General features: G+C 46.7%; 16 protein-coding genes across 17 annotated transcripts in view; 10 read left to right on the forward strand and 6 right to left on the reverse strand.

Moving 5' to 3' along the window:
• The window catches only part of LOC131281934 (flotillin-1), a 6,661-nt gene extending 376 nt beyond the window's left edge, over positions 1–6,285 (forward strand). Inside the window, exons 2-7 of one of the 2 annotated variants that reach the window (XM_058311308.1) lie at positions 1,196–1,271; positions 1,345–1,711; positions 3,910–4,380; positions 4,450–4,593; positions 4,662–4,826; positions 5,953–6,285. In XM_058311308.1, the coding sequence (XP_058167291.1) occupies positions 1,196–1,271; positions 1,345–1,711; positions 3,910–4,380; positions 4,450–4,593; positions 4,662–4,826; positions 5,953–5,970 (1,241 nt within the window). In that variant the 3' untranslated portion in view covers positions 5,971–6,285. The remainder of the gene's footprint in view (positions 1–1,195; positions 1,272–1,344; positions 1,712–3,909; positions 4,381–4,449; positions 4,594–4,661; positions 4,827–5,952) is intronic. The other variant, XM_058311316.1, reaches the window with a different exon arrangement.
• Positions 6,286–7,933: 1,648 nt separating this feature from the next.
• Positions 7,934–9,266, reverse strand: LOC131294764 (superoxide dismutase [Cu-Zn]). Its single transcript, XM_058322809.1, has 3 exons — positions 9,057–9,266; positions 8,256–8,474; positions 7,934–8,179 (listed from the first exon to the last, which is right to left on the reverse strand). The coding sequence occupies exons 1-3, from the start codon at positions 9,264–9,266 to the stop codon at positions 7,934–7,936; spliced, it is 675 nt and encodes a 224-aa protein (XP_058178792.1).
• A 1,497-nt stretch (positions 9,267–10,763) lies between these two features.
• Positions 10,764–12,660, forward strand: LOC131294765 (ionotropic receptor 75a-like). The gene is made up of 3 exons (XM_058322810.1): positions 10,764–11,266; positions 11,391–12,081; positions 12,148–12,660. Exons 1-3 carry the CDS (start codon positions 10,764–10,766, stop codon positions 12,658–12,660), a joined length of 1,707 nt encoding a protein of 568 aa, XP_058178793.1.
• Positions 12,661–12,778: 118 nt separating this feature from the next.
• LOC131294766 (H(+)/Cl(-) exchange transporter 7) lies at positions 12,779–15,987 on the reverse strand. Its single transcript, XM_058322811.1, has 6 exons — positions 15,883–15,987; positions 15,713–15,811; positions 13,840–15,165; positions 13,394–13,777; positions 13,162–13,320; positions 12,779–13,092 (listed from the first exon to the last, which is right to left on the reverse strand). Exons 1-6 carry the CDS (start codon positions 15,985–15,987, stop codon positions 12,877–12,879), a joined length of 2,289 nt encoding a protein of 762 aa, XP_058178794.1. The 3' UTR covers positions 12,779–12,876.
• A 1,321-nt stretch (positions 15,988–17,308) lies between these two features.
• On the forward strand, positions 17,309–43,176 carry LOC131281961 (lachesin). Its single transcript, XM_058311337.1, has 2 exons — positions 17,309–18,263; positions 41,158–43,176. Exons 1-2 carry the CDS (start codon positions 17,720–17,722, stop codon positions 41,721–41,723), a joined length of 1,110 nt encoding a protein of 369 aa, XP_058167320.1. The 5' UTR covers positions 17,309–17,719; the 3' UTR covers positions 41,724–43,176.
• Positions 43,177–44,941: 1,765 nt separating this feature from the next.
• Positions 44,942–52,480, forward strand: LOC131281445 (novel acetylcholine receptor chaperone). The gene is made up of 4 exons (XM_058310777.1): positions 44,942–45,058; positions 51,315–51,453; positions 52,179–52,330; positions 52,412–52,480. The coding sequence occupies exons 1-4, from the start codon at positions 44,948–44,950 to the stop codon at positions 52,478–52,480; spliced, it is 471 nt and encodes a 156-aa protein (XP_058166760.1). The 5' UTR covers positions 44,942–44,947.
• Positions 52,481–54,324: 1,844 nt separating this feature from the next.
• Positions 54,325–58,596, reverse strand: LOC131282757 (kinesin-like protein Klp61F). Its single transcript, XM_058312297.1, has 6 exons — positions 58,301–58,596; positions 56,737–58,213; positions 56,513–56,672; positions 55,191–56,446; positions 54,971–55,126; positions 54,325–54,906 (listed from the first exon to the last, which is right to left on the reverse strand). Exons 1-6 carry the CDS (start codon positions 58,396–58,398, stop codon positions 54,784–54,786), a joined length of 3,270 nt encoding a protein of 1,089 aa, XP_058168280.1. The 5' UTR covers positions 58,399–58,596; the 3' UTR covers positions 54,325–54,783.
• Positions 58,597–59,250: 654 nt separating this feature from the next.
• LOC131294768 (serine-rich adhesin for platelets-like) lies at positions 59,251–68,826 on the forward strand. Its single transcript, XM_058322812.1, has 8 exons — positions 59,251–59,582; positions 59,722–60,149; positions 60,215–61,897; positions 62,031–62,694; positions 63,004–67,447; positions 67,508–67,690; positions 67,751–67,876; positions 67,965–68,826. The coding sequence occupies exons 1-8, from the start codon at positions 59,577–59,579 to the stop codon at positions 68,150–68,152; spliced, it is 7,722 nt and encodes a 2,573-aa protein (XP_058178795.1). The 5' UTR covers positions 59,251–59,576; the 3' UTR covers positions 68,153–68,826.
• Positions 68,827–69,128: 302 nt separating this feature from the next.
• LOC131294769 (retinal-specific phospholipid-transporting ATPase ABCA4-like) lies at positions 69,129–74,790 on the reverse strand. The gene is made up of 8 exons (XM_058322813.1): positions 74,579–74,790; positions 74,309–74,510; positions 73,960–74,241; positions 73,498–73,885; positions 71,994–73,434; positions 71,442–71,925; positions 70,531–71,380; positions 69,129–70,450 (listed from the first exon to the last, which is right to left on the reverse strand). The coding sequence occupies exons 1-8, from the start codon at positions 74,788–74,790 to the stop codon at positions 69,129–69,131; spliced, it is 5,181 nt and encodes a 1,726-aa protein (XP_058178796.1).
• Positions 74,791–76,083: 1,293 nt separating this feature from the next.
• LOC131289851 (venom serine carboxypeptidase) lies at positions 76,084–77,647 on the forward strand. Its single transcript, XM_058319225.1, has one exon. It carries the CDS (start codon positions 76,205–76,207, stop codon positions 77,642–77,644), a length of 1,440 nt encoding a protein of 479 aa, XP_058175208.1. The 5' UTR covers positions 76,084–76,204; the 3' UTR covers positions 77,645–77,647.
• Positions 77,648–77,930: 283 nt separating this feature from the next.
• Positions 77,931–79,566, reverse strand: LOC131282960 (RCC1-like G exchanging factor-like protein). Its single transcript, XM_058312516.1, has 3 exons — positions 78,624–79,566; positions 78,396–78,560; positions 77,931–78,309 (listed from the first exon to the last, which is right to left on the reverse strand). Exons 1-3 carry the CDS (start codon positions 79,510–79,512, stop codon positions 77,972–77,974), a joined length of 1,392 nt encoding a protein of 463 aa, XP_058168499.1. The 5' UTR covers positions 79,513–79,566; the 3' UTR covers positions 77,931–77,971.
• Positions 79,567–79,623: 57 nt separating this feature from the next.
• LOC131282961 (uncharacterized) lies at positions 79,624–81,081 on the forward strand. Its single transcript, XM_058312517.1, has 3 exons — positions 79,624–79,738; positions 79,800–79,889; positions 80,648–81,081. Exons 1-3 carry the CDS (start codon positions 79,724–79,726, stop codon positions 81,074–81,076), a joined length of 534 nt encoding a protein of 177 aa, XP_058168500.1. The 5' UTR covers positions 79,624–79,723; the 3' UTR covers positions 81,077–81,081.
• A 281-nt stretch (positions 81,082–81,362) lies between these two features.
• LOC131288439 (HEAT repeat-containing protein 6) lies at positions 81,363–85,190 on the forward strand. The gene is made up of 6 exons (XM_058317576.1): positions 81,363–81,785; positions 81,856–82,510; positions 82,576–83,302; positions 83,367–83,773; positions 83,841–84,004; positions 84,077–85,190. Exons 1-6 carry the CDS (start codon positions 81,387–81,389, stop codon positions 85,181–85,183), a joined length of 3,459 nt encoding a protein of 1,152 aa, XP_058173559.1. The 5' UTR covers positions 81,363–81,386; the 3' UTR covers positions 85,184–85,190.
• Positions 85,191–85,270: 80 nt separating this feature from the next.
• On the reverse strand, positions 85,271–86,837 carry LOC131294770 (uncharacterized). Its single transcript, XM_058322814.1, has one exon. The coding sequence runs from the start codon at positions 86,835–86,837 to the stop codon at positions 85,305–85,307; it is 1,533 nt and encodes a 510-aa protein (XP_058178797.1). The 3' UTR covers positions 85,271–85,304.
• Positions 86,838–87,048: 211 nt separating this feature from the next.
• Positions 87,049–88,505, forward strand: LOC131285581 (zinc finger protein 771-like). The gene has a single exon (XM_058314444.1). The coding sequence runs from the start codon at positions 87,107–87,109 to the stop codon at positions 88,490–88,492; it is 1,386 nt and encodes a 461-aa protein (XP_058170427.1). The 5' UTR covers positions 87,049–87,106; the 3' UTR covers positions 88,493–88,505.
• Positions 88,506–88,719: 214 nt separating this feature from the next.
• LOC131286185 (ATP-dependent RNA helicase DDX54) lies at positions 88,720–91,433 on the forward strand. Its single transcript, XM_058315144.1, has 2 exons — positions 88,720–89,724; positions 89,782–91,433. The coding sequence occupies exons 1-2, from the start codon at positions 88,825–88,827 to the stop codon at positions 91,324–91,326; spliced, it is 2,445 nt and encodes an 814-aa protein (XP_058171127.1). The 5' UTR covers positions 88,720–88,824; the 3' UTR covers positions 91,327–91,433.
• The last annotated feature ends 23,107 nt before the right edge of the window (positions 91,434–114,540 follow it).

A 114,540-nucleotide genomic window follows, 5' to 3' on the forward strand; every position in this document is an offset into this window, starting at 1 on the left:
ATTTTCGTAAACCGGACTCCCCGTTCCTGAGGGGGTGATACACCCGCTCGCTGGTTGAAAACATTACGGAGTTTCCCACTCCCGTATTTGGCGCTTTAAATAGTTTTTATTAATTTTTCGCATCATTCCTTCGCCGCGCTTTTCTTTGCAAACAATATTGTTTTTTTTTAAATATATAAATAGAAGCCGGTATAACGCATTGTACGATCAAATTAATGTTTCAACAGCATTAGTGAACGAGAAATTTTATTTTTATGTCGTTCGCCAGCGCTAGCGTTCCTATCAGCTTAAGCAATGAGATAATCGATACGGAAAGGACATGGGGAGGCCTTCAGTTGTGTCTCACATTTCCCCGGAAGCGAAGGAAAATGTATAAAATAAACTCGAGCGATCCATATACACGGGAAAATACACACATAAAACAACGCAATCGCAAACTGTCCTACTTCCGTCCTCTGTGCTGTGGGAAAAGCTCATCGCGTTGCCGATGAAAATATGTCCATTTTGTGGGTGTGTGTGTGTGTGTGTGTGTGTGTGTGTGTGTGTGTGTGAGTGTCATCCACGGGTGTCCTAAAACTGTCAGGAAGCAATATCGATTTTCACCTCGCAACATCCTCGCTTCGGCCTATGTTGATCCCTTTTTCCGGCCGGCTCATTTACTGCAGCGAGGAGCAGAAACAACAACTATGACCTCTTGTTCGTGGTGTAAGGATGAGCTAGGCCCAGGACCTATGTAAGGTTTCACTCAATACATACGGTTTCATGTAACCAGCGATGCACCTTATTATTTTAAAACTAGGACAAACACAGTAGGCTCATCCACCATTGAAAATTAAAAACTCCTCGCAACTATAGTCCGAGGGAACAAAGTTTTCCATTTCAAGTGGCTCAGGGAACACCGTTTTCCCGCGAGTTTGTATTTGGCACAACTTACCCGACAGTATGTTGTGCGTATGTTTATTTTTAGAACTGCGTAACTCCAGCTGGTTGCCACTTCAATAATTAAAAATGTTTTCAGTAACATGCCTTCCGCTTAATTCTACTCTTCCCCGTGGTCGATACAAACTTCACAAAATCTTCCTTCTTCCAAAAATCAATTTACTTGGCGCTCCCACCATGCGTTGCGAGTCGCAGAACGTCGCTAGGATGGGAGGTTAATTTGGGTTAATTGACGATTTCCTTCGGCCTTTTGCAGGATGCTGCCATATGAAGCCGTTGCTGGTGCCTGGTGGAAGAGCATTCGTATGGCCATCGATTCAACAAGTGCAGAGGTATGTATTAGTGTTCCTTCACGATCCACCAGGATAAATTATATTCTAATGCGCTTCTGTTTCTGCTCAACAGAATCTCGCTCAACACCATGACACTGCAGGTGGAAAGCCCAACTGTCTACACGAGCCAGGGTGTGCCTATCTCCGTAACTGGCATCGCGCAAGTTAAGATTCAGGGCCAGAACGAGGACATGCTGCTGACGGCATGCGAGCAGTTCCTCGGCAAATCGGAGGCGGAAATTCAGCATATTGCGTTGGTCACGCTCGAGGGTCACCAGCGAGCCATCATGGGCTCGATGACGGTCGAGGAGATCTACAAGGATCGTAAGAAGTTCTCGAAGCAGGTGTTCGAGGTTGCCTCATCCGATCTGGTCAACATGGGTATTACCGTTGTGTCGTACACGCTCAAGGATATCCGCGACGAAGAGGTAAGCATTCGAGCCAAAACCGGCATTAACAGATACGTATTCTGTGTTGAATGATTAAATCCAGGAAAAACACACGAGCGATCAATAATCCCCAAGTATGAAACGGCTAGTAAGATCTTTGCCTATAGGCTAAAATTCAGGCACTTCATTGAAGAGAGAGATCTTCTTTTGTGTCTTATAATATCATTTCACTTTTCTCTTTCTGCCACCGAACACACATTGCCGCATAATTTCCGATTCTCGTTCTCATAATCATAATTTATGCTGTTCATCCTTTCGTTATTTCGTTCAAACACTTTTCTTCGATATCTTCTTTCTATTTTATTACACAGTACAAACCCGGTCCCTCGGGCACGAAGGCTGGCAATGGGGTAACGGAGCAAGGAAAACTCAGGAAATTTTCCAAATTTTTTTATCATTTTACTCAAGCATTGGCAGTTAAACTTTGATAAATAGCTTTATAAATTTCCAAAATATCTCTTTTTGCTTAGATTGATTTACTTAACTCCAATTGGCCTTACAAACTCATACAAACTAATAAATCTATCTGTTGTTACGTCTGTTCGTAGTATCCGTGGTTTTAGAATTTACGTGGTTCATATTTTGATTGACAACAGCCACAATAGTCGGGTTTGTACTGTTTGTAATGGGTCGCTTCTGTATTTTGGATCTAACCACACTTCTCTCTGGTAGTTTGTAGAAGCTACGCAATGTCAGAATCATGCATAATTAAACGGCAAGATCCACTATTTACAAACGATACATTTTCGCTCCACTCAAACAGAACATATATTCTAGAGAAGTTTATGTAACTTTTCGTTTGGTTGGTTTGTTTTTCTATCTTCATGTTTCCTTGATACAAAACTCTAACACATAAGCTACATATTTTACTACAAAACTAACATCAGCATTTACGCAAGCAAATTTGCCAGCCTCTTTGCCTGATTACGAATGCATCACATGATAGTAGGCGGTGAAAAGAAAAGAAAAACGGAGCATCGATAGGATGCGATGTCAGAATCATAAGAGATGATCCAGTCAGTCCAAGTCTGCCTGTCCTGCCGACGTGTGTGCTCTTGTGTCCCTCCTTTTCATTGGTTCTCTTTTTTCTTTTCTTTTTTGTCTTTTCGTGTACCTTTTCCCGCTAACGATAAAAATAACAATGTTTTGATAATGTAAAGGGTGCTAAGGTATGTTAACATAACTCTCCACCTCCTTTTAGGGCAAGATACAATTTCTTCCCACCCGTATTACATCCACCTGTTTTTGCCACATGTAAAAACCGTACTATTCAATAGACAATAATATATACACATACACATATATACTTACATATACACACAGCAAAGACCATACGTGTTGTCCTTTAGCACTAGATTTGCTACAATACACACAGAGCTGTTTATACTCATTAATATTTTTATATTGTTTTAAATTTTAGTTTTGTCTCAATCTATGTACAGTTGGAACCTGCTGCATACACTTGACTGTAATAAGCTCCGCGCAGCAGTTATATCAGTCCCCATGTTTTCCCAGCCGTAGATACAACTTACAAAAAAATCTAGTCCTGTTCGGTTTTGAACATTTTTTTTACATTTTCCTTATTTTTTGTATATATATAATATTCTTTTGCCAACAATTATTTTGTTTTACTTACCTCTTGTCGTACGCTGCAAAACATTTGCATAGATATTGTTACGAAAACTGAAATTAGCTTGAAAATTTACTTAATTACTTCAAATACAAAGCTTTACAATGCGGAAGCGTGGCTACCATTTTAACATTAACCTACCACTTTAATGACACTAAGGGTGACTTTTTACATATATTTTCACGGAGAAAAATCCTCTCATCCCGTTGTGCTCTCGATTGTGCTTTTGGTTAGTTGAACGTATTTTAAGTTTAGATATATTTTCGTTATCGATTCATTTTACGAATGAGTTTCGTATTACGTTCTTCGGACTTTCATTTTTTTTTTTTTTGCGTGACAGTGTGATTGTGTGTATGTCCTTTTTTATCACTGTTTTAACTCGTGTTAGAGCGCAATTTTTATTATTTAGCCTTGTTTTATCTCACTGGATGGATTTGTGTACGAGAGAGGAAGGGCAAACGTGTTAAAGCTAATCGATGGGGGTTTCATACCCCTTACCTCTTTTTCCATTGTGTTTTCTTTTTCCTGCTTCTCCTGCTTCTTCACGCACGCCACACAGGGATATCTGAAAAGTCTGGGTATGGCTCGTACGGCTGAGGTGAAGAGGGATGCCCGTATTGGCGAGGCGGAGGCACGCTGCGATGCGACCATCAAGGAGGCAATCGCTGAGGAGCAGCGAATGGCGGCGCGCTTCCTGAACGACACCGAGATCGCGAAGGCGCAGCGCGACTTTGAGCTGAAGAAGGCCGTCTACGACGTGGAGGTGCAGACTAAGAAGGCCGAAGCGGAGATGGCCTATGAGCTGCAGGCAGCCAAGACCAAGCAGCGCATCAAGGAGGAACAGATGCAGATCAAGGTGGTCGAGCGCACCCAGGAGATTGCCGTGCAGGAGCAGGAAATGCAGCGTCGCGAACGCGAGCTGGAAGCGACCATTCGCCGACCGGCCGAGGCCGAGAAGTTCCGGCTGGAAAAGCTGGCCGAAGCGAACAAACTGCGCGTTATTCTTGAGGCGGAGGCCGAAGCTGAGGCGGTAAGTAAACAGTTGTGCGTGTAACCAAGAGGGTAGTAAAACAAACGGAATATTGTTTGCTTCTTACAGATAAAGGTACGTGGTGAGGCCGAAGCATTCGCCATTGCCGCCAAATCGAAGGCCGAAGCGGAGCAGATGGCAAAGAAGGCGGAAGCCTGGCGCGAATACCGCGAGGCAGCAATGGTGGACATGTTGCTGGACACATTGCCAAAGGTGAGCTTGGTGGAATCTTGGCTGTGGCTCATGCGTGTCCTGACACTTTTCTTCCCTGTTGTTTGTAGGTTGCCGCGGAAGTCGCCGCACCACTGTCGCAGGCGAAGAAGATTACGATGGTTTCGAGCGGCAACGGTGAGGTCGGAGCAGTGAAGCTGACCGGCGAGGTGTTGCAGATCGTGAACAAAATCCCGGAGCTGGTCAAATCGATCACCGGTGTTGATATTTCGCGGGTAAATCAAAACCACAAGTACATCTAAACATCACAAAACATACATCCACATACACATTCAACACTCACAAAATCATCTGAAATAGCTCATCTACACTGTTCTCCGGGAACAAAAGGTCGTCACAAAAGGTGTCTCTTGTAGTATCGATATTATTGTAGCAATGCCAAATCGGTACGCAAAACATGATCAGTGATCGATCGGATCGATTAGCGATCATTAGAGCCAGGATAATTTCTTGTCGATGGAGACTTTTCATTTTCTACGTGGTGGACAATTAGCGTAAAATATGACAAAAACGACAAAAGAAAACCCCGTGTGTACAACTTAGATATACTTCCATGACAAGTAATGTATCTTATATCTAGTCGATATCTCACCTATCTAGGATAGATTAATTAGATAGAGGATAGAGAAAAGTGTTTTATTTATGTTATTTTTAACTTTCATAAACATAGAATTTGTTTCATTTAACATTCAGTTGCCTTTGAGTTGATTAGTGAATTTTTTTCGTTGGTATAGTCCTTCCGCCTGTTCCTTTTTACCTTTCAGCTCTCTTTTTTCACAGGCTGTGTTCGACATCGCATCGCTCGATGCGGTCATGGGATTGCATCCCGAAGTCATAGTCTAAGCGACCAATAGAGCAAAATGATAGATCGTTAAAGTAGTGTTTCGGAATAGTTTAACTCCGTTAGATGATTTCTTTCCTTCCGCCACCCCGCCCCCGGACGGTAACGAGTGAGTTCTCAATTGATTGACTGAACATATCGTTGCGCGTTTTTTTAGTACCTTGTTTTCTGTTCTGAACTAGTTCCTGGCTGATAGTTCTCTTGTGCCGTAGTTGTGAAACGTTCATATATTCACAATCATTAATTCAAATGTGGCAAATCGGTTTTGTTTTTCTAGAAAACATTTGTTACTAAATTTGATTCAAATCTACTTCGACACAGACTCATCATACATACATAAACACACACTACACCCAGTCATTGTCCGATACATTCATACGAATATAGAATACTATAATTTTAGAATGCTTCTCTACTGTGACTAAGCTCGTTACACATTCCATTTCATTTTATTAGTTTTTACTAATAACCCTCAAACCCAACAACCTCATCTTTTTTAGTCCGTTCATGCCGGTTAAACTCGAAGAAACGATATGTCACGCGTCAAGCTGTTAACTTTCACACTTCCCCCCCGCAAGAACGAAGGAGGCCAAGATGTAGTTAAAACATTTAAAAGAAGTGTCCCGTGTACAGCATCAACGATCGATCGACCGAACATCCAGCAGCCCAAATAAGAGCGTCGGAAAAGGCGTAAGAAAGCGTTAATCTGTCGTTCCGGTTCGAATCCGTGTAACTTGTTTTTGAACGAACAAGCCCTCACACTACCAAGCAGGAAAGAATACTCAATTCTTAGTCCCATGTTCCACTGAAAACCATTTAATCGTAGATATGCAAGCAAGAGCAAGGGGGAAAGCAACTTCGAAGCCCTGTTCCAAATTGGCAGAACGGTGCATTTCGTACGATATTTTCCATCTACTTGTGGCCAAGAGCAAAACATGTGTAGAACAGCCGTTACGTACGTGTTTGGTTTGATTATAAATCATAATTTTATATTTGTTTCATTGTATGCTGTTGATTTCCGTTGTTGTTTTGTCCTCAAATAGGATAAATTTAGTTATATTGTTTACTTACATGAAACACGTTCAAACAAAATTATTAAAAATACATCAGATATGCTAACCAACTCCTCCGGTTGATGCCAATTATTCAAGTTGTGTGTTATCAAGTACAAGAGAACTCTTCACTACATTCAGCCTCATTTTCTAGTCACTGCCGCAGATTTCAAAAAGGTTCGATTTTCGATGTGCACAATACCCATGTTATCATTGCAATAGTTGTTATTGAACTACGCCAACAGCGAAACCGATCTGTTGGTAGAATAAATTTTCCAGTCTCTCCTACGTGTCATATGGTAATGAGTAATCTATCGACGTAACGAAGCGCCAGTTATTAAGAAAACACACAAACATGTCTCGAGTATTCAACTGCATCCTAAACATCGGTATTTTTACCAAAAATACTAAACTTTACAAAGAACCAAATGTAGAACATCTATAATAACAAAAATATATATCCATCCATTTATGTAAGCCAATAAAAACGTTCTTTCATCGCAAATGCTACGTTGGAATGAACGCAACAGTCGAACGTTGCTTCATTCTTTGGATAACTTTTTGAAATTCGGAATGCCACCATCTAAATATATTGCGGATCCTTTCTCCTATTACTTTAATGATTGTTGCGTAATAAAAGTAAATACAATTTCTATTTATCTCGATGCTTTTACTCCAAACACACAGCAGTTTTCGTGCAAGGATGAACGAACGATTTTGTATGGGAAACGTGCTTTAAAACAAACATCAATTATATAAAAAAATACCCTTGAATGAACAAGCGAACTATATTTTTCACGGTGAAGGAATACATTTAATGAAACGATAAGAAAATGGGTGGCTTAAAATTATGCAAGTTTATAATCTTAGATGAAATCAGAAGTGTTTACACATGGGTATGCAAAACGATACATATATTTTGTAACAGAATATCCTTTTGATAAACTTGTGTTGATTATCAAGAAATAAGGTGGAAACAACAAACAATATTTTAATTGTTACTACACGATACTGCTAACATAAAACAAAACAGATCCTGTTAATAGTGATTTCAATGTACGGTAGAATCACAAGAGGCGAAGACAGAAACAAAAACATTGCAATACCAACGATGGTCTTCATTCAGTTCAACATAATCCATAGAGGCGAAAGAGCACACTATACCGGACCCTGTGTTTGCATTTAAATTGTATCTTATAATCAGCAGTGTAATGTATCTTTTTTTAAATGAATAAATGTGTTCCGTCATTACTATGCGGTTGCGGTTGATTTTTGATTGCATATATGTGTACATTCAACCATCGATTGTGTGCTTCAATATCAGAACATTCCATTAATTACCCTTCCAAACTTGTCAAGCCCAAATGCAATAAGTAGCCTATGCAAATTTTACTCTAAATCACAAACCATCTTTATTGCTCTCACACGCCTACTGGGCAACGTTGTCCAGGATAGTTATAATGCCACAGGCGATGCGCCCCCCAACCGTATCCTCTTCGCCCTGGAACGAGATCGGATTGTTGATCGATAGGTCCGGAAACCGGTAGACTTCCGACGGCTTCTCGTGTATCACGATCGAACGCCCGACGATGCCCGCGAATCCGAACAAGTTAATGTACGGACTGTGGAAATCAATCATCGCATTGCCGTCCTCCTTCACATCGATGTTACCAATCTGGGCGAGTAGAAGGGAAATCAATCAATCACACCGCGCGTAACAATCATCGAAGAACCAGACGGCTTCAACTTACAATACTGCTGCGGAAGTGCGGCCCGGTTGACTTGCAACCCTCGCGCATATCTCCGAATGCGTGGACGTGTACCGCGTGCTTGCCGACCGGTAGGCCGGTGACGTTGATGGCCGTTTCCACGTGGCCCGGTGCCCACTGACGAAACGTTATCGTACCCATGATTTGCTGCTCCGGATTATCCGCCACCAGGGTGGCGCCTGCCTTCCAGGATGGTTCCGGCTACGGTGGCCGTGATATGGTGGGATCATCGTTGGGAACAATGGGTGAGAAAAGAAGCAAAACAAAAATAGCGGAGATAGAAAACTTCCATGAATGCATTTTAATCGCTTATCGTAAGATCAGTAGCTCGTTCTAAAGCGTTGATCTAAAGACGCTTAGTTTTTTCACCGCGGCTGCACAATAAACATTCACGCACAAATATTAAAGCAAACGCAATAGAAACAATGTAAGATCGATTAAAAAGTGCCTTGAAGGCCGCGTTGCCTCCAAGGCCCATGCCACACACACACACGCTTTATCATCCAGCATTTTCTGCTGAGTTGGGATTTTCCTCTAAATTGATCATTTGCAGTAAGGTCATCTCAGATGGTTTAGATTGATAATTTATCATAAAGGCTGACTGTAAGTGAGAAATATTTCACACAAAACAATATTAACCCATTTATACATGACAAAATATGTCAAAAATTTCACAGTTCGTTATTATCACGTTGTTTGATGCCAAAGTTCCACACTCAAATTTGGATATGCACTTTTTAAAACTTGTTGTATGGATCACGCTAAACTCTCTAAGCAGCTTACCCTCGGCAGAATTTCAAATCCTCGAAAGCCTCTCGGTCCGAGTGGAATACCACTTCCGGTGCCACCGCCCGGGCCAAATCCCACCGTCGGGTCAATGATTTCCACGTCGTCAGTTAGCCGTCCACCGAACGCCGCCTGTGCGCCGACCGACATCCAGAAAACTGCTCCTAAAAGGGACATTTGAACGATCGCTTTCCACAACGGTGCCATTTTTAAGCGCTTCTGGTTTCACAAATTCACCGACACGAAAATTAATAACGGCGGTCCACTAGCATCCGCGACTTGTATCCAACTAAACGAGTCGATGCAATTGGAGGTAAGATTTATTGATGCTGCACTATTGCAACCCTGTCGAAGCGACCGCCGGTAGGAGATGGAGGGAGGGTTCGCCAAAGGGCAATGAGTGTAGAATGTGGCTAGGGGAAATTAATTACCGAACGGTTAGTATGGAAGGGTTGGGAACCTTCGACTAAAACGCATTCGGAACTGCGTACGATGCGTATGCTTTTGCGCACGTGCCTAGCGACCAAATATCTTCCATTTTACCAAGATAAGTAACTTTTTTCTGTTTCACAAGTTTGAATGTAGGAATGTGTATAATAATAATAATAATAATAATTTTTGAATTTAAGAAAATGTTATCACAAATGGCTTTTTTTTTCTTTGAAAAAGTGCATTCAGCCACTTCTCCAACAGCAACTGGAAGAAGGGCGGATTTACGTTTCGGCCTATGATTAGCACGAAGCAGCTTGATTGCATGTTTGAGTAAAAATATGCAGCAATGATGGGTGGGAAACCGAACCGTCAATGAAGGTTTCGCATCCGACAGGGGGGAGCTCGCTATCAGCAGATGATGCAGTTGGGTGAGATGCATGACGGTTGGTTTGCGCAATCTCTACTGCCGGACTGGACTGTCTCTTTAGGTCATCGGTCTCGGATGGTTGCGGATCGCAGATGGGTGGATGCACAAATTATTACCGCGCTTGACCTGAGATGTTGTTTCTTTTTTTTCGAATGCAACTTGTGTGTCGTATGACCCTCAAGACCAAACTGCACTTGCGGTTTCGTTCTAGGTTGCTTGTACAAACATGTTCTTCGAGACGATCGGCGCTCTACAATATACTTACGTAAACTGATAACTATAGTTTCAGTTGAAATTATTTTCATTCAAACCGATCTTTTCTAATGCTTACCTTCCATAATTTCAAATCAATAAATACCACGTGGAACCGGTAAGCGTGTACTTTCGACCATGTGCTTTGATTCTCACACCAATCATATTCATATGTAGACTACTGCTCAATGCTTACTCCGAACCAGATACTTAATTATATCAATTACATCTTCAACCTTAGGGAAAGACAAAACAAAGGTTTCCGAAACATCCGCATCCCTTATAAAAACAACCGGAGTTCTCCGTTCGAATTCATTTCCGGTGTTTCCAGACATTGCATCTGTTTCGTGATGACCATTAGCACGTGGTTTGCATTGTGTTTCTTCTGTGTTGCAATCGTAGTTGGCCATGAATCAAGTACGCCCAGTGGAATCGATGCATCGCACACTGCGATCGATCAACGCGTGGCCGCAGTTCGGGATTTAATGGCGCATCTGGCTGGACCCCATCGATTGCTCGTACTAACGTGTTGGCCAGTGAACCTCCGTTACCAGCTATGGCAGACGATACAACGTGGAGCTGGGTCCGGCCACATGCCTACCGCGATACAGTTTGGTGATATCAACACGAGCAATTTGCCCTGGAAGGATCAAAACCAACACCTAGTGATAATATTGGTGGACTTGGCCTGTCCAGGTACCAAGGATCTGCTTCAGAACGCCGATCAGCTGCTTTACAATCGTGTCCGCTGGCTCGTACTTCATAGCACAAAGGAAAAAGCATGGAAGGATTGTAACGAGTATAAAGTCCTCGACCGATTGCCACTTTTCATCAGCAACGAACTGTTCTACTTCTGTACCGATCCGATTACGAACCGCCATCTTGTCCGCCAACAGTATCGCCTCTCGGTCACGAAGCCAACAGAGTTGATCACCGAAGTCTTTGGCGTCTGGGAACCGACGCAGGGCGTAGTGCTTGCTGCCGGTCATGGATCCCTGATAACGTCCATGCGGAGACAAAACTTTAACCAATTTCAACTACGTGCTTCTATTGTCATCCTACACAATGAAACGCTGAACCATCTGGACGATCTACAGTAGGTATCAGTCGATTGAACATTTAATTTGCAGTTCAATCTGGAAAGCATAGAACTGATTGGTTTTTGAAGGATACTCCTCAATACCTCCTCATTGAAAATACCTTCATTTTTGTTTCCATAGTGATAAACATATCGATACGATATCCCGCGTCAACTATCAGCTCACGAAAGTCATTGCCCAAGCCCTCAACGCCACCGTGAGCTTCACATTCGTCGACTCCTGGGGCTACCGGGATCCGAATACGGGTCGCTACAACGGCATGATCGGTGAACTGCAGAGCGATCTGGCGGATCTGGGCGGAACGGCGATGTTCTTCACACAGGATCGCATCCACATCATCGACTACCTGTCCATGACCACCCCGACGCGAGTTAAATTCGTGTTCCGTGCACCGAAACTCTCCTTCACCGACAACGTGTTCGTGCTCCCGTTCGACCAACCCGTCTGGTACTGTACGATCAGCTTCATTCTCCTGTCCGGTGTCCTCTTGGCGGTCGTTTTACGCACCGAACAGCGGTACGCCATCGGAAGCGATGGCACTGGCCCACCAGCAAGGCTTTCCGATGCACTGCTGAATGTGTTCGGTACCACGTGCCAGCAGGGTTCATTCATCGAACCGAAGACTCCCCCTTCGCGCTGTCTTATTTTGCTCTGCCTCGTGGTACTGATGTTCCTCTATGCCAGCTACTCGGCCAACATCGTCGCTCTGATCCAATCGCCGTCGACGAAAATTCAAACATTGGACGATTTGCTCGCCTCCCGGCTGAAGACCGGTGCTGAGGATACGGTCTACAATCGCTACTACTTTCAGGTAAGTGCAAGGGGAACAATCCGGAAACACGGTTCTCGTTTGGAAATGTCATCCTCTATCTTCCAGCACCAAACGGAACCCATCCGCAAGGCACTGTACGAGCGTAAGATGCGCAATAGGGATGGCACGGAAAACTTCCTGCCACTGGCCGAGGGCGTTGAGGCCATCCGGCAGGGACACTACGCGTTCAACGTCGAGCTCGGTGTGTGCTACAAGCTGATCAGCGAAACGTTTCAGGAGGAGGAAAAGTGTGGCCTACAGGAGCTCGAATACCTCAAGGTGATCGATCCGTACTATGCGGTGCAGAAAAATTCCTCCTTCCGCGAGCCGATACGCATCACGCTGTTCAAGCTGCGCGAGTTCGGCATCCAAGGGCGCGAAAATACGCTCCTCTACACCAAGAAGCCCCGATGTACCGGTGGTAGCAGCTTCATACCGGTTTCGATCGTGGACGTTTGGCCCGCACTGATGACGCTCGGGTGGGGCTATCTGTTGACCGTTTGTCTGCTCATTGCCGAACAGCTGTGGTTTCGGACGCGCGGAAGATTACTACCAACCGATGTTTACTTTCAACATTAATGTATTTCTTAAATCTTATTTAATTCACATTTCTTATTTATTTCGTATGGATGCTATGTTCTCTTACGGAACCTATGTATCTCGCAGCCGCATATTTTGCAGTTAAATGGTAAAAAAAAATAAAGGCACAACCATTTACGAATGGCGTTAAAACGAGAAAAACAGATCGAATTCACATATTTTTGGTTTCACCACTCCGCTAGGCGGGTGACGGAATTAGTGATGTTTAAGAAAATCCTTGCGCGTAATAATACCCCGGACGCGATTCTCGGACGAAACCACCATCAGATGGCGGAGTCCGAGCGCACGGAACAGCTGGAAGATCCGTGGCACCGACGTCCCCTCCTCTACGCTGTACGGTGATGGATTCATAAACATGTTCATGTTGACGGAAAAATCACCACTACATTTGTCCTCGTTAACGTGCAGCTCCTAGGGGTTAAATGTGAAGATGGGAACGTATATGTCGTCGCTTTAGAAAGGGGGTCGGGTTTAACTTACGTCAACGGCGGGATATCGCGGGTACTCTTCGCGGAACGCTTCAATACTGACGGTGGATTCCCAGAAGCGACTGGATTCTTGATAGAAGCTGCGTTTCAAAATCACCACCAGCTGTGAGCGCAAGATCAAACCGATCAGCCGCCCGTTGACGCGTGATCCCTGCAAAGGTTAACAGTACAATATTGAGCCATCTTTCCGATCTTCTTCTTTCTGAGCCATAGGCAAAACTTACATCATCCCCATCCTCGATCACGGGGAATCCATTGTGCGTGGTGTTCTTGAGAATATCGAGCAAGTATTGGACCTTTTCCTCGACACGCACACAAACGACCGGTCGGGCCATGATATGGCGTGCCGAAAGTTGCTGATACTCCGGTTCGACGTGCCACGGGAGCATCGGAACGCGGGAAGATTTGATCTGCGTGTCGTAGATACCCTCGTTAAAGTAATCGCCGCACCACTTGGCGCACATCAGTGTCAGCATTATCGGCAGGATGAAGCCAATGTTTCCGGTCGTTTCCAGTATGATAACACTCAGACTGAGCGTCATCCGTACAACACCACCAAGCTGGGCGGCGGCTCCGATGAGGGCGTACTTTCCCGGTGCGACAAAAGCCTGCAACAAAAAAGCATCTGTCGTTAGATACCTTCCAATAAACCGAGCAAATGCACACTCACACTTGAAGCAGGGAAGGCAAGGACCATAAAGGAAGCAGTCAGTCTACCCCAAGCGGCACCAATAAGGAGTGTGGGAATGAAGATTCCTAGCGAAACACTTAACCCATAAGTGATACAGGACAGCGGATAGTAGATGATCACAAATACCGCTAGAGTTAGAATCTTGTGTGATCCGGGTGGATCGTGGAACAGAGCCTTCACCGTCGCCTCGGGTGTCTGGAACCAGAGTGCCGCTGCCGCATTGTATTCGTTGTCCTCACAGAAAAGCTGAACAGGATGTTCGGTCGGATCGTTTCCGAGCGGCTTGCAATCGTTGATTGTGTATGCCATGATGCAGGCAAAAGTAGCTCCCAGCATCGCAACGAACGCCGCTTCGAGCACCTTTGCCCAGCGTGGCTTGATGGCGTGCGAGCGGAATTTGTTCAGACGACTGTTGAGAGCGTTCCATACGGCGCCGGTACATCCACCGAACACGCCCATCAGCATAAAGATCGGCAGCTCAAAGTACTCGAACGGTAGCGGCGCAAACTCGCCCAAATTAAACAAACCCCTGTACCGGAAGCTGCTTAGTCCGTGGTACGCCGAAAGGATAATGTTGAGCGTGAACGAGCTGATGATCGAGGCATAAAACGTACGCCAGATAAGGCTCTGGTTCCAGAAGCTGGCGGCTTCCTCCAGCGAGAACAGAGTCCCTCCGATCGGTGCCCCGAACGCTGCTGCAACGCCGGCGGCCGCTCCGCTTACAACGAAATCGCGCTTCTCGTGATCATCGCGGAAGTGTTTGAGAATTTTCAAATCGCGCCGAAACGTGGTACTTTTGCCCTGCGATATTCCAGCCGCGATGACCGCACCACTGTGTATCATCGGACCTTCCTTGCCTCCCGCCAGTCCACCGATCACGGACGTAGCCACACCGACCGCCTTCACGGCCAGCGTTTTGATGCGAACGATGCGCGGTACCTTCACACCGTTCAGGTAGCATTTTACCTGCGGTATACCGCTTCCGGCGGCCACCGGTTCGACGTACGCCACCAGTGTGGCCCCGATAACGACCGGCACCAGGTTGAGCAGCGACCACCACAGATAGGGAATGCTGAGGTCGCCCCGGATCACGTTCACATCGACCTGGCGCTTGAGGAAACCATACTTCACTCGCGACACCTCTTCTATCACGATGTTTATGCAACATGCAACCAGTGCCGTGAACACGCCTATCTGCAGCGATATGACCCAGCGCGAGAAATCCTTCTTGACGGTGAACTTTGGCTCGATTTTTGTCTGGTCGCGACGCCAAAGCACATTCTCGCACACATCGTAATCCAAGCTCTGGAAGGAAGGAAAGAAACAAAGAGATTATGAATTGTGCAACTTGTGTCAAATAATAAGCTCAACCTCGTCAGTGTCTCTTTGGCAGCGACCCTGCATTTCACTGCATCCGATCGCTAACTGCGTTCTACGTGCTGATCGTTCGTTGAATTGTGTTCTAATGCCCCATTGCAACGCCCTTATGCTTTCCCGTGCTATTGCTCATACTTTCAGTAGTGCTTGAAGTCTCGTTATCTGGTCAATGTTATGTTAAGCATACACATTGGTTGGTCATATTGACTTATGCATGGTTTTACGGTTTATAACACAAGCCTTTACTTGGGGATAAGAGGAAATGAATCACTATATCCACTACACGAGGACCTTCTGTATAGTCGCCATGCGATAAAGGGAAACCCCTAGTAAACGATCTTTGGCATGCCGTTAGGTCAAAGAAGAGTGACAAGGCACAGCAAAGCTTTCATAAAAACAAACTACTAAGTACAAACTACTTCAAACATGTGCTTCCAGTTAAGCCAAATTAAATGAAGATATAGCAAAGTCTTACCTCATATTGAGACGCTTCTTTTGATCGATGATTTACGTTAAATGCCGGCTCCATATCCTCGTCATTACCTGTGACAGGGATATTATAATCCGTTGGATGCTATGGAAAGAAAATGGCAATAGAAACAGTTGTCAACCGTCTGCGTTGAAGTGGTTATAGCGTAAACTTACATTTTCCGAAGAATGGCGCCGATTACGGACACCCGCGGGACGCGTTTGGACTGTTGCGCCATCCCCATCAGAATCATCCTCGATCAATCGGTTTCCCATCGTCATGGTTGAATAAAACTAGGCAGTTTCCAGGAGCTACGCAGAAACTACCGTATGATTCACGCGACGTTAAAAGTACAATAACGTGGAGATTGTTACTGATAATAACATAAAAGAACGCGTCGTTTCAGTGATGAGTAATCGGTCTTAGCAACAATTAAAAAAAAAGGCAACAAGACGTTGAACCAGCATAAGAAGGTGATGAAATGTTTAGAAAACGAAAAAGAGGTTTCTTCTATGTAGATAACAAAATTGGTCTTCACATGGTGGATTACAAGAGTTTATCACATAGCTATTCCATTTCTTCACAGTATTTTGGCACGCACGTCGAGTCTTATCATGTATTCCGATCAACTTTAGCTGCCGTAGGCACAATCAAATTCCCTTTGATTCGTTTATTTACGTTTGGAATTGTCAAAAGCATTTCAAGTGCAAGGTTCGTCAACAGATGAGGTGGGTTCAATAATTAATATAGGAAATGTTTTATTATAAAAATGGATTTCTTTAGAAAAATATAGGAATGTCTAAACAATTGCGTTCGACACAAACAAAACTAAGAGCGATTGTTGAAAAATTCCTTTATTTTTCTTATGAAATTAAGGCGTTTTGTTGAGGATGAACCTACCTCGTCTGTTAATCCACTTTGATTTATGTATTCAATTTGTCGGTTTTGGCTATTTTTCCAAGTTGTTGTTATTCTCAATAGTGAGGAACATGCTGTTTATATCATATTCAACTACTTTTTTGCACTTAGTCAATGTTATTTTACATCAATTTTGACAGTTTGACAGTTATTTTTTCAAATGCAGTGAAATAGGGGTTAAGGCCCAGTTTTGGCCCACTTCAAAAATGATTATTTTATGGATTTTGTGACTAAAATCATCTTTAGAAACTGTTATTTAGCTTTACCATTGCTAAATAAGCGAGATTAAATGCTTAATTTGGTAATATGACGGGAGATATATTTTATAATGCTGAACTATCTGCATTATGGGTTGAAAAAGTGACAGCTGCTTAGATTACGATTAGCGATTTTCTCAAAAAATACTTAAACAATCACTCCTAAATTTGGCATTCAACTAGAATAAATCGATATTATCACTATAAAAAGGTAGGCACGCATTTTAATTTGAAATCAGGGTAATAATTGAACGCCTTTCCAGTGGGCTAAAACTTCCACACTTACCCTATTTCGATAGTCCGCATCGGAACACGCTATGGATGTGTTGGTGCCACAACATGGATATGCTGGGGAACACAGCGGGCTTCTAGTCAAGCCGCAAAATGCTTGAAAGCCATCATACCTGTGTGTGCCGCTGCTAAAGTAACACGTCGTGCTTCGATTTCGTCATCGCGGTCGGTTGCTTTCCGTCGTTTTGGGGTGTGGTGTGAAGCTTTCGTCTGCGGAACAGCACTGATCGTTCTCCTGATCGTGCTCTAATATCGCGTTTGTTAACTTTGAAAAAATCATTTAACGGAAAAGAAACGCCTGGTGGTGGATAAAATCTTTTTTTTTGATATTTGAAAGAGTGATCTGCGAGCTAACGCGATCATCGTTCCGCGACGACCATCTTCCTCTCAGTGATCTTCCATCTTGTCCAGAAAGTGAAGCACTGCTTTTGCCTGCCTCCTTTCCCTCCCCCCAATTCCAGTGTGTGGTGTTTCTAGTGCTTAAAAGCGTACCGCGCAAAGCAAGATTCCGTTGTTCGCAGTAGTGAGAAGAAAGCCAAGAAACGCGATGTGGAACAACAACCTGTCGTTGCTGCTGGGAGTGGCGCTAGTGATCGCGTTCGTGGGCTCCGTTCGCGGGCAGCGCACCCCTACCATCTCCTACATTACGCAGGAGCAGATCAAGGACATCGGTGGCACGGTCGAGCTGGAATGCTCCGTCCTGTACGCCAGCGAATACTCCGTCCACTGGATCAAGACGAGCAACGATCGGTCGGATGTCGTCTTCCTGTCGACGGGCAGCTCGCTGGTGCTGAAAGACTCGCGCTTCTCGCTGCGCTACGACCTGTCCTCCTCCTCCTACACGCTGCAGATCAAGGACATTCAGGAGACGGATGCCGGCATCTATCAGTGTCAGGTGGTGCTGTCGGTAACGAACAAAATTACGGCCGAAGTGCCGCTTAACGTGCGTCGCCCTCCGATCATCTCCGACAACTCCACCCAATCGCTGGTCGTCTCCGAGGGTCAGCCCGCCCAGATGGAGTGCTACGCGTCCGGCTATCCGGTGCCACAGATTACCTGGCGTCGCGAAAATAACGCCATCCTTCCAACAGGTAAGTACGTTTATTACCTATGAGGGCTTTGGTCGTTTCCTTTTTTCCAGCGGCAGCCATTTCTATGATCTTCACGTGTTCGTTAAAATCTCGCTCACGTAATGCCCACACCGTGACTCATATCGCGATCGCGATCGTATAAATAAGCATAAGCAGTAAATACTTGGAACCTGAAGTACGGTTCAATGACGCAGTTCGCGATGGAAAATAGGTCATAACGATCATTATTTAAAAGTTTATATTTGATGATCTGTAACAATGATTCTACTTCGCGTATGTAGGGTAATATGTAAGCCAAAATATGTCTGCGATGTTCAGACCTCTATCAACATTATAAGGCTAATAATTTTAACGATTGTCCTTTCTTTGTTTGCAGTATTTATGTTACAATGCTTTGTTTGAAAGTTGGAGATTTTTCCCACAAAATTGTATACCGCCAACTCCTTACATGTATTTTGTTTTCGGTGCTACCGGAAGTGCAATTTGCAGAGACGTGCATGCGTTCAGTTCTGTGAACATGAAAACGATGAGAAAAATATAAAATTCAAAAACCCTGCTTCTACAAAAACGCAGGTGTAATTAGATGGTGATTTTGTGCTACAACAAAAACCAAAAGACCGAACGAGAAAAGGTTCTCGGTGTCCAGGCAACACCACACCGCCGGAGCATAATATTAGATCGATTCTGGCTAGTTCTAACCGAAATCAGCTCACCCTTGCGAAAGGTTACCGATCCGTGACGCATGTTTTTCTTCACGTTGTTCTACGTTCTGTTTCCAACATGCTCGTTTCTTGTGGCGTTCCTTCCGTTGCGCCTTCTTGACTTTACAGCCCTCCCAAAGATGATGGTGGCGATTCTCTGGACACAATCGACCGATTGTTAATCTTTTCTTTTCCCGGAACGAATCGCATGGTCCGCCATGGACGAAGGTGGCTCTCAAGGACCTACTCTTTGTACTTTGACCCGCGCGCAGGGAAAGTTATGACACAGATATCGCTACGGTTTATCTTACCTGTGATTTCATGGAACAAAAACGTCAGCTGGGCAGGTCAGGTCCATCGTATCGGACAAGCAGAGTGAGTGAATGTTTCAAGTCGTCCTCTTCCGGACAGCCAAGAACAACGGAAATGGTCCACAAGGGAAATATTGCCCCGTGCTGCAGATCCTCTGCATGTACCTGTTTGTTGAACTTTGTTGAACAATAACAACACGAGTAGGTGTTTATATGACCAGTCAAGGTTTTTTGCCTAAGGCGAGGTTTCATTTGTCCAGCAAAGGAAGGCCCAAAACGTCTCGGACCTCAAGCTTGTTTGATGGTGTCGGCAACATTGTTCTTGCTTTCTCTAGGCGCCATAGTAACATTTCCTTTTTTTTGTGTCACGTCCTGTACAAAAGGCTACACAAGCGCCAGAAGGTGAAAGAAAGTGTGCAGTTTAAGGTACCTTTCCGTCCGGATGTCGTAAGGCCACATAGATAAGCATTTTTTTCTTTTATGTGTAATGCGCAACCCACATCAATTTTATGCATCTTTGAATCGGCGGTTTCTGCAGTCGAGGCGACAACTGGAATTGAATTACACTGACTTCCCCCCACTTGTAGCGAAAGCGACAGGAACGACGATCATGATGCTGATGATGATGATGATGTAAAGGCGCAATCCAAATGGATCATACAGAGGACGGGGTTTGGGGAGTCGTGCTGAACTAGAATTTATTGTACTCTCCACGACAAGAAGAAGATGTTGATCGCGGGATCGAAAGTGAGAGATCACGTGGTAGGAAAGTATTCGCCAGCATTCCACGCTATTATGACGCCTTCGTCCGAAGGGGGAGAATGATAATTGAATTCGATGCAGTTGATAACGGACTTTTCATGCTTGCTTGCTGTCAGCACGCCAGGCACTTGTCCGTCGGTGGCTCGTTTTTTTATTTTAAATAAGATGGATTGAAAAATGTTACGGCCATGCGTTTACGACTCGTTGGGTTTCGTTTTCGCAAAAGCATGCAAAAACCGACTGACAAAACGAACCAAATTTAACTAAACACGTGTGTTTGATTGCAAATTTCGAAAGGCCCTTCGTTGCGGTTCCAGGAAGCGTGAAACACTTCTAAGACCAGCCTCGCCCTCCCATTTTGTGCATAATTTAGTTCCGCCAATCGGCAACCTTCTTTGCAATTATGCAAACACCGAAGTCGTTTTCCTGCCACCGTACCGAAAATAATGTATTAACTGCTCTCGTTTCTCTCTCCCTTATTCCTCCTCCGGGGGTCGCTTTCTTTTGCATTTTCATGTTTAAAACAAACTCGCCCTCGCATATGATTTGGCCGGCAGGAAAAGTGAAGGAGCTGTTGCGAAAAAATAGGGGAAAACAAATAGATATTACCTTTCCCAAATGGAGAACCCCCCAATACGGTGAGATTTCGCACAAACAACAAACATCATGTCTCGGTTGAATCGAAAACCCGGTGCGCCGGTTCTCATGAGGAAGTGTGCTGCACTTCCACGGTTGTTCCGCTTTGCATACAAGCATGCAAGCAGGCAAATATTATGCTTAAATTATGCAAACCCAGGCGGGGGTCCCTCGACGGAGCGTGCGCGGGGAGATCAATCTATCCCATATTGCATCGGCCGTTTACGTTTAAGTGAAGCTAAATTCAATTTGGCTCCCGTTGCAACCACGCCCGGTGGTCTAGGGTTTACATAACCAAGCAAGTTTGTAAGTGATGACTCTTAAGTCCGAACGATTTCGTAAGAGTAAGTCAAACGAGGTTTACCTTTGGACACATCTTCTTAGGAAAAATTTGGAGCATCTCGGATTCCACTTGTTTCGTTCACGATTTGAACTCATGACCCAAAGAGAATAAATATTAAATGTTCCAAAAATACATCCCACGAACGTCCCGGAAAATGTTCCGATCGTTTTGTGGATCCCTCGCTCGCTTGGCATAATCAATTTACACCCTCCGATGTAAGGTTAGATCTTTGAATGCCACTTTCTCGTCTGAAGCGGCTCTTGAATTATGTTTTGAGAAAAAAACACGAAACTACACCACGCCTTGTTGTTGTTGAGACGGACAAAATTAACACCTCCCTTGAGGCTTTTTTGCTTGGGACATACACTTTGATGCATCGGAGATCACTCCTACAGGCGAAACATACTTCCAAGATTAACGTCAGAATGTTCAATCCGTGAAGTCGTAGTAAAATCCCGAATTCATTTTCGTGTTTGAAAACATTTGATGATCTATGGTAGGAGTAGGGTTTGGAAGAAAATCCCGCTACACACACACGGGTAGTCAAAAGTCGTAAAACGTAGAGGATCACCCATTTTTCCCACTGTGCGACACCGATAGGACACAGTAGGAGGATCTGTGGTGGAGATATTATTTATTACAGCACAACCGACACTCTGGAAAAACTGGAAATGCCACATAAGAAGTCGACGTTGAGCCGAATTCAAATACGCACCCGCATCGGTCCTCGGTTATGGTAATGTGTTTACCTACAAAACAGAGCAACGGGAGGCACTTCCCGCTGGCTGTAGGAGCTCAGCTTTACATTCAATAGACCCTAGGAAGGCGGTATTGGGGCGTGCGGTTTATTGATGGTAAATATTCTAACTTTCACCATTAATGCGTTCCAATTGCTTCACCTCTTTTGAGCATTCTTTGTGTTGCAATGGGCGTATACTAAACACGACCGACTTTTGTTATAAGAGGACAAATCTTGTACGGATCTGACATCGAAGGTGTTCAATGGCAACTCCTCTCGATTCGACGTTTAGAGCTGTCGTAAATATGTACACACACCGTACACCGTAGTAACGGAAGGCTAAGTCCAAGTTCACCTCCCAATACCACCACCCCCCGGAATAAAGGGAGCCGCCTTGGAGATTTCTTCCCGTTATTACAAAGAAATCCCTCACCTGGTGTGTGTGTGTTGGTGCTCGTGCCCTTTCGTGCCTTTTTGGAGCATGTTGTTGGTTGTTGGCTGTGTGGGTTCATTGCGATCGCGTCTCGCTCCTTCTCTTTCGCTCATCTGGGGTCTTTCCCCCCGCCAGTATGGCTGACCCCCAAACGCACAGCCCTCCTGGTAGAACAAATGCAGAACCGGTTTTGGTCCATTCAGGTTTTACAACTACCCGAGCCCTTGTATGATGTTGCATGTCCGCTCGATCGACACAATAGCGCATGTTGAAGGGAAAGTTGAACGAAGGGAAAGAAAGAACCTCTGGGGGGGGGGTGGGCAAGGGGAGGGGAAGCAGAAGGTTGGTGGATTTAGTTTGCATTGTACATAAAGAGGTTGTGTTTTGCACCGTTTCGCGCCAAACTTTCGCGAGATCCACTCGCTCTCCAGCCGATGTTTTGATTTTGGAGGTTGTTCAAGTTCCAATGGTTAGTGTCTTTTTCTACATTTTTATTTGAATAAATGTTACTCGTTAACCGGTTACTTTTACCATTAGTACATTAACCTAATCGACGTGTTTAATCTCTTTAATTAGTTCCTCCTCGGTGCTTGTAACATTCGACCGAAAGAACTCGAACCTCTTTATGCATCAAAGAAGCACCTTTCAAGACGCGTGGGAGTACTGTATGTTACTCTACGTCAGAATGTAAAGGAGGTGATTAATGATCTCTTCCGTCCCTTTGAAGAACCTTCCCAACAGGAAGGAGTATGTCTGGACCCCACGTTTGAACGTAACACCTTTGTGCTGTTCCAAAATTCGTCAATTCCCGTGGATCCAGAGCTCAAGAAGGTTCATTCATGGTGCAAGGGCGTTAGATAAATGGACGTTAATTTGAAACCCCCCCCCCCCCCTGCGAAGTATGCTCCAAGGTTTGGACCCTCGCGTCTTGTCGTACAACCAAATCAAGGTGGATTGTGGAAGGTTCATTAAATTATGATTACGGAGGAAATGGTTACGGTCTTCTACACGATTTTTGAAATGTTCTACAGTTTTTTTTTTCTAACATGTTTATACTCCGTTCATAGCTATGAGTCTTTTTCGGGGGAAAAAAGGGCCCAGAATCCATGGGATGAAAAGGGGCCAACAACCTCAGGCAGAATTACCTAGTAAAGTGTCGAATATATTTTGACTTATTTTAGCCTTTAGACGAATTCGGTGTGCGAAGACTTCTGCCCAATATCGAACACTATGGAAATTGACGGTTGCATCATCGGTTTCCCGTTCACCTTTTTTTTGCGCCACACGCTCGGAGAACGAAACAATCAAGAAATTAACTACAAATGACTCACCGTCAGGAGGGGGTGTTCCTAACGGTTGAATGAATGTCTTCCGTTGGCAACGCTTCCAACTTCTCGCTCCGATCAATAGCGCTTGAACATCACGAACGAAATCCAGCGGCAGCAGCGGGGCAATTACCCGGAGCGTAAAGATGCAAATTAGATCTACGGATCCTCTGGCACCCGGGGTTTCCTTGGACTTGAGATAACTCGCCCTTCTCGTGTGGAAGACAGTACAGGAGCAGAGGTGTACCCCAGGAAGGGAGCGAAGATCGCGATCGTTGCTGAGGAAATTGGTCCTCACCTATCGCTTATTGGCCCTATGACGAGTCTAAAAACGAGCGATGGTCGGTGTATGAGGTGAAGAACTACGAAAGAGGAAGAGACAGTGTGTGTGGATTATAATTCGATCGATTAGACGTTGGTTTTGCGGTTACGACGCCGGCCACAACCAGTCAACGGGACTCTATCAGAGGGCACGGGCATAGAGATAAAGAAGGTGGACCTTCCAGTTGATCGAATCTGTTCGGAGCTGTTGATGTTTCGACGGATTTTTATGCGCCGTTGAATAGATGGAGTTGCAGTGGAGGAGCCAACGAACGGCACATCGCGTTCTCGTTGGATTCTCAATCCATCCGCGATCACCCAACCCCCTAGTTCCCCGTCGTTGTATTTGTCTATGTGCAGGCTGCACATAGGAGCATACGAACGGGGCCACGATCTCCAGCGCATCGCCTCGCTGGCGTAGCATATCAGGTCGTTGACTTCTAACCGATGGCTTCGCTTCGGTACGAAGCTCCGTTCGATTTCTAGGTCCCCCTCCCTCCGTTCACCCGCTATCCCTGCTTCTCCCCGTGGCGATCGTTATATTCGCGCGATGCTGTGGAGAACGGGTACGGGATGTAGGCACCTCCGTTTCTCATTGTTACGGGTTCGCACATCCGTGGAGAACTGGCAGTACGAACGGATTTATGCTTGCATGCTCGGAAAATTATGTCGAGCGGTTGGGTCTCCGGGAGCGGAGAGGGGGAAAAGCAACGGGAAGGAAAGGAGGAAGTATTGTGCCCGGCGTACTTTCTATTCTAATCGTTTCGCCCAATGCCACCAGCATTTTCGCGCGCCATTGTCGATCGCTCGCCGGTGGCTTGTCGAGCATTACGCCATCTTTCTTTGCGATAATTGAACGGAATGGGAATCATGGAATGGGGAGTGGAACTGGAAACTGACGAGGGGACGAAATACCCGGTAACTAATCTCCTCACGATCGATGGTGATGGGCCCTTTGACACGAACCTTCCAATTTGTTTTTATTTACCTCCGAACGGGGCGATCCCCGTTGGTAACGGGTCACATTCTGCTTTCGTCAGCTCAGCGGTATCAAATTGGGTGTATAAGAAAGTACTTAGCCATAATAGATGCTGGTTATGATTTTAAACATTTCCAAATGTAGGCATATTAAATTAAATTTGAGTAACTTCTCATTTACCCTTTTACCAAATTTCCTTCGACAATACAACCAATCCTGATATCTGGAGCATAAAAATAAATGTTCTAATCCTGAAGAAAACATCATGCCTTGTTGCCATCATCACCAACTTGTTAGTATACCTAAATTAAGATACTCCATCGCGTTGTACTGTTTCTCCAACGCCTCACGCACCACAATCGCATCGTATCTTGTCCTGTGCGGTGGTGTTTGTTAGAATGTCAACTAGGGAGGTGTCTCATGAAGTGTCATGAACCGATAAAACTGGTGTTTGCCTTCTCGTCTGCCCTTTTGGTGTAGCATATACGCTCAGCTATGCTGTCGATAGGCGTCACACGATCGTGTCGATTCGATCTGGAATTTTATCGTGAGAAGCAACCGATGTCTCATGTCATATGCGTTTATCGACATCATGGGCTGTAAGGGAGTTCTGGACTTTAAAGTAACGGGTCGGCCGGGGGACTCGTCGCTCACTTCGCCTAATTGTTTGACATACAAGACACCCTCCAAGCGTGATCTAGAACGAATGCGACCCCGGTGGTACTCGTTTCTAGTTCTTCGGCTCCGGAATGGAAGACGCACGATGCGTGTCGACGATAACCTTCTCCTCCGCCAGAAGTTCGCCCAACGTAAAGGGCGCAAGAGGCAAGAACAAGAAATCCAACGTACAGACACCGATCGTGACGTTTGGCGCTGGTGCTTGATTGTTGGTTCACCATAATTGCACCAATTAAGTGCCCTTTTTCTTTTTCTACTTAGCCGTGCAAACGCACACCGACGCGCGTCAACCTCCTCCGGGAGAGCGGGTGATCGTGGACGAACCCATCATCCAGCCATTTGGCCATCTGGTGGAGCAGAGCCACACTACACCAGCGTCCGATCGCGCGTTAAGCTAGGTTATGTTTCTTGGATGTTCATGTCCCGGACCATCCAGATGATATCTCGGGCGCACACACGGGGATGACACAAAACCAACTTCCAACTCCGGCTTCGAAGAAGCTGACCTCCCCAGGCCTCCTAATCGTGACCACAAGACGCAGTGGATTGCTTTCGCTCGCCTCCGTTTCCTGCGTTTGAGCGAGAGAAGGAGAAAAAAAGGGGACAAACTGATCCCGCAGGTCGCGCTGAGGCCAATCATTATATTTAGTCAACCATTATGGTCGCAGATGATGGAACGACATGTCATGGGCACACCATGCGTCTTTAACAGACACACACACACACACACTGGTCTTTGGGGTGGAACCGTGGGGGGGAGGCGGTGTGGGAGCATTAATAGAGATCGAGATGAGTAAAGCTTTCCGATGCGATGAACATCGGGGCACATATCAGGCACCAACCCCTCCAACGAGCACGATGATGAGGTTGATGGCGATGATGACAGTGTAATGGCGGAAGATCAACAATCAATTTGCAATGGTCTTCCCCCGCGTCGGACGTTTTCCCTTTCCCTCCCCCCATTTGGGAGAATTGAACGTCCAGCATTTTCTTTAAATGTGTCACTTTTCGATCATTTGATGAGCGGAGTTTTCGGACCTTTGGATGCGTACGATCATCTTCAATTGGGTCAAAAGAAATAAAGTTAGCCGTCTCGTCCCCCTTGAACTTTCCGTTCTCTTCGATCTTCCAACGTATTTGTGTGCGTAAACTTTTCTTTTTTGCGTTTGCCTTCCGCCGCTTTCTCTCCGTCTTTTCCGAAGAAGTAATTAGCTCAACTGTCTTCCGCCGCCGGCGATGCCCTGTGAGACGAAAGACAATTGGGAGCGGTTTCTGGGCTCGCTTCTACGAGCTCGGAAATTAAATTGTGATGCTTCCGAACCAAAACCAACCCCTCCCCCCGCCTCCCTTCTTTGCTTCTAATCGGGAAAGATTAATTTTCGGTCCGGGAATGGCGAGCAAAACGTGATTAATGTAGAGTGGATCTAGTGCGGAAGATACTCGGAGGGGAAAACAACAAGTAGGCTACGACCTTATTTAGGTGTTGCGGTGTTGCCTGAACTTTGAACCCTCCGTTATGGAAATGTGTTCAAAACTTTCTAGATTTATGGTGGCATAATTCCACGACGACCAGTAGCTTATCTTTGCTGCAGTTATTGTCGTGTCGTATAATTCATGCATTTGGGAAATGGAAATTGGCACTCGGCATGCGTGGGAAAAGTGTGTATGGAAACGGAGGAGAGCACTTTCCAAGACTTTGTTCAACGAAAGTGGTCGTTCGTTGCTAGGTTGGTGCTCAATATGACCACACTTGGTTATTCATTTTTCTTGTATGATGTCAGTAGATTCAAACGAAAACAATCTAGTCATTTTAGCTTTCCGAGCAATAGACATCTATTTCTCGGAAAGATTAGAGACGGAACAAATAAATCTCAAGCTGAAAAACCCGCTTAACCAGTAACCGGTTCAATCAACAGCCGACCATATTTAATCCACCGTTATGACAACTCTTCCCGTGTGTGTGAGCGTAACCGGAAATGGCCGGAAAATCGCTGCCAATCGTCGTCGCCCCGGCTCCCGGCGCCATTTTGCTAACGTATGCGTCCTTCTGGTTCTGCCCTCTCGAGTGGGAATCGCCCTGCGCTCCGTAACGGATGATTGACATTGAATGGGAGGGTAATTGGGTCCAAGCGGTCGTAGCAGACGGGTAGGGCTCTCGGGGCCCGTTCCTAACCTCAAATCGGCGAACGTTATCGCGCCAGAGAGACCCTACCGACACGTTCTTTGATCCCTGGGTAGTACTGTGAGGAATCCCTCCTCGATTAGTTGTCCACGGGTGTCCGTAAAGGTTGGTTCCTGTTCAGTTCTGCAATCGCTGGCAATTATCATGTAACTAATATACTTCCCATTGGCTACAAACCCTCGACGGCAAAGATCCTCCTCCCTGCCGTGCACGCCCGAGAAGGACAATCCCGATTGCCGTTGGGATAAAGCCAAAGGGGGAAGTGTTAACAACTGCTATTGTTATTGCCGGGAGGATATCTTGAGTACTTTGGAGGACTGGGAACAATGCAAGAATTTGTCGGGATTCCGATGGCGAAAAGCAACTCCGCACCGGGAGAAGGAAGTATCATCAATTTAGAGGTTAGTTTTTTCATTCGTCAATCCTCGAAGAATATTTCGGAAGGGTTTTGGGCCCTTTCCGTTCGTTCGGTGCAGCCACTTTCGAATGCTTCCAATAACTTGTGAAACCCCTTCACAATTTCTTAGTTGGAATGAGAGTTTTTTTCCCCGAAGCTTAAATCCCGCCGGTCCGCTTGGAATGGGACTATAATATAGTTTTTATTAGGTTATCAGAGCGCAGTTTTATTACAATACACGTGCTCTGGGGCGCGCTGCTGGAAAGGGGTTTCCTCGCACACACGGTGATATCGAACTAGATTGGCTAGATGTAAATGGGAGATGGATGAAACTAAAGTTTACAACTTTTTCCTCTTTCTCTCTCTTTCTCATGGGGGAAAACGCTGGCATGCAGTGGACGTGATGCTGTGCCCATCCACAGTGTCGCATCGCATCTAAATCCGTTACCCGCCGACTTCCGGTCGTCGTTCGGAAAATTGGCTATTCATAACAATTAATAACAAGTTAGAGAGAGCGGAGTTTTTATGCTGTGCATCCCTTTTCCCTCGCTGTGGAAAAAGGCATTTCAATTCAGCAGGGGGGAGGCTAGAAAGCAAAAAAAAAGCCGAGAAATGATTTGTTTAAACATTGGTGCGAAACTCAAGGGTGTTCCCTAGGTTCCATTTCTTCCATAGAAGTAGAACCGTTTCGATCGACCGAGTTTTACTCGCTTCCCTTTCGTGATTTTCTCCTATTTTGTATAAACTCTCTGATGCAAATCTGCGCAATTAGGTGCAAACGTTGTTCTGTCCTCTACCCTTCCGATGGTTCCTGACGTCCTGATCTCGTACGTTGATCTGCTGGCAGAAGGATAGGAACACGCACCCCTTTTTTTTTGGTTTAGCTTCGCAGAAACGTCCTTTCCTAACCCATAATATTTTGCCATGTGTGGCAAGTCATAAATTTTCTTCCAATTTCCGCCACGGCCCTGTATATAGTACGTCTATGCAATATGTTTTATGTTGTACAAATCGGGTCCTACACGGGGTTAAAAATGGGAAAGAAGAGTTGGACCTACCTGTGAAACGATACCGCCATTTGTCAGAGTGAACTACGTTAGTTGCCTTTTTTGCTGGGTTCGTCTCTTCGCCAAAAAGTAAAGGATCAAGGTTCGATCGGTTGAACATTCCACCGTATTTTGCGTCAATATTTTGTTAGGATCGGTTCCAGTCCCGACGGGTACGATAGAGCAGACGAAGATCGATCGAGGTTGTGTTTCTTCGACCCTTGTCTATCATCCAAGTTCTGGAACCCCCAAAATCGATGGCAAACCGTTTTACTGTGCCGCGTTCTTTGCTTATCTATCGTCTAGTCGCCTTTGGAATATGGTTTTGTTTGTTTTGCATCCTTTCCGGCTGTTTTTTTCCAACTGGCGGCGGCGGTGTGTTTATTTTTCCCCGTACAACCGGGTGTTTGCCGAGGAACGGAGTTCGATTTACTGAAGTTCTAAAGGTCCCTGAAGGCTGGGGTGACTCATACACACAGCGCAAGCACATTGACGCAACAATGTGTAAAGGCTCACTTTTGGTCTCGATTGAAGCACAAAATAACGAGTGAAAGAGGGAGGATGTTTATCGGGAAAAACGTTTAAGCCGAAAAAAACAGGCTGCCATCAACACAATAGATAGTTAATTGGGAGTTGCACTTTGGTGAAGGTCCTTTCCGTTCGCAGTGAGACGAAGGATAAATTATCCATTTTTCATGGCACACTCAAACCCTCCGGTCCTGCGCTCATTTTCCAATCCCAAATTTCACTCAAATACACACACACGGATACCCAGTCAAGGCCAGGTGAATTAACGGATGCAAAACCACATCGTAGACAACAGCATATACGACAAGGGCAGTGACTGTCTCCTGTCAATTGCAACCAATAAACATCGTTATGCCTGCTGAACAAACCCCGCCGCCGCCGCCGCTCCCCTTCGAAGGTTCGGCGACGAATTTATGCACCTTTTTACAGTGGTTGACAGGACTCCCCGGGTTTGACCCGGGCCGCGTCCTCCAACCGTAAGCCATCAAATCGAATAGAACCATTTAAACGGGCTCGGTGCTCCGTGTGGTGTGCAATCGTTTTATGGTCACGGGAAAAACGAATAAGAAAAAAGACAAACCCCAACCCACCCCTAGCAATAACAATCATGACCGTGACCGATGACGAGTGGTGGAAGTTTTATGGATTTTGGCGGAGGCTTTTCCTGGCTTTTCCTGTCCTTTCCCGGTCCTGGTCGTTCTGGGTTGCATTATGATTGCCATATACGACGCTGTTCCGAACCTTCAAAACGTTTATTACCATTTTTTTACTGTTACTTTCTACAAAACATATCGACTGCTTTTGCGGTCGTGAAATCCTTCGGGACGGAAACAAATCTTCCTGGCAGTTTTTTTCCTGGAGTTTCTACACGCCCTGCAATCAAACCTCCCAGCTAAAAGGGAACTAAATAAACATATCCTGTGTATCCTGGATGGCGGTTGGTTTCCGCTATTTTTTAACAAACGTGCAGGTAACACTAGAACTACCGCATGTTGGCACTTGGACCTGTTTTGGGAAAATACAGGGATTTTCGGATGATATCATACCAGTACCAGCATTTATTCCAACTGCAGCACATGATATTCTAACTGCGTCAGTTGAACTTATAACGCAATCATGTTTATTATAACTGTGTCAGTTGACATCTTGTTTAAAAATTCCTTTCGTTTTCTAATGAAATTAAAGCGATTCATGCGAGATGAATTCACCTGCTTTGTAAATCAACTTTGGCGTGTCAGTCATGCGATATACGTTTATACTTGTTAGTTACGTGCATCGCTCGACCTGCCATACCAACTTTATAATATCAACTGCTACGATTCTGATTTCAACTGACACAGTTATAATAAACATGATTGCGTTATGAAATCAACTGGTACTGTTGGAATATCATGTGCTGCAATTGGAATAAATACTGCTACTGTTATGATATCAACTGAAAATCCCTGTAATTTAGTTTTGAAAAAAAAAATTAACCAAGTCATAGCGAATAATTTTATATTTTGCTATCCACCTCTAGACCTATTCGTTAAAAAGAATATTGAAATTTATCTCAGTTTTTTTTATATAAAAATTCAAACATAAAAGATTCAAATGGATCGCCAATCGTACTCCTAATATTCGCAGGATATATCCGGAAGGATCAGGAAATTCTCCGGTGAAATCCGAGGTTTGGAAATAACGGGTACCTTGGAAAGAGCTGCCGATAAACCAACAAAATTCACGATTGAAGGAGGAACGATGGTCAGTTGAGCCGGCGGCGGGACGTTCCTTTGCGGTGATCGGTCCTTATATTCCTTTTTGCCTTAAACTTTCCCTCCTTGAAAGGAGTATTTCGTTCGCGTGTTACCTGAGTGACGAGGACGGCGTGCCGGGAAGCGGAAAATAATGATGGCAAATAACCCCGACGGGGGTGTGTGTGTGTGTTGGGGATGGTACGTCATCGTCTGACGGGTTGTCGACCACCTCATGAACCTCGTGGCGACATCCGGACTAGACACGCTTCTACCTTACGATTACACGCAGACGCATACCAAAGTGCGGTGGTTTTAGCGACCCTCCCAGACCCAGATGCACCCGCTCCAAACCCCGGGGTTTGGCTCTAGACCTTTTTTTTTTTTGAGCAATGTTTTTGCGCCCACTTCCAACCTTCCCGCCCGCCATGATCGATAGTCGAACGACGCGGATCAGACGCGTGGTTAGGGAATATTTCATGCACAAGTGAACCCTAGACACGCGAACCTGACTCCCCTTTCTTTTAGTTAAAAGCAACCTTTTTTCGATATATTTGGTGTCTACCGCAAAGACCTCAGAATACCCAAGCGAGAGATAGAAGGGAGTACCTTTAGCCGCAAGGATAATGGACGAACGGGAAAAGGACAAACACACACTTCCCCACTTCATTGGGGCCTGTGCCTTTAATGTGCCTTGGGTGTCAAAACCCATTTCCTACCCGAAAACAATTTAAGATAGTTTCTAATTAGCGACAACCGATGCGTGTAAAGCTGTTGAACCGTTGTTTTTCGTCGCTTTTTCCATGAGAAGTAGCTCCTGTCAAAGGTGGGTGAGTTTTCCGATGATAACGAGCCTAGCGACCGGGGGCCCTTGTGTTGCGTGGATAATTTGATGGAAAATAGACGAAATTCAGGATCAAGGACGCGCCTTTTGTGAGACAAGCTGGAACGAGAGGTTTTCAGTTTGATTAAAAACCTTTGACTAATTAGACAAACGGTTCACAGAAGAGGGAACACAATCCCGGTCCCCGAGCCCTTTGCCACCTGACTTCGAGGAAAGTCACGCCATGATAAATCAATTATCTTCACTTTGGTTGGGCTTGTATTTGTGCTTGGAAAGCTAGTCCCTCTTTCCTCGACACGAAGTCACAAAACTCAACTCAACGAAAGAGAAGTTAAATTCCCTTGCGAACCTAAAATGCCTAACGTTCGCTTCACAAAAGCGAATGTCGTCCGGTTGGGGCTAAGTTGGAAGCTAAATTTCCTATTTTACGACCAACCCACTGCCCTGAGGGGTAGCGTTTTATGCGTTCGAACGATTGCAGCCGTCGGGTTTCGATTGGCTAATCGCTCGATTGCCTGCCTTTGCCTTTTGCCGGGGTGGATAAGTGGATTATCCATACTCCCTCTTTGATTGAAAACCAAAGTGTCGCAAAGGATGTTACTTCGGCGTCGCCAGGGGAGAACTAGAATCCCTTTATACCCTGCGTACGAACGACGGTGCGGTAACTTATAATCATCGAAAGAAGGCCAGAAAGATGACACATAATGAAGACAAATAACGATTATTTTTATGTCCCATAATCGAGCGAAATAGTGCAGCGGAAAAGAACAAACAAACATAACCGCAAATAATCCATTAAAGTTTGCCCTGTTACTTAACGACGCGAAATTGTGACCTCGTTGGGTTCTCCGTGCGAGATTCCGATCGATATTTTTTCCTCACAAAAATTGGCACAGGGGTTGTTCGGGGGAAAAAATGAATCATGTTCGTTGCACGCACCGCAAATGAATAAATTATTCGCACATTAACGGACAGGTCTGTTATTATTTGTCTGCAACGTAGAGAAAGAAAGCATATTTTGTTGTTTTTGGACAACCACTATATGGAACCTTCTGCTTCGTGGAATCGATATTTATGCTCCATCATGGCAATTAACATACTCTTTCTGAGGCTCCTCGAACCCGTGGCTATATCGGGTGTCTACAATCTAAGGATTGCGTGTTTCGATCGGTGAAAATGTGGCCCCTTTGAATTCTCGATAATCATTTACCATTAGATGGTGAATTTCACTCTGGAAGTTGCAATTATAGACGATAAAAAGCTTTTTCCTAAATAAACAAAACATAAGTTTGGTTGTATTTTACAAGTTAGTAAATTAAAAGAAACAACATCTGATCACAGAGAAGCGATTAAGCCCCAACCACGTTTTCCTCCAAAGTGGAATCTTCCCCCGACGTGTGAGATTGAAACGTAGAATCGTCCCCATAATTTTCCACCCCACTCCGAGCCCACTGCCGGACGAATGCGCGTGGCATGGTTTTATAATTGTAATTAATTAAATTTTCATTGCATTGTTCCAGAAGAGAGAACTGCGATGGCGGCGACAAAGCGGTCCAAGGGCTGGAAGGATCAATTTAAATTGCACCCACACATTCTTTCGGCCCCTTTTGGTGAAGAATTTATGACGGAACCGATGCGTATCAGCTACGTTGGGTAGGGAGGAAGGAAGGGTACTGTTAAAAAAGGGGTTGTCCACCTCCAACATGTTACAGCCGGCGCCGGAGGCATCAAACAAAACGCGGTGGGACGAAAAACTGCACCTGCTGCACCTGCGGGCTGCAAATAAAATGGAGGTTTTCCACGAAACTACGAAAATCGACATTTCTCAAACCCACCCGGAAAATGTCCTTCGCGTACGGGAAAAATACGATCTCCCCCCACGCGCCCCGATATGGTTGTCGGGTTTTATTTTCGTGGTGTTTTAATGTTGTTTCCGAGTCGAACAACATCAAATAGAAAACCACCCGGAGATGGAAGCCAAATCGACTCTCGGTGGATTTTTCGATAAATAGAACAACGCGCTTTTGTTGCTCGGATCGTTTACTTTGGCGCAAACTTGGCCGGCAAATGTTTATCTATTGAATTATTTAAAATATTCATTTCTATGAAAGAGACTTTGAATTTCGTTTGTTTGCATCCGAAGCCCCCGGAAGGGAAGTACGATCCTTGGTACGTTTGCATCGGAGTTGGTGGCCTCTCGTCCCTTCCATAGGGACACCTGGACACCCGCATCAGTGCGAGGAATTTTTTAGCAACACCCTTTGCGTGAAGTTGTTACGTTATGGAACTGAAACACACGGTTTTAACTCTACGCCCTTCCGATGCTTCCTCTCTTGGCCGGAAATAACCTTCCTTTGCGACATATGCTGGCTCGCTGGCGAACGGAAAACGCGGGTCGCGCGTTCCGAGTCGTTCAACCGACGCAAACAAAGTTGGGGAAAACACATGCGCCACACGCGACAGTCGAAATGATTTCGAAAAAGGAAGGACACTCGTCGAAACGGGGTTGGTTTTCGGTTTCCTCTTTTTGAGCATCCCGCAAAAGAGACACTCCTGCGAGCAAAGGGAAGAGAGCGGGGAAGGAAGGGTTCGTTGCCTGTCAGGCAAAAGCTAATTTATGAGTGCACACACGACGAACCCCCCTCCTCAACCCCCCGCAGGGAAAAGCGTTGTTCACAAATACGATTTCGATGATGCCAGGCAAAAGGTTTATACTTCTTTTTTCCTTTTTTCCTTTGCAGGTATGCAATGCCGGAAACCGATCCTGTGGGCCCCCCGAGCGTCGTTAAAGTGCTGCGTCGGTTTGTCATTGTCCTTGTCCTTGCAACCTCGGTGTGTTGTTTGAGGTTATGTAGTTGGCCAGCGAAACAACAGCGCGGGACTGCCCAGGAGGGAACGATTTAAAATCCACACTTTCACTGCACCCGGAAGCGAAGGAAAGGAAGCGGCTTTCGATCGCTCGAATATGCCAAAATGGAATATGGCAGAATTGGAAACACACACACACACCCTTCATAAGGGGTTGCAAAAGGACGCAATACCAATTACGCCTGCAAACGATCCAGCGTACCTTTCACCCGATTCAGATCGCCCCCGGGATATATGGTGACTTTTTGGCTGAAAAGAAACCGAAAGGACCCTTTTTTCGACACCCCGGCCCCTTTCCCTTTCCGGGTGGTGGCATTGAGAGCGAAAGAAAGGAGCTGGAAGAAGTGTGAGGGTGTAGCTTCCGGGTTGCATTTTGCCACCGGCTCATCAACCCCGAACCGTTGAGGGTCGTGTTCTCATATCTTGCCGAAAATATGGTGTCCTTCCATGGTCGCCGTAAAAACGAGGACATTCTTTCCACCATCAAAGCGAAATATGATATGATAACGATAACTTGATATCGATAGTACTTTATTTTTCACCTTCCTGAAAAGTCTGATGAGCTCATCTCACTTTCACACTGCCCATTATGTACACCGATTGTATGCAAATATTTGCATCACAAATGCAATCATTTTCAATGCAACTCCATCTTGTGAAACCATCGAAGTGATGGACAATCGTCTACACTGATCTAGTCGCTTTGTAAGCGGACGAAAACTAGTTCAAAAGCGATAACCGAACCGCGGATGCTGCCTGAAAGTAGGTTCTCTTTTCCGGCCTCATTGGGGTACAAGTTGGAAACAAAGCGCATCCAAGCGTGCGTGTTGCATTTCCGATTTCCATTGTACGCGAGAAACGCGAGTGTGGATTAGAAAATAGGAACATTTGGTGACAAAATTGTCTGTGAGGTCTCATCCAATAATGAGGCCGTACGTGAGTGACGCTAATGAGCACAAACTGCATCCGACCTCGGAGGGAGGGGGGGTTGTAGGCAGCGACACATTAGGCTCATTTCCGTCGAAAAGGTGAAGAAGACAAGGGAAGACAATGTGAAGCTACAAATTGAGCCGCACATGTCGAACCAATCCCCTTCTAACTCGCTAACGAGATCAGTGAGGATTCGGTTGTGAGCAGGGCTTTGCGGATATAGTTTTATTGCTGTCTTTAATTTACTACCTTTTCGAAGATAAAAGAGAAACCATGTTTGTGCGTGATTTATGTTCATACAACAGTATATGGGCACCATAAACTATTTAAATGGAACAATTTCGGAAGCGTTTGTTCCATAAATTTACCCTACAACGATTTAAACTTTTTTGCAAAAAGCAAATGTAATTCAAAACGATAGCTAACCTATGCTTAAAGGACGATACAATTATGTATTTAATCATAGACACACCTTGAATTACATTCTGCAGCTGTTTCCAATTCGCGTATTCCCTGCACTGAATCCAAATTCGTTAGTTCTGGAATAGAAACCTATCATTACTCCACCCTGAAGGTCTATCCTTAGCAGCGAATCGTAATAAGCCAGCGTCGTCAAACAAAATGCCGCAAAAAAAAATGTTCCACTCCACGGTCTAGTTTTCCAGTTTTGTTTCCTAGCAAGGCATGCGTGTATAATCATACGAAATTTGCTCAAATTTAATCCCCGTCAGATGCGTCGACTGAAAGCGTCCGGTATCAGTGCTGCAACGGAAACAGCAAGAAAAGGATATCGAGAGCAATGGATCCCTCTCCGAGTGCATTGTGCCAGCTGGTGGGAAGGTTGTGTTTTAAGTGGATTAAATCTTCCACATCAAGGACACGGGCGTTGAGGGTAGAGAGGGCTTCGCTGTGCAGCCAATAATTCCTTTCGTAGACGGTTTCGCATGGGATTTTCCGTGTCGGTCGAGCCCAAAATGGGTTGCAATCGTATTAAATGATGATTCGGGCGAAGAGCGGGTAGAAGACTTCCGGTACAACGTTGGTCCCGGATGGCATCGTGCAATTGTCACTCGATTTCCGCTCCGTAAGTCACGCACAATCCGCCTGGTTGGTTGATTGTGCTAGACTCGGCAGTGAAATTATGACGGGTTCTCGCTTCTTCCATCGCTCTGGTTTTGGAAATTTGAATGGCTTCGTGGAATGAGGGTTGACAAGAAACTGGAACGTGTTGTAGATTCTCTTAGAAATGATGTTGGATTATGTCATGAAAAATACGTTCATTTGGAATAAATTACGCAAAAAGGCAGACGTTCGCTTTTTCTAGAAGTTGATATTTATTAATCTTACGAAACAATCTTCTCAGTTGAAGTGTTCGCAATGTTTAAAGATGTCGTCGACGTACTACGCAGTTGCAACGACGATTAAACTGCGCCCGGCGTTTTGCCCGGCCAGTTTTTGCTCGCTTCTTGCGCTCCTGTTTTTCGACCTTGGGTGTTTGGCCGCGAACTTTCCCGGCGCGGGCAAGCGAACCGTGTACCTTGCCACCAGGGAGTGGGACCAACAGCTCCAGCTCGTTCGACCGAAGCGATGAGACCAGCAATTCCTCGGAAACCGGACGTCCACCGTTGTACAGCGTAAGCACTTGTCCGGGAACCAGATTTTCCATCTGCTCCATCTTCCTAATGACATCCTTTATGGTGTCCTTCAGTTCTGCACGCACAATCCGTACGACGCCTTTCCGAATGTTGCTTTGTACTTCCATTTTCAGCTTCCACGAAAAACTTCAGTTGAATCTTCAATCGACCTCTCCGAGTAAGAATCGCAAATTACTCTTACTTTCGCAGGAAGTTGCGATTTGGAATCGCAAATTACTTATTCTGTTGAAAAACGTAAAACTGAAAGGATTTTGTTGTTCGTGTCGGTTTTTGGCACGAATCACGCTGTTTCCTTCGGAAGTGTCATAAGCATCTCGAACAGTAGGTAAACAAAATGCACGGTGCTTGTGTAAAGCTCTGCTTAGTCCTTGAAGTAAGTGGATTATGTCCCCATTATGCGCAATCCGATTCCGTAAACCGAATAAAGTATCTCTTTTGCTGTTCCCATCGAGCTTCCGGAGAAGGTCAATGTTATTTGGGCATTCAAAGTAGCATAAGCAATCGAAAGCGGAGGGCTATAAGCGGATCATAGCCGAACCAGCTGGATTGTTTCTAGCAAAAGAGAATTGTATTGCCAAACGGTCGAGTTCCGTGTCGGTTTGCGCATTGAAGTTTATCGTTTTCATTCCCAGCTCGTTTATCATCTCCCCTCGAGCTGGTCGCCGAAACAACACGTCCCACAACGATAATTTAGCCGGGTGTGTAGAGCTGATTTTGATGATGTCGATGCACGCGGAATTTAATGCCAACACCAGCCCCGAATGTGCATCCGTGTGCATTATGTGTGTGCCCGAAATGTGAATCACGACCCGCCCGTGGTTCGACGGGAACGGGCCAATTGCAGAACAATGAAACGAGCCTGGCGCGTCCCTTTGTTTTCCACGGTCCCTCTCGGAAACCTTTCTCCAGAACCCAGAAGGGAAAAATGGTGACAGTTTTCGAACCCGACTCCCATCACCCTCTCTCGTTCAAGTGTGTTCCTCCACTTGAAAACACACGCCAGAAGGGAAATGCGTGCGAGAAGATGAAAGGTGACGAAGCGGAGACACTTCAGAATGGAAGGGACACGGATTAATTTCTCCTCGGGCAAACGTGCTGCCCGGCGTCGGTTTTCCGTTGCGTTTTCTACTATGCCGGACCGAAGAGTGTGACCGTTTTTTTCATTCCTCTTTTTTAATTCTTTTTTTAAGCCATCATTGAGCACAAGTTTTGTTGGGCAACGGCGACCGGCAAGGCTCATTGAAATTCAAACAACCGCGTCTCGCTGAAGTGGTTCTGAAACGGGACACATCACTATCGCCAGATCTCAAACTTCGATACTTGATCGTGCGATACTTGATCAAGTTAAGATTGGTCGAGAAATGCGTAAGCAAACGCCTCGAATGTCGTTAAACAATCATGAGACATACCAGAATACGAAACACTCATTCGAGACCAAAAACAAAACGCTTGCGTATCATGTCCGCTGAAACAGCCTATCGTTTCAAATTTAAATACTTAGAGTCAAATGTTTACACTTTAAAAATAAAGCCAACGTTTGTTTGCGGTTGAAGCAGTATTTCAGACTTTTAGTTTCATGGGGTATGATGCTAAATAAAGATACTTTCTAAGGCCAGGAAATGAAACGCGAAACCTCTTCCGGTTTGATAAATATGTTCCTATTCAAAAATCTACCCTCACAAAACTGTCCGCCAACAGTGCCAACGGTGTGGCCACAACAGAATCTTATCTCCGCTTGCGACCAACGAAGGTCGGAACGACCAAAAACCGTCGTTATGCAACGTTCACGTGTTGTTGCTCGATAGCAAAAATATTAAATTTCAATTTGAACATCCACAACCCACTGAGCATCGAACGTTGCGCCTCAGACCCATCGAGTTAAATAGAAACATTATCAACATTAGTCGCGATAATACTCTAATTTCGTATCGGTTACCGTGGCGTTTGAATTTATGCTTCGCGTCGGCGAGTTTCTGGTTCATTTCACCCCATGTGATGATCATAAAGACGGTCTTCCAGTGTTCAAGTACCATGGGTTTGGTCGCACTTGACTTTTAATGGTCCTAATGCTGGCCGAGATTTCATTGCTTTTTACGACGGAAAGTAATGGCACATAAAACACAGAAAGACAGACGAAGAAATTTCAAAGACACAAACATTGTGTCGTACTAACTGTGCCCAGACCGTTGATCGTAAAACTATATTGTGTAAAATTTGAAAATCATATTCTTGGCGGCCAAGTCATACAACCCCCACGGTTGCCATGATGCTCACCATTTGACGCAAGCTTTATTTCAATCTAAAAACTGCATCTGATCACACCGATTCATCGTATAATGACTTCATTATTAGTCTCAACCAGTTGTAGAGCCGAAGGTAGAATACTGACCTCTCACCCCACACCGTTCGTGGGTGTGTTGGGGAAAACGAAACGGATGGATTTGTTCCGGGCTGTTAAACCCTGTGACATCTCCAGTCGCGCGCGAAGGCCCCGGAATGGGAATGAGAATTATCCTGCGTCAGGACATAAAAAGGAGTGCCGCCACAGTGACAAATAACGATAATTTTTCTCCCATTTCACCGAGCGTGGCATCGGAGGGAACCGCTTCCTAACGCGCGACAGCCTAGAACCGTTAATTCATTATCATGTCCATTTAGTTTCGAGACAAAAAAAAGGCCCAATCGGATGTGGTTGCTCCGTATGCACGTGTCGTTGTGCGTAGCTAACCACGTGAGACGTTGTCGAACACAAGAGGTCGTAGAAAAGAAGAAAAAATTAAAAACAGCCCGAATGTCTATCGTTGCGTCGGTTGATATTATTTCCCTGCGTGCCTGAGTAATTACTATTCATGATCGCCGTACCGACCCTTTTTTTGTGTGGGGTTTCCCAAGCTGGCCAGCGCGAGAGAAGGGACACAACAAATTATCGGTGCACCAGCAGCAGCAGCAAGCATTGTGCTCACTGACTCGCGACACATCAAAAACCCAAAACCCACCACCCTGCACCTTGGCCTGAACGTCCAACCATGATGATCAGCAAAGCGCAAACGATAAAAAAAAACGCGAGCAGCAACAGACAACAGATTGTGTCCTGCCGGTTTTCGGCGTTGGCGGACCCGCGAGCCTAAGCATCATCTTGCTTTTTTTTTCTCCGCACACCGGAAGCCATTTTTCTATGTTTGAAAGTTTTCGTTGTACGAAGGCTCGATGTGCGGCTTATGCTGTCCTTGTTTGGGGAAAAAGGGAGGGGACTGAAACTGAGGGGGAAATGAAACAACAACCACAAACACCACTACCGTTTGTTGCTTGTTTGTTTGTGGTCTTTAAATTTTCCCCAAAACGGGAACGTATTCTTTCTCCCTCCAGTTCGCTTTGCCGGAGGTACGTTTTATGGCGTAAACTGTTGCAATAAATTAAATTAATTTTGATGTTCCTTACTAATAAATTGTTTCGCGTGTGTTCTCTCACTCCCTTTCGTTGCAGGTGGCGCTACCTATTCCGGCAACGTGCTGAACATTCACGCCGTGAGCAAGGAGGACCGTGGCACGTACTACTGCGTGGCGGACAACGGTGTCAGCCGGGGCGATCGGCGTAACGTCAACCTGGAGGTGGAGTTTGCACCGGTCGTCACCATCCCGCGGCCACGCGTCGAACAGGCGCTCCAGTACGACATGGATCTGGACTGCCACATCGAGGCGTATCCGCCACCGGCCATCCGCTGGCTGAAGGACAGCGTGCAGCTCTCGAGCAACCAGCACTACCAGCTGTCGCAGTTCGCTACGGCGGACGAGTTCACCGATACGACGCTGCGTGTCATCACGGCCGAGAAGCGCCAGTACGGCGAGTACATCTGCCAGGCGACGAACAAGCTGGGCGAGGCGGAGGGCCGCGTCGAGTTCACCGAGTCGGTCATTCCCGTGTGTCCGCCGGCTTGCGGGCAGGCGCGTTACGGCGGCGATGCGAGTACGGTGACGGTGTCGAGCTTCCTGTTGCTGGTGGCCACTATCCTGGCGGTGGTTGCGGCGGCACAGCACGTAAAGCACGCGTAAACCCGTGTGCGAGAATGGACCAACTTTTTCGTGCATTCCATCTCTTCTTTAGCCGGCAACCGACAGAGCAACCAAAACGATCGACAATCCATTCCATTGACCATTGATCATCACTAATCCGACACCTGATCACCTCAGGACTCCGAATCTCAGGACGTCCGCAGGTTTTTAGATAAACATCACAAAGACCTTCCGCAGGTCAATCATGGAAAATACTATCATATTTGAACCGAAACCGACTTAGGAACAGCAATTTTATATACAATTTTTGTACCGAGAACTTCGCTGTTCTAATGCGTGTACCTTAAGGTCTACCTCCAAGACACATTCCAGCTTACCCAAACTATTAATTCAGAAACCGATCAGAGATAGGGCAACACGTTCCGAATGATCTACTAACAAGCATCAAATACATATCTCGAATAGCTAGAAGTAAGGATGGTACTCTTCATCCAATATTGTTGCCGAAAAAGAAGATGCAATCCGGAAGAGTAGAGAATACACTTTGACTTACGAAATGTGTGGCTCATCGGAAACGGAAGACAAAACGGTGTGTGGTAGACAAGGAAGGAAAAAGAAAAGAAGTTAGGAAATCATTCAAGTGGGTAAGTCGACCCTCAGATATGCTAACTTTCGGCAATCCATTAATTAAGTAAAGCATATACAACCATTCCCTCCAAGGTATCTGTGAACATGATAGCTCTTGTACGTAGGAAGGGAACTGACTTCATCTCCTCTTCGTCGGCTTCTCGTTAGACTAGCCAGCAGTGGGTGCGCAGTGCAACGGGAATGCTACTCTAGTGAGAGCAGCGCAAGTGTTTTGTAAACTTGGTAGTCCCAGTTTCGACACTTCTTGTATAATTTTATGGCTACAGTATGTCGTCCGGGCATAGATTTAGAAGGGAAGGGCGAACGAACGCGCGGTATATGGTATAGGAACTCAGCTCGTCGCGAGAGCGACTTTCGAATGCAAAGAGGCAAAGCTTTTTATCCGTACGTCGGTCCCGCGCACAGGAATCCAGGCAGCGTGGCAGAAATCAAAAACCAAGCGTTTTATCAGTTCGAGGCAGCTTTGCTGGCAGTAAATTACTTCTTCGTAATTGTAAGGTTTTTGTGTTTAGCTAAACAATAAGTGCTATATAGGAACTTGTTTTTTCTCTCGATCACGTTTTGAAAAGTAAGCAGAACGAATAATTTTAGTTTGCCGAAAACACGGTGTTTTGCCGCGCTCGTCGATGGGGGCGGTGAAAAAACAAATAATTTCAAGGCTTAAAGCAATAGAGTTTTTGCTTGACGCAATGTCGCTTTCGATGGTTTTCACTCGTAAGAATATTTTCGCGGCCAGCAGTGTATAATGTGAGAAAATTTCTAAAAGCAATAGGCAACAAGACGACAGGATACTGATGAATGTAAGCAGCGACCGAATGAATAAAGCGTTTTAAGTTAGATTTTAATAAAACTCAAGCGTGTTTTCATTTTGTAAAACTGTTGGTTGATCAATTTTAAAGGATTTTGTAATTTTTCCGGGAAATTTCCGGTCTCTGGTAGTGAAAGGGATATTTAACGAAGACAGAAACCCTTACAATGTTAATAGTTCATAAAACTACCGTTATTTGGTGGTGGCGCTAAAACCACATTTATCGAAGATCGGAACCAGAGGTACAAAGCGTTACATGGTAACGTATCTATTTGAAAATTATATTTTTCTATTTTACAGAAACTACATTTGAAACTTTTTTAAGATTCTCTTGTTTGACTTGCTAATTTAGACGAAAAATGTTCAATGAACGAGTGTTTTTATACAACAGAAACAGCTTTTTCCGTTAAAACCTTCTCACAGTTGGTTGGGTATTTTAGTTTTCTTCTTCGCAGGATAAATGGTGATGGGAGTTATCTTTTAAAATAGAGAAGATGAGAGTGAATTGCTAGGGGAGAGAAAATTCGCAACCGAACCTCAGCTTCTCGGAAAAGCGGGAAAACAGCACGATCTTGCAAACCGGCCCCGGCGATCAGTGTGATACCAGAAGTCCGCGAGACCGCTTCGCAGGAAACCGACGGCGACGGCGAGCCGAAAATAGCGAGTGCGTGTGTGTGTGTGTGTTTGCGTTCAATCAAGTGGCGATGGTGTAACAATGGAGCAATAGAATAAGCGCTCATCTGCTTATAGAAGAGCCAATCGAAAATTTATTTAAAATATATTTTCTAACTGAAGAAAAGGCGGAAGGCCAAGATTTCCCAATCAGTTCTTGTGCTAGATTTTCCTTGTCCCCTCTCCCTAGAAGAGTAAGCCAATTCTCGTTAGGCCATTTGAATTTGACAAAACCTTGTAACTGTCAGTTGGCGAAGGCCGTGTCAAGAGCATCCGTTGACCGGCGTTTGGCGCTGCACATGCCCGGTTCCGGTCGTTGACAGTTGACTCCTTCCAGCAAGAGTCTGCCTCCCCCCCCTTCACACCTCCATCCCTCCTCACCTAGCAAAGGTTCACGAACTCACATTCGAACGCGTGCGCATCCTCACGCACGCTCCTTTCGTTTTTCGCTCGATTGCTTGCGGCCCTCGCTATCTCGCTTCCCCTTTCAAGCGACCGTGCATCATCATCAACATCATCATCCTCCATCAGGAGCGGCCGCTACATAGCAGCTTTTCCCCGTCGTCGGTTATTGATTAGTGTGGCGTGCCCTGTGTCGGCGAGAAAAGTGTTTTCCCTGTCCCAATTTGGGTGCTGCAATCGCGCGAAAGTGTTTCCCAACCCGGTTGCGACTGGTCAAAACCGCTTTCCCGATACCGATTCAATCGCGTGAGCGTGCATTTCTAGTGTTGAGATGCGGTGGTATATAATCTCTGTGTGTTTATATTCTCTTGCTTAAATTGTTCTGACCAGTGTTGTGTGGCAAAACGTTCCCCGATAAGTTTCACGTCTGCAGGCAAAAGAAGCTTTGAAGAGTGGAAGCAAATATAGAGTGATTGGTGAATCGTCGAAAAGTGATTAAACGCAACACACGAAGAAAAGGCAACTTCCAACGCGAAACACTGCCACCACAACAGCAAATTGCAGCATCAACAGACGACGACCGAAAAGCAGATAACGACCAACACCCCGTTCGAGAGCGCCACCGTTTTCCACCCCCAGCAGCGGCTTTTGCTGAAGAACCCACCCTCGCCCTTTCTCTTTTCCGCCCGCGTCGTACGAAAAAGCCGTCAAAATTACGCAAAACACGCAAAAAATGTCCTCGCTGGTGCTGAGGAGCCTCTCGATACTGCTCGGGTTGTTCTTCATCTTCATCGGCATCATGAAGATCTCGCCACACCTCAGCAAGGACCTGCATCGAGATTTGGTAAGCGCCCGTCATTTGTTTTGGCTGGGGTTTTGGCAACAAAAACCCTCCCCCGTCAACATCTCTCGGAATTTAAAGTGTTTCGCATCGAAAATGGATAATTACATTAGCAGGAAAACATTCCCAAAACGAAACTAAACGAGTCGAATAAATCAACGTGGCTCGGACGAAAGTGTACGTTAAGGATTGGTTTTAGAATCTTATGAATTTGTCTACGAAATTTTATGATTTAACGACTCATCGCACTTCCGATACCGACATGCAAAACATCGTCCGTGCGCTTTCAAAATATGTGTGTGCCCGAGAACCAATTTCTATACCGCAAGCGTGCCGGTTTCGAAAATTAAAAACGCGGTGTCCACTTTCTCCTCTCCACACACTACCCTAGTTACAAATCTATTCGGGCATGCATAACCTGTTTTTGATACACCATTTTTTTTTATTTATTCGCACGCTTGAACAAATCCATTCGATAGCATGCCAGAATGATGCTCATATGAACACGGTTTCATCGTTTTTAATCAACCTTGTAGCGAATGTTTCGTGACTTAATAGTGAACAGCGGATAGTAGAGGAGATGGTTGTGCAAATATTTGCGCACCCAAATCCCCTTCCAACCAAGAGGAGGGGGCGTGGGTAGGGATAGAACAGAACCGAACCGAAAACAAAAATAAAAGAAAACAGCACCTCGTGATGCGCTTCAAATTTGCATTGTTTCTAGCTCGGGAAATTAATGATATGCATTTGCACGGCAGCGTATCACTTAATCGTGGTTGCAAAAAAAAGGTAAAACCCAAACGAAAAATGATAGAAGTGAAACAGGTCGGTGTGTTATGAAATATGAAAAGGAGAACATTGAAAGATTTGAAAACGGACCGTAAAAAAGATGTATTTATTTTATCACTTCTATAAATTGTTCTTGACACTATTGTTGATAAATATGTGTTACTTTTTGGCTTTCGATAGTCAAAAATAACAACAATATTACAAGCCGGTTCACAATTGCCGCCCGCCGGACACCGAACTTTGAGCAGGTTTCCGAACTGGTGATCTTATTAAAATAGCCATCCGAACAGATTTTGCAACATTCTGTACGACGCGACCACCTCTTGGGGCCTGCCAACGGCAAAGCCGACCCCCGTTCACATCCACGCACAAACACACACACACAACACCGAACCACGATGCGGGATGCGGTTTTTTGCTAATGAGAAGCTTAAAGTTGGGAAGAAAATCTAGAAAAGCAACGGAAAAACGATGAGTGGATAGGTTACGGGAAGCACGAAGACCGCACGAGAAAAACAAACAAAACTGAAACAGAAAACAACCTCTGGGAATATTCCCACCCCGGCAATGGGTGGACCAGCGGGAAACATCTCGAGCGACAGTGACCACTTTGACGGATAAATGGTGGCCGAAAGAACACGTCCTTCGTCCTAGCGTGGCACAGTTTTGCTCCTTCCTTGCCTCTCCCTGTCTACTTGAGAGTTTAAATTTAAATGGAGAATGATTTTGATTATTTTATGTATTTTTTGTTGGCTTTACTTATAGCTCATTGAATTCTTTATGATTGGATATAGTTTTTAATATTTTGTTTTGTGTTATACATTTCCAAATCGCAAGGATTGTTTCAGTTGCTCCCATCAATGTTACAAAGGAGGTAACATGACATGTTAATAGAGTAATTTACTCGTAAATGTTTTCGGCCTGCTTCGTCGATCGATTTCCCATTTGTTCCATTACCGCTGGTCACACAATTAAAAGTTCATTTTCGTATAGATTACCTCCTTCCCTAGCAAGCCATGAGTTGGCTCGTTAGCCGAAACGTGGACATTAACGACACATGCACGTTTCCGTTCGCATGTTTACGTGTCCCTCGCGGTTTATCCGATCGATTTGCTCGTTCACTTGCATCATTCAATAATTCATTACAGCGTTCGGTTGTTCGCTTCACCGTTCACATTTTCCTCACTTTCTTCCCTATTTCGTTAACTGTTTTACTTTTTCCTCCCGCCGTCAGCTCGCTTTCTTTTCGAAACTGCTGCCAAAACTGGCCTCAATCGAGGCGTAGTTTGTCGTCATAAATAATCCTTTCCTCGATCGGGTGGAATTATCGATCGCCGAAGGAAAATAGGAAACTATTCGGGCAGTAAAATCGCCACGTGTGAAATTTTTTGTTGACCTATTGATGCACATGCCACACCTCGTTACCTATACAAACTGAAGGCTGGCTATATGGCTATGGTCATAATATTTTGAGCTAGTAAATAATATTCAAACTTGTTTAAAACATAGCAATCACTTCAAAATATGTACAATTATGTTCAAACTATTTAGTAACTTGTGCTTCGATTAATTTGTCAAAAAAAAAGAAAAAGGATTGATTGTGTTAAGCAAATACTCAAGTTTAGTTGTATTATCAACGACTTTTGGATTGATCTTGAACTTCATCGAATAGTCAGAAATCTTCACTACCCCCTTTTGCACAAGCAATTTATAGAAACCCAAAGGCGCCATAAAATCGGTTTGGGTTCAGTTGAATTATGCAAATCAAGGAATGCAAAACAAAGGCGTAAGGCAAAGCAGACCAATACCTGCAATGATCGTCGTGTAGGTGTTATCTAAAGGGGGGGCTAGAACAACGAAGAAAACGAACAAAAACACAATGGAGGCCATCATTGCGCGAAGCGAGCGAAGCGCGCCATAGATCTTTGCACGGAAAGTGACCGATATTTATAAACAAAAATTTATCACCCGCCAAGTAGGATGGGAGTGCGCGGACCAGGATGAAACGGTACGCTGACAGCAGGACGGCATCCGAATCGATGAGGTTCGATCGACCGATCGGTCGATCGGTTGGCGGAAGCACGTGGCCGCCGGTGGTTGGAGACGCGCGGTCCATCCATCGGTCAATCAAAGTAAACACCGACGATGATGGCATCCGACCGTCAGGGGGGGATGGGGAGGGGGGATGGGGCGCAGTTTCTCACAAATCCTGCCACGTTCGACCATGAGAAGGAATGAGAAGCGAGAGAATCGGTTGAACTTGAAGAACCAACCGTCGGTCGGATTACTCCGACTTGATCCTGGGTCGGGTATAAATAGGAACCTCTACCACTGCGTGTTTCGTATTGCTTTTGCTTGTTGTTTTACCCTCCGCAGCCGCCCCCCTTTCTGTCGAACCCTTTCTGTCGCATCCTTTCAGCCTCGTGTCATTAAGAACTTGTTTTGGGTCGATTGCCCACGGGCAGTCAAGTAATAACTCTCTAATAAACTCGTCGATCGTCCCCGGTTCGTAGATAATTTAATCGAGATCGAGGTGATGAAAATTGAAACACTAAATATATTTTTATATGAAGTGATATACAATAATGGATCAATGGTGACCCCTCAGACGCACAAAAAGGGTGGGAAATTGGTAACATTCCCCAGGAAGCACGGAAGGAAGAGTTCGGACGAGGGAAAAACTGCCGCTCAAAGTGCAATCAGTGCTCGTCTTTCCGCGCCGCCCAGAGTCACGCGTGCAAATGAATGGTTGACAGTTCATTTAAGAAGCAAAACCCGGCAGAACTACGAGCTCGGAAAAGCCGAATGTCGACCACAGACACGCACACACTAACGGACACGACGATCGTCGTGTCGACCGATGACCGCCAAAAAACTCGCCGAGACGAAAGCCGTGGCCATCGCCGCGCAGGCTGTCACCGGAAAGGCCGCCGGTGATGGGCGGGGTCAGAAAGAGACCCTCTTCTCTGTTAAAAATAAACGCGACAGTTTCCCTGGATTTTCCCTGATCGTGCACGAATGCAAACGTGTGTGCGCGCGGGGGCAAACGAGGGAAGCCAGCCATTACGAGGTACGAGAGGGGACCTTTCACCTCGGGCAGGCACTTATGAAAGTATGTATCGGGACGTGGAGTAACAATTACATCATTTAAATCCACTTCTGACCAAGTTTTATGGCTCATAAAATGGAGTTACAACGTTCGTAAACGGTGCGAAACTTTCATCATTGACCGTACAATTTCAAGAAACCAAAACATTATGAGTTCATAGGAATGGTTGAAATAAGTTCACGCGCACTTTCGAGCTCTCTGCTTCCTTGTCATCACTTTCATCTTCCCCGACGTCATGCTCAAAGTGCTCAAGCTCTAGAGCCACGCCACTTGCGTCAATTGTTCTACGTAACCGACGACCATATGATCGTGTGGAATGTCGAAACCGGCTGAAGATGATACCACTGAAATGCTCCGCCCGATGATGGACGTACGCAGTCGTTCATCTCGTGCGCTCTCCGTCGGCATGGGGCAAGAAAACAGATGCAGGAAGCACCACCGTTTTCGAACTCCGTCGATGAACCACCGGGCGCCTCCATCAACGATGTGCGATCGGCGAGGATAGCACGTGGCCGACCGATATTTATTCCCACCCTGTCAAAGCGTGGCAGGTTTAAAGCAGCTTTAAATCATATCAGAATTATTTACACCCAAAGCAATCCAAATTCTTGACTCCCGGTTCCCCTTTTTCGGGTTTATTTTTCGTTCCCGCCAAGTTCGCGTTCGTGCGCCCTTGGCATTGGATTATTCAACGTTGCATTTGTGTGAAGGTCTTGACGGCCGGAAACGGCCGGCGGGTATGATCGCTAACGGAAAATGTAATTATATCTTTCGGGTGATGAAGCAATGGTACAGCGTTACAAAACTAAATAAATAAATGGCAAACCCAAACCAAAACGCCGATACTCTCCATTTCATTCCGTGAGAAGCGTACTGTTTTGGCACCGAACACTGGCGTCCCGTTATATCTTTGCCAGACTTGATTTTCCTTAAACAGTTCTGCCAACTGACGCTTCCCACGAGAGATTTCGTTGTGGAAGCTAAGTTAATTTTTGTTTCTGTAAAGAAGTTAATCAAAGTATCCATAGAAGTTTCTTGCAACGATGGGAAGGTGTTAATGGGTGAAATTTATGTGTTGCATTCTCAAGAACTACTTCTTCGTTTTCCTTGCGCTACCAACTCCACGTTGCGCCCGCTTTCGTGTAATTATGAGTCCTATTAATACGCGATACGCTCGATGCAAGAGAAGATGATCGTCATACGTTCTCGCTTCCAAGCAAAACACCAATAATAATGACACGAATTTACTACGAGCTAGAGAAGTACAAACCCCCCACACACACACAAACATACACACGTCTCGTTTGATCTTGTGCGTCTTTTTATAGCTTCTCCTACAGCCTTCGCGTCATAACTGTACACTTCCTTCCTTCTTCCCCTTTCTCTGTCACGTTCGATGCACCGCGAAAAGATGCATCCCACCTTCACGTTGCACTGAACCATCACAAACTAACCTCAGACACCTCGTTCAGCGTGACCAGATCGACAACGCACGCAGGAAGTTGAAGGCCGTCGGTTATGGTTTCAAGCCCCGCATCTCTTCTTCCAACACACCAAACTGTATCCCCCGAAATCGGTTTAAGCACGAACGCCATCGTGGTTAGATGTAAACATAAAACTGTCCACGCATTATTTACCCCCTATTCTAGGCCACAATCGGCATGATGCGGGTGGTGACAGATGCGGGAGGGATCTGTTTTTCTTAGGGAAACCTTTATAAGAAACCCTAGACCACGTGTTCATCGCTGGCCGGTAGTAATCCTTTGAGACAATCCCGAATGATTTACAATACGGTTGAAAGGGAACGAAAGGGAAAGTAAAATGAACGATTAATCATTCAAATACTTATACGTTATAATTGATTTGATTGTGTACAAACAATTAATCAGCCCCGTTAGATGCAATCATAATTGAGTCGATCAAACATCAAAATTATGTTTCTATCTACGGGAAAATTAGGAGATTTCCAGTGGTATAAACTTGTCTTGTCTTTATGAACACAACAAATACTTGATGGTTGGCTGAGAAAAAAATCTTTCCATTGGTTTATTTGTACGAAACTTCGAACAACGATCTTCACCTCATAAAAATGTCCGGTTCTCAGATATTCTAGCCAATGTTCGATCGAGAAACTATTGTTTTTGCTCCCTTACACCTTTCCCTTGCTGCAACTATTCTCGTGTACAACCAAGTTTACTTCCCACTCGAGAGTGGGAATAAATCTTCCCCAACGATAACATAAATTCACCTCGTTCCCTCTGGATGTTCTTACCCAATCCAAAATAAACCCCCCCATTCCCCTTGGGCGCACCCCGTATCTTATTCTTCTTTTTTTTCCTTTTTTTATGATTTTCGTTACAGCGAAAGAATTACGTCAAATATGCGAAAGTATTTCCACTCTCGACACTGCTGGAGTTCAAAATACCATCCAAATGGTACCGGCGATCGGTCGGTGGCCTGGAGGTGCTTTGCGGACTGGCCATGGTTCTCATTCCTAGCCGTAAGTATGCCTGCGGGAACATTACGGAACTTTCGATTGGATTGGATAAAATAGAACTGGGAAAAAAAAGAAGCACGAAATAAAAACCACACCGGGTATGGAATCCATCAAACGGCGGCTCGGGGGGCAGATTCATGGACTACCGTGGAAAAGACAAGTGGTTGCCTGATGTTCGGAACAACGCTCAGGAAAAACGGGAACCATATGGAGTAACAAGTGTCTTGAGCAAATCGGACTACATGAGTCATTCTATTAGTTTAAATTGATCGAAGATTTTATTTTATTTTTTAATACCCATAGAAACAGATTTACTTGTTAGATTTTGTAATATTTTTATCTTAAAAATGTTTGACCTCAGTACCTATTATCTTATCGTGTCCAAAAACATTGCCTATTCGAACTTTTTAACTAAACGGTAAGACAAAATATTTGCCCTCAAAAGCAATACAGTATTCAACATAACAAAAGCCGAGAAAAAATATCAAAAAGGAAATATTTGTTTCATAAGTTACGGTATTCACATTTTTATTAGCAAAATGTCTTCAATTTTGAGAAAGTACAACTAAACCCTAGACTAACTATGGATAGAACACAAGACCATACTTTCTATTGCTGGTTATCGTGTTTGAAAGGCATGTTTTAATTAGGTGGAAAACAATGATGAAGCATACAATTGTTCGTTAAAATCATTTACTCACAGCGACTGCATTTCTGATCGGTTTCAGATAAAATTAAAAACGCGGCCAACATCACACTGCTGCTGCTCATGTTCCTGGCCGTCTACTCGCACTACATGGTGAGCGATCCGTTCGAACGATCCGGCCCGGCGCTGGTGTTTACCTTCATGCTCATAGGTCGGCTAGTGATATGGTATCAGGTAAGACCACCACGAGCGCAGCCAGGGCAGGGTGTGTGTGTGCTGACCGTGTTTCTCTCTCTTCCCCCCTCCTTTCCACAGGCTAGCCGACGGGAGGCAGCGCTGGCAGCTGCTGCTCAGCCCACCGCCAACGGACTGAAGCAGGAATAAGGGACTCTCTGACCGTCCTGCCGGCTACTGATCTCAGTTCCCTACCGTACCCACTAGGAGCAAACTCCACTCTCTCGAAGGACACACTTGCTGTAGGCAAATGCCATGCAACGAGCAATGCAAAGCTACAACCTCACACACAATCACAAACTCACCTACTAGGCGCACAACAAAGAGGAAACACAAACCAAGGAATAGAAAAAAGAAGACACACAAATCGAACGATCGAAGGACTGCACAGGATCATATGGAACGAAAAATAGTGTGCGTTATCGTGTCGTCGGATGACGAATGCAACGGGCTACTAGATTAGACTTTTATTTGAGATACACCAAAGGTTTTCTAGGTCGAACTTTTATTGATCGAAAATTCTCACACGAATGCCAAATTGTGAAAGTTTGCCCGGTCTTTATGATTTACAGCGCAACTCACGCCCGCTGTCCAAATGTAGTAGAAGCGGCGAATGTACGGTTTCATTCTACGTCGATGCAGAAGGTTTGCGAAGTGGACGACGTACCAGCCCGTGGATGGAGCGAACGTACAAGCAGTAGAAGGAGAAGTACAAGGAACCTTGCACATCACAGAAGTGGTCCCGTTTTCGAAAGGGCCAAAGTAACCGAAAGCTTGCACCAGATGCAAGATTAGTGTCCACGACGTTTGCTCATTCCGAGCATCCCCTTTGTGTGTTCTACAAGCTACGATCGGAGTTCGGTATGATATTTGTTGCGATTTCTATACCATCTTTCTATTTTTCTTTGAAGACGACGAAGTGCGAGCACAATTCCTTTGTCCTTCTTCCGGAAGGGAAGAGTATAGGAATGTCTTAAGCTGAAACAAGACGAGCGAAATTTTTCAATGTGATCATAAATAAAACTAATGCAATTCTCTAGTCAGTTGTATAATTTTGTTCACAACTTATCTGGGCACGTGCGTGGAGAGGAATCGAACATGGTTTTACTGAACCCCGTTGATTGATCGCGAGTTTGGAAAGCAAATACGAAGCTTTTTCTCGTTCTGTGGTAGCATTATTTTTCAACCCGGAACAAGGAAGCAGTTCAGCAGTACTCTACACAATTTAATCGATGTTCAAATGCCGTTATATTTTTTTTTCTTCAAGTTGTATGTTATAGATGTGTATGTAATAGTGTTTAAACACGATATGATACATTTTCCCACGCGAAAAATTACCAACCCATGGGAGGAAACAAATTATGAAAAACATTGCAATGCGATTTTTACTCACCTTCACGTACATCGTAACCATTTGATTGCTTATACACACACACATAACATGGCACAAACTCGCGGGAACGCGGAAATGGATAAATGCATAATAGATGGATACAATTGACAAAAGGTAATGTTACGCCGTGCGGAAACGGCTCCATTGACTTGTGCGCATCGCATCGTAAGGCAAACTCGAATGTAAGGGTTCAAAAAATAAAGGCACTGATAACGGTAGGCAAAAAGATTTTTTTAAATTAACAATTGCATAAGACAGCGAAGAAATATCAATCAGCAATAGACGAATAGCGTTTCCTCCACGATACACGTATCTCCCCCTAAGGAATGCCACAGATTTATATCAGTAAAACTATACAGTACATACATATAACAAACACTTTCCAGGGGACCGACAGCTAAAAAAAAAGGTGAAAAGAAAGCAAATAAAGGAGACCATTATCACGAAATTATTGCCTTTTGCTGAAGATTGTAAATGGAGGAAAATAATAACAAAACCCTCTGCGCATCGATTCGAAGGAAAGAAACTATCGATAACTGCATTTTTCAAGAATTCTGTACCGAAACAATATGTGATTCATTTTTTTTTGTTATTTGTATAATATAGTTTTTATTAAAAACACCACATATATCAGATTATTAACGGTTTTTTTGTGTGCATTAATGCCACTTAATGGCTTTTGTCTTTCTTCTAGTATCGATTGCATGTACTGATTACTACCCTTATCTTACATGCATCATGTTACATCCTAATACTTACGAGTGTACTAGGGGAATAATAGTTATTTTTTTTTTCTTGTTTTTTAATCTGCTACCGAAAGCTTTTACATGCAACGTTTTTTTTAAATGATTGTTGAGCATGTTGGCATACATTATATTTTATATAGTTTAATTATTTGCACCCAATCAAGATGATTCGGCACATCTTTCCATATGCACAACGAAAGAAAACATAAATATGCCAAAGAAACAACCGAACACATTCGAGTACCTACATTCATAGTAAAACTCTGTGCGTGTTGAATGTTTTACGTTACATCGGGAGGCAACGGTAGACGGCTTCAAGGGGTAATGAACGTCGGTGCATTGCCCTGCATAACGTTGGCACCCGGGCGATGGTCTTTTGCATCCTGATTTTCCTTATCTTGCTCATCACTTGTATCCAGCGGGAGTATCGAATGCAACTGAAAAAAGTCGAATGATGCGGTTAGCGTTGAGAGAATTAAATTTCAAAAAAAAGATTGGTACCTTTTCATCGATTTTTGATATTTGTAGATCCTTTAAATTTGCCCGCTCATCATCCATAATAATATTGGAACGTTGCATGAGTGGTGTCGAGTTTCGGAGTACCGGGGCAAGCGGCAGTGGGCAACTTCGTTCCAGCGGCGCCACTTCTTCTACGTCCTGTCCGACAAGATGGAGAAATTTTAGTAAAAAATCTACTTGCGTTATTCAACTCCGTACATACCTCACAGATTGTCATAGAAAGGTCCTCATCGTGTCCCTTTTCGCGCCAGAATCTTCGCACGATCCGCTCATCGGAAGCCGAAATGGCAATATCACGCGGATAATCAATCTTCTTCCTAATGGGGGTCTTTCCGGTGGACTGATAGAACGTAAGATCCTTTTCATAGAATCGCTCAAAATCGTGCTCGAATTCGGTAAGCTGCTTGCGGTTAGTTTGCTGCTCAAATTCCTTGACCGCCTGTCCGAATCGCTGCGAGTGACTACAGCATGCCACTCCGTACTGCTGCCAGGTGTTTTGTTGCGCCAGTAAACTTTCCCCGACGCGTCGGATTCCATCCGCTTCGCTCTGGACAGCTTGTTCAGTTTGTTTCTCAAATGCTTGCGCAAACTCTTTTAACCGCGTGTGAGCGTCTTGCTGCGCAGCGCTTATGCACGTACGCTGGCTATCGATCGCATTCTTTTGTTCCGTCGCGGCACCAGCTACGGCAGAAAGATCCACACTTTCCAACTCCTGCGTGAACTGCGTCCGGTGCAGAGCGGAAACCTTCTGAAACTCTGCCACTTGTTGATCTCTTTCACTGGCAAGCGTTTTAATGGATGCCTGATTTTCATCGATCGTGCGTCGAATGCTATCCAGCTGTCCTGTGGCCAGTTTTTCGCGCCCGGCTAGCTCCTGAGAGACACCGCTGACAACACCAATCAACTGCTCGTGACGACCATGCGAAGTGCTCATACGCTGCACAAAGTCCCTCAGCAATGTGGTCATATTTTGCTCCAAATCCTTCACCGCTTGCATTTCCTTCTGCTTTTCAACGTTCGATTGCGCGACGTAGTCTTCCAGCTGGCTGTGGCTGTTCTTAAGTGTCACCGCTACCTCATCCAGATCGGTCAATTGATTCGAAAGCGAGCTGCAAAACTCACCGCTCTTGGCGTCATACCTCAGGGCGTGTGCCACTATTCGCTCGAACATCTGGCGTGTCTCTTCCTGTTGGTGTTTCAGGGTGCTTCGCAAGCCGCCTTGGAGCTTTTGTAACGCATCGTTAAACCTTTCCTCCATCGCTGCGCGTGATCGTTCCGCTCGGTTTGCTTGCAGGAGCACTTCTTCGAATCGTTCGTCCAGCTCGGTGCCCATCGTCTTTTTAAAGTCACTCACAAGAGTTGTATACTGTTGAGACATGCTTTGAAACACTGTTTGCAGTACTAAAAGGTGATCCTTGGTTTCGTTATGCAATTTTTCTCCCTCCTGATTGTAACTCTCTGCAATAACAAAAAAGAGGAGGAACTTATTTGATGAATGTTATAAAAGAGGTAGAGAATGCATACCCCATCCGATATTCATTTCCGTAGTGATTTGATTACACTCCTTCGCTAGGTTGACCATATCACCCCGGATCGTGTGGATTCGTTCGCGCACTCGATCGACAAACTGTTCCGTTGCGTTTTTGTTTTTGCTATCGATTTCTTTACGACGATCGACCGTGTCCTGTGCGTAAGGGAAAGAGATATTTTATATCTATTTCTATAGCGCCATTTACAGCGCTACTTACGTGCAATCCATCCGTATCTTTCGTGACCATTTCAACGACGTTGATCAGTTGCTTCGCCTGCCCGGTTAGTGCCTGTTCCGTTTGGACATGATGTTCATGGATCACTTTCTTCTCGATGTAGCGGCGTTTTGTCTTCGCCAAACTATGCTTTGTGTTGGACAGTTCGGAACGCGTCTGACCCAGATCATTCGCTGTGCGGCGCAACTCTTCATCCTTTTGAGTCAGACTGGATTTAACCTCGTCGAAAATCGCTTGTCGCTTCACTAGTTCGTCCTTCAATAACTTTATTAGGGCCGACTTATCATTCAGCTCCTTTGTGGCAGCTTCCGTTTTATAGACCATCTCGTTGTACGTTTCCTCGGCCAGGTAGATGCCGTTCTTGTCTCTTGCCGCCATCAGGTCACGCTTCAACCGATCAATCTCCTCGGTGTACTCTTTGATAACGGTTTTCTTGGACAGTTTTTGATTCGCTTCCGGTTTGTTCTGGATATTCTTCGCACGGTGTGCGTACTCGATCGTGCTTAGCGTCTCCTCAAAGTCCTTGTTTCCCGGTGACACGGTGGCTATGATCGACGTTTTAGTGCGCCCACCAAGCGACTCCTGTAGGAGACGAGTAAGCTTCGATTCGCGGTACGGAATGTGTGGAGTTTTTTCCACCAGCGCCGTTATCACCCGCCCGAGCGTCAGAAGCGACTGATTAATGTTGACCGTTTCGCGCGTTCGTATACCCTTTTCGTTGCCTGCCTTGGAAATGTTCTCACTGCCAGCCAAATCGACCAGGTTCAGTTTACCGATTTTCAACATTTCCTCTCCATCGATTCCGTTCTCCTTGATGTGCACGATGATCGAGAATATCGTGTGGGATCGCGATGACTGGGCGTTCATCAGCGTCGAGGCCGTCTTGCGACGTTCCTGTCCCTTCGCCAGCAGTTTGTATACATCGTCCTTGCTGTGGACTGGAATCTCTTCCAACCCCTGCACTATTACCGAGCCCTTCTTCTGCACATCATCAAAGATGCGGATCTTCACCGAGTCGTCGGTGGAGAGAAGATCGCACAATTCTTCGTTGTACAGCTCCAGGTAGGATATGCGCATTGAAAACTCCAGCTCCGTCATGCGCAGCTCGTCGAACAGATGATTTACCGCGCGCGGTATGATGCCGGTGCTGGTATCATCCTCCCATCCTGCGCTCAGCACCGGTTCCTCCTCTCCCACCATCGTGAAAGTTTTGCCCGTGCCGGTCTGCCCGTACGCAAACACTGTACAGTTGAATCCGGACAAAACTTCTTCGATGTACGGTGCCACCACCGCTTGGTACACTTCATTTTGCTTCGAGTTCGGTGCGAACGTTCGATCAAATGTGAACTTTTTCGACGCACGTGAGTCGAAGGTGTTCGTTTTCAGCTGTAGCTCCCTGTTGGACACAACTTCCACAACCTCCTGCGAACGGATCAACTTTTCACGGTTGTTTGTCGGACTACGGTAAAGGATAGGACGAAAAAAACAATTCCATAATGAATACCATGCAAAATGATCATTACTCCCCTGTCTGCTTTTCACTTACCGAACGCGCACGTAAACTTGCACATTCTGATTGCATTTCTGCGGTTTGTTTGTGCCATTTGATTGATTCCGTTCCGTATGTCCACTGCTGGCGTCCATACTGTTGGTTATGTTGTTAAAAGCGAAAAAACTCGACTGCTTTGATAACTTGGGTCACTTTATCTTTTCTACAGTGTCAACTACTTTCCGGCAATGACTGTGCCGTCCTGCGTTAAATAAATCCTCACTTTAAACGAAAAATACGCAATTTTCACAAAGTTCAACACATTCAACACGGACTTGCGACGTTTTGGAACCGCTTGCTTTTTGAAGTGCAGCAGTTGACAACAGTTCCTTTTAAACTAATCGAATTCTTTCCGCATAGTTGGCAGCTTTGCTCGACTGCTCGATTGGTTGAATGAGCAACTGCATGTTTTGCGAAATGCGAAAAAGAGTAGTTTTATTTTTCACTTCTCTTGATGCCAACGTTAAATAAATAACTTTTATGGTTTAGATTATTGAAATATATTAATAAGAAAACAAAAAAACACGTTTTAGTACTTTTATTCGCCGAATTACCCAATAGAAATGTCAAAAAACAGCATGCACCCTATAGATCACAATTACCTTGGTCTGCGCGTTGATGCCTAGTGCCAAGGTTACTGGAATGAAGCTTAAACAGGTAAGATTTTCATAACGTTTCCGTCTAAAATAATATTTTCGGTAGGAGTAGATCGCTTTAGTATGTTATGTATCGTGGTTTAGTTATTATCATGTTGGAGGATCGAATTAAACACTCGCCTACCAATGATAGTTTTAATTCATGATTTTTGAGATGGCGTTTTGCTCACGTGTCACATGGCTCGAATTGAACCAACCTTACAAAGTATTACTACGTTCGTGTAACCTTGGATAGCGCGGTGTTGGCGGAACGGCGAAAGCGGGGCAGCAGAAAGAGAAAGCAAAAATAGCTAACAAGAGTCCAACAAGCAACGCAAAAAGTGTTTTGAGAAGTGTTAACTACTGATTACGGGCTGGAAAATCAAAATAAAGTGTGTCGCAGTAATGTACGTGGTCATACGCGTGCAGTGAATCATCCGGGCGGTGCTGCGCCAGTAAGCTAAACAACAAAAACCGCGCGTAACCAAGTAAAGGGCACGCAGGCACGAACGGGCTACTATTGTGGCCAGCAGACGTAGGAGAATAAGGAGTTATGCACCTGGCAGCTTATCAGCGAACCTGTAAAAGTGGCGATTGTCAGCGATAATTTGAGTTTTGAGCGCTATTTCCTCCAAAAGATGCAGGTAAGCGTCGGTGGTTGTAGGTGGTCGAAGAAAGGTGAGACGGTGTCATGTTGCCCAGGCCTGGAGGAGGTGTTTGCGCATCAGCGTACCGTAATGGTAATAAAACCCGTTTCCCGCTTGTTTTTTTTTTCTCACACAGCAAGTAGACGATCCCCCTTATTTGACTGTAGGGACGGAAGTAAGCGCCAAATACAAGGGGGCATTTTGCGAGGCCAAAGTACGCAAGGTGGTCCGCAACATCAAATGCAAGGTCGCGTACAAACAGCAAGGCCTCGGCTCCGGTGTTGTTTCCGACGACCAGATCAAGGGCGCGTTGCGTGTAGGCGCCATGGTCGAGGTGAAGCATCCGGAGCGAAAAGAGTACGTCGAGGCGACGCTGACGAAGATCCAGGACTGCTCGCAGTACACGGTCGTGTTCGACGATGGAGACATTACGACGCTCCGTCGTAGTGCGCTCTGTCTGAAGAGCGGGCGACACTTTAACGAAAGTGAAACGCTGGACCAACTACCGTTAACGCATCCGGAGCACTTTGGAAATCCCGTCATCGGTGGCAGAAGGGGAAGAAGGTAAGAGCACATTTTGGCAAAACCATGCTGTTTTAAATAAACTGATTCGTCTCATTTGCAATCAGATCACGTCATTTGCTTGCCGACGACAGCTCCGATGAAGACGATGAACCAGCCACCCATTCCCGGACGAACACGGGAGGCGATAAGGAGGAAAATATCGGCAAGGTAGTATGCGTTGAGACGACCGATAATAAGAAGAAAAACCCGAAGGAGAACTGGTTCCCGGGGCTGGTGGTAGCTCCGACGGCCCAGGACACGGTGCGCATTCGCGTAAAGGATGAGTACCTGGTGCGGTCGTTCAAGGACGGCCGGTACTATACCGTGCCGAAGAAGGAGGCGGCCGAGTTTACGCGCGACAGTGTCAACAAGTCGGAGGCGGCCGCCGTGTCCGCTGCCATCGAATACATGGACAGTGACGTGCTGCCACCACACTGGGACCGGGAAGCACTGTTCGGGATGGCCGGCAGCTGTAGCGACTCCGACCAGGAGCTAGAAACGGACAGCTCGGACGACGAACCGACGGAGGAAAAGGATCACTTTGTGGCCCAGCTATACAAATTTATGGACGATCGTGGGACGCCCCTGAACAAAGTGCCATCTATCATCAACCGCGATGTGAACCTTTACCGGTTATTCCGAGCGGTGCAGAAGTTGCACGGCTACAATCGGGTGACCAGTCAAAATCAGTGGAAGCAGATTGCGCTCCGGCTTGGTTTTTCGCCCGCCACAGCCAGCATCACGAACCTGGTGAAGCAAGCGTACAAAAAGTTTCTGTTCTCGTTCGAGGAGTTTAACCGGAAGCTCGGCTGCACCATGGTGCCACATCCGAAAACGAGCCGCTCGAAGGGCCGCAGCTTGGTCCGGGCCAGCTCGGTGCAGTCGCCAAAGTTGCCGGAGAAAGAGAAGCTGCTCACGGCCAGGGAACGGGCCGCGGCGGCTGCGGCAAGCAACGCGGCGCTGAGTTCGGCGGCTGACGCAACCAACTCGGCGGTAGATGAGTCGGGCAATACGAGCGAATCGAGTGCGGCCGAAAGTAGTACCGCGCTGCGACCTGCAGCAAGCAAGCGCAAGATAGTAGGCGGTGGAAAGGTTAAAGCTCTGGTGGACAAGTTCGAAGAGAAGGAAAAAGAACGGGAAAAGGAAAAGACTCCTAGCTCCAAGGCGCCAACCACAACCAGTGCCGGTGACAGTAGCGGTTCTGGTGGAAATAGTGGTAGCAGCGGTAGAAAGGACGACGGGGCTCCAAGCTCCACCACTGTCACCACGCCCGTTTCGGCTAAGAAGGATAAACTCATCGGCAGGGGCAAGACGTCAGCGGACACGGTCGAAAGGCGTGGTCGGAAGCGCAAAGATGCCGATTCGCTGGATTCTAAGAAGGACGAGCGTGAGGGCAGTACGGGCGGTGGTGGTGGTAGTGGAAGTGGCAGCACCGGAACTGGTGGCAGTGTGAAGCAGGAAAAACATACCTCGCAGGGTGGCGGTCCGCACGGAGGGAGTGGCAGTGGCAACAGCAGTGGTGGTGACCGAGGATCGGGCAACGGATCGGGACCCGGGGCTGGCGGTGGTAGAAGGCAGAGTGTTAGTCCTGCCAGTGGGACGGTGCCCGATTTCCCCATCGAAGTAGGCGACAAGCTGAAGGTTTACTATGACGAGCAGAAGGTGACGTACGAGGCGAAAGTGATAGAAATCGCCAATCAGGAGGGAAACCCAATCTATTTGGTCCATTACACCGGTTGGAATACAAGGTACGGTATGGCAGGAACGATACAAACCACCTGCAATTTTGGCCATTTAGGGTACCTTTGAACACCTTACGAAGTGTCGATACAGAGAGGTTTCGTCTTATTGGTCCTAATTGGGGTTTTTCCATTTTTTCAGGTACGATGAGTGGGTACGCAAGGAACGCATTGCGGAAAACTTGACAAACAGTAAACAAACGAAGAAAGGCAAATCTTCGTCCAACACCCCTACTGCGTCGACGAAAGCGTCGTCCTCCGCCGTCGCATCGACACCAGGTTCGGGTGACCCGAAAACCCCGAAGGTTGGCAAACGTAGTCGCGGCAACTCGAAGGGTGATGGACCCGGCACTACACCCCGCTCCACGACGCCGAACGTGGGCCGTACAAAGTCCCCGGCAACACAGTCCAACCGACGACCGCTGACCAGAGGCGGTTCGTCGGCAGTCACCGGTTCCGGCTCGCTTTCTGCCGCTGCCGCGGCCTCTTCCTCCACCGCCGGGCGGCGCACGTCAAACAATACGGACATTTCGTCGTCGCTCTCCGTGCCGACCGATCCGGACAACACGAGCGACACCGACTCCGACGAACCGATGATGAAAAAGTGCACCACCAACAGCTCCTCGTCGACCACTTCGTCCAACTCGTCGATCTCGATGTCGTCGACGAGCACGAAAGTAAGTACCACCGCCGAGGCCGGCTCGTCATCCGATGCCGCGGCGATATCGGACGAGTTCTCCAACGGAGCAACCAAGGGTGCTGGTGGTGGTGGTGGTGTTGGTGGTCGTGACTATGATCTCAATCAAGTAATTTCCCAACCTATTGCATTGCATTTAACCGTCCGATCCAGATCTTTACTAACCACATGCCATTTTCTCTCTTTTTCTCCCGTTCCCTTTTTCCGTGTCATGCCACATTTTGTCACTTCTATCTTCCTTTCTTTTTGGGACATTTGCTTTTGCTTTCTCTTTTTTTCTCTTGTCATGTTTTGCGGGTTTTAAAATGTTTTTGTTTGTCAATTTATTTAATTTTGCTAATCGAAACGAAATGTACACCCACTTTCCCTGCCAAATCCGTCCGTCCTGTCCGTCCTTTTATAAACCATCTATTTTTAGATCCGCTCCGAACTGAAGGGCTTCAAGGAGCTAAAATCGCCTGGTTCACCGGCGTCCGATACGACCACGACGACCACGACGACAACAACGACCGCAGCCGGTGAGGGACTCGGGCCCTCCTCCACCACCAACCCGTCCGACATTCCAAAACACATCATCCTGAAGCGCGAACCGACCGCCGCCGGTATCATCGCCATTCCGTCGGCCGGCTCCGAGGGTTCACTAGGCGACGCGGGCGATGCAAAGGCAGCCGCAACCACCACCACCACCATCACGGTGGTAAAGAAGGAGCATACGCCGGTCGTGGTGAAGGAGGAAGAATCGACCGTCACCGAGGAAGAGGAAGAACCGGAAAAATCATCCGAATCGGAAACGCTCAGCGAGGAGGATTCTTCCCAGTCGTCGAACAAGGCGTTCTCCAGCTCGCCCATCACCACCATGGTTGACTCGGATACGGCCGAAACGCCACTGTTGGCGACGGCCATCGTGCCCACGCCGAAAGTGTCCCCCGATGCGGCGGCGGGTGAACGGGATGATTCTTCCTCCGCTGAACCGCTGGCAACGACGGCGGCACCGGAGACAAAGCTGCCGGGTGTTGTGAAAAAGGAACCGACGGATGTGCCGGAAATGGCTGAGAAGCAATCGCCTTCGGCAGCCGCGGGCTCGAAGCCGCCGATCAAAACGTACGGCACGGCGGCCACCATCATTGCCAATTCGGAAAAGATGGCTTTCTGCTGCCTACGGGACGTTACGCCGGAAGGTGATGTGAAACCGGGGTCGGGTTCGCAGAAAGAACTTGCTGCTGATACGGTGGTGAAGATGGGTACAACTATTTCCCCGACGGTCTCCCAATCCGTCGTCGCCACCCCACAAACCCCATCGTCGTGGTCGGTTAAGAGAGAGATGTCCGAAGAGAAATCTTCACCACCGAGCGCCAACTTGACCGCCCGCAGTACGACAACGGCGGTTCCCTCGACTCCGGGTAAAGCTTGCAGCAGTTTTTCAGCCATCAAAGAGGAACAAGTGTCACCTCTACAGAGTGTCATAGCAGGCGGGACGGGAAAAGCAATAAAATCCCCGAAATCTCCCATGGTAACGCCAGTGGCAACAACGTCGAACGATACCACCCTCACAACGCCGATGGCCAAGGGCAGCTCGAGCACTCTACTTTCTCCCAGTCCAAGTGTCGTTTCAGTGTGCAACACCGTCACACCGACACCGACCACTCTGTCCACCTCTAGCGCGTTCGGAATGTTACGAGCCGAGAGGAAGCAATCGAACCCCGGGCCAACGGCGCCAATGGGTGGTGAGAAAAAAATCACCCTTGGCCGCGAAGGTCTGTCCGCGTTTTCTTCCGCCACCACCTCGCTGACGGGCGGGACAGCTCCTCCATCGTCGACGTTGAAACATGGCGCCACACCAGGAGGCGGCGGTCTCCTGCTCGGTGAAAAGAAGCACTTCTCCTCATCGCCTCTGACTGCGGCTCAAAACAAACTACTCAGCAAGGAAGCGCTCTCAATCAAGTCGATCTTTGAGTCGACTGCAAACCGAATGGATGAGAAGATTTCGGATATTTATGAGTTCGAAGATGAGTACGACGATCATGATATCGGCGGTGGAGCCGTGACCGGTACTGGTGGTGGTGGTGGTGGCGGTGGCGGTGGTGGTGGAGTTTCCGTTGGAACGTCGGGAGTGCCGCGAAAGCTTGTCTCGGACGTGCCCCCAGCGGAGGTGGTCACGGCATCATCATCCTCCGTTGGAGGACCAGCACTGGAGGACAAGCGTAAAAAGGTGATGCAACGGAAATCACTGACCGATCCACTCGATGCAACCACGGCTGGTGGCGGTCCTAAGAGGAACAAAAAAATGTCCCCGATGAAGTCGCAAGATGGCAGCGCCGATAGTAAACCGCTCCGGTTCAGTGGAATGATTCGCCGAGACACGCAGGCAAAGGAAAAAGATGAGCAGACAAAGGAGAAACAGGTTGTGAGTGCTGTTGGTGACTCCGGTAGTGACACTTCTAGTACAAAACTTCCGATCGTCGGAGAAAAAGTTCCATCTGCGAAACTCGCCCCGGTATCGGCATCGCCCGGCGCCGCTTCCTCGAGTACGGTACTGACGGCATCAGCCACTCCGCTTTCGACTCCGATCAAGAACGACTCCACGTTTGATGTCCTACGGAAGTCTCCCAGCTTCAACTTGGTCACGACGCCCGGGTCGAAGGAAGAATCTTCCAAATCGATGGACGAAGGTGAACCGAAGCCACCGCCGCTGATCACCGCAACGGCACCGGGTGTTTTCACGCCCGTTATTTCCACGGCGACACTCGCAGCCGCCGCCGGTGCGGGTGGCGATCGGTCTTCGTCGATGCTGCACGGATCCGGCCACGCCATCGGGCCATCGTCGTCCGTGCTGCTAGCGATGGCGGGCGATGGTGACAAGGTGAAAGAGGAACCGACGCTGGAGAACTGCAAGAAGTACTTTAACGATATGAACTTCGAGTTTGACGCTCCGACGGTGAAGAAACCTCCCTCGATAGCGGACAAAGTGTTGAAAGCACTTAGTCAACAGCAGCAGCAGCAGCAGCAGCAGCAGCAACAACAGCAACAGCAAGCACAACAAACGGTAAAGTCGGAAAAGCTTGACTTCCCCAAGTACATGACCAGCTCGATGCATCATCATCCGATCAACAAACCGATACCGACGACGGTGGCTACGGTTTTAGGAAGCAGCAGCTCGTCCGTCTCCGTTGCGTCCAGTACAATGGACGGGAGTACGTCAACGGTAGGCGCTCATATTGTATCGTCACCTTCGTCGACCTTAGGTACGGAACAATCCAGCAGCACCAGCGTAGGAAGCACAAGTTCAGTGTCATATGCGTTGTTGAAGCAATCCCCCAGCATTGGAAGCGATCCGGCTCAACCTGGGAAGACTACCGAAAGCTCCAACGTCCCAGCTGCGATTCGGAGAGATGTGCTGGTATCTCCACTCAAACCACCTGTGAAACCACTGTTCCAAACGATCGGTCTGGAGAGAAAGCTGGTTGAAGGTAATGCTCTTCCACAGCAGCAGCAGCCGACCACCGCTTCTTCGCAGGGACAACAGCAGGGAGGACTGCTGCAATCGTCTCCATCGGCAACCCCCGGTGGCCACAAGCACCTGCTGGAGCAGATTCCTCCCGCCCGAAGCAATGATCTCACGGAATCGATCCGAAAACTGGATCCAGACACGGGTTTCATCCACGACGACGAGTCCACCGACAGCAACGACTCCGAACATCGGTTAATTATTGAGGATGCGGAATCGCAGGGCAGTGGTGATCCCGTCGGTGGTGTGGTGCCGATGTCGGTTGCGGCTTCGCCAGCATCGGCGACGCAGGCCACCACGGTGGTCCACGGCAGCATCACTAGCAGTGCAGTGGTTACGGCAGGAGCGACGGCAGTGATCGTTCACTACGATACCACCAAGCCGACAGTTTCGTCATCACCGGGCACGGCCATGGTTGTTACCGCGAAGAAGGAACTGTTCGAGGACAAACCACCACCACGCTCTGCCGCGTCTATTGCGCACGAGATGGCATCGGCCGCTTCGGCTGCGGCTGTTGCAGCGGTGGCCGAAAAAGAGAAGCTCGTTCTAAAACAAGAACCACCGCCGGTGTCTTCCACCATGCAAACGAAAGAGGAGCAAACGAAAGGAACCATCATGGGGATGGAGAGGAAAACAACCCCCATCGGTGCGGGTAGTGTAAAGCAAAGTCTTCTGGAGACGATCATACAGATGAATCCGGCACCCCGTGGACTCGGCTCCGAGGACTGTCTGATGCTGAAGGAGAACGAGCAGCGACGGAATGCGGAACTGATGGAATCCTCTCGGCGCGAGCAGCATGAAGCAGTGAGCACATCCGATCAAAGCGGTTCCGTTTCCACCTCCGTCATAACCTCCACCGGAACAAACGAAGGGACAAACACCGGCCAGCCCGCGTCGTCGGTGGAAGACAAAACGACTCCGCAACCCAACCAATCGCAGCAACAGGCGGCCAACAACGAGTCACTTTCGCTGCTGCTCTGCGAGGAAACGATTCCGGGCTCGCCGGCACCGAAAGATCACGATCGACCACCGCCGACCACTGTCGGACGTAAGGTTTACGCCGAGCCGCCGCTTGGTTCCGCCTTTCTGCCGCCACAGAACATTCAAACCGCCACCGATCTCAAGCAGGTTCCGATGGATCTCGAACCACCGATCGTAACGATCACGATCGGTGGCAATACGACCATCAGCAGCAGCAGCAACAGCAGCAGTAGTTCCTCGAACCAAGGAGGTGTTGGTGGTGGACCGTTCGGTGCTGCGGGAGGGCGACTATCCGGAAAGGTCGGTTCCGGTGGTGCCGAGTCGGCCGTCGATACCCCGAACAGCTCTCCGAGAGATTCCGTTAGTCAGGATGAAAGTAAGTGGACAGAGGGATCATTGAAGAAAATTGTAACAACTCATTTATGTACTCTTTCAGCACACGATCAAGAATCATTGTCACCGAATAAGAAACGCCGTCCGCGGAAGCCAAGCGAAGAACCGACACTCAAGCGGCGTCGGACAGTCAATACCAGCCTGCAGGGAGGAGGATACAGTAGTGCAAACAATGGTTCTAGCAGCGGCTACGGCCGTAGCCAGAGAGGAATGACGACCAATAATGGTAAGTCCCCATGAAGAAGTTTGATGCCGGCATTCCTCTTACCCTCTTTCTCCATTCCAGCAACCGACAGTGAGGACAATTCGGACACGGTGGCCGCGTTCCATCGTTCATCCTCCTCGTCCATGCTCGTGCCCGGCGTTGGAAAGTCGGGTCCGCCCTGTCAGTACAATTTCCTCGTCAATCTGGGTAAGACCGACAGTTCTCATTGTTCGCGTGTCGTTTTCTCCACTGATGGTTAACTAAAACCCATTCTCTCTCTTCTCTTTTCCATCAGATCCGACTTTGAACAACAACCAGCGGGTGGCAATACTCAGGAAGAAAATTCAAGAGCTTCGGAAAACGTACAACGCCATCAAGGCGGAGCTGGTGAGCATCGACCGGCGGAGAAAGAAGCTGCGCCGGCGCGAGCGGGAAAACAAGAAGCAAGCAAAGCTGAGCAGCGCCGGTGCATGCAACAACTAATTTGTTTTACCTCTTGTTTTAGATTAATTTTTTTTTCATCTGTCGATGGTTTTTAGACAATTGATTCTGCTAGTAATGCACATTAGGAAATAGGGCGAAAGTCAGTCATAAGAAAGTGTGTATAGTGGGGGAGTAGATTTTAGAGGCACTTTTTTGTTTGTTTAAAAAAATCAACGATATTTTCTCTATCCAGTCATTCATACTACATACATAAAATAGTAATAGCGAAGAAAGGAGAATTATGTTGCTGTACAGCTGATATTTTTATCTTGTTTTACTCACCCTCATCCGTTTGAGTATTATGATTATTCTTGTTTTACTCATCCTCACCCGTTTGATAATTATGATTATGATTATTATTTCTTTGCAGAACTTTACTTAAGTGAAATATATGTGAAAATTTATTCTAAGCAAAATGTTTGTGCACAACTCATCACCCATCCTCATTAGCATTAGGTAGAACCGTTTAGGTGTGCTCTTTGTGCGAAGCATATACTTTTCACCTAAAAGCAGCTGTAAGAAGTTAATCATAGTGGTGTGCATTTTGCAAGATAATTTAGAGATTCAAATAGTGCAGATATTCATCTTTATTCGAGTACGGTATGTATTGTCAACCCGTCAATACAGTAATGTAAGAAATTGTAAGAATTAACAATCATCTGGTGAATAACGTTTGTTAAATAATGCTCTACTTCGCGTTCTACTTGTATGCCTCCAAAGTGACAATACCACACACACACGATCTCTGAGAGTGATCACATATTTTTTTGTTAAGTTTAGAAAGCTCTAAGTACGCCACAACAGGGTGATGGCTTTCAGCGGCCGTCCTACATACTACGATAAAACCCGTAATTTCGTTTGCAGCAACAAGAGAAAGGGAGCGCAACGTGTGCAAAATCTCCCACAAGCCGAGGAAAGGGAAGGCTGTTGGCTGTTCAGTGTGTTGTGCCGCTTTGAGATTCACGACAACGAGTTCCTAGTTAGTGCTGTCACGCTGTGTGGCAGTCAGCGTGAGGAATACTTGCTCCAGCGACGTCTGGCCGAGGGCGTAATCTTCGAGGTGCAGTTGCTCCCTGGCCCGCTCCAGCACACCGAACATTTCCGACCACCGACGGCCCGTGTCCGTGATGTGATAGGTGAGGTAATTTTGATACTCTTCTTTCAGAACCACACCACCGTCTTCGCAGCAGCCAGCAGGTGTTTGGTTTGTGAACGTTTCCTGAATGAATCGTATCACCTCCTGCTTGTTCCGGTCGGCCAACTGCTTGGTGTTGGCACGTTTCAGTTTTAACGTGAGGAAGTAACCGTTCGAGAATTTGTTCTTCAGATGCTGTGCCGACCCGAGGCAGCGCAACTCCCCGTTCACCATGATAGCTAGGCGCGTGCAGAGCGCCTCACACTCCTCCATGCTGTGCGACGTGAGTACGAGTGCGGTTTGTCCTTCGGCACGCACGCGACACATCACATTCCAGAAGTGTCGCTTCGCACCGGGATCCATTCCCGTGGTCGGTTCGTCCAGGTATACCACGGCAGGTTCGCCGAGCAGCGCTAGGGCGGTACTTAGCTTCCGCCGGTTGCCCCCACTGTACGCCTGGACGCGTTTGTGCAGATGCTTGGCGAAGTTCAGCTCAACCGCAAGCCGCTCGATGGTGGACGAAATGGAGCTGGTGGGAATGCCGCGTAGCTGGGCAAAGATACGTAGCGTTTCGCTGCCCGTAAGATCCTCCAGCAGGGCGTCAAACTGTGGACAGTACCCGATCCGCCGGTATACCGCCGGAAGCTGCGTGCTCAGACTGTTTCCAGCCACCCAAGCGTTGCCGGAAGTGATGCTTCGGTCACCGGTAAGCATGCGGAAGGTGGACGTTTTCCCGGCACCATTCACTCCGAGCAGCCCGAAACATTCCCGCTCGCCGACGGCGAACGTCAGTCGGTCGACCGCTCGCACTTCCTTCGTGGCCCTGCCGTAGCATTTGGAAAGATCGCGCAGCATCAGCAGTGTCGGTCCGGAAGCGTTCCGATACGTTCCGTCGTTGTAGAACTGTTCGACGCGAGTTCGTTCATCCGCCACGTCCGTGTCCTCACCGATGGCAATTACTTCCGTTTCGTCTGAGGACGTGCTCGGATCGGTTCGGGGTCGCAACTTCAATGCAACCGATTTAAGAGATGCTAGCACGTTCAGGCTGGAAACTACGCGATATTCTTTCAGCAGCAACGTTGTGAAACAAAGCACCGCCACACCGAGCATATACACCAGATTGCGGCTGATTCCTCGTGGGTTGAAGGAAAAAATGTCAACATCTAGAAGGAGGTGGATAAAAGAATAGAAAACGTTAGCAAACGAGGAAAGGATGGAAAACAGGAAACACCATGAAACTGACCACAACAGAGCTCGTTGAATTTACAAACCAACTGCGGGGAACAGAATGGTGTTGCATCGCAGTAGGCATCGCAAATCTGCCGCGTCGTTTCCATCAGGTTGATGTTGTTCAGGCTGTGACTGAGTGCGAACAGAGGAAACACCATATAGATCCACTCCATCGTTTCCGCGACGTGCCGCAGATCGAAGTCCTTCACCTTGAGCAAGAACACCGCGGTAAACATGACCGTCCCGGTGAATATGTTGAAAATGAGCATCTTGATGAACCCGGTCGATGGTACATCGAAACAGTGCGCCCCGAGGTACGTGAATGGAATGACGGCCAGGCCGAAGCAGACGAACACAAGCGCCACCCGACCGAGCTCGGTCGGCGTAGACCAGCCCTCCTCTTCGAACGACGCCAGCGTCCCCAGGTACAGGGCCATCGCGACACAGTACACCGCAAAGTCCCACACGAACGAAACACCCCAGAAGGTGAGCGCATCGACGCCGCTGACGAACTGCAGTAGCTTCGAACCGGACGCCCGCTCGCGCACGTAGAAAAGGATGTAGAGAGCGCCCACGAATGCCATCGCGAAGCCGGTGTTGAAGGCCAGCTGGAAGCCCAGGTTGCTGCCGGATTGAGTGCGCAGGAAGCGTATGTGCGTACTGTACGGGAGCGGTTTGTTCGTCACGGTGAGACTGCAATTGGCGCACACGGTTCGTTCGATGGCATTGTACAGCACACTCAGCGCGAGTGGTGCCGTATGGTACGCTTTGTTGTTGAACCAGGCCGTATAGTTACGCCCCGGGACGTCCAGCGTGGAACCAATCATGAAGGTGTTATCGACGGATCGAATATTTTCCACCGACTAGAGGAAAAGAAACAACAATGAAATATAACATAGGAACGTAGAAGTAATATTGCCTCACCTTCTCCAGGAGAAACTCGGTGAAGTTCTTCTCCGTTATGATGAGTCCATGGGATCCGGTAGTGAACGCACCTGCGATCGTTTCGTTATACGCCTTTACAATGGATGCATTACGATCGTTTGTCGACAGGATCGTGTTGGTTCGCTCGTAACTATCCAGCTTTATCTCGAGCGGAGGCAGTACGACGTTGTTGGGGAAAAATCGAACGATGGCGATAACCAGCAGGACAAAAATCATCGGCAGGAGCACCTGCAGGACGGAAATCTTCCAGCTGCGTATGAAGCAGAGGAACTTTTTGCTCATCATTGCGCTGATTTGACTGATGAGTAGCTGAGGGCCGGTTTGCAATTCGTAGCTTTCGGTGATCGTAATCGGTGGCAGAGCGTGTCCTCCTCCCGTTCCATTGGCGTGTTGTTCTGACTTGGTATGTGTACCATTTTCCCATTTACCATCCTCGTACAGATTGCTTTCGTCACTTCCCAAGCTGTGTTTGGAATGAAATGGAAACACAATATATAATTGATCTCGCCCAAAAACGCCTTCCATACTTACCGCATAAATACTTCCTCCATCGTGGAGAGAGCAATTCCATAGCTTGAGATGCCACACCGTGTCACGTTATTTTCCAACTCCTCAAGCGCGGTCTGAAACATGGGTCGATATTGTTCCCGCAACCGATAGCTTAGTTCCGTCCCAATATCCGACTCGACGGTCACATCCGGCACGAAGCGTCGCAACAGTTCCGTCAGTAGCTCCGGCTGGCAGTTTGGTTCCTTCACGCAAATCAATCGGTAGCCTGCACCGAAGCGTTTCTTCAGAAAGAACGGAGTACCGACCGCCCGCAGCTCTCCGTCGCATATCACCGCTATTCGATCACCCAGCACATCCGCCTCGTCCATGAAGTGCGTCGAGAGGATGATGGTACGGGTGCGTTTTTCCTGCTGCAGTAACTCCCAAACGGTTCGCCGCGCACCCGGATCCATCCCGGACGTCGGTTCGTCGCAGAACACCACCCTCGAGCCACCACAAAGTGCCACCGCGAGCGACAACTTCCGCTTCATACCACCGGACAGTGTGTGCGACTGGGCGTCCCGCTTGTCCTCCAGCTTGAGCGCACGCAGGTATTTCGTAATTTCCGCCTCGATTTCCGCCTCACTCCAGACGCCCTTCAGTTTGGCGAAGAAGCGTATGTGCTCCGCTACGGTTAGCTCGTTGAACAGCACGTTGTGCTGCGGACAGAAGCCGAGCGTGTTGCGAAACTGGTCCACCGTCGCACCTTCAATCCGGTGGCCGTCGACCGTGGCGTACCCAGCTGTCGGCGGATACATTCCCGTCAGCATGGCCATGGTGGTCGTCTTTCCCGCCCCATTGTGACCCAGAAGGACCGTGATATCGTCACGGTAGAAATTCACCGTCAGCTCACACACGGCCGGACGCCCTTTGCCGAATATCTTCGTCAGGCCGACCGTTCCAATGCCGACCGTTTTCTCCGACGGGCCCCCTTCATCTTCCATGTTCGAGGCATAACGTTGATGCTGCTGCTTCAGGCTTTCTCGCTCCGCATTCAGCCCATTCGCTTCGATCAACGGTGCCGATGCCAGCAGTCCACCCAAAACTTCCTCCTTCCAGAAGCGACGGGTGAGGAAAAAATTCCACCTCCGTGGCACACCAAACTTCCCGGGAGCAATTTGTTCGACGTACAGCGCGACGGCAAGATAGACACCCGCATCGATCAGTAACATTCCGAGCACGTGCGCCATCGTCAGCCGGTCGTCAACGGTGACCGGTGAAAAGAGGTTTTCCCACTGCAACCCAATGGAGGTGCCTTCGTGCTTCATGAACAGCATGATCCCGTAGCCCATCGCCGTGTTGCTCCAAAGGCTTGAGCCCAGCTTTGCCCCGAGCGACATGCGGTCGTAGTTGCCGAACGTTAGCTGGAACGGCGTCAACGAGTAGAACCACACAATACCGGCTATTCCCGAGGCGATGTTTGCTAAAAGTAAATCGGTAAAAATCGGTCAGCAATTCTTTTGCAGTCCACGTGCACATCATTTACCTTTCGAGAAGAATGTGCTTATCATGAAGCACAGCATGATCGTGGTGATTCCGTACACGAAGAAGAACATCCAGATGAGGAAGCGGTTGGAAAATTGAAAAATCGCAACCTTCGTGTTGGTGGTGAGATTGCAGCTCAGCAGGATGGTGATGAGGCTGATCGAGATGGTCAACAGCGTTAGGGTGCGCACGAACCAGGCCACCCAGTGGATCCATCCGCGTAGACCCATCACCTTCATCGACTCCTTCAGCTGCAGTTCCTTTTCCAGCGTGATAAATTTCACCGTGTTGATGCACGAGTAGAAGAACGCCACCATAATGATGGACGGAAAGAGGTTTTCCAACCCCCGCAGCAGTGGATCGTCGTAAAAGGCAGGATACGGAAAGCGCTATAAGCAGAAAGGTAAAGAATCGTTACATAAATGAGCCATTTTGACTTTATCCATCCATATCCGTTTTTTACCTTCAGCTCGACATGTGGCATTGTATCGTTCCGAAATCCACGCAGTTCCAGCACGGCACGACTGATCGCATTCTGCACAGAAGCGAATCCTTCCGCATAGTAGTTCGCCGGGTAGCCGCCGTCGCTGGCGTTAATGGTGCGTGCACCGTACACTTGGAACTGCGGAAATATCAGGAACGTGCGCCAGTTAGCCCAAAACTCGGCCCCCGGTAGCCTTGTGGTACGCATTTCGCTGGGAAACCGCAGCGCAACCTCCAGCCGATCGGGAAGCGACGAAATGTTCTAAAAGTGGACTTTTGGAATGTGAATGCTCTGGAAACCACCCACACACAGTTGTGTCCTTCCATACCTTGAAGCGATCGCCAAACTCAACACCGGCTAGAAAGTTGCTCGTGATTAGGTCCTTGTACATGCTTTCGCTATCGTTGTAACCCTGGTGAAGTACGTCCGTGCCGAGCATACGGGCCGCCCGGCCGATGATCCGTTCGAACACGTCATTGCGCGGTGAGTAGACGATTTTCAAATTGATTGGATTGTTCGTCACCATTTCGCTGGAACGAAAAACCTCAACCTTTAGCACACACTTCACGTTCGATAGAATATAATCGATATATGTTACCGTATCATGGATAAGCTCTGGACGTTTAAGCTGCCGAACGTGGTCGGTTTGGTGTAGACGGTTGGGGTTACCAGCCCGCGAACCAGTATCAGCAACGAGCAGGCCAACACCGGTATGGTAATTTCGAATGCCGTTTGCACATAGTGGCGCTTCTGGATGATCCAATTTTTCCACAGCAAAAGCAAGAACTTATCCCAGCTCGAGGTAGTCATGGTGGGCGATGCGAGTTCAGACTCTGCTGAACCAGCGGGACGGCGTCGCGTCAAGGCACACTGAGGTTTACTGTTGCAATTAACGATTGTTTCAGCACTGCTTTACAGCTATTGCCCCACCACCATCGCAATGTTACTGCCCTTCCGTTTACGATTCACTCCTTCTTCTGCTCACAAGAACGAATACACCTGACGCGGTACTTAGTTACAGGCCCAGTCACCAAGTGTACAAACCAGTTTGCGGGCAAGTGCTTTATGTGGGAAAATACAGCATAATCACGCTGCTACAACGCCACTCGATGGAACCGGCATTGCGTCAACCGATCGTTGTTCTTTTCCGACTAGCGAGCAATATCCAACAAACCGCAGCAGTTTGCTGCTGTTGTTGCTGCTGGATGAATCATTTCGCCAGATTGCGAAGTTCTGACTGTCAAAAAATAATTACTCAACAGCCGCTCCTCCACATGTTGGGGAACCCCGTGCGCGCGCGCGCGTTCGCGGTGCAAAAGTTGAATGAAAAACGTTTTAAATGACGGTGGTGGGGAAGGTATGCGCATCTAAACAAGTGTGTTGCTAGGAAACATATGTTGGTCGCGACCCGCGAATGCACGTGGTGTTTGTGGGTGTTGGTTTCGTTCGCTTCGTGTGCCGTAGTTTGTTTACTTTCCAAACATATTTAAAAGGACAGCTTAAGTTCCCTTTCCCAGAAAATACAGTCTATTTTCTGTTCTTAAAATCTACTTGAAATTTTAAAATGAGGGGTAAGGTGATGCAATATGTCCCCTTTGGCGGGAGACCTTTAATTGCTCCCAGTCCATTCAAGAATTAAAACCACGAAAATTCCCTGTTCGATTATATATAAAATATAAAAATATCAGAACGGCATGAGCAAATTCAAGTCGTAATGATTTCACACTCAATTAATGTTGTCTAGTTTTCTAGGTCCAAACTTTTACGTAGGAGCGATACATTCACATGGGTTCTAGGAAACACTTCAACGAATATGTTCCATTGCATCCTTTATTTTTCAATCGCATAATTCAGCTATGAAAATAGGAGTGCATTTTACCCCACCGAGGCATCTTGCATGGTGGTCTCGTGGTATGGCTGGAAAACAGAATTTTATTTTTGGCTTTTCGATTATTCATCCCAAACACTGTACCACCAGATGCAGTTGCAACGCTGCACTTTTCTATGTATTTATGTCCTTTTTTATGCGATCTTGGTTTTGTTTTCACCACTTATGGTCAGTGTATTGGTGATGTAAGGGTTCTCCATAAACGTACGGCCGGTCGATCGGTCGTTTGAACCCAAGCTACAGCGCAGTACGCGTTATTCAGTGGCCGTCGCTGGACGGACATCTATTTAAGTCACAGATTAGTTAATCAAATTAGTCCCCTTCGTTCCATAAGCGATGGGACGCGACGGGTTGTTGCTCGTGTCGGTCACTTTGATAGCGCTGACCGTTTCGCCGGCGGTATTGGAAGCCAAAAGAAGTTTTATCAATCCGTATCCTCGGTTTGCGGCGTTGCCGCTCGCCCCGAACGACGATGTCGGAGAGCCACTGTTTCTGACACCGTTCATCGCTAACAAATCGCTCGATGAAGGGCGTAAGGCGGCCCGCGTCGTCCACTCCGCCATTCCGACCGATGTCGAAAGCTACTCCGGCTACCTGACCGTCGATGCGGCCACCAACTCGAACCTCTTCTTCTGGTACTTTGTGGCGAAACTGGACCCCGCTGCTCCGGTGGTGCTTTGGCTGCAGGGTGGTCCCGGGGCATCGTCACTGTATGGTCTGTTTACGGAAAATGGCCCTTTTTCGGTCAGCAGCAAGATGAAGCTGGTGCCGCGCAAGTACAGCTGGCACCTACACCATCATCTCATCTACATTGATAACCCCGTCGGAACCGGGTTCAGCTTCACCGATAAGGATGAAGGGTACTCGACGAACGAGACGCAAGTTGGGGCGAATCTCTACACTGCCCTGGAGCAGTTCTTCACCCTATTTCCCGATCTGCGGTCCAATCCGTTCTTCGTGACCGGTGAATCGTACGGAGGAAAGTACGTTCCGGCCGTGGCGCACACAATCCATCGGAATAATGACAACGCGAAGGTACCGATTAATATGCAAGGGATTGCAATCGGTAACGGCCTTTGCGATCCGTTCCATCAGCTCGTGTACGGAGACTACCTCTACCAGCTCGGGTTGATCGATTCGAACGTTCGCGATCAGTTCCACCAGTACGAGGCGAAGGGTCGCGACTGCATCTCGAAGCAGGACTTTGACTGTGCGTTCGACGTGTTCGACGAGCTGATCAACGGTGACCAGTACCCGAGCGGATCGCTGTTTAAGAATGCGTCCGGGTTCACGACGTACTTCAACTATCTCGAGACGGCACCGGACCCGTCGGACGATTATATGGGCAAGTTCTTACAGTTGGCGGAAACGCGCAAAGCGATCCACGTTGGTAACAATTCGTTCCACGACCTCGAGGGCGAGAACAAGGTCGAGGAGCACTTGAAGCAGGACGTGATGCGATCGGTGATGCCCTATCTGAATGAACTGCTGACGAAGTACAGGGTGGTGATCTACAACGGGCAGCTGGATATCATCGTCGCGTACCCGCTGACGATGAACTACGTCACAAAGCTCAACTTCCCCGGGAAGGACGAATACAAGACAGCCGTCCGGAGGATCTGGAAGGTGGATGGCGAAATTGCTGGATACGCGAAAGAGGCGGGCAATCTGGTAGAGGTGTTGGTGCGTAACGCGGGTCACATGGTTCCGAAAGATCGCCCGAAATGGGCCCTCGATTTGCTGATGCGGTTGACCCATGGTAAAAGTTTTGCGTAAGGTTAGCACAGGCACGTTACCAGGTGATGGCATTTTTTCTGCTCTCTAGTGGTCCGTGAATAAATATAAAAAATTTGATGATTTCAACGGCAAATACATTGGCATGTCTCTTCGGAGTGGTTTCATTGAACATTCCGGATTACTTTATTGACTAGAAAGATTGGTCATTCAATATTTAAACATGTTTAAATGTAGCACGTCTGTGCCCACTATATCACATTTATTAATCTTGTACTAGTTTAACTGACGTTGACGATATTTTAGGATAACTAAATCTTCTTCTCTAAATTATAACATCATCAACGTGTGCAAATTATTTATCTTATTTCAAACAAATGCCTTACATAATGCGATCGTATGATCGACCCCGCAACTTACTTTCACCACCTGCGCGTTGAGTGCCACCTTCAGCGGAAAAAATTGATCGTTCTTGTGACCCAGCCCTAGACAAGCGTGTCGATTGTGGCCCCACATGTACAGATCGTGCTGATCGTTGATGGCAGCAGAGTGCGTAATACCGCACGAAAGCGCGATTACACGCACATTCGGGTTGAAGGCGTTGCGTCCGAAAAGCGTCGGGGGAATGAGCGTCGGGGTAGGGCGGTGTTGGACTTCCGGACCAAACCCAAGTATACCGTAGCCCCAGGAAAAAACGTCTCCATTTTCTAATGAGAGGAAAAAAGAACGTGAAACATGCCGAGTTCATGACCCCTTGCCCAGCTGATGTTGATGCGTCATCAATAATGCTTACCATTCAAAATTAAGCAATATGATCCGGCCGCAGCAACGTCAACGATTTTCCCACAATGCTTAGCAAACGGCAAATGACTTGGGACATTGATTTGTGGGTTATCCTCGGCAACCGGTCCTAATTGACCGTACTCTGAATTTCCCCATCCGAAGAGCTCTCCTTTGTCTGAGGTTGATAAGAAAGAAGATCGTTACTAAACGAAAACTATTTTAACCACATGCGTCTTACCATTAACTGCTAGCACGGTGTCGCAGCTACTGGAAACCTTCACAATCTTTTCTCCTTTGATATCTCCTTCTGCGGGACCAACTTTATCGATCAACCCGTATCTACCTTGGCCCGCTTGCCCATCATCACTCCAGCCGCAAGAAAATACTCGTCCTGCCTCCGTCAATAGCAAACTGTGGTCCTGGCCGCACTCTACCAAACATACCCGATCTTCCGCGGTATCCGGATTGATTCTGTTCACGACGGGGTTTCGGAAATAATCTTCATCCGGTACTATGCGTCGACCACACTGCCCATAAGCGTTGTTTCCAAAGGCAAACACCGATCCATCGTTGGCCAGCGCCAACACGTGTGCCCTCCCGGCCGACACCTGTTTTATTTGCCCCTGTTCCTTTCCCTCGGTGGGGCCCGACAAATCTATTGGGGCCGGGTAGATTAGCAGTTCGATGGGCTTTTTATGCTCTCCCGGAGCCTTCTGAAAGCCTAGCTGACCATCGGTATTAATACCCGTGCCCCAAAGGCAAGCTCCCTTGGTGTCTTTGACCGCATAGATAGAGAATCCATACCCGGCAGTAGCATCGGTAACACTGTGACTTTCTGCAAAGCTGAGCCTGCTAGGATGCTGCACAAAATCGGTGTGAACGTGTGCCTGCTTTTTAAGCGAAGTTTGCATTCCGAGCGCCCCAGTAGCGGCCAAACCCCACACGTACAAACGCGTATCGCTGGGTTTGGCGATCGGAAAACGGTGCTTGGGTAACTTCGATACATCCTGGCGCAGAACACTGCGTCGTGCACTGGACGAGTACAAACATTTCCTACCGCTGTGCGTTTGCTGTTTCAAATGGTTCATCCATTGCCAACACCAATTGCAATGCCGTAGCGATTGCATTTTTGCGTACTTTTGTTTAACTACCGGGACTGTGGCGGCTCCACAACAGTTGCCGTGTTTATTTACTTCGAGTTACATAACCTCACATGTATTTGACAGCTCACTCAGTCTCAGTTGTTTCCCAAAGTTGGGAGGAAAAACACAGAGGAAAATAGTAGTGTAGTGAAAATCATATATTGTTATTAAACGTAACCTTACAACAAGATTTAATATGGCATTCCGCCAGGTTAGAACGTAAAGTACTGCACTTGGACATGCAACAAAGCTTTAACTGACGCTCTTTCCAGGTTGTCTCCCGGGGGGCGCTGGTCTGCAGTCGTTCGTTCAGCAGGACCGCAGGATGTTCAAGCCGCCTATACGAGCCCGACTACATGGAGGTATGTTGTATGCCTATTGACCACCGAGGTAAAGTGCCAGTTTCATGTCCTTCGGTTGTAAAGTAACCCTATTCCGGTGCGTGGCGCACATTTGCGCCCTTTCGAACAGATCTACGAGATACATTTCGGTACTTTCGTGTAACGCCTCCAGAGCATCTATTGTGACTCGAAAGTCTCCGAACTCGTGCATCACCTCCCTAATTACGCGCGATATGCTCAGTTTCGGTATAAGCAGGGTCGTGGTGTTCTGCAGTTTTATCATTTCTCTCGTCGAGGGTAAAAGCCGCCGTGGTGGATTTGCGGAAGCAGTTCTTCGACCGCCTCGATCGACGGATGTCGGTGGTGGTTGTACATGGCTTTCACTACTTCTGCTGCGCCTTAGTCGGGATCTTGCTCGACTATGCTGTTCGCCGGCGGATGTATTCGCCTCGGTATTTGACGATGAAGAGTTGTTTGCTGTCGTTTTAGATCTATCGCCCCGTCTAGGTTCATCGTTTGGCTGTTTTCTTGGCACACTCTTGCTTCGCGGCATTCTCTATATTGGCACAAATTTAGAAATCAGGGATTATTTTTCGTTTTCCAAACAGCATCTCAAACCCGCGGTTGTTGTTGATGATTTGACAGCTTCGACCGTTTTGTTGTGCTTGTTGGTTGACCATCGACTGACAGTTGGGCACTTTGAATTTATAAACCGTTATGCTAGCTGATGGGATAGTGCGTCTGTTGGTTGTTAAATTAACCTAAATTCTTTTTTTCAGTTACTGAAACCCAAGTACCCGCTCTACGAGATGCTCAACTTTACCATCAAAGGCTACGATTATCCGTTGCTGGAGAGCTATCAGAAATTCATCCACAACGTTGCGGACTCGATGGACCTGGATATAGTCGATGCTTACGCTCACCCACCGCAAAAACTGAATGTACAGAAATTCAAACCAAATTCCAGTGTGATCGATAGCGAATACAAATTGACGGTCTATGAGCGCACCGTACAGATAGATAAGGTCCAAGCGCCACTGTACCCATTGTTCCTGCGTACACTACAAGCAGCTCTACCCGAAGGTGTTACTTTAAAGGTAGCAGAACATACACCAGATCAGGACGAAGCACGCTATGTGCCCGATAGAGATTTGAAGGAACTAAAGCAACAACTTGATGAAATGGGAGGCGCATCGAAAAAGAAATAAATCAATAACTCATCTAGTTGCTTTGTAGCAAAAGTTTTCTTCGCGTATGTGTTTTGCTTTTGGTTTTACGAATGTCATTCAAAACTAGTACATTTAGTGTAATCATTACGAGATTAACGTAATGCGCTCCTCATGTAACGAGCCGTTTAAAATATTACAAACCGTTGTAACAACCTAGCTGCTAGTAGAGCTTGGTTCTAAAATTTCTTGTAGTTCTGTTGTTTTGACATTCGCTTGACATTCCTCGACTTGGTGTTTTTATTTTCATTGCGATACAGTCACTTCAAAAACATACGAAGAGTCATTTTACATGATGGAGCTTGAAAAAGAATTCCTCCAGCTGTCGACAAAATTTATGTTTTTAAACTGTGGTACACAGCTGGCCGACTATCGCAACGAGATCAACACGCTGTTGAATGAACTGAATGGACTAAACTATCGTGCCGCCCGAATCAGCGATGTGAGGGCCCCTGTGCGACTTGTTGAATCGTTCGTTAACATTCCTCCCCAAGAGGACACGTTGGTGGTGAAAGCCTGCTTTTTGATCAAGTCACTCGTGAGCCGACAGAAAATATTGTTCCCCGAAGCGGTCGTCCAAGGTGTGCTGGAGTGGTTAAGAAAATGTCTGGAAAGACGTTTCTATCAAGTTGCTTCCGAAGTGCTCACCACAATGCCGCTCCTGTTCCGGCAGTGCAAGAACTTGGCGCAGGTTTGTGCAACTTTCTAATTTGTAGGTACCTTTACTTGACGAACTTACTTATATGGTTTACGATTTATAGTTTTACGATTTTTTCATATCCAACAATGGAATACTGATAAACATACTTGCCGACCCGGACTATAGGAGGGTTGAACGAAGGCAACCATCTACCACATGCCTGGATCACTGCAACACTAGCGAGCTTTACGCGGCGGCTCTTCTCTCTATCGAGTCAATGCTTGTGTGCTCCGAGATGACACCCGAGACACTCGAACCGTACCTCCCGACGGTAGGAAACGCAGTGCTCGATTTAATATTCAAAATACGCTCCGAATCGTTCCTCGAGCCGACGTTTTATGGATTGGTGGCGTCTGCTATGAATTGCTTCCGAATCGTCGTGGAACTGAATGCAACAGGCGACTGGACAAACGCCCAGCTCGGCCGACTTATTGGCGTGGGAAAGGCGTTCATGATGTACGGTATTCCCGACGTCGTCAAACTATTGCCCCAGCGCATTCCGGTATCGCAACAAGGCATCCCCGAACCGCAACACATACCGATGAGTAAGGGAGGGCGAGTGGCAAAGAAGCGTAAAACACGTACTCACCCGAGGGGCAAGAAAGGCTCAACTGGGGCGTCTCGAACATCAGGAGGAAGTGGTCAGGACAAGCAACTATTGCCGAATGGTCAAAGCAATAGGCTTCCTTACACCGAATCTAGTATCGTCTTAGAGTGTAAGTTTTATTGTAATGTTGATTGTAAAGATATTGTCTCATCTTACATACTGTCTGTTTTTCAGGGGTTTCGCCAGCCAAACCCTCCAGCGGATGCAATCTCACGAGCGATTCTGATTACTCTGAAACCGAGGCCACATCATCCCGCGAGCAAATCGAGCGTCATCGTGTAGCAAAGCTTCGTCAGTCGGCGCTGGTGCTTATTGGCACGTTAGCACAGCATGTCGAGAAACGGGTCATGTTTGGCTACTGGCACGCCTTATTTCCCGACGAAACCCGTTCCACGGGCACGGTGTCTCTGCTGAACTGTGTTCTCCGGGATCCCTCGTCCAAGTGTCGCATTGCGGCCATCCAAGCAACTTCCTTTCTGCTGCACAAATCCAAACCCTTCCTCATACAGGCCGAGAGCAGCAAGAAGCCACAGGTGTCCTTTACGCCATTTTCCGTGACACTCGGAAACATGATCATTGAGATGTATTCGATGCTAACTCAAGCGCTTTCGACGGAAAGTGATCTTACCGTGTTGACGCAGCTGCTTAAAGGGTTGACCGTGTTTATTCAGGCTACTCCTTTCCATCGGTTGCACGCAGGGATAGCGACGCGGTTCGTCCGGATCGTACGCCCATTGGTGGTACATCGCGACTCGACGATTAAGGTGGCAGCGCTGATGGTGATGGGATTTCTCATTTCCGTCCCAAACATGACGGAAGAAATTGCATCGTTAGTTGGTATAAGGCGGTTGGAACAGGCACCGACGGGCAAGGAAGCACGCAGCAAACCTATTATAAAGGCGTAAGTAGAGTAATATCAATTAATTTCAATTCGTTAACATTTTTTGGATGATTTCTTTTCACAGTCTGAACTTGCAAGTAGATCACGATGAAGAGGAGGAAGAGGAAGTGTTTGATGAGCCGGAAAATGAAACAGCGGAAACTCCAGAGGATACACCAACCCCCAATGTTGACGAATCTTACGTGTATGATACGCCTCCTTCTGGGTCAGGAATGTCCTGGCTGCTCCAAGTAGCGTTGGAAAGTTTAGGGGTTAACGGTGTTGCCAGCTCTGTCATGACCGTGCGCATGGAGTGTCTTCAGGTGTTGTGTGTCATGACTGGCCACTATTCGTTGCTGAGCGAATATCTTTTACTGGTGGCGCAAGCTCTTGTGAATGCGTTTGGCGATCCGGCAGCGGAAATAAAACTATACGCAGGTCGTGTTTTGGATTTGCTTGGTCATGCCATAAATAGTTCATTACTTTTAAAAGGTAAGCATACTTCAGGAGCATACGAAATGGATAAGAGTTAATGTAAAAATACCTTTACGCCTGTTAGATACCATCGACGTAGACGAGATTAACGGGGCTCTGAACTTTTGGCTCACGATTGTACCGATCGTGACGAGTCAAATACAAGACGTCGACTTGATACCCTCCGTGCGATCGGTCTGTTGTGATGCCCTGGGGAATATTGGTGTGCATGTGTTTGAAAAGCTACCGGTAGGTGATATATAAAAATTCATATCATCTTACAATAATGATTAAACACGTTATTATTCTTTCCATCTGCAGCGCGATCGACAGCTGGCTTTAATTTCTCTGTTGACCGGATGCACCTTCGATGAGGATAGTGCCGTCGCGTCGGCTGCAGCACGTGCCTTGTCGGTGTATATTCTCTTTCCTTCTCTGCGGGATGATGTGTGCTACGTGGAAAATACCGTTGAATCAATCCTGAGATTGATGAAGGATCCAAATCTAACGGCACGCATCAAAACGAGCTGGTCGTTGGGAAACGTTACCGATTCGCTTGTTCTAAATCTTCACCATCACGCTCCAGCGGAATCGGATCCCTCCGTTGAGCATCGACTAAAGATCGGTGACGATCTGTTGCGGTGTATACTGCAGTCGGCAATGGTATCCGCCAGTGATAACGATAAGGTCCGAAGCAATGCCGTGCGAACGATCGGTAATGTTTTACATCTACTGCGTACGCAGCATCTGGAACAACCGGCCTGGGGCTCGCTCTGGCAGGAAGCGATCGAACGGCTGGTACAGAACGTGTCCAACGCGAGCGGGGTTACGGTGAAGGTAAAGTGGAACGCTTGTTACGCGCTTGGAAGTATGCTAAAGAACGAAGCCAGCTACTCGTGCCCTGCGGCAACGGACAAAGCGAGATGGCAACGGTGTGTGTTTCCCGCACTCTGCGACGCCGTGATACATTCGCCCAACTTTAAGGTGCGCATTAATGCCGCCCACGCGCTTTCGGTCGTCTCGAAACGGGCACACTATGGTGCGACCTTTTTCCACACGAACTGGGTCGCGCTGCTGCAGGCGCTTGAGCAGTCGGACAATTTGGTCGACTACTTGGAGTACAAGCGTCGTGATACGCTACAGGAACAATTGTGCCTTTCGCTAGTGCATTTTCTGCGGCTGGCCACGCGGGAAGATATCGCACCTATGGCGGCGGCCCTGCTACCCTTGTATGATGCGGTACGAGCCAACTGGACGCGAGTGGTCAATCGAATTCTGCCAGAGAAAAGTGTTGCGCTCATGGAATCGTATCATCTTTTGGTGAAGCAGCGTGAGGGTCGCTCGGTTGGAGTAGATTCGGTTCCGGAATCAGCTTGGAACTTGCTAGTGAAATGCTTCGAGTGCACCGATCATGCAATAGTGGAATAAAGCTTCGCACGAAGGAACTTGAGATGATATTTTATTTCGGTCAGTATTACAATATAATAATTGTTACATTAAAATTACGTTCTTCCTATTAATTCAAACATCCTTCCTGAGGGATGAACTTTTAGTCTGCGTTTGGTGGCTGCTCTGCTTGTTCGTGTCCGTTCGTGTGAAGCGATTGTGGGGCATTTTCGGTGAGGGTGACGGTATTCATTAACTTGGTACATGTCTGATACAGTAGTGGATCTCCGTCCATAGCTTCCCGCATACCCCGGCAGAGCTGATCGATTGTAGTGGGATTTAGGTTGCTTCCCAGCACGGCACCACGGATGATCTGCTCGTCAATAGGGCCGACAAGATAGAATAACACCTCCAGCAGCTCGGCACATGCCGTTTCCGCATCGAACTCTTCTTCGCCACCATCCGGCTGTTCTTGATCGTGCTCCATTGTGCTCTCATTGTTTGCCTTCATTGCCTTCGACAACATTTCGTAGATGCGAACCATACAGACGAAGGACTCGCAGTGGAAGTGGTACATTATTCCGCTGTAAATGTTGTTGATCGACACGAACATGGCGACGTGATGTTTCGTCAGTGGAAAAAGCATACTTTCGCCGACGAACGATACGAGCACGCGGTAAACGCACTGTACCACTTCCTCCACGTGCGACTCGTACAATTCGTTGGCGTTCACTATGAAGTGTTCGTGAACCTCCAATAAGCGACGCATCGTTTTGAGATCCTTAAGCGTCAGTGGATCCTCATCGAATCCGTTGGTGTCTGTGCCGGTTGCATCTATGCCCTTTGCAGGATAAAGTTGCCCGAATGCTTCGAACAGTCCCTCAGGGAGGCAGCTTTTAGCAAAAATACAATAAAACTCCTTCAGCTGGGCGTAGTCCATTTCTGCCTCGGTGAACCGATTTACCATAGCGTTTATCGTTTCGACCGTATGCTCAAGTAACGCCCGGTTAGTGCTGGTAGCAAGCAAAACCGCCAGTTTCTCTACCAGATTGTCCACCTTTCGCATCACGTCAAACCAGCGGTACTGCTCGTCGTCCGATCGATCGAAAAGTGTCGTCAGTGTGCGCATCAGTTGGACCAGCACCGGGGCATCCGGCAACGTGAGAAAATCGCATAGATTTAGCAGGAGCTCACTGTGGTGGTAAATATAGTCGTGCATTTCACTGACACAGCACATGTTTCCAATGATTCCGAACAGAATCTCAATCAGTCTGTAGTCCGTAGAGTTTGTGGCGAGCGCAAGGAACAGTTCGATTACTTCCTGCTGAAGCAAAAACCGCACGACATCCGGTTCGATCGTCATATCCCATAGGTTGCATAGATCCCGCTCGAACTCTTCCTCGTCCTCCAATAACTTGTCGGTCCGCTGTGAAAGCTTCAGAATGGTAGAGAGAACGAATCGCTCCGAGTACATTGTTTCTCCAATCCGATCACCTTTCAATGTTTCGATTTTCTCCAGCAGCTTCTCCTCATCGTCGCCTCCATTGTTGGTATCAGACCCAGTTTCGTCACGATTCTCTACTACCGGCTCATCCGTATTAGCTTCCTTCGAAGAAGACGGGAGATCAACATTTTCTTTACTTTCTGCTGGAGAAGGTGTACTTTGAACCGTTTCTTTTTCCTGATCATGATCCATATTATTTTGTTTTTTGGAACACGGAAAACAGCAAGAAAATGATGTTTGTCGAAATGTTTGCAGATGTAAATAAACAATTTAAAATGTTTATGCCGCTAAATAGGCAGTGTTGCCAGTCAGTTTGTACCTCTAAATAAACAGTGTTGCCAGCAAACAAGCAACGGAGTGTTGACATTTTTAGTGTTTTGTAAACACAAAGCTTACACAAAATGTATACCGTCCTGGTTTCGTCTATCGCTCTAATTTTTCGGTGGTAACATACAGTTATTATGGAGTTTTCAGTTTCAAACGAGTCTTGCCGTGTTTGTCTTCGCAAAACACCAACTGGAAAGTATCTATTGGAGCCAGTAAAAGGAAAGGAGCATACAGAACAACGCACCCTGCTAAGTTTGTACAATCTTTGCACCGGTTTCACTGATCCCCCATGGACGCAGGAACATGAAACAAACACGTTCTTTCCGCAAAAGATATGTGCCGCATGCGAGCAGCTTTTGCTAACCACCTACGAGTTCGGCAAGCTTAGTAAAAAATCGGAGAAAGTGTTACAGCACATTTTGCTCTTCTACAACGATGACGAATCGTCGTGTATCGTGCTGGAGGAGTCAAATCGGGATGATCAATTGCAGGAGCATTGTGTTGACGAGAGCATTGAGGAATACGAACAACATCATGCACGAGATCAGGAAGCGGCAGAAATAGTCGATGATAGAGGATTGGAGCTATTGCAAGAAGCGGCTTTGCTGAGCCTCAAAAAGGAAACAGAAACTAGTGTATGCATATCGGCCCAGGAAGAATGTCCGGAATATGACGCCCAGCCAAAAGAATATGATTCAGTTGAGCTATTTCTAAAGGAAGAAACAGTGTTGGAAGAATGCAACGAGCAGCCCGATCTTGATGAGTTCATTGATTTTGAATCACTTGTCGACGAAGATGAGGAAGAGGAACCGAATGGAGGTGAGGTATTTTATGAATCAAGAAACCCGTCCTTACCGAATCATGTCGATTGTCCGGATTGTGGGAAGCTTGTTTCCACCTCGTACCTATCCAAACATCGTGATACGCACCAAGCGTTACATCGGTTTGAATGTGATGTGTGTAAGATGCGATTTACTTTTCTGGAAAACTTGACCAAACACAAACGTATACATGAAAATGATAAACGCTACGAGTGTCCGTACTGCCAAGAACTGTTCCTACACTGGACGTCGAGACGGTATCACATTGAGCGGGTCCATACGAAGGAAAAACGGTTTGCCTGTGAATATTGTGGCGCCAAGTTCCGGCAATCATCGCACTATCAGATACACTTAAGGCGCCACACCGGATCCACTCCTTATCCATGTTCAATGTGCGAAAAATCGTTCGTGACGAGTAGCTCTCGGAAGGAACATATGCGATCGCACAGTGACAAGAAGGAGTTTCAGTGCAAGCATTGCAGGAAGCGATATAAAACTTCAAAATCCTTGCAAGTTCACATGAAAACACACAGCAACTTGAAGGAATATGTTTGCAGCGAATGCGAGAAAGCGTTTACCCAGAACCATTCCTTACGGACGCACCAGATGAATGAGCATCCAGGATTGATATTGCCTCCGCCCGGTACGGTTATGAATATAAGAGTAATCAATCGTCTGCGAAGCGAAGAGCCACTATGAATAAAGACTTTTTACACTGAAATCGTATGAGATCGGAGTTTTGATAATAAAGTAGATGAACTAGGAACTTTTGGTAGTAAAATAATTAAAATAATTTTTTAACCGCTACTTTTTCAAACCTCTGCAAACTGACAGCTCTTTAACATCATGCTTGCAGTTGTGCTGTCAAACATTATTGTGACAGCACCTGTCAAAGGCAAATCAACGAAAACACTCAAAAACCTCGTGTTTCCAAAAGTGCCTGCCGGCCGTGGTGGTTTGAAACACGATTTGATTGTTTTCTCGTGTGTGAAATCAATAGTTCAGTTCTTTTTCGTGATAAACGGGCGAAGATGCTTGCGCCACAGGCCAAGCTTGATGATGTTCCCGGCTTTTCCATTCACAACGCGGAGGTGGACTACGACGATGACGTCGATGGTGGCAAGCGGAGCAAGAAAAAATCCGGTGGCTTCCAGGCGATGGGACTTAGCGCACCGGTGCTGAAGGGTATCCTAAAGATGGGCTACAAGATACCGACACCGATTCAGCGCAAAACTATCCCCATCATCATGGACGGCCGCGATGTGGTGGCGATGGCGAAGACGGGTTCGGGTAAAACGGGCTGTTTTCTGATACCGTTGTTTGAGAAATTGAAACAGCGGGAAGCGAAGACGGGAGGAGGCGCGCGAGCTCTCATACTGTCCCCAACGCGCGAGTTGGCCATCCAAACGTTCAAGTTCATCAAACAGCTCGGTCGGTTTATGGACTTCAAAACGATCCTGGTACTCGGGGGCGATTCGATGGATTCGCAGTTTGCGGCGGTACATACACTGCCCGATATCATCGTGGCCACACCTGGTCGATTTCTGCATCTGTGCGTCGAGATGGACCTGAAGCTGAACTCGGTGCAATACTGTGTGCTGGACGAGGCGGATCGTTTATTCGAGATGGGCTTCGGGGAGCAGCTAACGGAAACATTGAAACGGCTTCCGGAAGCGCGTCAGATGGTGTTATTCAGTGCGACGCTGCCCAAGTTGATGGTCGATTTTGCGACCGCTGGTCTGTGTCAGCCGGTTTTGATACGATTGGACGTCGATTCGAAGATTCCGGAAACGCTGGACTTGAAGTACATCTACTGTCGCCCTGCAGAGCGTTACGCTACCTTGCTGGTATTGCTGCGAGAGGTTATACCTAAGAAGGCACAAACGGTTATTTTTGCGGGCACCCAGCATCACGTGGAGTTGATTTCTTTGGTAAGAATTGAAGATCAACTGTTTGGAAAAATATTAACTATTTCATGTCACTTTCAGATGCTGGCAAAGGCCGGGATTCCTAACAGCCACGTGTATTCGGCTTTGGATGCATCGGCACGCAAAATCAACACAGCTCGATTTACGATGCGTAAGGTAAACGTGTTGGTCGTGACGGACGTTGCCGCACGTGGTCTCGACATCCCGTCGCTCGATTACGTCGTTAATCTTCACTTTCCTGGCAAGCCGAAACTGTTTATTCATCGGGTTGGACGTTGTGCTCGTGCTGGTCGAAGCGGTACTGCCTTTTCCATCTTCTCTAACGACGACATTGCGCATCTAATTGATCTGCATATGTTTCTGAACCGTCCGTTGGATACGTCCGATCGGCGTATTTTCGGCACGACTCCACCGGAATCGCAAGAAACGGAACATCAGCTCGTTGAGGAGTACGTGCAACATGTCGACCTAGCGACAATTTACCGTGTGAGTAACAATGCTTACAAGCAGTACATCGTTACCCGTCCGGCGGCATCGGCCTCTTCGAATAAGCGTGCCAAACTGTTCAAAATCGATGAACTTGGCATCCTGGAGGACTTCGAGCGCAAGGCTAGCGAGGAAACAATGCCTACTAAAGGCAAGAAAGGTAAAAAATCAAAACAAACGTCAGTTAAGGAAAACGCAAAGGCTACTCAGGAAAATGGCGAAACCGAGCAGAAATCCTCCAACGCAGGAAACAATTCGGCGGCCGTTGATCCAGATGCGTTCCGGAATGATTTCCTCGCTAGGATGAAAAGCTACCGCCCTCAAGCGACTATTTTCGAGCTTAACCCGAAGGCAAAGGCCCGCGAGTTGAATACAATGATACAGAAGCGTGAGAAGGATGAGTTGAAGATAGAAAAGCATAAACGCAAGCTTGTTGAGCTGGAGGCGGAAGAACATGCCAGGGAACAGGAAAGACAAAATACACAAGCTGATGATGGTGCTCCGGAAGGGTCGTTGAAGCGCAAGAAAAAAGGCAACATCCGTGACGATGAGCATTTCATCTCCTACCAGGCAAAGGACGCCGCGGATGAGGATGGGTACGCGATCGACACGTTTGCACGGCAGGCAAATTCGGCCGAGCTGAGTGTGGCCGCGGATACGGCCGACGGCCAACGCCTGAACCGCCAGCTGCAGAAGTGGGACCGGAAGAAGAAGAAAATGGTGAACGTGGAGGACCCAAGGGCGGGCAAGATTCGTACCGAGCACGGCGTGTGGATCGCGGCATCGTACAAGACGGGCAGGTATGACAAGTGGAAGGATCGTACGAAGCTGGACGAGAAGTTGATGGCACAGCAAGTTCAGGAATCGGATAGCGAAGGAGAGGGAGGCGTAAAACCACCAGCGGTCACGCAGAAGAACTATCCGAACACACACTGGGGCCGTCATAATGCAAAGGCCGATTTGCGCAAACTGCGAGACACGGACCTGAAGACTCCAGAGCAGATTATTAAGAAGCGGCTGGACATGGAAACTAAAATGTCTCGCGAGAAGGCGGCAAGATTGAGAAACATTCAGCGTAAGAAAAACGCGCTTAAACGAAGGAAAAAGGCTAAGAAGTGATCCGTTCAATCAGGACCGAATAAATAAAATCGTACTACGTTGATGTAATAAATATGCTTGCATGTAACAAAAAAAAAGATGTCTGTTACGGTACTAGGAAAAAACCAAACGCAACAAATGAAACAATATATTCTTAAGAGAAAGCTGTGTTAACCTTTGCGATAAGCCATGAAAATAGTGTTTTACCAGGCGTTTGATAAAATGCATGCGATTCTACGATGACAATAGTTCTTTTAACGGCTATTTCGAATGATGGAACTCAGTTCCGGAACTGAGTTCAGCAGAAAATACCTATCAAGGTTTGTGTACCTACGTACAATTCAAATTTGTATTTTTAAAATTAAGAATCGAGGTAAAATCTTTGTTGTATCAAGTTGTTTGCCTTCAAAATACCTTTAATTTGAGCAATCTCAAAGAATCATCTAGATTCATGAATCTGAATGTGAATTACACAACTCTATTTGGAATCCGTCTATGGAGCGAATCTTCAAGTGTTCCGAATCCCGATTCTGTCAACACTAAGACGCTCCCATCTGTGATTTTTATCAAAAACAAGAAATCACGGTAAAATCTACCTTCAACAAAGTTGCGCGTCTTAGAAAGACCTTTCATTTGAGGGGTCAATCGTGGAAATCGGTTGAAAGAATCAATAGTTATTAACAAATTGACAAATTATTGCATTTCAGTAAGAGATAGCAGAGTGCTATCTCTTTCCGCCAACATGCCAACAACCGATTTTGCCAACACTAGTCAACACCACACTGACTGTCAGTAGCAATTTGTTCGTCTTGAAAGCGAGACGTTACCGTTTCGCTCGGTCGAATTATTTTTATAAAATGTTTGTTCCTAGTGTTTACAAAGTTTGATTAGGTAGAACATTCGGTAAAACTCTGCTTGCCATCACATCCTAAATCACTAAAAACCGCACGCCGCGTGAAAACTGGTGGACATATTTGCCTAGCGTTTTGTGATCAACATCGGCACTGCGGACAATTCAAGCAATATGGAGGATCGAGAGCATTGCTAAAAGCTTGTAATGCATCAGCAGTGTAATGGATACTCTAGCAGCCTCCTGAGAAAGAGAATTGTGTGCCGTGAATATTTGCCGCAGTGAATTGTGTGTGCTTTTTGTTAAACTGCATCACTTTACGAGTCGTGCAAGAAACGTACAAAGGGCTGATTGAGTTTTGACGTTTCAGATCAGAAATGGACGCCTACTTCGGCGTCCCTTTTGTTTGTTCGTGAACGTTTCGTGCATTTTCATCATTTCTGTGTTGATTTACTGCCGAACAAGCAAATTAAATGGCCAGTTCGATTATTTAACTCGAATTAGTAGCATCAGCATGGTCGGGATGCACTAATTTGCAGCTTTCTGAATATTAGCAAATCAGAAACCTAGTTAATCTTTAACAGTTGTTTATAGTTTGTGCAAGAGTTGTTGATAACATTCCACATCTCCGTAACTCGAGTCTTAAAGTGCCACGTCGTTTGCAAAACTAGGTTAAAATTAAAACAGGTGAAAATGATCGGGGGGTAGTAATTGAAAACAAATAAAAACAAACGAATAAGAAGACGTTTGTTTACCTGTTCAGCGTTCGGTGCATAGTTTAAATGGCAACAAGCAAAGCTGCACTAAACTGGTGCAAGTGCGTGGTAAAGTGGCTGATTGTTAACGTATGTATGTTTTTAATCTGTTTTTTCAGTGCATTAGCCGGAAAATCTTCATGTGATAAACTATGTCGTTTTTCTGCCTGCAAGTGCATATTGGTGAAAGTGCTCAAGAGTAAGGTGAAAAAGATTTCGCAAAGAAAGGAAGAAAGTACGCTCCGGGGTGGAGTTTCTTTACGTTCGGAAAGGTGTAGTGTTTTTTCCTGTTGTTTGAACCACAAGCTGGATGTTCGGGCGGTGTTCCAGTAATTGAATCTTCATACAAATAGGTAGGTTTGTCTTTTTCGTTGAACTATCAACAGAGAGGAAGGGACTAATGTTTCACAACTCTTCGTACACAGCCTTCTGCAACATATGGGTGGCGTCGAGAAAAACTGGAATTATAGTTCTTTTTTTCCCATATCATTAGTAGCAACAGTATTTTACTGGTGATTGCACACTCGTGGCCTATTTGCAGCTGCATATGCGTAACGTGAGACCACCAACCGATTGCCAACCTTACGCAAGTCTTCCTGGTTGTTGGCTTCGATGGAGGATGAAACAATGTAGCCCTCTGCCGTTGCGAAACGGGGAAAAGAAAGATCGCATTTTCCAATATCCGGCTGCTGGTTTCGTTTTCTCCATCGATTAAAAATCGTCAGTGGAAATTATCTGGCGTAATAACTGGAGTTCATGAAATGTTTTCAAACATTTTTCAACTAGATTCTTCCCAAAAAAGTTTAACCTCCTTCTTGCTCATTTCAAAGCTGTGTTAGCAACCATTCATGTTGTTAATGACCATACCACGCCTAAAAACGGAGTGGGTTGTTGGCAACAGTTCGGCAGGGCGAGGCAGGAAGCTAGAGCTATAGAGTAGTACTAGTAAACCGGGTGGAAAAATCATTCCCTACCGTTTTCCCACCCCCATTTGTCGGTCCCATCCTAGTTTTACTATTCAACATTGCGTTTTATTTTCTTTCTCAAATGCACGCACGCAGTGATAAGGCCAGCCAGGCGAATCCCCGAGCAATGTTGCCCCGTATTTTGTTCGGGGGCACTCGGTCTCGTGTGTTGGTGTAGTCCTGTTTTTCCGAGAGCCCGCGTGGGTGTTTTCCTGCACATCCTGTCAGTTCTCTCACTCTCTCGTTATAGGGTTCTCTCCGTGACCCAATCGTGCTTTTCCGTTACCAACACCAGAAGGATGTTAGCCGGGCGAATATCGATACACAGATCAGGGTCCTGCGAGCCTTCGCTCGGGCTCCACATTCCCCTTTGGTTGACGCTCCCTCTCCTGCTTAAGGGGGGAAAACTCCGGCTGCAAGTGTGCGTCTGGTGTGTGTCCTTTTTGCAGAGGAGCATTGCGCTCCAGCAAGACCGCAGCAGCATCGACTCAGACTCGCTGGCGTCCGTCGCGAGCAACGCTCTACGTAGTAGTTGTGGTAGTATTCGTCCTTCGTCCTTACTCAAAACCGACGGGACGACGGCTGGGTATTGGTGGCACACACCGTTGCCCCCGGTAGTAGTAGGCAGTGAAGGGCGCGACCTGTTCGCACCGGGCCAATGCGAACCCCGAATGTGTTTGAAGAGAGTGTGAAAAATCTGCACCTTGTACCAAACTCTCTCGCCCTCGGGAGGGCCCCGGGGAACGTGGTGGAAAGTGGGGATAATTTTCCGACCCCGGCCGAGTTAACCGGAATCATCGTAAGCTCTCTTTTTTCCGTTCCCGTTCCGCCCCTTCCTACCCTTTCGCGCTGTGCCTGAAGATGGCTGAATGACACACCGTCGGGGTTGGGTTCTGTTTGCTCCTTTTAAGGACGTTTCTAGGTGGTGGAGTGTGGTTTGTGTAGAGAGTAGAAGAAATAGTCATCGCCGTCGTCGTCGTCATCGTAGTAGGTCTAGCAAATGCCTGTCTGCAGGAAAGGATGAGCGTCGTGTGTGCCTTTTTTTTCTCTGCGCCTTTCGCCGCAGCACAACCAAGGACAAACGGACCTTCGAGGGAACGGGGGGGAGGGAGTTGTGGTGGAGTGTGCAGTAGTAAGCATCGACGATGCCTATGTTGCCATGTGGCCCCCCCCTACGAAAAAGGCCTGGAAGTGGCCATTTGTATCACGTTTTCTTCTCCCTTTTTCCCCTGCGGTGTTGTGAGGGGGAACCTTAAACGATCAATACTTTTGCACACCAGTGCAAGTTGAATGCGGTTAGGGCTGGAAAAACAAACCTAGCACCGCCCGAATGCGCTGCCGGCGCATTTTAACTTCATGCTGTGGTTTTTTAAATTTGCGATTGCATTTTCGTATCGGTGAAGGAAGATGGAAGACAATCGCAAGATATCGTTTACAAATGCGAGCAAAAGAAGTTTGTTCAGAACGGAACGGCTGGTTTGAATTGTGTAAATTTGTAACGGGTATATTCGAGTAGGCGTTTCTTGACTGCGTTTCAAGGGTGCAATGTTTTACCAACGCAGCAGGCTAGATTAAGTTTTCCACGATAGTGGCACGAGAAGCACGCGTTTAGCATTTCTTTAAATAAAACAACGTAGGAATTAGAGGAAACTAGGAGCGATATTTTCAAGAGGCAGTTTCGAACAAAACAAAGTTTGTATTGCACATTTTGTCTAAACAAACTACACAAACTCCATAAGGTAGTTGCTCCGGGCCATTTCTCCTAATATCTGCCCTAATGATCGTCACTTTGGTTTGCCTATATTGGCCCCAAAAGGCTCCCGAGCGTGGAGAGAAAAACCCTACGACCTCACCCGCGCGATTCCTGCTGACCACAGTTTTCATTTTCCACCAGCTGTTACCAGCTCGCTTTCATCGTAGAAAGGTCTCATTTTTCCGAATTCTCATTCAATTCGCAACCGCTTTTTCGCTTTCGTGCCCACGCGGACGGGACGGAAATTGTTTTGATGTTCCATTTTATCTTGACCGAATGCTCGAATGTCGTGGCGCTTTTCTTGCATCGAAGTACCCTGGGATCCCATCCTCTTGCTTCCAATAATGAGCAAACGTGTGTTTTGTTTGGTTGGAAGCAAACATAGTTTGTGCCCTGGTGCGGAATGCGAGACGAGATTACGTTTTTCTCTTCACTTCCCGGAAGCTACCGTACACTTTGTGTTCGGGAAAAGGGCCTTCCATGTAGGAAAATTACCACACTTGCCAGTTGATAACCTAAAAGCACACATGAAAGTGCCAGGTGCATCTTGAAACAATCTGTGTTTTGGTTTTCCACGATTTCATCCGTTTTTCTTTGCCTAGCCCCATTCCAAGGTTTTCATTGGTATCCTAAAGTGTTATAATTTAAAGTAAATCAACTTTAAAATTTAAATTTGTTATAATTATTGAACACTTTCTTTCTAACTTTCCCATCACTTGGGAATTTACTTTTGAAGCTCCCGGAAGGTGACCTGGAAGTAAATGGATGTGATCCAACATTCAAGTGTAAAGAGAGAGAGATTTTCTTACCTGGGCAAGGGCCGGGGAGAAAGTGTATGCAAGTATAACTGAAAACAATTTGCAATCTGCATACCGGGGTTTGTTTTTCCAAAACAAATTCAAACGAAAGCAAAATCAAAGACCTTTGCAGTGTAGGCTGTAAACCGAATTCCGGTGTTTTTTTTCGTTCCAAAATTACAATTCATTTCCTTCCGGCTGATAATGTTCCTCTAGCATCAGAGTCGGACTGGTTTCTACCCGAGATAATGCTTGGCCTTTTGCTCGCTCTGGTGCTCGCTGGGTGCTGTTTACTTTTACTTGTCACACTTTCTTTCCGGAGACACCGGTATGTGGAAATAGAGTGTTTTATGTGTGTGCCCTGTAAATGGGTCATTAGACGCCCAGCGGGTGCAGCGGGTGCAGCGGGTGCAGCACTTACGTCGCGACCGATTTATTTGTTTACGACTTCGACGGCATGCACTTGGCTTGCCTTTCCGGAATTAGGTGCATTCTGAAGGTTCTCGGTCATTGATCTTCCATTGCCATTGATGATGATGGGTTTGCTCGGCGAGGGGGAGGATTGTTTGTTGAGGGCCACCCATTTGTCAATGTTCTGGACTGACAGAACACCCCCTAACAACCGAGCGAAGTTTCGCTGATAAGACACAGACATCTATCCACAAACAGATTTTCCTATCGCTCTCTGGCTTGTTTTTCGTTCTGGTTCGTTTGTGGACCTATTCTGGAATGCAACATGCTTTGAGGACGATCGCTTTTTTCCCCCTCTAGTCTGGATGTAGATAACGAGGACATTTTTTTCCGTGCCGTCGAAATCTTTATAGATCATGAAATTGGTGGCCGGATTCGAACGTGGTGATAGGAGTCGATCCAATGTTGTAAAACCGACATTTCTAAACACTTCATTAATCTTTTCGTCCGTGTTTCGTAGCGCCGTCCGATAATGCAAATGCTGTAACGCAGGAAGTTGAAGTCTTATCTACGGTGTTCTTGGACTTTGGAACGCCTTACTTGAGTGTGTAAAAATCATTAAGGTCCAAGGATGCTCTTGATTAGCATCCATCATTTGGTCATCTCGAACGATAACTCAGCTATTTTTATGTCCCCGCTCAAGGTTTCCCAGAAATAGAAGGCTTACTTTAAAGTTCTTCTTCAGAACAGCTCCACCATAGGCAGAGTCCATTCTCTGGCTGTGGTGTAGGCGAGGGAACGAAGCTAATCCATAACCTAGCCCCGGTATAATCACCATCCGACGTTTCGTCATCGTTGTCGTTGCCTTCATTCCTGCACGTAGCCGTGTTCACATTTCGTAACAGGTCGTCAAATACGTCGATAGCCGTCGAAAACCTATCGCCTTTACCGCTATATCTGTACTGCGGTATTGGAAGGAAACAAAACAGAAACCCCTAGGAAACTTCTCCAAGGCAGCCCCGAAAGGGAAATATGGAGAAACTCCTGCAGGGCGTTGCGTCTCGGGGCTTGTGGAGGTTTGGAAAACGAAACGCCATGGAATGCATACCAACTAGTTTGTCCCACCTGGTGTGACGCTTCGATTAAATCCATAATCGGGTTTAAAACTACGCACCCCGCGAGGGTTACGGTGGGGCTTTTTCTGCAGTCCAATGCATCGACTCGGCGGGGAGCGTAAGGGGTTCTGCGGGTAGGCTGGGAAAAGGCAAAAAGCATTATCGACCGTTTAAATTGGCTAACTTGACTAAATTCAACCCCGGTTTTGCTGCAGTGAAGGTGTTTACTTCTTTCCTCGCGCTCCGAGGCGCTCAACTGTTCCTGTCATTGCTTTTGCAGTAGGCTGGGAGATAGGAGCGCACAGGCTACTGTGGCATGCAACTGTGGCTAAATAAGGTTTGTTTTGCATTCGCGCCGCTAAACGACAGGAGAAGGGTGAGAACCTTCAGACGGTAAATTACTGCAGTCTACGGTCGGGGCTCGTGCGCTCTTTAGGGTAGGTCACGACTAAGGGACCCAGGAGTCGAGTCGTGTGTCCGAATGGAGTACCGGAGAGAGGGCCTCTGGAGGCGGGTACAGTCAGTCGGCAATTACACCGGTCGGCGGTTAGCGTCAGACAAGAACCCCCTTTTAAGGCCTTGGGTCGTACCTTGGGTGCAAGGTTGGTAATGGGTTTGGTTGCACGGTTTGGTAAGGTTTTACCTACGGGCTTTTAAAGGTTTTTTGCTAGTGCCACGGGACTCCAACCCCAAGGTCTTGCGCCAGAACACGGCGTCATCTATTGATTTTTCTATTCTCCCGTCATGACCGTCGAGTCGGGTAAGCTGAGCTCGTGAAACACTGTATCCGACTAATGGGATAAGCCACACGATATTTAACTCCATCAACTGTGTGTTGTAGGCTAATCTTCCAGAATTCAGGTACGAAAAGAGTAAATCGCAATCCCACCACTGAAGGACCCATTCTGGTTGAGTTCTCAATTCTCTATTATTGGAATATTCCGCACTTAAACCCACCTCCAAAATGGTCGCTAGTAGCGAGTGGAGTGGGTGGGGTTTGTTCAATGTCTTCACACAATAATGTCACGCTTGGCTGGCAGCCTGGAATGCCCCTTGTTAGTAGAGGACAACACCCTATACACCGTAGAATTGGTGAATGAGTTGTTGTTTGGTTGGTGGGCTTTGGCATTCGGTTTTCGGTCGGTACAAATTACGAACTTCTTCTCTAACGCTTGCCTGCTGCGTACCGGTAGCCACCACGAGACCTTGAAGCCTATTTTTAACAGCCTTTTAGGGGGTTTGTTTTCCTTTCCAATGATCCGATCCGATCCAACCGAATGTGATGGACTGTCTTTTCTGTGGACGATGGATTTGTGGGTCATTGGGCGATAACGAATTGCGTGCCAGTCTCTTGCCCAATTCACGATGACTGACAGCTGGATGTGGTTGCATGGTTGCCACTATGGAGAAACCAGGCCCAGGATACACCGATCGCCAAGCTCCGGAAGCCCTATATCTGCGAAGAAGTAGCTACTTCGACCTTGAAGAAGCGCGCGCGTGGAGCAGCTTTTGGAGAGGTCGCTTCGTCTTGGTTCGATGCGTTCCCGAGCTCGACACGCGTCACCCAGACTACGCGGACATTGCAGAGTCTTCCAACTAACTCCCCCGTCCAAATATAGGGGGTAGGACAAAAATGGTTGCACGTTGGTTACCCCTTTGTTGTCAGCTTCGTCTGCTACGTGCTGAGGGTTGCTATCTAGTCGTTTCGGTACGTAAAGCAACTGCTAGGTTTACGTACCCCATTCTGACGTTCTGTTGACCCTGAATAACACGAATATTGCGTCCCGCATGGCAAACGGTGGTGTGCATAGTTTATAAGGGGGAATACTTGCATTCCTTTCACGCACATGACGAGCTGATTGAATTAAATCTAATTCGTTACCATTCTCCGAACGTGCCGTTTGTTTTCGATTCGATGTTCTGAACATTCTAAAATAGTGCGAACGAATGCGTTCGCTATTCGCGGCCATAATTTGGGTTTCGAGTTTTGAGGTTAGGTTGGTATGTAAGCAAAAGAATAAGCACGCGCTGCCAAATGGGAATGTTGTATACCCACGAACCCATGGATGTGGGATGTGGAGCTGAATTTGGGACAGTTGAACATTTCACCTCCTCGAGTAACGCAAGGGCGCAAGGTTGAGGTTGTAACTGTAGAGGCAGCGGTAGCAGGGATTTAAAATCTTGGTTGGTTACATTTTCGAGCACGTCCGATGGATGGTTTGCTCCCGAAAGACACGCACTGGCTGAAGACCGCAGGGTTGCCATTTGTTGGTTTGTGGCCAGCGAGCCTGGTTACACAGTCTATGTTGTTTCGTAAAACCATTCGTTGACCCTTGCGAGACGGGAGGCCACAGCGTTAGGTCATGTGCTGGGAGTTAGTTGGGCAGCAGCCTCTAGTCAAACAGTTGTCTCTGAAGTTTGGAATTTTGATTGAACATAATTGAAAGCGAGTGACCCCTATTTACCTTATGGCCGCCGTTTTGCTTTGGTTCCTTCGAACTACTGGAAGTTGCCATTGGGTTGTGGAGATTGGCATCGGCGAGGGCAGGTGTCTCTCCTATTTTGGTGACGTTGGATCACCTCAAAACCCAACCAGTGTTACTTGATGGCGCAAGGGTTACTACCAATCGGCAGGGGGCGGCCCCGTTGCCCGTTCAACCGGTTTACCATCGGCCTCTACCCCCCTTCCCCTTCGGTTCGGGCGGGTGATGGTGGCCGATGTTTGTAAACATTCACGAAACCGAAGGCAAACCGCATGGGGGGAAACCGTGCGTGCGTTCGACACAACGTCGTTCAGGGCAGCGTGTGTTTGGTTTTGGTTTGTTGGTGTCTCTCTCTCTGTATCGGTTTGGCAGGTTGACACACACAAAGGCCGAAAAAATAGGGACCGGGGGACGCATTAGGAGAAGTAGGAGAAGGCTGTAGAGTCACATCGGAATGCGAAGACTGTGCGCGCACGCGGCGGACGAGATCGACATTTTGCCGATGTGGACACATTGTGGCACGCTGATTTTCAATGGATCCGATGGCGGCGGAAATACGGCCAGGACAGAGGGGCAGGGTTAGAGTGTGAGGGAGGGAGAGACACCCTCCATCCAAAAACTCCTCCGCTTTCGTGATGGAGATTTTCTTTCCGAACTCGAATTCCGGTGGCGCGGTACATTGTCTGGGATTTTTATGAGTTTCACCAACCAGCTCATGGATCAGGTTTTATTTTCGGACTCCTATCGGTGAATTTTATTGTTCCTGTTTGTTTTTTTTTCTCGTTTGGAGATAGTGGAGCTTCGTTTTGCTGTTGAAAATGTCACAGGTTGCCGGAAGTTACAACAGTACAGAGTTGAGGGAAAGAAATTTGTTTCTTTGTGTGATTATATGTATCTCTTACAACGCTTTAAAATAGTTTATCATAAGTAGCTTTCCTTTATGCCTGGTTTATCTCGTAACTATCTCAAATGCTTCGCGAACTGAAACAACAACAAAAAACTAAATAAAACCTAATCAGCTTCCATTAGTCGCTCCGGTTGAAGCATAAATATTGAAACCGTTTCTCCGACGCGTCTATATGCTCCGAAGATAACGAGCCAGGCAGGTGTGTTATGTCGAGGGTGACGAGGCTGAAAGTGAAAGATGAACCTAGTTTGACGGTAGGTAAGGTCGGTTGTTTTGTTTTGCTTTCATTTAAGCAACAAAAAAAACTACCTACAATGTAATGTGTCCGTCGTGTGACCTGGTTAACAGAAACGTGGAAAAGTGGCATCCGAAAATGTAAACAGAACCATCGAAGGGACGCTAGGGAGGGCATTGGATGTCGACTTTGTTTGGTTGTAACTTTTCGCCTTACATTTGCCAAAACTATCGTGTCTGTTAGATGTTGTACTGGTTTGTTTGATTCGAAAGGTTATTTTTCATCTGCCCTCCGTCGTACGGTTCGTCTCGTGGCATCCATCTCGTACCCCAAAGGTGCACACTTGTCTAATGAAACTCCAAACAAAAAGTACAAAAACTGAACCGCAACTGGGCGGAAATAACGACGTTGTTGCAGGTAGCGAACGGATTGGGGGTTCAAGGTTTGCGCTTGCGTGTGTGCAATGTTGACACACAGGAAATGAGAAATCATCCGTGGTTTTAACTTTTCCGCGCCCTTGGCTCGTTTGGTGTGAGAATTTCCGTTATATATGTGTACTGTCGACGTCTATCTTTGGCAATTTAAGATTCGTTAATTAAACGATTTTCTAATAAACTTATCTCCCGATCTTCAGTCTACAGCAAGGCCGCTAGTTAATGCAAAAGTTTTGTTTTAGAAGCAATAAAACTCAATAAACACTTTTGTCTAAACTTGAAAATCATTTGGAAGCATAAATCAGACTAAAAATCAAAATAAATAAATAAAGTTTCTAAAACTGTGATGGTTTTCGATTAATTTTGGTCGCAGGTTTCGATCCGGCGTAAAGTAATTATCGTTCACGAAAAGAATCAGCAAGTAAATAACAAATTGCAAAGAGTTGCGATTTACGAAACTCTGGGGGAAGCTATTTGCTGGGAAGCGAAGTTTTTCTCGACGAGATAAAATCTGCATCATCCGAACATTTCTAAAGAGTAAACTGTATTTTGCCAGCGATCCGTTGACTCCGGTGTCGTTTGCCTTTTTTCCTCTTGCGGTCGTTGCATTGATTTTCGTGTGATTTATTTCAAAGATAGTATTGTTGCTTGCCAGGCCATGCTCCGTAGCTTCTCGCGCTCGAATTCGAACGATGGCGCTGTGTTCGTTTGGAGCAATTTAGTGTTTCGCGTGGCTTCTATTGCCTTTGATTTGAAACTAGAAAGGGAAAAAACGGAAAATACCCCCCCTTCTTACAAATAGGGTGGTGGAAAATTGTTATCAGCGCTCGGTGATCATCTCTCTCTTATTTGCTCACTAGACAAGCAGGTCCGATTTAAACCCAAATTACCGTTGCGCCTCTGTAGAGAGCGGGGCCGGAAAAAATCGGGCAAAGACCTCTTTCTCGCTGTTTTTTTCCATCTATTTCTAAATAAACGCTTTTGCGAAAGGGGAAGGGAAGGAAACAATGTTCCGCTACGTGGCGACCATCCATTCCCCCCCTCGACTCCGGCGGGTAAAAAAGGCGGGTAGCTCCAAGATATCGTACAAGGCCGACGTGGTTCGCGAAAGCTCGGAAAAACTTTCACCACCTTCAAGCAACGAACGAATTGCAACGAGAAGCACTTCGGTGTCTTCTCGTTCGTTACACGCATTGCGTTTACATCGGTTTGTTCGTCTCCATGTTTGTGCAATTGCAAGCGAAAGGAAGGGATTGTACACACACCCTCCATTCGGGGTTTGGCTGCTGCCGGAAGTGATTTTCCATCGCCTCTCGTCGGAAAAGAGGCTCCCGTTCAGATGACGGAACGAAGACATACACACTAGGGCTTGGGAGGGGGCAACAAACCGCCGGGGGGTAAACGATACCAAGCTGTTTGATAATTTCCTTCCGACTGGCTTTTTTCAGGCCAGGCTCGTGATCGGTTTGTATTAAATTTCCGCTCAATTTTTTTCGTTTCTAATAGTTGATTGATCCTTTTCTTGAACTGAGTCTAAGGAAACACACGCGTTTTGTAAGGAGAGGATACGTTTGGACGTTACCATCGTGCCGGAAGCGGAAAATTGCCATTTGTCATTGCGTGAAATGACACTCACCTCGTTTTCCCGCACACTTTGGTTCTGTGGATTTATGACAGAAGGTTATTAACACGTTGCGTACCGCGTCACCCAAATATGGGTGACAGCAGTTTTAGTACAAACAAGTTTTTGACCCATAAATAAATGAAAATGCAACATAAAAATTATTATAATATTTTATATAAATTTTTGGGAAGCTAAGTTTTTGCTTGGCCTTCGAAAACAATCGGTTTAACAAATATTATAAACAAATTGTAATTTGAAAAATTGTACTAAAAATTGTGCTAAAACGCTTGGTACGCAACGTGTTAAACTTCGCTTGCTTCGATAGAGTTTTTAGAACATCATACTTACAAATTTATTTTACGATTGATATACCACTTTAGTAATCCATATTTGATCAGAATAAACTTTTTTCCATCCAGCTAAATAATCGATGTTTGACGTTGGTCTTCCAAGAAATTTGATCAACCATCCTGAAAAAAAAGCAACACTCCTCACATGGCAGCTGGTGCGTGAAGTTCACGTGGCCACGCAAATGTTCCAGCATGCTCATCGAGAATTTGATAAGCCAGTGAGGGAAAGAGAGCGAGAGAAAGGGAAAATGGCCGAAAAAAGAGGAAGAGCGGATGAATTCAATCAACATCAATCTATCAACAATTGTAGCAATTCTTCTAGCGGTCGAATGCGGGAAAGTCGCTTGATGTGTGCATCGTTCCGGAGTCCGGGGAACCGAAAGCGCTGGTTCGGATCCGGTATTATGATGCTCCGTGAGATCCTCTAAGTACTGGGTGACGCTGATGTTGGCTTTGGAATGTTAGTGCTCAAGTGCGCTCGTCTCCCAGCGACGGATGTAACAAGTCCGAAAATCTGCTTCTCGTCGGTTGCCATCATGACGTGAAGAACGGGGCTCATTGAAACCACCAAACCAAGCTTCCATGCTCCTTCAACCTTCAAGTACTTGTCCTGAACGAAAAAATGCTTTGTGTAACATAATTTTCCAATTTAATACCCACATTTCGCTAGCGCTCATATTTGGGGCGAAGTTCAGACCTACGTCACGCGGTGATTCTTTTATGATTCCAGCTTCAACTACACCGGATTTAAGTGAGGCAACACCGACTAAGTGATTGTAGTCCATTGTGCACGTGGTGTGTACATCCATTTAATATCTGGAAGGTGCTCTTTCTAAGCTAAAGAAGACCACCTTTCTTTTCCAAAGAACATTACAAGTGGTAAAAAGGAGAAGAAACAAACCACAGTAACGCGAAAAGGCAGTATGTAATTATAATGTAGAAATAAGACGACGTTTCTAAAGTAAATCGCGTTTGTAAATGGAACCATGTGTGTGGGATAGTTTTGCAATCTTGTGGGCAAATCTTTCCTCAAATGCCTTCCAATGAAAGGTTTTTACCGAGCTTTACACACCATTAACACTTGGCCCTTAAAAGGGTCGATAGTTGATGTCTTCTCCCGCCTCTTGTTTCCTAAAAGATCTTGCTTGGTTGTTATCCAATTCATACTGAAAAACGAGGAAAAGGGTTTGAAACTCATTTCAATTGGTATTAGTTTAAGTCTCTTAGAGTGACAATATTCTAATCGGGTTGCGTTGTGGGTCAAACGGAATACACTGTAGAGTTCCTCCTCATAGAGTATTTGGATGTGAACCCGCCTTTCCGACGCCTTCGATAAAAAGGTGTGCAAGATTTCGTGTGTAGAGAGAGTGGTTTCCAAGAATTTGATCCCTTTCTCAACCGTTCCGCAATCCCCTTTTGAGGGGTGTTGAAAGCCTCCGAGTCCGTAAATTGGGTAGCGAACCGCCTTTACAATCCGTTCCGTTTCCTTTTTTAACGCTCCAGGACACGAGCAGCATTAAAAACCGGGGAAAATAGTTCCAATCGTTTTTAATAGAATTTGTATAGGTTGGTACCTGCACCATGAAGAGCACAACTGGTCTTGAATTTCTTTCCTCGATGGTTCTCTTCGGTTGTTTTCAAATACTTATAGACCATAAAATGGGACATTATGAGACATATTTTTCCCTAGAAGCACGTTCGACGTTCCACAAAATATCTCTCTTCCAAGGCTCCAGATCTAGTTACGTTCGTTTGAAAAGAAGCTGCATGAACAGCGATAGGTAACCGATTCTTTTGTTTTGCATTGCTTGTGGCCGGTCGGTCAAAGTTTTCTATTTTCTTGTTGTTGGCTCTCCTCGGACCTCTTGTGTGCGAACATTCGATGGCTATAACGGTAGAGGGAAAAAGGACTTCCCGGCAGAGGACATAATTTCTGGAATGCTATTCAGAGGAACGATCATCGCTGACCAAACAAGTGTATGCGTCCAGAAACTGTTGCCATATGTGTTCTCGTTGCTCTCTTATCTTGATCCCTTGGGATCCTTTCATTGAACCTTTTCTCCCTCCTTTTCGGCTACCTGCTCGGCTTGGCCAAAGATTGTTTGTACATTTTTCGGTTGCTCCAAAGTTTACCGGTCAGAGCTACAACAAACAACCGAAGAAGGTTCAAAGTTTGGCCTCAATGGTTTGTTTATGCTTCTGCCTGTTAAACCGGGTCCTTTCTGTACGGGAAATTTGATGATAACAACAATAATTATCATGGTTTTTGTAGTGTTTTACACGATGCAAACATTGTCGTTCGTTCTTAATGTTTTAAAGATGGTTTTGTTGGAGAACTAGATAATCTTGAGTGTAGTTATAAGGCCATCCATATCCTAAAACTCCCAAACGTCACTCTAGTCATGCCATAGTACCCCGTTGGGGGACGCTTGACGCTTCTCCAATGCATCCACAATTCATTTCCAAAAGGGTGTTGTCTCTAATTTTTACGTGCCCTAGATTCTCCAAACATAGGCGCGTGTTGTCCTTGTTCAATGCTGGGGAGTTTCGGTGGAGCAGGAACCGGGGGAGATTGTTGGAGAATCGAGAGTTGTACTACACTTGTCCGTGGTTATGTATCCACTTTGTCAATCGGTCGGAGTACGGGAACTACGCCGCCACATTATCCATCGGTCATTGACGCTTGGTGATCCTGGGGTCGCAAAGTGACGTTGTTGTCAGTAGCTAGTTTCAAAGGGCGTATCCATGGTGTGTTTGTGTATGTTACCTAATGAGATACTTCCGGAATGGAAGGGAGGGAAGAGGGGGTGTATTTTCCGCTTGTGGGAAACTCGATGGATCAATCGATTTGATTGCCTTGCCGCCCTGTGTTCGATGCATCCTTGTACTTGGTTCATAGATCGGTTCAGCATACAGAGGGTGTTGGTGCCTTCGACACACGCAGGAAAATTGTCCCCACACATGTGCGTGTTTCGGTGTTGGGGTGTGTTAGTCTAGGACGCCCGTCGTTCGAACTCTGCGTTCTCGACACGACGACACGAACCAAGGACCAGAACCAGAGGGACGAGCAGTCGGTAATCATTAGAATCACTGGCTCGGAAATCTAAACAAGATTAGGCATAATAGGTTTCAACGGTAATTAGATTGAAATCGGTGCGGCGCTAGGATCCGGTTCTGGAGCCAGCGCGTTTCCTTATTCCTGTTGCTGCTCTTGTGTGACGCCTTTCCCGTTTCCTTGGTTCATCAATCAACAAACAAACCTGCGCCCGAGGCAGGGACAAACAGAGGAGCCCTAGTCATGCACTCACACTTGCTAGCTCACCTTTAACGGTCCCCGAACCGGAACCGTGCGCTTGGCGCGCCATCTTAATTACTGTCAAAAATATTTTCCTGCTCAACTTGGCGAAAGGACGGTTAACCTTGCCAGCCAAATTGGAAGTAAATGCACTTCCGTCGAGGTTTTGTGGTCGATCAGGTTTTGGGTTTTTATAAACCATAAGAACCACATTAAAGCTTCCCTTTATTACGAAACGGGTGAATTACGAAACGTGAGTCTGAGTCGGTGGCGTTCAATTATCATTAGAACATATTGTCGCCACACCCCATCGTTTCGGGATTATCTCTCCACCACCTGGCATTCCTTCTGAAGGGCCGCATTTCCTCAAATGCCATCACGCACTTTTAGCTAACCGTAGTAATAACGGGGGTGCGATTTTGACGTATTCTGGAGTGTATTTTTCATTACGAGATAGAGCACGTTCTCGAGCACTTCCGGGGTTTTCGCCGACGACGTTTGTTCTAGTCACCCCTTTATGTTCTGCGTAAGCCCTTTTTTCGATGGTTTTAACGGGTTTCAAGTAGTCCACAATGTTCTAATTATTTATCTTCTCGTTCACTTCCAGGTACGCTGCGGAAGATCCGTGACTGCAACCGGAACGCGAATGGTATTTATAATACGCATATTCTTGGCACGTTTGCGCTTGATTGGAGAGGGAAAAATAGTGAACCGAACGATTTTTCATGAGTTCACAACGAAATGGGTAAACATGTTCTTCCACTTTTAAAATACTAGCACAGGAAGTCCGTTTCGAGCGCCGATAAAAGTGTTGATCAGCAGGTTTTGGTTGAGGTTTTTTTCTTCTTGTTCTGTCTTGTTTTAGCCACAGCTACTTTATTCCGAAGGTCGATTACTGCATTGACAGGCTGAACGGAATCGGCGGTGAACAACGAAGCGATTCATTGTGTTCTTTTCGTTTGGATATTCCACTTTTTTGGTTCCGGTTTTTATTTCTATTTGTCGTGTGACCGCTATGAGATCATCTGTGTTTTAAGACGAAGCCACGAGGCAGATCGATCATCGATTGCTTTTCCATTGGGTGAAGCCACGAACGCGGGCTTTAATGAAGGCCCCCCCCTAATATACCGTATCAACGGTTTCGTCCAACATTTTGATTACCGCGCGTTGCCAAATTGGCATTAGCGCTCCGGTTTTACTTCACACGCGAACCAATTTCGGTTGTTTCCTCTTACTTCCCTTTCGAGTCTTTTAATAATAAACAATGACGCCACTTGTGGTGTTCGAGTTGTGCATCTGGGGATGCTGTTCCTGATTTTCTACCTTAAAACCTGCTTTTTATTGATGGCGTCGCTTTCCGCCATGTTGTTGTTCTTCGTTGGCGACATCGCGAATTAGTGCTGAGATCACCGGCTAATTCTGTTGCAGCGAACGTTAAGCACGTGAGTGAAATGTGGACAAACAGGTTTGCGATTGAGGAGACTTTTGTCAAACTGTGAGGCCGGAAACCCTCGCAGCTAGATTGTAATCGCCTGCCTCAATGCCAAAACGAAGAACTCAAGCAAGAACCGTGTTGATGGATTTTGCGCCGTTGTTCTGCACCGCCGAACCGGTAACACTTTAGGTCGATGCAGTCCGTTCGGGGCTTGAAGCTGTCAATTTAATTGGTAGCCTAACGACGTCGTTTGTGGCCAAAGGTGTAGTATTGACCCAAACTCGATTCGATCGGACGTTGCATGCGTTTTTCGTCGTCGTGCACACCGTCAAGCGAGCGGATCTCTCGTGAACTTTCAAGGTACACAATCCCCGAGTGGTGCGTAAACTTTCGGTCGTGCGTGTTTCGATATGGCGTACTTTTGTACTTGAGGGCGAGAGAAGTGAACGAAACTATACCACTGACTTTGTCTAACCCAGGCCAGAGGGGAATGCCGTTGGGAAAGTGTGCAATCGATGGGCCTGTGATGGATATATTAAGGCCTAAGGAGAAGCGTCTCCAGCTCAGCTTCCAGTTCGGATCCCCAAACACACCGCTTGCAATTGGAAACCGTGGCGTTACGCTAAAGGCGAATCAATCACACCAAAAAAATAACGCTACAGGGTTACGGCAACATGGCGGCGGCCAACGTTCGAGGATGGATTGATTTGCATTTGGCAAGCGGGGTTGGTGTGTGCGATACACACGAACCTCGGCCGAGTGTGAAGAATTCGAGTAGCCGTTCTCTCGTAAATCTGGCTCATGGTCAGCCGAGGGTAACGCGGCCATTTACTACCAGCCCGACACCGAGAACCTGCTGAACCTCCGAATCCGTTGCATCGGTTTTTGCGGCACGCAAAACAATATTAATAGTAATAATGTGTTTCTGTTGTGGCGTGCGCTCATTTTGCCGGGATTTACGTGCCCGCCATTGTCTCCTCCACCTCCCTGGAACAATCTTTGCTTCCTCGAAATCCTAGATTAGTGCCTAAGATTTATTTGGACGCACGATGACTAATGGAACTCGTGTCCCGTGGCTTACGGTAGCTTTTGCTGACGAATTTCGGAGCGATCCAAAGGTGACTTGGGCGCGAATTAATTTCCAAGTCCTGTCTGATAGGGGATTTATTCCTATTTTATTAACAAATGAGGAGTCATGCTTTCTTGCAAGTTTGATAGAAGAAAATAGACGTCCAGGATATAAACAAACAACAGCAAAGAACACGCCCGCTTGTTTGCTTGTTACAAACTAACTTCGTTCGTTAAAACTGCAACGTTGTGTATAGCGCTTTTGCACTTCCCTCGCTTCCATAAATCAACCACGCAACGCTGCTTGAAAAGTAAATTTTAAAACACAATTCATCATAATTTCGGCGATTTGTGCTGTGTGTGTGTGTTCCGGTTTGGTTGTGTAGTCGCTGGAAAGTAGCGGTTTGGGGTTGATGCGGCAACAGCATCGCACCTCACGCGAATGTTGAAAGATGACTCGGCTCTCACTTTGGGTTGTGTTCTGCGTTTGTGCACGGGGGTAACATGACGGTACGGTTTTAAAATTTAATTGCACAGATTCCAGCACTTCGAGGCAACCCCCTGTACGAGATACGAGAGAGGAGTCCTGGCGAACGCAAAAGGCCACCCTCCCGAAAACTACATTTCACTTGCGCATGAAAACATGCAAAACAGCATACGGGAAGTTATGTGCTGCAGCAGGCGAGGGGGGGTTTTTGTTTTGCTGATTTCACCAACACTATTCCGCTGCAGATCAACAACAACGCAGCTCTTGACCGGATGGAAAGAGGAGAGATAGAGATGGAGTTGGAGCACAATCATTCACCCTGCCCCAATCATCCCCTCCCATGTGTTGCATCCCCATCCAACGTGGAACCCGTTTGATAAATAATAATAAAAAAAAACCCGCCTAAACACACACTTGCACACGCCTCTCCTATTCCCGTTTACCATTTCGCGAAACAATTCGCGAAAACCGGTGGTGGCTATTTAAAAAATCACCATCATTTTTACCCAGCTCTCCATTTCCCGTTTGTTGTGTGTTTGTTCGATTTTTGTCTGTGTATGTTCGTTTCCTCTTCCACACCTCCCTCCCACCGTGTATTTTCACACATGCAGTCTTCGGTGTGTTTTTTCTTCTTCTTTGCATCACAAAAATCTCCCTTCCCGCCGCGAAGTTGGACTCAATCGGTAATAATATGATGGGAAGTTCATGGCAAAACAAAACAAAACCGCGAACGGGAGGGAAGCAGAAAAAAACAACGACGAAAAAAAACCAGCAGCAGCACACCTTTAGCGCCACGATGATGCGAAAACACATACCACCACAAGAAATGCAAACGTGTCCCGCGCGCGGAATGGGGTGGTACGCGGAATGGGAGGTACCTTTGGTCGCGGTTCCACCATTTTTGATTTTTTTTTTCGCGTGTCGAGTACGCGTGCACCGGACATTCCCCGAGCGTATGTAGGAGGGAATGAGAGAAGCAGTGTGCAAGAGAGAGGGAGACAGAGAGTAGGCGTTAAACTATCTTGAACGTTGCTTGGACGACCTTTCTCAGCTGTACAAAACGGGAATGGAATACGAACTCCGTTCACTCTGCAGCTTTTTGTAACCTTGGAGACGAGGTGGGGGACTTACTTAACTAACTTGTTTTATGTGTTTAGTTGAAGTAATAGTAGGCTGCGTTAATTCTATGGAAAAGTATGACAATTTATAAGATGGAGTTCATGTACTACACTCAGTTGTTTGTGAAGTAATAATTTTCATGTTTGTATGATCTGATGATAGAGAAAAGATAATCTGTAAACAACGCCGAGTAAGAATGGAAAATATCGCTTGGTATAGAATTGTTTTCTTCGTTACCTCTAGTCGTTAGGCTTAGCACAGTGGATATCATTGTGGAGTTTTTCAGTGTCAAATATGGCGTACAAGAACTTTTCCATCTGCCGAACGCTCCAGCCGTAAACAACATTATCTTCAGGATTTTCTTTTACCGGTTTACGCTTTCTCCCGGCGTTTCGTTGAGCTTTATTTAAATAAACTCGCAAATACCGTCGGAGAAATCGATAAGACGGGGCCGGTACAATGTTTACCTCTGGACTATAAGGGAAGTGACGTTGGAGTGGGTTTGGAAGAAGAGCAAGATTTTCGGTTGTTACCAGGAAACCGCGGCCTAAAAGCGAAATAGTAGCGATCTTCGGTTCGAAGAAGTTCGGTCATCATGTTGACATCATCACCGACGGAAGTGTCATCCCCCGCACCGCACACCAACACGCAGCCAGTTTGTTGTTGTTGTTGCTCACCGTTACACCTCGATGCACCCTTTTTTTTGTGTGTGCTGTTGTTTTGTTTTGGTTCGATGCGTTTTTTAGTCGTTTTTTCCTTTCGTGCAAGAAATCGTCGGAGGTCGTCGCCAAGAGACACAAGTACGTCAGTGTACGTTAGACAATACGTTGCGCAGCTTCTTCAACCACCCACCACCACCCGCTAAAGGTGTACCGGGTGGTAAAATTGGCCATTCCGCGTTCAAGGTTAACACCCTCCATCTCCTTTCCTTCCTTCATCCGACGACCGCGCGTCCCTCGCGGTTTGCGGGATTACATTTTTCTTCCCAAAACGATGCCGACGTTGAGCTCGTTTTTGGCCTTAGATGGATTATTCATATAAGCTCTGGGACATCGTTTCGCAAATTTGTCGATATTATTTCGTTCACGCAGCTGGTGCTTCGCTTTCTTGTCGCTTTTGTGGTTTTAGGGTGGCATTCCTCCGTTTACCTTTGTCGTGGCAAAAAGTGACAGGAAATCATTTGTCATCCACTATAAATCTCTTTGTGCCATTTTGCGTTTTTATTAAATTGCTCAACTTATTTGAGAATAGAATCACAATGTGTTAGTATCGGTTTGCGTTTCGTCGGCGAACTACGAACGTTCCGACTCTACGCCGCTCGAAGAGATCAAGCAAATAGAAAATGGACAAATATTTAGCTGATGCCCGTGGGTCCATAAATCTTATCTTACGTGGGCTGCGAGCCCTTTGCATCCCCAGTGCGGTGCCACTTGCGGTAAATATTTGACAGTTATCACATCATGATGATGGTTTTTGAAGGGCACTCGAAGAGCGAGATGGAAGGAGACTACCCTCACTGTAGTGTAACAATTGAAGCTGTCCTACTGGATGGAAGCCTTGGTTATCTGTCACTTATCTTACGCCGAATGGACCACCCAGAGGGGGAACGGCGGGAAGTCGGGATGGAACAGATCTTTTATCAAACCAAAGGCGAACAAGTACAACTGCACTCCAGGGTGGGGAGATAAAGTCGACAACTTTTGCGAATTTATCGCACAGTCTCGAGAATTGAATGTTGTAATCGATTTGAGGAAATTTCCATCACCGGGAAGCTGAACGTTTCTCCCGAGGAAAGAATCCGGAGATACTAGAACTTCCGTCTATAACACCCGTGGAAAGGTTAAGGCGCGTTTTGGTCGGGCCCTGGGGATATATCCGAAATCATTATCGCTCAGCCAACCCTCAACCGGTCTCTTGCCCTCAAGGTTAAGCAAGACGGCGCTCACTTCACTTCCCTTCTTCGGCGATTGCGTTTCGGAGGGAAGGCTTAAAGGCGAGGGTTGTGTATAACGGATTTAGTATTACTAGAAACTAGCAACAACAACACCATTGTGAACCACATCATGGTGTACGTGTGTTGAGGTAGTGGGATTTCTATCGAGCTGTTGCCCATCGCGAATGTTGAGGCATTGCAGCCTCTAGCGTAAGTCTGGCCTTGTTCGCGGCGTCCGTGATTTAACGGATATGCCGTGGATATGTTTGGTATATTACAAAGCTCCATTCAGATTTGAACATTTTTGAGACTGTGTGCGTGTGTGTTTGGTGTGCAACTGATCGGATACTTGACAGCAGACGGCTTGCAGTTGAAGCTTGAGTTGAAACCACCCTCCCTTACTAGACTATGTAAGAGTTTCCTCCAGAACATGATGATAAAGAAATCGATGGACGCTGTTGAAGACGTGTCGCATCGAAAAACGTCAAGACAGGCGATAGAGAAGAAACTTCTGGTTTTATCTACGTCGCGTCATTCCTGCTTGCTCTTGCACCAAACCGGCGTTTCTTGTCTACAAAGGTTCGCCGAGTTTCTAGATGGAACTTGATTGAGAAGTGTGGAAACCATGGACCCATTTCTAGACTTCCTCCGTCTCTTGGCATCTTCCCTTCAGCAGGTTCATGAGTCAGATTGCCGGCACGATGATGTGTGGGAAGATAAGGGCTTTGTCTGCTTGTTCTTGGACGCGTGCTTCCTTCATTCTAGCGGGACGTTCACTCTGACGGCGTAACCTACGCTTACAATTATCCCTTTCAAAACCATCATTGTGTACAACATTTCCTCCAAGGCCTTCAGACAGTCAGTCAGCTATAGCGAGAATGATTGCTAGATTACTAGCGGCGAAACGGAGGAACCGTCCGACCACCCGACCCTTAGGCGATGCCAACAGCCATTAAATTATCATTAATATACATCCTAAAATAGCTTCCAAAATGGCTGAATGTTTCTCAAAGTCTGAGCATGATTATGAAGGGGGCCGAAGCCCGGTAGAGAGTGCTCCGCCTATCGGCATCTCGGTGGAAAACGAGAGAGCGTGTATCGGTGGCGAGGAGTTAATAGGCACCTAATTCTTGCCCCCGATGGAGATGGCTCGCAGCTGCAGTGTGTGACATATCTCAAGGCGTCGCATAGACTGGATCCATCCTCGCCCCACCCAACT

This window comes from Anopheles ziemanni, chromosome 2, assembly GCF_943734765.1.
Source record: "Anopheles ziemanni chromosome 2, idAnoZiCoDA_A2_x.2, whole genome shotgun sequence".
Classification (NCBI taxonomy): domain Eukaryota; kingdom Metazoa; phylum Arthropoda; class Insecta; order Diptera; family Culicidae; genus Anopheles; species Anopheles ziemanni.

Bases quoted from the DNA above. Each gene is read 5' to 3' on its own strand.
- LOC131282961 (XM_058312517.1), top strand. The intron at 79,890-80,647 runs GTATGTTGTATG...TCTTTTTTTCAG, and splicing joins ACGAGCCCGACTACATGGAG to TTACTGAAACCCAAGTACCC.
- LOC131281961 (XM_058311337.1), top strand. From the start codon at position 17,720: ATGTGGAACAACAACCTGTCGTTGCTGCTGGGAGTGGCGCTAGTGATC. The intron at 18,264-41,157 runs GTAAGTACGTTT...CTTTCGTTGCAG, and splicing joins TAACGCCATCCTTCCAACAG to GTGGCGCTACCTATTCCGGC.
- LOC131289851 (XM_058319225.1), top strand. From the start codon at position 76,205: ATGGGACGCGACGGGTTGTTGCTCGTGTCGGTCACTTTGATAGCGCTG.
- LOC131282757 (XM_058312297.1), bottom strand. From the start codon at position 58,398: ATGGACGCCAGCAGTGGACATACGGAACGGAATCAATCAAATGGCACA. The intron at 56,673-56,736 runs GTAAGTAGCGCT...CCTTACGCACAG, and splicing joins AAGATACGGATGGATTGCAC to GACACGGTCGATCGTCGTAA. The intron at 54,907-54,970 runs GTACCAATCTTT...GACTTTTTTCAG, and splicing joins TATCAAAAATCGATGAAAAG to TTGCATTCGATACTCCCGCT.
- LOC131285581 (XM_058314444.1), top strand. From the start codon at position 87,107: ATGGAGTTTTCAGTTTCAAACGAGTCTTGCCGTGTTTGTCTTCGCAAA.
- LOC131294765 (XM_058322810.1), top strand. From the start codon at position 10,764: ATGCCTACCGCGATACAGTTTGGTGATATCAACACGAGCAATTTGCCC. The intron at 11,267-11,390 runs GTAGGTATCAGT...TTGTTTCCATAG, and splicing joins AACCATCTGGACGATCTACA to TGATAAACATATCGATACGA. The intron at 12,082-12,147 runs GTAAGTGCAAGG...TCTATCTTCCAG, and splicing joins ACAATCGCTACTACTTTCAG to CACCAAACGGAACCCATCCG.
- LOC131294768 (XM_058322812.1), top strand. The intron at 60,150-60,214 runs GTAAGAGCACAT...ATTTGCAATCAG, and splicing joins GGTGGCAGAAGGGGAAGAAG to ATCACGTCATTTGCTTGCCG. The intron at 67,691-67,750 runs GTAAGTCCCCAT...TCTCCATTCCAG, and splicing joins AGGAATGACGACCAATAATG to CAACCGACAGTGAGGACAAT.
- LOC131288439 (XM_058317576.1), top strand. From the start codon at position 81,387: ATGATGGAGCTTGAAAAAGAATTCCTCCAGCTGTCGACAAAATTTATG. The intron at 81,786-81,855 runs GTTTGTGCAACT...TACGATTTATAG, and splicing joins AGTGCAAGAACTTGGCGCAG to TTTTACGATTTTTTCATATC. The intron at 83,774-83,840 runs GTAAGCATACTT...TACGCCTGTTAG, and splicing joins TAGTTCATTACTTTTAAAAG to ATACCATCGACGTAGACGAG.
- LOC131282960 (XM_058312516.1), bottom strand. From the start codon at position 79,512: ATGCAATCGCTACGGCATTGCAATTGGTGTTGGCAATGGATGAACCAT. The intron at 78,561-78,623 runs GTAAGACGCATG...TATCAACCTCAG, and splicing joins CACCGTGCTAGCAGTTAATG to ACAAAGGAGAGCTCTTCGGA. The intron at 78,310-78,395 runs GTAAGCATTATT...TCCTCTCATTAG, and splicing joins ATATTGCTTAATTTTGAATG to AAAATGGAGACGTTTTTTCC.
- LOC131286185 (XM_058315144.1), top strand. From the start codon at position 88,825: ATGCTTGCGCCACAGGCCAAGCTTGATGATGTTCCCGGCTTTTCCATT. The intron at 89,725-89,781 runs GTAAGAATTGAA...TGTCACTTTCAG, and splicing joins ACGTGGAGTTGATTTCTTTG to ATGCTGGCAAAGGCCGGGAT.
- LOC131294764 (XM_058322809.1), bottom strand. From the start codon at position 9,266: ATGGCACCGTTGTGGAAAGCGATCGTTCAAATGTCCCTTTTAGGAGCA. The intron at 8,475-9,056 runs GTAAGCTGCTTA...CGGCCACCGTAG, and splicing joins GATTTGAAATTCTGCCGAGG to CCGGAACCATCCTGGAAGGC. The intron at 8,180-8,255 runs GTAAGTTGAAGC...CTACTCGCCCAG, and splicing joins CGCACTTCCGCAGCAGTATT to ATTGGTAACATCGATGTGAA.
- LOC131294769 (XM_058322813.1), bottom strand. From the start codon at position 74,790: ATGACTACCTCGAGCTGGGATAAGTTCTTGCTTTTGCTGTGGAAAAAT. The intron at 74,511-74,578 runs GTAACATATATC...TTTTCGTTCCAG, and splicing joins CAGAGCTTATCCATGATACG to CGAAATGGTGACGAACAATC. The intron at 74,242-74,308 runs GTATGGAAGGAC...GTCCACTTTTAG, and splicing joins AGTTTGGCGATCGCTTCAAG to AACATTTCGTCGCTTCCCGA.
- LOC131294770 (XM_058322814.1), bottom strand. From the start codon at position 86,837: ATGGATCATGATCAGGAAAAAGAAACGGTTCAAAGTACACCTTCTCCA.
- LOC131281445 (XM_058310777.1), top strand. From the start codon at position 44,948: ATGTCCTCGCTGGTGCTGAGGAGCCTCTCGATACTGCTCGGGTTGTTC. The intron at 45,059-51,314 runs GTAAGCGCCCGT...TTTTCGTTACAG, and splicing joins AGGACCTGCATCGAGATTTG to CGAAAGAATTACGTCAAATA. The intron at 52,331-52,411 runs GTAAGACCACCA...TCCTTTCCACAG, and splicing joins GGCTAGTGATATGGTATCAG to GCTAGCCGACGGGAGGCAGC.
- LOC131294766 (XM_058322811.1), bottom strand. From the start codon at position 15,987: ATGACGATGGGAAACCGATTGATCGAGGATGATTCTGATGGGGATGGC. The intron at 13,321-13,393 runs GTAAGTTTTGCC...TAACCTTTGCAG, and splicing joins TGATCGAGGATGGGGATGAT to GGATCACGCGTCAACGGGCG. The intron at 13,093-13,161 runs GTAAGTTAAACC...TTTAACCCCTAG, and splicing joins CGCGATATCCCGCCGTTGAC to GAGCTGCACGTTAACGAGGA.